Genomic DNA, 123986 nt, shown 5'->3' with positions numbered 1-123986 from the left:
CATTGTAGGTTGAGCCAAGCCTGATGCTGTCTGTTGAAAAGACAGAACCAAAGTATAAACTGCTTTGAGGATGTTACTATTGCGAATTAAACCCTAGGAGAGATGGGCAAGTGATCTTCTTCTCAGCAGTCTCGGGACTTCTGCTGGTCAGAGTGACCTTGAGATGCGTTAGAAAGTCTCTTTTCCCAGCCCGGTGTTCGAAGAAGGAGTCAGAGCTCTTCTATTCTTGTTCTCAAGGTTGTTTATTGTTTCTTATCTATAAAATTCTTTCTCCTGGCCTGCCGAGGTCCATTCAGCAGGTCAGACAGAGGCACACTGACCACCCTCAGGGTGGTATTATCTTTTTGTACTAAAAATTACGTGTACATTATTTACCATACCATCCCAATACCTATCACCTATGTTAGACAGTGAACTTCTACTCTAAACCAGTCCAAAAGTGCCACCACCACAGCAGAAGATGGAGGCCAAGAAGAAGAAGGAGAAAGGCTGGACATGCCCAGATTCCTCCATCTTGCCTCCTGAACCCCCATTCTAAAAACCCCAAAGATCTATTTTTCACCCCATGACAAACTAACTATTATTCTGCTTAAACTGTTGTGGCTTGCAGATCCTCATATAAGGTTGGTAATATTTCCACAGGTCATAATCAAAGTCACAGGTGTCTTGGGCTCTGTGTCAAGGTCTCTGAGCCCCCTGTCAGGGTCTCGAGTCCTCCAGGGCAGCCAGAGGGATTTCCTGGGTTTCAACACAGCTTTGTTTCTCCCTCTGAGCATTCCAGCTTCTCCTGTTCAGCATTCCACAACATCTGAGAGCAAGGGTTGTTTCTGCAGAGACAAGGGTTTATCAGGAGGCACAAAGAGCTTTGGCCCACGGGATGGGCAGCTACTGATTTTCTGCTGCTTTGGGAGCTGAGGAGGAACCCTCTACAGCAGCTGGCAGTGTGCATGCCCAGACTGTGCCCTGAAACTTTGACCCAAAATTATCCTTTTTGGTCCTTTGCTCTGGGAAGCCACCCCTAAGTGGTCCTACCCACTAACCTGGAAGGTGGGGGGATGAAGATCACCCTGATGTTGACACAGCAGCTTCCCAGGAGCTCAAATCAATGCCCTGGGGAGGTGTTTCTTCCAAGGTCAGTCAGCTGACTGGCTATTTCAAACCCTGCATAACTCCCTGGCCCTGAAGGCTAAATATTTGGGTTTTGAATAGAGAATGATGTAGTTGAGTTTCCGAAATGAATCCAACAGCCGGCAATATGTCCAGCATGGTCAGGCCTTGCTCATGATGTGAACTCCACTCCAAATTTAGCTCTAATTTAATCAAAGTAAAATTGTCTCTGGGCAGCACATCAGAGGGAAAATGAAGCAGTACAAGTTACTGAGAGTCTGTGCTACCCCTCATGGAACCTCCCAGGAAGTCAATCATCATTCCTGCTCTCTGTGAAGTCAACTGGTTTATAATAGGACTGGATTAGATATTTTTCCTGCTGCTGTTCATTTTTTGCAGGTACTCTCAAGCCTTGGCTTCAATTCTTCAAGTCAGAACAATTTCCAGGAAGGATTTTGCAGCACTAGATACCACTGTAGCTTTGCTGTGATGTTGAAAAGCCACACAGCTATACCCAGGCTCTTAGACAAAGAAAGCTGCTGTCACAGGCGGAATTTGGGTGCAAGTAACAAAAATAAATTATTTTATAAAAGACTCCAAATCTACATTATCTGGACAGATCATCTCTGAGATGGGAAAACCTTCTAGCAGTAAAAGGGCTCTGCTGAGCTAAGGAAGATACGCACATGCAGCTTTTGAAACTGCCAGTGTAACAGGTTAAGATGAAATGAACAGGCATATTTTAGAGTAGGGAGAAATGCTTTGTGTTGTCTTCTGGGACTGGCATGACCCTGGCTTTGCCCTGGAAATGTTTCTGTCTGAATGTTGACTAAAGCTGTGGACATTGTGAGAAGAGAAATGGCAGGAGATGGTTAAGAATTACCTTTGGAGAAAATCCCATGAGCTTCTAAAGCCTTTAGGTTGAGATTGAGGCACATTAAGGTAGAGCAGGAAGCCTGGAAGTTGCATAAGGAAAAGCTGAATTTGGATCTGAAAAGGTTCAGACGCTCGGCTTGTAGGCAGAGGGAAGGTGTCACTGGTGTGGCAACACTCTGAAGAGCTGGTGACAGGTGTGGGAGGGACACTTCTGAAATGCAGCCCAGATGTTTGTGTCAGAGTGCCAAATGCTCCAGGGCCTAGAAGTTGTGGGGGGTGTGAAGATGCTGGGGTGTACTCTGGCATCAGGTGATGGTGTGGGAAGTGTGTGTCCTTCGCCCATGCTGCCTGTGGGGGAGCAGCAGGCAGTGGCTCTGCTGAGGCTGCAGCAGTGCATCGCTGTGGAAAAGGCAGGAGCTTCACAACCCTGGCTTGCAAGAAATGGCAGAGGTAGCAGCAGGGGGTTGTGCAGTATGAATTATGGCCTGTGTCATATAATTATGAATTGGCAACTTCTCTAAAACACGCCCATGTGGCTGCAGCTCTCTTCACAGAGAGCAGCAGGCACAACTTTCCCAGGAAATATCCTGGGGAAAGCAGTGAGAAAGCTCAGAGAAAGAAAAAACAATTCTTAGCTCTATTTACTGCGGCTGTTGTTTGGCACATGTGGAATGTGTTGTGGAGATTGTTTACTGAAGAGGGGTTTCTTACTTGGACTCTGGTGATGGTTGTTTGGATTGATTGACCAATTAGGTCAAAGCTGTGGCGTGACTGTCTGAAAGGGTCACGGGTTTTTCTTGAGTTTAGTATTAGTATAGAATGTAGTGTAATATAGTATAGTATAGCTTAATAAAGCTTTTGTTCAGCCTTCTGAAAGCATGGAGTCAAGGCTCTTTATTTCTGCATCAGAGGCTCCTTGCAACAATAATGCCCATTTCAAGGATGGCTTTTGCCGGTTTTTTTTCTCCCTCGCTCATCATCCTAGAAGAGGAAGGAAGTGTTTTTCTAATGAACATGAAACAGTAATTACTTAATGGATGCAGTAAAGAGCCATGTGTGTTCTGCATTTGCCACTAGTGTGAGGCAGACTTTTTTCCACACTGGCCATGAGACAGTCATTTCACACTGGCCATCATCTTGGTTGCCAAACAACAGCAGTTCCCTGACAACTGCATGGAGACAATGTGGCTCAAGGGAGGGGAACAAAGAGGCTCTGGTTTCTATTCTGAATTATTTTGTTTGTCCAGTCCCTTCTTTGTTGTTAGTTGCTCCCCTACATTTAGCAAGGGAGCAAAACGGAGCACTCTGTGGAAGAGTGCTCCACAGAGCAACCCTGCATCCCCATCTGTCCCCTTGCAAGGACATGGTGAGCCAAACCAAGCACTTTGCTCTCAAGGTTTTCTTTGTCTTACGCTTCCCGGCAGGGACATCTTTCATTAGCAGCCAAAAACTGGTGCAAGGACAGTGCCAGCCCTGGGCTTTCTCTCTCCTCCTTGCACCTCTGGGTCTTTGACAGGAGGCTGGGCAGTGAGCACCTTGGCTGCAGTGAAATGTGGAAGTAACTTTAGGGAAAACTTTGTGATCCTTAAAGGCATGGGGTTGTTTCAGATGGAGCCCACACCCACATAATGCTCAACCTGGCATGTAGTAGAAAAGGGGTGCTCTTACCACTGGCTACGGGGAGAAAGGTGCCTGTACTGAGCAAAGTTGCTTTTCCAGTTCCTGCATGAATAATGGCTTCACTAGCAAGTGCTGGAGAGGGGGAGCAGGCCAGAATGGGTGGAAGGCACAGCTGTGTCCTGAGACCCCACCTTCCTGTGGGATTGTGTTGAGAGGAACTGCCCCACTCAGGTGAAGGACCACTGTTGGGGCCAGGCTGAGGTGGTTTGGGATGCAGCTTATGCAGCAGGAATACACACAAGGAATGGGGCAGGATGATGGCTCAGTGTACTGCAGGCCCTCATAGATGTATTTTGGACTTGATAGCTTGTGTGGCTGAGTTGTATAAATGCTTCACCTGCTGCTTCTGGACAGGCAGAGAAACTGTGTGTCCCTTCCTCTTGAACCACAAAGTTCTCATTTCACACTATAAGCACTGACCAGTGAAAAGACAAAAAATGAGCTCTTCATTTTAGAATGGCTTTGATAGTATCAGCAAGCAGCACTATTTCCTTTGAATATGCTTAGAAGACTCTGAAAACAAGAAAAAACAAGACCAAGCTGCCTTTCTTTAATATAAAAAAAGCTAGTAATTTTAATCATTCAAAATGACTCTCTACAAGACAACAAACAGTAATACAGGGTTGCAATAAAAGTTCTCCTTTGGAAAGCACAGACTATCAACATAACCACTACACTTAGAAACACATTTTAACTTTTTAAGAATATACAGTGAAAAAAATGGACAAGGAAATCCAAAAGAATCCCAAACAACAATAGTACAAAACAGGTTCACACAGATTGCTTTTTGGCAACTGGTTATAGGTTACAAAATCACAACTGCTCTTTCAGGACATTACACCAGGCCACGCCGAGGAGCCCATCCTGAGCCAGCTGGGTTGTGCTGGCTTCCACTGACCTTCCAGGAATGTTACGTACTCTGGAATGTTATGGTAGTGAACAGTGGTCTTTGCTCAAAGACAATACATTAAGGCTGCAGGGTTTCATACACAGCTGAAATGGTTCTGTCACCTAAGACAACAAACCCCATTTCAGTAAGGCACACGTTTGGCTACAAAATGGGAAAGGCAGGAGTCAGGCAGAAGTGAGAAGCGCCTGTTTCCCAGGAGCTACTGATCTCACAACCCTGCTGTTACCAGCGCTCTGGCAAAGGCTCTGAACACATCAATGTGGGACCACCTCGAATTAATGAGGACAGTAGTGTTTCTGCCAGAATTACCTGGAGTTTTCCTGAGCTACTGCTCGCTTTGAAGCACAGCTTTTATGCTGTGGACCACAGGCAAAAGGTGTTCTGTGACTTATTTTTAAGGGGTTCACAGAAGGGAACGATGACAAATAAGCTTATTTGGGTTTTGGAGCGACCAGCATACATGACATTTCTAAAGGAGCCTAACACTCTGCTAACAATTTTTAAGGGTCTACATTGAAAATTGCTAGGTGGGACTGTGCGTATTTACTGATGGAATGGTCCCATTAAAACAGGACATCATTTTTGGCAACAGTGTAGTGCAGAAAAGACCAGTACCTACACAACAGAATTCTGGAACAAAAGCCCAGTAGTTTAATGGAAATCAAATTGCAACAGATGCAATTAATTCCAATAATACGTCCTAGAAAATTAAGTGCTACTTCTTCATTAAATTGTGTATATGCTATAGAGATGTTTAAATAGCTATTTCAAATCAAGCTTTTCTTTCCATACAAACTATAATTTGTATGTTAATCCTTCTGAAAGGGATCAGTATTTTGAAACTTTGCTCATCCACAGCCTCAAAGATGGGGCCAATGGATCCTGGGATACCTTCAGGATAATTCTTGAGTCCATGAACAATAAGGCTTTCAAGCCTGACTGTTAAATTAAACTGCCAATGCAAGGACATACAAAATAAACATGTATGAAATTACATTGCTGGGAATCCATCCACGGTTTTGAAATCCCATGTTGCACAGTTATTAGAAACAGCGAAATCGGAATGCCAAAAGATATTAAATATATACAATTCTCTCTTCCTCCTTTGAAGGTCCTGTTTCTTACATGGCCTAAAAATGCTTTTCTCCCAAATGCTGTACGCCTTGCTTGACATGTTGCTTATTGCAGCTGTGCATGTACGTTGGTCAGAATGACCAAATGTTTTACACAACAAAGTAACATCGAGAGGAGTTAAACTTCACAGAATTAACCTATAGAAAGTAATTTCTAAGAAGGGAATGGAGTTCTATGAGAACCATTACACTTGCTTCATGGATTGCTACAAGTAGGTTTCACAACCAAGTCCATGCACCAGCATCAAGATGGAATGAAACAAAAAGAGTGCAGCATCCAGTTAACAAATATGCTGAGGAAACAGGCTGTATTTACAAAAGATATGCACTGTTTACCTGACACGTAATTTTTAAGGTGCTTAATTGATGTTTTAGGGAAGGTAGCAACATATACATATACGCTGTGTATACAAATCTAAATGTGTATAAGAAACATAATACAGAACCAGACAATATTCCCAGATCCCTGATTTGATTAGACTCTCTAATGCATAAGAATGTATTTAAAATATTTAATAAAAAATATCTAAAAAAAAGATACCATTTACATAAAAATAGCTCCAGTTTGTCTGTTCTTCTGCTTTGCTGCTCACGGATTGGATTCTGCTGGGTTTCATAAGGACGCCATTTGGACCAGTGAGAGTTTGAACAACTGTGCGTGGTGAGAGAGCTCTGTGACTCGGTCCACCATCTTCTGCAGGGATGCTGTGTTGGGGTAACTCAAGGCAGCCGCCTTGGTGGCCAAAACAACGCTCTTGAGCAGTTCACACAGCTGGTTGCTGGAGTTCATCACTCTGTTGCACATGTCCTGAGTCGTCATCTGCCTCGCGAGCGTGTCCCCAATGAACACGAGTTTGTGCGCGCTCAGAATGATGAATTTGCTGTGCGCCACGAAGATCCGCGGGGGCTGAGAGGAGTTGACACAACTGAAAAAGGCATCGATGGCGTTCAGGAGGGAGTTGAAGTGAGTCTCGCACTGGTCGGAGTAGAAGAGAAGCAGGCGGCTGTCATGGGAGGTCTGGAGGGCCTGCGGAGGCTTCCATTTGGAGATGTCGTTCTCCACCGGCTTTGTGATCTCTTGCTCCAGACGCTGAAACTGATTGATCTGAAAGGAAAAACAAAAGCTCCCATCAGCAAGTGTTCTGGTAAGATGCTGTTACCAATTACAATTTCACTTTGTGCCTCGGGACATCCCTTGGTATCCTACCTTATGCTAAGCAAAAAGTAACAGTGTGTTTTCTAGGATCAAGTGCTTTGATTACCATAAATCCAAACATGCAGAGTTCAGAAGGGAGAAACATCTAAAATACCTCATTTGCATTTAAAAACCCCAACAACACAAACTCCTGAATTTACAGGCTGTTGCTCATTTGGAGTATTCTGAAATCACAAGTGAGAGAGATGGATCCAAGTGGCAATGACTCCTACACAATCTTTAAAAAGCTGTCATCTCTGTGGGATTTTGAGATGAAAACCCTTTAAAACTCACCTCCTCACTGCTTGTACAATTTTCTGCCATACAATATGGCAACAACATACTGAAGAATTAATATGAGGGAAAAGTGACAGCCCTTGATCTTGTGAACCTACTTTTTTTAGCACTAAAAGTGATGTTCAGCACAATATGTAACTGATGGTATTGATGTTCACTGAGCAGCTGTGAAGGTGGCACATGTACTCAGTATGTTCCAGTGATGAAGGCCCTGGATGGCAATTCAGGAAAGCCAAGTTCTCAAGCTGGCTTTGTGACTGACCTGCTGTGAGACATCACAGAAGCTTGTTTCTCTTCTGAGGTGAACTTTCAGAGTTTTTAAACTCTTTGCTTTTTATTATCTGTATCCTTTGCACACTGCTTAGGGGAGGGCCCCTCCTGCTCTATTTGACCAGTGCTCCCTATGTGTGAGGAATGCTGCATTTCAGGGCAATTATACACCTGGGAGAACATACCTGATGGTGCTCTAGCTCCATTTTGCTCTGCTTGATGATATTTTCTTTTTCCAGAAGCTCCTTCTGTTGCCTTTCAAACTCTTCTTTCCCCTGTTTTGCATAACATAAGAGACTGTGTTAAATCAAAACTGCTTCTGAGCTAAATGGCAGCTCACAGGTCAAGAAAGAGGCTGCTTTGTGTTGGCTTTTTCACTGGTAGTGCACCACTAAGAGCACAGAAAATGAAAGGATAGAGTGGCAGAGCAGAAGGCTGTCACAATTAGAAATCCAACAGTCCTCTTTGACAGGAAGTAATCACATGCTGGTGAAATTACTCTCGAATATGCATTAGCATGGCAATCAATTGCTGCTTCCAGAAAAACCACAGACGATTCCTACATGGCCTTGTGCAGAATAAGGTGTTGGGTTTACCTACCTGCAGGTGAACATAATCGTAGTCATCCATCCAGCTCTTTTCCGAGCCTTCGCTGGCGGCACTGTAAGGGTGCTGGCCTTTACTCAGGAGCGGGGGAAGGGAGCTGCAGTGGTTCTGTGCTTTTTCTCCATGACGCTGCACCTGAGGACTGTCATACACACAGTCAGGAGCGGTCATTATATTCTCTGCTATGTTTTTGACACGGGAGCTGCCCAGTGTCTGTTTGAAGAGCAGCTCTGCGTTGACACTGATGGTGGTGGTCAGCTGCTTGGCGTCGTCCGGGACCGTCCTTGCCACCATAACGAACCGATCCAGGTCGTCGCACTTGTTCTGCACTCTGTTGACAGCCAGGACATTCAAAGACCAGCTGTAGCTGTTCAAGTCATGACTGGTTTGGGTAAGGATCTGATGAGAGTCCTCCAGCCTTTGCACCTCCCTCCTCATTTTGTTGAGGAGGCTGAACTCAGAGAGGCAGGAAGCATTGGCTGCCGATCCTTTGGCAAAGTGGAGGTACTCCAACAGCGACTGCTCTACCTTATCCACAGCAGCGTGAATTTCATTGATGTGTTTCTCCATATACCCATAGGACCGCCAGTCTGGCGTGATGAAGGCTGTGAGGTGACTGACAGCTGCCTCCACCATCTGCTGGAGGTGATAGAGCCTCTCTATAGCAGTGTCTGGATCAAGGATTAGTCTTTTGTCCTGTGCAGTTGGTGCTGAATGGGAAGAGTCTTTTGATGTCGTTGACGACGTGGACATGTTACTCCTCGTGCTTCCTGTGCTGGAGAAAGATAACCTATTCATCCCATCAGTCACATCCTGTAAGCCTTTATTGTCTTGGAGGATTGGTGGTGGCACATCATAGACACCTTCTCTTCCTTCTGTGATGGGATTTTCACTGAGTCCTGTCTGTTGTCCTGGGATTGCAATTCCTCTTGGGGTATCATAAACATCTTTTTCAGGCGCAATTTGCTGTCCAAGAAAATGGTTTTGATGGCTTGTAGGGATGTCATAAACACTCTGTGTCTGTGGCATTCCACCTGGCAATAATAGGCTTTCAGGAGAAAATCTATTGAGTTCTTTTCCAGTTGCTTTGGTGATGGGAGGAGGAATATCATATACTCCTTCTGGTCTTACACTGTGGCCCACTGAAGATGAAAAATCCTGCAAGTTTTCCCTCAGGGCTGTATCATCTTGGCATGCAGACGGAGGTGCAGCATAGACCTGAATCACAGAAAACAAAACATGAAACCTTTGACTAGAATAGCGAAATATTTACCATCTTCCATTTGGGATGGAAGATCTGCTATTGACTTTCAAAGAGTCAGATACTTAAGTGTGACTGAGAGTCAGTTTTAATATCTCACTTTTAACACTCATCTTGATGCAAATTCCCATAAGCAGCAAAATCCAAAAAGGCAGCATGCTGCCACAAAGATAATGTAGGTCTAATTATCAATTTATAGTTCATAACCTTAATTTTGATGCAGTGCTTCACTTTACCAGTTTTAACAATTTAAAAGTTTTTGAAGTACTGAATCTCCTTCTCCTTCAGGATCATACATGTATCCTTGTTAGAACACGTCTTTGGCCAGACATGAAAATACAGGATCTTGTGGAAACAGAGTAATGCTTACCCCTTTGGCAGGTGGTATGTCATACACTCCTAAGGCTTTTGCTTCTCCCATGGGAACTGGAAGTGCAGGCCCCTTTACCGATGTGGGGGGAATATCATATATCTGAAGAAAGAATAAATTGATTACAGAAACAAGTCACCTCAGGGAAAGCTCTGCTATTAGATGGATTTTCATATTTTCTTTCTTTCCTCTCAGAAAGTTTGAACGTGACCAGAGCTCTTTAGTTTTTTTTTTTTTCATTTGGGAGACCATCTTGGATTTGCTTAGAATTTTGGACAGTTAGGAGGAAATGCACTTTGCTAGGTCTCCTCTGGGCAATGGTGTGGACAGCAGGCTGGAGAGATGAAGTCAAGGCTGACTTCCCTCCTGAGAGGTAAATCAGGGTCAGTCTACTGCAGATACCTCTTGGGGTGAACATGTGACCAGAACTGATCACACCCTTACATTCAGGGTGGTTGAGTTCCAGGTCCTGCCAGCATCCGCTCTACAAGCCTGTGGTCCTGGGGACTCACTGCTAAGGGTGCCCCCCAGAAAAAAGATAAAGTTCAAGCTCAGTGACGTGGTGCAGTCAATAGGTGGTGAAAACAGCTCCCTGCATAGCAGCTGTTCATCTAGGCGGTAATTTTACCCTTACTGAGTGAATTACTGTCAACTATGCATCAACAAAGTGCAGGGAAAAAAAAGGTTCCCAGGCAGCAAGTTTATTCTGTTTAGATATACTCTTTGATCAAAACAGAGAGAACAAATGGGACTTTTGTGTTTGGTGTGCTGCCAAATCTTAGCCAACATCAAATAAAACTTTGAAAAACGTCTGTGATCTGTGAATAAGCCACAGCATCTAATTAAAACATATTTTCTCTCTGAAATGAGAGAACTTGCCTTGCCTATAAAAGTCTGGTAGAAATTCATCACCCTTTGTGCTCTGTCAGCCTTGCTGGCACTTTTATTGGTACCTACCCCTTGGAGAGGGCGAACGGGGGGGATATCGTAGGCATCCTTCTGGTGCTTAGAAGGGAATTCATAAACATAACCTTGTCCTGACCTGACTGGTGTTATTACCTGTGGGTAAAGGGAAAAGAGGAAATGTTAAATCTCTGAGGATGTTCTCTCTGTAACAATCCAATCCTGTTAACATTAATGCATCATTGGCAATGTTAGTAACACCAGTCTGCATACCCTTCTGAGAGCTGAACATTTTAAACGAGTGTTAGCTGCTACAAACACAGCATTTTTTCTTTCCAGACCAGCCCTGACATGACTATTTGCTAGTGCTCGACAATGTCATGTATTTGGCAAGCACAGATTCTGTGCAGGTCTGAGAGCTCTGTCCTTTCTTCCCACTGACCTCCTATTAGCACAGACCACAAGAGGTGGTCTGGGCTAATAGGATGGCTGCACCACCCCCTCGCTGAGATCAGGGCTGTGTACACTGATCCTACTAGCTGTGGGTGTCCCCACTCCTTGTCAGAGGCTTAAAACACTATGTTAAGTCTCTGGGAGTCTATGCCATTGCTTGTAGAGATATTTCCCAGCTACTCCAGCAGGACTCATGTTACTGTGCTCCATAGCACAACATCCTGCGGAACTGAGTGTGAGCTGAGGCTTTGGAAATTCTTTACATAGAAATGCCAAGCTTAAACCTTCCAAAGCAGGACATTCAATTTTGCTGTCTCTGCTTGGTTTATCCATGTTAGTGGCCAAGAGATGGGAAATGTCAAGCCATTCTTGAAGTATATAATGCAATAACAGCTTCTGAAAAACAAGAAAGCTTAGATTTTACATTTTCTGACATTTTGTAAACCATTAACTACCATAATAACTACAAATAAAATCTGGTGAAAAATAAATGCCTTAAGTCTTGGACAGCATCTGAACAGCAGAATTTCAGTACAGTGTGGTATGAAAGAAATGTTACCTAACCCCAAAAGAGAACTGGGTTTGTAGTGGAAATGCTGACATCTTAACCTCTGCTGGTGCTATTTAGCTCTAAGAAAAAAATATAAATACTGTAACCCAAAGGTTACAGTTACTGGCAGCTTCCCATAATGGGTCACTCCAGACAGTATCCCTCCCAGGCCACTCTCATGTAGTACTGGGATTATTCTGTTTGCCAGAGAAAATTCTAACTTGTATCAACATCATTTCTTCATGCTTATTCTGCCAGTGAGGGTCAGTGACCAGACTAGAATAGTTTGCCATATATATTTTGCATCCTTTCCCCCCCCCAGCGGTGTACTGCCAGTCAAATGCTTTCTACCCAAGTCAAGAAAAGAAGGATTTGCTTTTAAGTAATGTTTACTCAGAGGTTCCTCCCAAGGGGTCCAAAATTACAACCATGGAGTTGCTTGAATGAGTCATTCAGTGTGTTAAAGAGATCCTCTGGGAGAAGGGACAATGTACAGTAAAAACAAAGGGCTGTTTCCTGGGTAGCCCATCTCCACCAGCCCTTCTACTGCTGTGAACACAGTGGCATTAGGCTGCTTGCTAATATGCTGGGAAACTGCTTGACCCTCCCAGGGAAAAGAAACAACAGGGTGTCCATGGCAGGCAGCCAGAGGCCCCACGCAGCGCTGGAAGCAGGAGGAATGGTGCACTGCTGCAGTTTTGCTCTGCTGCTTGCTGCCTACAGGGACAATGAAGGACTCAGGATGTGTCAGGCTCCAAAAAGACAGATATTGGTTGCTCAGTGTGAAGTTTTTATACCCACTTGCTCAGTTTTGTTCTACACCAGAAACTGAATGACCAAACTGCTTCAGGATAAAAGGAGGCTCAGAGGAGACATTACCACTCTCTACAGCTCCCTGAAAGGTGGTTGTAGCCAGCTGGGGTTGATCTCTTCTCCCAGGCAATGACTGACAGAACAAGAGGACACAATCTTAAGCTGTGTCAGCAGAAGTTTAGATTAGATGTTAGAAAAAAATTCTTCACTGAAAGAGTGATTGGGCACTGGTCTGCCCAAGGAAGTGGTGGAGTCACTGTCCTTGAACATTTAAAAAAAAAGACTGGATGTGGCACTCAGTGCCATGGTTTAATTGATGAGGAGGTGTTAGGTCACAGGTTGGACTTAATGATCTCAAAGGTCTTTTCCAACCTAGTTTTTCTGTGATTCTGTGATAAAAGACACAACCACTATTCTTGCTCACAGAATTGATCTCCATGAACAAAGTCACAGGCTTCCAATATAAAAAAGGGAGTTGATCCAAGCAGCACAGGTAATAAGGCACAGAATCACAGAAGGCTGGAAAAGACCTTTAGGATCAGTGAGTCCAACCACTGCCAAGTCCACCACTAAGTCATGTCCCTAAGCACACACAAGTAAAACTACTTGTTATCTTCACAGGTAAACATGGTATTTTGCTTTTGTAACAAGAATCCCTGATCACAAAACAGATTATATCCTTGCACCATGGAGCCTGGAACATTCATGGAAGAGAAGCTGGTCATGCCCAGTACTTGCAGAGAAATTCTCCTTCACTCTGCACCCAGGAGTTTCATGCAGCTGCAGTTACTCTGGTAGCCCATCTTTAGAGGCCTTTCCCACTTCTCAAAAAAGTCCTGACATACCAGATGCCATATGAAAGATTTACAGTACTACGAGGGTGCTGGTTTTATTTACTGTGCTGATACAATCCTAAAAAGCTACACTAAAGCTAGATGGACCACAAAGGAAACCAGTTTGACTCAGCACTGCAGGACTTTTGATATCATCTAGGCACTTTTGCTCTTTCCCAGACCTTAAGCAGTGGTCAAGCAGTGTCACTCCTTTATTTGGTTGGAACAAAAATGTGCTCTGGGTGTGTCTAACTGCTGTCAAAGAAAGTGAGAGGTTAAAGTGCAAAATGCTTGATTCTGGGTATTCATGAGTAGAGCCTGCCTGCAAGTGCAACTGGGGACAGGAGACCTGAGGTGTCTGCAGGGCAGTGGTTAGCAGTGCACTCTACTTATGGTGGCATTTATTTTTCAAATAAAAATGCATGAGATGCTTTTATGTCTGCTTCTCTTTAGGCTTTCGAAAAAGTCATATGAAATGCATAAAATATGATTTTAAGATACCCAGCAACAACCAAAGTTTGCTGATAACATGAAAGACAGCTTTTTTTCTCCCAGTGACTTGGGTATATTTTCCTGTGTGGAGGATTATTATCCAGTAACAACATGTTACGAGCAATTTCACAGCAAAATCTCCTGCAGGTGACAATCTGGTCTGTACTGAGTACAAGAATATTTCCTGTTGTACCTCCACCCCTCTTTCCTTCCAGTGCTTTTCATTAAGCTGGACTGCTTATTCCTGGTCAATTCAGAACAGAAGAAGCTCATCACCAATGCTTATCTTGAGTAAACATTTTGTAACAGTAATTAAAAGAATGCCCACACTACTTGACAAAGGGAAAATGTGGGGCATTTGCTCTTACTCTCATGACCTCATACGGGTCATCAGGACATGGGGTTGTGCTGCTTCTACTGTCGGAGGAAGAGACAGAAGTAACTTCTGTAACATTCAATTTTGGATATTTAGAATTAACTTTTGAATTTGGTATTTACCCATAAACATATTAAATTAACTTGCTGCTTCTGAATGGGATGCTCAGCCCTTCCAATGCATGGCTGAACATTTTTTTTATGGTTTTATTTTTCATGGTAGTTTACTTCTGAAGATGAATTCAGAAGGAAGGAGGTGACTGCAAAGGAAAGGTTCCACATTAGCCACTCCTAGAACAGGGACAGCAGCCCCATCTGACACTCACAAATTTATTTTCTAACAAATGCCATTGCACTTCATACCTCGTCAGGATTATTTTCCCTTTTACCTCTTGTCTTTTAAGAATGCCTGTGGTCACCCAAGTATAAAAAATAATCCTGCATTTCAAACCAGCAATTTTCCTTGTTTATGTGTTAAAGGAAACAGATGGTGTTCCCACAAACTATCTAGCCCAACAACATTCTCAAAACATTGTTAACCACTTAATCCGTGCAGAGCAGCTAACAGGGACCAGCTTTGGCTCTGCTGAAACATGTAATGAGCCTTCAAACTTTCAGTACCGCAAAACAAAGACAACTGAGCAGAAAGTTTGTTCTGTTCTTTCTGAAGACCACGCTCTTCCAAAAGCAATTACTTGGGCCTATTCCATGCCAATGGCACGTCCCTAACCAAGAAAAAAGAGCTGAATGTGCATGTACTTTACAAAATATCCAGCCCTGTGGTTCATTAAATCCCGCTTCCCTAAATATAAGGGGGGGGAAAAACCAACATTCTATTTCTTCCAGGATTAAAAGGCATGTTAGGCTGCAACAGAGAACATTCCTAACTACGGCAACAAGAAGACCATTCTCATTCTCGTGCTTACAGCAGATACCCAACACTGTAGTTTACATTGTTTCACAAGGACAAAGAGCAAATAAACCTACTGAAGCAAACAAAATTACTCTGAATTTATGGCATGTACCATGAGGGCAGAATTTGGCCTGTTCTCATGAACTGCAGTTCCTGATATGCAGAATGATGGGAAACAAGTGAGTTTTACAGGTGGCAGAACTGATCAGAGGTACACTGCACCTCTGCAACACCTTGCCCCACCCAAACCACAGGCAGAGGGGAGCTAAAAAGGGCAGCTTGGTGTTTCCTGGTATGGCCTCTCAACCCGAGAGCCCAGTGATGCCTGCTGACTGCTTCTTAAATAGATTTTAAATATTACTTTTTGAAGGTGGGAAAGAAGTGGCATATATTTTAAATTGGGACAAATAAGTGTATTAAAAGATATTTCACCCCACGATGCTCTCCTCTTCACCCCACGGGAAGGGCTCAGCAGCTGATGAGCTGCTGCCATCCACTGCTTACCCTGGGAAGAGTTCTGCCCTGGAGGAGGCCAGGTGGTGGTGGTGCATAGAAGGGGGCTGGCATAAAGCCTGGGTGTGGGAAAAATGAATCAAAGTGTAAGGAAATGAAAAAAAAAGAAGTCATGCTTGTTTACTGTTGTAAATTATTTCTTTAAATTTAACATGAAGCTCTAATTGTTGAAATTCTGTTGCTGAGCCCATTAAGTGGATATGTAACAGCCACCTGGGCTCTCTTAGGCTTGGAACAAGCATAAAACAGACAAAGAGAATATAGGGAAAAATCAGAGAGAATTAAGGGGAAAAGAACTCCCTATTCTCATGAAGTCCTAGCCTTTTGCAAGGCAGTGACAGAAGCCATGGAATTATGTCAGATCAGGCAGTGAACCACTTCTTAGCCCTTCTTTCTGTTCTGCTGCATGTACTTAGGAAGCCACATGTGTCTCTTTAAATGTTTTGCAATTTTTTTCCCCTTGGGGAAGTTTCAGTGGCTAAGTTGAACTGAAGGAAGGTTGGGTTGAAAAACACACAGGTAATTTAGCTATTTGAAAGAACCTGGCTTGCTGGCTAAAACTGTCATTTTTACAGAAAGCACACAGAGTTTCCACTCATGTATTCTGCAAGCTGCATCAGGATTTCCAGTGACTGATAATAAATTTCCTGACAGTAATACCTACTATATCACTTTCTGTTGCCTGCTTTGAAAAAACCAGGCAATCATGTTTTTACTTACTTATTTGCTGTATACAATGACAGTGTATTTCCCTGCTGCCAGCAAGAAGAAGTTGGAGTTTCACATGTGCTAAGGAAACTCTTATTAATGATTGGGTTTGTAAGTTGCTACAGGTCTTAAGATTATGAACTCATAGCACTTTATTTTGATCCAAATAATGTATGAACATTGGGCCACTATAAAATGTTCTGGTGCAGTATTTTCTGCCAAGACTGAGCTGTTGCAGAGCTTTGATCAAGTCTCACGAGCTAAAAGAGGGTGGAGGAAGTCTGTAGAGGAATTTTTTCTGATGCACTGGACTTGCAGCCCAGCTATGAGTTGTTTCTAGTGCTAAGGCCCAAATGTCTCTGCCAGGCAAAAGGAAATGGACAGAAATGGCTGTATTGGTTTTCTGGGCTGAGCGAGTTATCTGCTGTAGCATGCGGCGTTGTGACACCTCTGCTTGTTTCTGAGGGGGTGTTCACCACTGAGATTTCTTAGAATACTCAGATGTGTGAAGATAAGAACACATGACAAATACTACCCCAAACAGAGCAGATTTATTTCTTGATGCTGCTTTTATCTTTAAAAATCCTGCTTATTTTCTCCTGCAGGATCTCCAATTGCTGTCCAAGACCTACACCTATGAAGATTCTGCTGTAAATGCTCTCAACACCTAAAGCAGGTCCAGATGTCACTTACTCATGGTGTGTTAAAAATGCCTAACTCTTCAGGCTCAGGCATTTAAACAGAAACTTTTAAATGTGCCTATGGAGTGCCTCACCAGTAGATGCCCAGTCTTAAAAAACACCTCTGTGGTACTGCCATAACAGCATGTAAGGAAAATGGATGTTACAATTTTGAGGCTGTATTATTTCAACAAGAATTACACGAGTTTTGGGTTGGGAGTCTTGAAGATATAGAGGACAAGCTGTGAAACAAATTTGAGATAAAAAATGTGACATCACAAACTGGCCTGGATTTAAACCCTCACTGCTGGTGAAAAGGGTATAACCAACTGCTTTGCAACTAGCCTAATCCTGAATTTTTAACTTCTGGTAGGACTTCTTCCATTAATCAGTACACAAAAGCAGGGTCATGACAATATTTTTAAGTTTTGGTTTTTTCCTAAATCTGAAGTGCAGGTTTATAGTCTTTGCAAGCAATTTTTAAAAAAAATAAATCAGTGGAGTTACACAAATGTTCTAAGCTCTGATTAGTATAAAATGACAGGGCTCTATGAAGTGTGGTGGAATAGTGCTGAACTTGCATTAGCTGTAGCTTTAGATGATAGTGTTGAATTTTTTCTCACTGATGTTCATGATTGCAAACTAAATACAGATAAAAAGGTCTGTATCTCCAGATCTTACCAAATGAGCTGTACAAAGCACAAAAATATCTCAACAGCTTTGTCACTGGCAAGATTTGACTGGGAATGTTTTTTTCTTTATTTGATGATGTTTTCGTGACATGATCCCGCTCTCTCTCACATCAGCTCTAGGGCTTGCTGCCAGTTGTGTTATGAGCAACATTTCTGCTGGCTTCAGTGAACAGGCTGGCCTTGAATTGCAAGGCTGACTGGGAAGGGGTATTTCCAAGATATTGGTAAGAGTCATTCTTGCTCACAAAATGTAATTAAAGACAGTCTAACACTTCCGAGAATGTCCTGTTTTTGAGAGGAGAGGAAGAGAACAAGAAAGATGAGCAAATCATACCATTACTATTAAATTATCAGCATTTTAAAGAGTGTGAAGAAGACAGTTGTCCAAAACTCTTGATAAGAGTTTTACCAGTGTCACGTCACCTCTATGACAATTACTCATATTTAGGCAGACAGAGACATCATCATTTTTGCATGCATTGGCCAACAGAGCTAAAAAGCTGATGTGTCACAGGACTGGTGATAGAACAGTCATGAACTCTGAAATAATGTCTATGGATGGGTCTTACAGAGAAAGAATGCCCCCCAATTATTGTGTGATAAGTTTTAGTGGAGAAATATGCGTGTCTGCTAAAGCATTCTCTGGAAAACTGTGACTAAGTCTGAGCTGCAGTTTCAATAAATGAAAAGTATGTGGCAAAACTCAGCACCTCAGCATCTGGGTCTCTCGTCCATGATAAAAAAGAGTATCTTGCTTTGGCCATCCCAGTCTGCCTAGTCTCCCCACTTCAAAAAGGTTGTCACATGAAGAACCAACTGCAAAACAGTGCTTGTTTTCTGTGCTGATAATACTACGACTGACTCTTTTCAAAGACAGAAGCCCAAGTTTAGGGCAAGTTTGGCAGAGGACAGGAAAGAAAGAAAATGCTTGAGGTGTTAAGACAGATAGGGCAGCGTGTGTTTTGCTGTAAATGACATGAAATCCTAAAGGCTCACAATCAAAAACGAGTTTGGTTCAGTTCATACAAATAATTTTAATTCTTTTGAGGTGCTTCATCTTTTTTCTGTCATTTCTTTCCTCCTATATTGAATTTCTAGATCGGGGGGAAGCTTCAGTTGGGAATTGTTGTAACAGGGTATTTCCATGACTTCTTGTTTCCCTTCCTTTAAGACATTTCTCAGAACAGATCCTTCCCTGTCATCAATTTCAGTTTTTGTGAATCGGCATTTCCCAGTGGGCAAAAAAATGGTTGAGACGAAGCATTGAAAGAGAGTTTCAGTTCCAGAGTGTTCTCAGAGGTACACTTGAGCAGAAACAATGGAAGTGCCCCTAAATCATTTAAGTTGGGAACTACGCTGCTCTGAGAGGGAGGCAAATAAAACCTTCCATGAGGAAGAAGCTTGATTTGATTTTATTTCATTTGTAGAGGCTCTCTGGCTCACAAGCTGTATTGGCTCCATTTCTGTATGGGTATCTCAGGGCAGCTGTACAAGTGCTTGTAGTAAGTGGTGTTTAGATTAGCACAGCTTGCTTTGGCAAGTTTATGGAAGGCAAAGATACCTTTTAAATAGATATAAACTCCATCCCTAATTGTTTTTTTGCCAGACCTCAGTCACAACTGTTTTAAACCAGACCTCAGTCAGGACTGACTGCTTATATAAAAGTTGTGATGGTAAGACCCAGTGGGAATATATTACTGTCTTTTAAGGATTAGGGATAGACTGGCTCATGGAAGATTCCTGTCTCCTGGGAACTTAGCTACCTTAATTTCACTTTGCACCCATTTTAACAATCTGTTTGGGGAGAAAGATTAATTTAGATTCATGTTAAAAAAAAAAGTATGCAATACTGCCACTGCTATAAAAAAAAGAAAAATTGAAATGTTTCATGCAGACATATGGAGTGATCATATTCTGATGCTAATTAGTCATCCTCCAAATCAAAACATTTAAGAAATCATAGAATGCCTGCCAAGACTTTAGATTTCACTAGAACTGTATTTTCTGATGGCCAGAAACCTTTCTTCATCTACCCATTTCCTATCTCCAGAAACCACACTTCCTCCTTATGATGAGATTCACTTTCTGAATAATCAGTTTTCCACTCATGTGGATTTTTTTTTTCTGCTGCTGTGCTTAGTTTTTAGTACTTAGAGGGCAATTTAGATTACCTGAATTTGGTGATTTGTTTCAGACATAACTAAAGGTTCAGTTAGGTTTCAAACCACCAAGAAAGAACCCACAAGCTTGCATTTTTCTTTTATTGTTACTATTACTATTGTTTTACTATTATTAGCAAAGGTCTGATCCTGCTCTTGGGGAGACAGATTTGTGTCCCTGGAAACCTCAGTTATTGGATGAGACTGCAGGACTGGCCTTTTTCTTCTGATACTCCAGGGGGAAAATGCATGCCTCTGGTCTACAAATAGAACTGATGAAAAAGAGCCCTGTGCTCAGGGAGGAACAAGGAGTAATGTTGAGCTCATATATTTGCTCAGCCTAATAAAATGCAGTCTTTTTCTTGAAATACTTCTCTACAAATCACATCAGTGACTAACTACTGCTTACTCTGCCTTGTGGATGAGGGATTAACTGCATTGACTTTTTATCAGTAAAATGGTTGTTCTCCTATTAACGCCACATGGAAAATTACAAGGGAAACTCCCGAGCCCAAGAAAACAGCTGTGTGCTGTTTTAACCACTGAGCTTGCATTTAACTTGAGATATTTTCATCCTTTAGAGCACACTTTGTGAAAGCAAGCTCTGAGTGTTGAGGTATGTGTGACCATTGCTGCTGCACTCAGCAAACTTCCTGTGTGTTCAGCACTTTAACACAGAAGCAATATTTTGTTACGAGGGATACAAATCCCCAAAGCAGAGTTTGTAATGTGAAAGCAGAAGAAAAGAGGGACTATATGATCACTGCTGGGGCCATTTATGGAAACCCCATCACAGGAAACTGTGGTATTTCAGGCCTGAGGGTAAATGGGGACATTATCTTGGAATGTAAATACATTTTACCTACAAACTGCAAAACACTAGATATGATCTCATTCTTTTTGATAACAAAATAATCTGTCACACAACTCTTTACTGTGCTTAATGTCTTTCTCTTCTTATTTCATAAATGTGAAAATAGGCAAGGAAAAGAATACAATAGTGTAAAGGCAGGCTTATTTCTGGAACTAACATTATAAGGAGCCATTTGTTTCTTCCCAGCTAGGACAGTACTTGTGTAATTGGAAGGAAAAATGTCCTAATGTGGCTAACTGGCTCCTGCTACTGAAGTCTGTGCCAGAATTGTCGGGGTGGTGCTGCTTGCGGGGTGGTGTTTCTACTTTCGCGTGCATTGAACCGGCATGACTCCTGACATAAATAAAACCCGGGGAACAACGTCCGTTCCCATAGCCGTGGTTTACCCAAACCTCCTGCTGAAGGCAGTGACCTCTTGATAAAGTAGGATGGCGGGGTGTGAAACCCTTGATTTGTCAAGGACATGTTTATACTTGGAAACAGGCTGGGGATGAGGATGAGTTCCTTCCCTATTCCGCTCTATCCACTTTTAAAAGGTGGATAAATCTGAGTGTTTTCTGAACTGCAGCGTTCCAGTCCAAACAGACCAACGAACAAAAAAGGTGATTTGTTCCAAGCTGGCATTCATCTCTATTTGCCTGAGTTAGTCCGTGCCTTGTGGGAGCTGTAGCTCAGGGCTGGTAACTCCCACAGTGCAGTCTCTTCCCTGGACAAACATCAGCCTCATTCTGTTTTGTGCAGAGTTTACTTGACCAACAGTTCTCCTGACAGCTATTGGTTCCTACAGGAAGCTGTTTTCCAACAAGGAAATAATGCCCTTAATTTTTTTGGCCAGCGCTATTTTCAGGATGGCAGGGACAGCACAACAGATCAGCTAGAGGAAACACAGAACCAGAAAATGAGTGTTTAAATTATGGCAGTGACTTTTCATGTGTAGCTTTCCCTACTTCACAGCTTAGGTGTGAACTAATGATTAATCGCTAATGATTAATCAGATGCAAAAGATCTTTGTGCTCTGTTGGCAAAGGATGTTCTCAAAGCAATCTGTACAGAATGAGTTCCCTCATAACTAACCCACATATTTTGCAGATGAGATGCAAAAGCACCACTCAAGACCATGCAGAATTCTGAGACAAGGATAAAATCCAGGTTTCCTGAATGTCAGATTTGTCTGAAGGTTCTTTGCTGGCTGCAGCAAAAGAGAGTAAGTTCTCTCTGCAGGGCACAGAAAGAGGGAATAAATTCTAAGACACAGCTTCCACTTCTTTACACTCCTCAGATGCTCTTTTTGGGGTGGAACCGCTTTGTGACTGAACTTGCAGCAGAGCTGCAAAAGCCTGGGGCTAACCAAGGCTAATTTTAAAGCTCCTTGTCTCTGTCATTGGTAGAGTGAGTTCTAGAAGGTGCTATTTTTATTTGATAGAGGGAGCCAATACAGCTCTGTTGTCAGCAAACAGTTTGGCCAGAATCAATTAATCACTGTAATTACCTGCCTCAGGACTCCTTTTTGACTCGCTCTGCCTTGCTGGCTTAGGAGATGGGTTACCTCAGCACAGCTTAATAACATGCCTGCTGTTGATTTACTGCTGCTCCAGGCTAGACAATTCCTGCCTGACAGCAGCTCCTAAGCCCTGCCTGCAAAACCTGTATGGCAGCCAAGCCACACGTTTGCACAAGAGAAGCAAGCAGACACGTGCAGAAAGGGATGGCACAGAAAGTGCTGCTGGTCTTGCTTAGAATGGTGTCCAGAGGACACAGGTTTCTCCTCCAGCTCCTGCTGTGGGAAGGGAGAAGATTTGCATACAGCAAGAACTTGCAGCAAAACCCCTCAAGGTCCTTACAGCTACCAAAACACAGAGCTTGCTGACCAGCTGGTTCTGCTGATGGAAGGAGGCAGAGTGGCTCATTCAAGCCTTTGAAGCAGGCATCACAAGTCTGAGAAAAGATATTATTCAGTTTGGAAGACAAAGCAAAGAGACCCCAAATCAAACCTTCAAGATGACAAGCTTTTCTTAATATTAAGGATTGTTTTTACTGATCCCTAGAGGAGGAGGATTTGGAGGGCAGACTGCTTCCTCATACAAAGGAGACAAGTGCCAAAATGCTTCCCTTTAATTAGGCTTTTCTTTCACAAAGGCATTAGCAGAGTTGCAGCTGTAGCTGTAAAAAAGCAGCTTAGCAAGACTGGGATGACACAGAATGGAGTAGTTTTACCTCAGACATCACCTTCACTAGTAGGTTGTCTCTTGCCTGTCATGGATTCAATCCCAATGGGTTCCTTTTAGTGTGGAACTGAGCAATCCCAAGGAGCAAGAGACATATCTACCTCTGGTCAAAGCAGGATGCTGCCATGAGGTTTGCCAGTCACTAACAACACAATGAATACTGAGACTAAGGACTCTTGGGCTAAATAAATTTAAGTCAGGACTAAAGTAAGAAGCAAATATTGGCTAGGGCTAAGCAGGTTGGCATTTACTTTGATTGAGGATCAAATGCTTTATAAATGTGTATGTTTAGTTATTTTACAGAGAGCAGCATAGCTGGCCTTTCATGGGTTGCAAGGAATTAAATGAAAACAAGTCTCAACTCTGACAAACAGATAACTTTCTAAAGGTGACTTGAATTCAGAAAAATTCATAATCAAGGTTGCTGGAAAAATTTCTCAGCAGAAACTTGGAGAAAACAGGTGCTTCACAGCTTCTGGGTTTTGTACCTCAACAGGAACTTAGACTAAAACAAAGATTTCAGTCTCTTAGTGTTTCAAGGGTTTTAATACAGCCCTAGCAGCCAACAGGTTTATGTAGAATGTCCTGTTATTTTTACTGGAGCTGGAGAGGGTAGGAGGAGGGAGAAGAAACCTCTTATCAGTTGGAAAATTCTTTCTGTGTGGACTAGAAACACACATTAATTATGCTAAGCAAACTATCCTAATAGCATTTAGGCAAGTCAGGTACTAAAATGAAGGCACATAGTGCTCATTCCAAACTAATTCCTTGGGCTTTCCTACAGACTTTTAGTGCAGATCTGCTGTATGGTGCATCTCCTGTGCCCAAGCTGGACAGCTGAGGCATCTCTGAACAGTGCTGTAAAATGTTTCCTGCAGCCATACCCTAAAATGAGATCTATTCTCTGCTGCCCCATCAACAGACTATTTATCAGTGTTCACTAACTACCTTGGAGGGTATCCATTGTGGATAGGCAAAGCATATCCTGGAAAAGATTTTAGTGAATGTAGTCTATATGGAAAGAAGGAAATGAGAGAAAATACATGGGAGTTATCAAGAAAACTCACGTAATTGCTCCAACAAAGCTCCTATCTCTGCCTGTGCAGCAAGTGCAATTTTCTTGTATTATCTTCCTGCACAGCCTATAAAGCATAACTATGGAAAAGCTGTGCGAGCAAACCTCTTTATAAATTGACTTGGAGTGGTTTCACAGATCTTTCTCTCTTGCTCAGAAGACAAAAAATCCATTTATTCTTATCAAGGAAAATGAAATTATAACAAGGAAATAAAAGCATTAGAAGATGTCTTCCAAAGGCCTGATATGAAAAAGGCTGACTTGTGGGTGATGTGGGGGAAAAACACAAAACAGACAATCTTGCCAAACTAAATCAGATGAAAGTTTAAACCAGTAAAGAACTTCCTGAGAGAGCCATCATCTGCTGACATAAATTGGATATTAATGCTGTGCTTTAAGCTCTAAAGGTAAGGAGGATGCTGATATCTGGAGCTGTTGAGCTGGGAATGGAGGGACTGAAAGAATTTCTTTTTGGCTTTCTAATGCTTCCTTCCTTGAGTATCTTCCTGAATCCTTTTCAGTCACCAGGGTACCTGGCAGGTATCCTGTGAAGGTAAAATGAGGGAGTGGCAGAGGATGGGGAGAACTTAAGAACAGCAGGAATAAGGGGGGATCCTTGCAAAATGCAATAATGCAGTAATGGCTGCATCATGGAGCTGCTGCAGCTCTCACTTTCAACCAAGAAATTTAAGTGTAGATAAACATCAAGTGCACTCTTAAAAGGTTTAGGTTTAGTATTAAAACATCCCTCATTATCATCATCCTCTTGTTTCCTCACTCTTAGAAGTATGGCCCTTGTCACATCAATCACTGATTCCTCTTTGTAGTTTAGACCCACTGGGACTGCTCCAGCAAAACAGGATATAATTTTTAATTACACAAAAATTACTTGGGCAGATGATGTAACTGTTCATTAATAAGTGGGAGAGTTCATCTTGCTGCAGCAGCTCTTTTGAACATACAATGTGAGAGTGCCACAGGCCAAATGTGCTTCAGCCTGGGAGGAACCTGAATCCCATACTTCTCTCAGCACAAGTGAGCTGCTTTGGATCTATGAAGTAAAAGCAAATGCACGCACCTTGTTAGTCACAGCTGGACCATCAATACACCTCTGCATGGAGGGTGGCACCTGGTAAATATCTTGTCCCACCAGACCGTGACCGGTGGGTATCTGGTAAATTCCCTGATTCTGGTGGGAAGGCGGCACTTGGTAGACAGGGTCCCGTGCCGAGGGGTGTGAGCTTGGCACTTGGTAGATCTTTTGGTGGTTGAAGGGCTGATTCATCCATCCTGAGCTGGGCATATCCTGGCCAGGAGGGCTGTCCTGTACCACGGCACCGATCAGGAGCTTCACGCGGTTGCCTGGGACGATGCCTTGCCGGCCGTGTAGGGAGCAGAGCCACCATCCTTCCAGCCCCTCGGTGTTCTGCTCTATCACCGTCAGGATGTCTCCCTTGCGGAAGGCCAGCTCTTCTGCACACTCAGGGACATTGTCATAGAGGGCCCTTGCCATAAGATTCTGTGGAGAAACAAAGGCAAGAATAGCAAGTCAACAAACAAGCCAGAATTCTTCTGTATCTTCAAGCACATTCTAAGTGATAGGAAATAAGAACTGAATTTGAAAAAGAAGTGTGCAGGAAATCAAAAAAACATGGAAAATCATACAGCACAGGATTCCTCTGTCCCAAGTTGGGAAAATGAGAGGCGTATGCATTAGCAATACCACTAGTGAGAAATTTTCCAGCAACAGTGGGTCAGATAGAAGCTCTTTATACGGCCTAGTCACCTGAACAGACAGAAAGTCAGGAGAGTTCTGCTCCTGGCACTGAGGTGCTCTTCCTGTGAATGAGGGGCTTGTACCTTCATCTCTTGACACTGATTTCCCTACAAATGTGCTCTGTGTACTGCTACAGCCAGCTAGCAGCCATTAAAAATAAACCTGAACAAGACTCACAAAGAGTGAGTAATCCAGAGTCATTTTTCCCAAACAGTTTTACATTTGTGGGGTCCCAAAAGACTTTCTGCGGAGGTGCAGATCCCATTTAGTGTAAAGACAGTGGCCTGGCTTTTTTTAGCTGACACCTGCAAGTGATGGATCTGTAGACCACCTGGTAAGAAAAACTACCTAAAATACAAGCTGTCAAAACATCACAGGTTTTGAGCTGCGATGCTCATCCTTGCATGTAGCTTTGTGCCTTCTCATTCTCTGCAAACTTCTTCAGGGACACAGCATAGCATAGCAGTAGCTTAATAGATAAAACTCTTCCTCCCCTGCTGCCTCAAAACCACCATCACAAAAAAAACCTCCTCCAAAACAACTTCAAAGAACATGGTTCCTCTGAGGTCCACCTTCCGTAGAAAGATGCTCAAGAGAAAACTATAATTCTAAAAAATAATGTGCTCAGTGACCCCAAGCGGGGTCATGCCCGTGCCATGAGGAAAGCAGTGCCCATCTAAAAGAATGTAAGAATCAACCATCACCACAAAGAGCCTCTGTGTGCAACTTAAGGGGAGTCTTTGGGCAGCCAAGGAGTGTCTTTGACTCGTGTCAGCATAGCTTAAGCACTCTTAGATGCACTTTGCTTGATTATGTCAAGTGGAGCAGTACCATAAACACAAGGAACATCACACAGCTCTACCCCCAAGCATTTGCCCAGAGTTCCAGGCAGGCTCTGCAGCTTACCCTGACTTCTCTCTTGCTGGGGTTCTACTCCCAGCAGTACTCCTGCTATGCAGTTTTAAGCCAGCTCTGAGTTGATGTAAGATTGTTGGCTGTCATGTGTTACTAGTAAGTACCACCTCCTCTCCCAGATGGAAACACCTCCCTTTCCTCTTTCTTTGCAGGCCTCTATGGCACATCCAGTTCTGAGTAACTGGCCAAGGTACTCAATGGAAAGTAGGCAGGCTGTCTGCACTAACATTCTTGGACCCCTCAAAAAGGCCATGAAGATTTAATTTCTTGGCTTGGGTGATATTTCCAGACATATTGGAAACAATTGCTCCATGACTGCCTGACTTTCAGTGAAGGCGGTCAGCAGAGATGGTTATAATCTGATTGTAAGCACTTGGAAAAATACACAGAGCCCTGGATCTGAAGTGTTCAAGCTGAAATATTTGGATGCAGTACACAAACTGAAATGGTGCTAATCCACCAAAAAGGATATGCAGCTGCCTTAAAGATTTATCTTTCCTATGTCAAAGGAATAGTGTCAAGTACAGTTTAGTGTTTTTGTCTGTCATATTTATCCTCCTCCTTGGACATATCAGAACTTTTCCTTTTTATCATCCCTCACTTGTTATATCTTTCCCTGTTGACACACTGATGTTTTCCCATCATTCCTGTGCTTCCTCAAGACAGAGACTTTAGTTTGACCTTGCTCAGTGTAGCAGGTTGTGTGCAGGGCTGACTGGTGGATGGAAAGGGAATAAGCTCAGGTATCACATAAAAGGTAGGTGAACTTTCATTTCCCAAGACATGCAGTGTTGAAATGGGGCGCACGAGATCAGCTTCCTCTTCCCTGAATGAGAGATCAGCTTTCAAATGTATGAGAAACACTGACTTTACCTTTCATCAGCATCATTAGTGAGGTTGGTATAAACTAAGCTTTGGCTTGGAAAAGCAGGATTGCCATTCTGAACTCCCATGTAAACAGCAGCACTGGGGCCCACCATTCCCTCTGATGTATGTCTACTCAGCTCATCAGTCAGCAGCACCAAGATATCCCAACATAGATAAAGCAGGGAGCAATTTTTGTCCATGCCTTGGCAGGACTGCAAAACTAATTTTTAAGCTCAGTGAAAACCAGTGGTGTCTTCTTGAGCACTACCTCTATGCTCTTGCTGTGTCAACCAGGCTGCTTAGTGGAGTCTGAAGCTCAGAAAACAAGAGCCCCTGCCTAATCTGAATATTCAAGTCAACCTCTTATCTTTCTCTTATCTTATTTCTTTCTAGCATGTCTTTCACAGGGGAAATCTACTAATGGGACCAGAGCCTGTGCAACTCAAAGAAGACTTTCACAGAGGAGTTGTTTAAAGGAGGAAGATTGCAGCTGGGTGGGGGAGGCACTAACCAAGCAGGCTAAATCAATGATAAATGTGTATTCTTCTATACTTTGGTGTTTAAAGGTATTTGAAAAGCTTGATTAGCTTCTGCAGCAAAGCAATTCTCAGAACAAAGCTGAAATGGTGGTAGAATTAGAGCAGATAAAAGTTCCCATGTGAATTTTTTTTCTAGCTGCTCATTATCTCTGTCCCAGTGACCTTCTCACCACCTGGCATGCAGCATGTTAACACTTTCTGGATGTGCTTCAGGAACTTCTTTGCTGCAAATAGCTTCAGATTCTCATTGTTGGTGTTAACTCAGGCACCCCTATGTGAATTATACTAATTGGTTGCCACTTGTTTCACAGCCATTTCCCCAAGGCCTTTTAAATAGCCCAGAGCCATGCCACCAGCACCAGTCACTGATGGAGCAGTGAAGCAGGAAAAATATTCCTCCAAATAAGCACTGGGACCAGAAACACTAAGCCTGTTGCTTGGTGCCAGCAGCAAAGGCGCTGCTCCCGCTAAGCAAACCTTCTGTGTTTTCCCTGACTTCAGTCTTCCTTCACAGGATTGCTTAGTATGAGCTTCAGAAACAGTGTAACTTTCACGAGTCAGCAGAATCAGCCCTGAGAAAAATGCAATTGTGACCACAGAAAGAAAGCTTTTGGAAACCACAGAGGTACCTTTAACCTGCTGTGGTGATCACAATGGTAGTCTCTACTTTTCAACACACGGGAAAGAAGTTCTGATCAAAGACATCTTTCAACACCTGTGGGCCTTATCTCCAAAGATTTGACAAATCTGACTAATTTTTTTGATCCTGTGGGCACTGTAGCCCATACATCAATACTGCTTCTCATTGGTCTCATCCGCTCAGAGAGTGGGGACAGTTACACAAAATTAATCGGACTTGCTCTGAAGAGGCATGGATCTGTCCACTCAACTGTCTGAGAACTGGCATCAAGAAAGCACTAAGATCTGATATGAGAAGACAAAAGCACAGCAGTGACCTTTTTGTATCACTAAATGCTAAAAAAACCTTGGCTGTTTCCTATACAAATCAGCAACAGAGAAAGGGAAAGGAGAAAATTGTCTTGGAACTTGTTTTCACAACTAGTAAGTTGCACAGAAGTCCCTTTATATTCCCAATAAAAAAAGAAAAAAAAAAAAAAAAAGGGAGGGCAACAGATGCAGAGCTACAAAATCAAGTTCTGTAAAGGCTGGGGAAAAATTACCTGATGCTAGATAGGGAAAAAAATTTTGTTATATAAATCAGCTGCATTTCATAAAATGAAGATACTGGCAGCTACCAGCTTCTTTTAGTAAGACTAATACTGGAAGTGTCTGTTGCTCTCCTTTGGTCCAGTTAAATTAACTACATGACAGGAGCAGTGGTGCCCTCTTCAAAATCCAGAAGTACCTGTGGTCTCTGTGCAGCAGCTCCATTCTCCTGAGCTCCCTGTGTTGTGACAGCCCTGCTTCAAGTAATGAGTGCTTCTCTACAGCTAATGGTTGATTGGAAAGACAGTTCAGCTTCTGTGTCAAGCCTTGCTAGCAATACTGGGATGTCTGGAAGCTGAAGCCAGGGTCAGGCCCCCATGGTGTTAATGCTCTGTACAAGCAAAACAAAAAAACCCCACATTTGTTCTCAAGAAGCTTAAATTCCTCTTAAGCTTGGGCTCACAAGCGCAGTAGAAAGCATCTTATGTAAAATCACTGAAAACCGGAAGTTTTACAGTCTTCTGTTTAGCAAAGTGCTATCTCAGTTGTCAGCAGGTCAAAGTGAGAGGGAGCCTGACCCTAATGACTGCTGCCTGGGGATTTTAGCTGGAGCATACTGCAGGAAAAGGCTCAGCAGACTCTGCTGACTCTGTCAGAAACTGTCTAAAAGTAAGGGAACTGAAATGGATACTCTCAAGATCAAATGCAGATTACAGTGCTCATGGTCCCAACTTTCTACATTGGTTGAGACAAAAATAAAGCTTTCAGGCTCTCTCTAGGTAAAGTGAATCTGGGATTTGAAACTTCTGTCTGAGGTTTCCTTTAATGTCATTTAAAGTCCATCAGATAAAAGCTGGAAAGGTGCAATTTGTATTCTCTGCCTTAGATTTTTCTTTCTTTTGCACCTAGGATGCATGACCCAGTAAGCAAGAGATGCTGCTCTGAAAACTGTCAGCTGTTCTACTTGCAGAACCCAAACTAAAAAAAAGTAAGACTCTGTAAAGTATTTTTCTTCTCAAGTCTTGAAGGAACTACATGCCAAATTCAGCTGTATAAATGAGGTCTGTTACGGAACTGTCAAAGGTGTCTACTCTCTCCTTAGCCTGTTGCAATTGGCGGCTGACGCATCTGCAGCTGGATGAAGACACATGAAAATACTTTGAAGATCACAACCTGTTTTGGCTGTCCTTCTCTGCAGTGAGGAGAACTGACAGAATTCTGTAATTCATAGTCTGCAGGATGAAGTGGGTGTTTGTTGATGAAGCTAAGTGGCAGAAGAGGGAAGAGGTAAGAGTTAAAGAGAGGAGTGGAAACATCTACGACTTCTGTTAGAGTAAACACATCCAGTGACGTGGGTAACCAGAGTGTGTGTGGTGCCCAGAGCCATGGAAGCAAAGGCAGGAATAACAAATGACATGCTAGCAAATTAAACACAATGGTCTCTTTAAGGGCCCAGGGAGGCAGTGCCAAGCTCCCAGCACAGGGCTGCCCAATTGACTCCTCTCAGCCAGCTCCACAATGAATGAATGCTTGAGGAAAAGGTTCAACCAACCATAAGCTCAAGGGATTCCTGTTGCATCCCTCAGAGGTGCAATATGAGGATACTGATCCTGCTCTGTGCTTGGCTGCTGAGGAGTATTGTTTGGTTCGGCTTTGTCTTGTTTTATAATATTGCTTCCTGTGTGTAGAGTTTATGTGCAAACAGGACTGGGAAAACTGCCTCTGCTCTTCACTGAAAGAGGGTGGGACCCCTTTTTTCTATTATTGGGCAAACTGTTTCTTAAAATGAGAAACAGCTTCTCTCCTATGTTTAGCTTGGGAGTAGGAAGGGAGGAACAAAGGAAGGAAAGGTGGGGGCAATGTCTGTGAACAAACCAGTAGTTTAATTTTGGTTGGATGACTTTTAGTTATCCATCTCATAATATGGTTGATACAGATTCCCATTTTTTAGATTTCTTAAAAATGAATGACTGCTATTCCAAAGTAAGCTTAAGCATTTACATACCCTTGTAGGGCTGCATTAGGGCCAAAAGTAATGATCTGCCTGTGAGATAAAAGGATCATTCTGAAAACCCTGTAAAAAGTGAGTTTTATTCTGAGATACAAGCAGGACTGGTAGAAGAGAGGAAAATTTCAGCTCTATTGTGCCTTTTGGCAGAAGGGTTTCAGTGCAAGAGTCATTGGACAGTTTAACTTTGATTCTTTTCAGCTCCCATCTCCTTTTCTATTTCTCACTGTCACTGCCCCTGAAATAAAGCATTCATTGTGCTGTGTTGGCAAGGAAAGCAACTCTTGAGGCGCAGTAGGTAACAGGTCTAGCTATAACAACCAACCTATCACAAAGGCTACCTAACAGAAGTTGACAGAGGTCACTGAATAAGACATTCAGCTTTGAAAAATGTCTTTTGCTCGTCTGCTCAAACCTGGAAGAAGGCAGTGTGAACAGCAAAGGCAGTGCCTGATACACACAAAGCTGCCCTGGTACGTTCCTGGGCAGGTCCCTGTGGGCAGTGATATGGGGAATGGACTATGAAATGGCAACACTTGGCCATAACAGCCCCCATCCATGTGCAGCCCTGAAACAACTCATTGCCAGCAACAAGCTGTGTGCAGGCTTTTGCTCTTTAGCTCAAGATGAAGCCTACAGCTCTGCAGAGAGGCAGGAAGTGCTACCACAGCGCGTATCAAAGAGCCCCTGCACTAGCAGGGTGTCGCAGCTACTGCAGCTGCAGCAGGGGAAAGGCCCCGAGCACCCAGCCTGTGCCTGGCTCTGGAACTCTCAGCTCCCTTGGCTCTCCCAGCTAAGGACAAAATAAGGAGCCCAGCTGCAAATGCTCTCCACGGTAATGCTTCAGTTCACTCTTCAGACAAAGCCCACAGTTCTACTTTTGAGGCACTCTCTTGCTTTCTAACACCAAAACCCACAAGTTTTTGGTTTAGTGAAGATGCTTCTCTGGTCAAGCACTGCTCACCCAAACAATTTCAAGTCCCGCTGGATGGAAATTAAGGCAGTTTTCCATGCACAGATTTGGAAGACTGGCCTCACAGCTCATGAGAGAGCTGTGAGCCAAGAGATTCAGGAGAGCCATAAGGAGGAGAGGTCTTTATCCACCCTAAGTATCCTTACTCTCTAGTCCTGTGCATCTCTGGAACACAGGCTGTTAGTCAGGATAAAATAGACCAAGCTGCCTGGAGGTTGAGATGTGGAAAACCTTCTTTCTGTAGGGCAGAGAGGCAAGCGCCTTATTTCAGTGGTCCACCAAGTTGTCCCAGCCCCTCTATCTGCCTGAGAGGCCTGATTTTCAGAGTTTGCCCTGGCTGGGACTTTGGTTTTTTTTGATAGTGAGACAAGTTATACAGAAAGTTAAGGAGGAAAAATGGAATTGTTCCCTTTCTTACAGGACCACACTTGGCTAAGCTAAAGCTGGCATTATGGCTGTCATGCTCTGGAATATTCCCAGCTAGTTTTTGCAGACACAATACTCCACCAAGCAGGGTGGGCAAGCAGTGAGCAGACCAAGTAGGGCTCAGGCACTTCACACTCCTGCCCAAGATGCTGATGTGGCCCATTGGTTCACCCAAGACTGGGATTCAAATTGACAGAAAACATGAAAGACTGATAGTGCTCTGGTCTGAAAACGTTTTTTGCTGCACCACAACTGCTTAATTTTAAGAAAATAGGAGATATTTGTGTATCCTTTTTTTTTTGTAGGTAGTTGGCAAAGTAGTTTGCGAGGCTGAGGCACAGCAGTGAACCTGCAGCTTGGGAGGGAATCCAAATGCATGTCTATGAAAGAAGGAATTAAGAGGCTAGAAAAAGTGGGTGTGGGGGGAAGTAAAGAAGGAAAAATGAAGGCTAGAACAAAGGTCCTAACTGGTGCTCCAGCCTGTGTGAATAAAATACTTCACAATTCTGCACTGAGTGCATCAGCTTATTGCTATGCCTGATGTTTCCCAATGGAAAAGTGAGTTGAAAAGAAAGATTTCTGGCTCTGTATCTATTGAGAGCAAAAAAATGATAATCCTACATTGGCAAGAAGGGGAAAAAAAAAAAAAACCAACCCAGGCTGTCTCTGTTTGCTCAGACGATATTCTTTCATCTGTTGACTGAATTTTGATTTATTGGCTTGCCCAGTTTGATTTCAGTTAGAGAGGGTGAGAGGCATTACAAAGGTAATCACAGAAACATAGTATCCTAGGTGTTAAATAAGGCGTTTCTGATGCCGCCAGGGCTGTACCGCATCCCAAACCGCAGGAGGATGGCCCAGAGCAGGAGGAGCTCACGGCCAGCGGGGCGCTCCCTTTCCCGGGCGGCAGCGCCGAGCGCGCAGCCCGCGGGACGCGGCGGTCCCGGCTCGGCGGGCAAGGGACGCGGCCGGGACAATGCTCCTTCGGGACAACAGCCCGGGACAACAGCCCGGCACCGAGCACGGCGCTGCTGGGCTGGCACACCAGCCACCCTGCGCTGCTGCAATCACAGGCGTCACACAGGGCGTGCGACACGAACATCTACAGTCGGGCAGAGCGCTGATCCGCTCATCACGTATTCCTCTTATTCCCCCTGAGCTCTGGGGTTTTACAGGAGTGCCGGAATAGCACTCTCTTTGCTCTTTCTGGGAATACAAACCACATCCCCTGCCTTACCTTCAAGATCTATTAATATTTTGGGAAATTCCACCACACCTAACTCACTAAGCTTTCTGTATATGTTTCACCCTCGTAACCGGTTTCCTTTCCCCCCACCCAAGGAAGGGTGTGATCTCGTTCCATGACTTTAAAAGGCCTTTTCAAATCTGTCTGAGGGCTGTGTGCCTTTTGTGACATCAACAGGGAGAGAGGAAAAAAAAAAAAAAAAGAAAAAGAAAAAGTCAAGCATGCAAACAATACCCTTAGAGTAAATATGATCTCACTGTGATTAAACCACAGTACATCAGAATCAAAAAGCAGATGTAAAACTTAACCTCTTTCCCTCAGGCAAGCAATTAAAAACTTAATGAAAGGAGATCGGATGTTAAATGCTAAAGAATTGAAGAAGCAGAGCAGAAGGGGGAGGAAAAAAAAGTATGGAAAGAAAGAATCCCAAAACGTGTGTTTTGAGTTCTCAGTTTTCCATTTTCTGGCATTTGAGAGTAGTCTTCTCCCAGACAAAGTTTCCTTAAAAAAAAAAACCAAAAAAAAAAAAACCAAACCCTCCTTCCAAAATTAACCCTTCCTTCTGTGGCTCTGGGGAAACAATTACAACCTGATTGTCAAGAAACCATAGCTATGTAGACCAGGACCTCAGTATTGCCACCAACTTACTTGCTTGATGGCTTCAGCTTTGAAAAGTATGTTTTTTAAATTTATTTTTTTAAAGTCTAGAACCTAGATGAACTAGGATATGCTCTCCTTCCCCCAAGTCTCTCAAAAAAAAAATTCATTAGAAGGGAACTCTGTCAATTTAGTGTAATCATCTAGGATACTACACAGCAGCTACAATTTGGGATGCCCTGGGAGTCCAACTAACTGAAGAACAACAAGCTCAGGAACTCCTCTTTCCAGGCTCCTTCCAGCCCTCAGCAGGCTGGTGGGACAGGTAGCACCTTGCCTGTGAATGAGAATCCCAGGGGAGCCAAGCCTGGCTGGCAGCTGTTTGCCAGGTCCAGTAAGAGTCATCTCCATCCTACAGGGCAGTGGCCAAAAGTCAACAAGCCTCCCCAAACAGCTCAATTTTGGCAAGCTGACATTTTCTGGATAAGTGTAACCCCAGAGAAGAGGGATGGTGAAGGTGCAGGAGAGTTTTAGGCAGCTCTGGGTACTCTGCTCAATCTCAGGCTGAAGCACAACTTCAGCTTCATCATGTAAGATCTTGATCATGTGAGAGATTGGTTTGGGCAGTTCCTGGGCTGCAAATAAAATAAAGCAGTATAAAGAGAGAGACAGAAAACAAAAGAAGATATCTGCTTGAAAATACACCCTTCTGTAGCAGTAAAAATTGGTTTATTGCCCTAAGCATTTTAACTGGATGTAAAATCCACAGGACAAGGGTATTCATGACACTGCCTACAGCTAGCTGTATCTTAAACAGAGTGCACACTTCTGGTTGTCTTGTATTTAACCCTTTGGATCAGAAACTTCTTTAAAAAGAGAATAATTGATTTTTTAATGGTCTGTATCTTCCTCTCTCTGTCTTCAGCTAAGCAGCTCATTCGCTGGAAGAACTGAGAATTACTCCTAGGCTTCTTCAGAATTTTCCAAGACTTGTTGTTACCAAATAATTTATGGTATTGCTATGGCTAAAATTTTCAACCTTGCTGTCGATGAGGCCTTCTTAAGAAAGGGCTTCTAATGTGCTGACTTGCATTCCTGTAGAGTAAACCCATTCTTACTACTCTTCATTTTCTGGCAGGCTGATCCACTCTGACTGTGAAGAAAGTGTTTTCAAAACCAACATAAAAATAGAAAGGCAAGAATTTGCCTCATCCCTATAGACAAAAAAAAATATACAATTTTTGTCCTGCTATGCACTTGTGTTTCTAGGAGTGTGAACTATAGCTTTAGCAGCCCTGTTTCATGTCAAACACAAACTACGTCCAAATCTGCTGTGGAAAAATGAGCTCCTTAAAATTAAGACAGTTTCCACTACTGTAATGTCTAGACCAAAAGGCAAAAGAAAACGGGCACTTGCCAAGTGCAGGCTGTGATAATCAGGCAATAATATGCAGAGGCTGCACTCTGAGCTGCTATAAAGTGACCCAGCTTCACTGATGCTGAGAGCTGCAGCCATTTACAGGCAGAAGTACCTCTACATGCAGCTTTACTTAGCAGTAGCCTGACTTAATAAACATTGCTCAATACCTGCCATAAATGTTATTTTCATAGTACAGTCCCAGAGGAGTGTCTGATCAAGGCCACTGAAGGCTTGGCATAAAGCACCTTTCAGGGCCCAGAGTACTGCTCTAACAGCAGATGTCCACTGTTTTCATGGATGCTCAGAGAGTATCTATTATGTAAAGAAGCCTCTTGAAAAGTGACTTATGCATTTGTGATTCCAAATGTCACTGAAAGTGGTTTCCTACAGAGGCGTGTGGGCTTTATTGTCCTATGAAGTTCAGCTACTTGTCTCCATCAAGTGCAGCCAGAAACGGGAACAGTGCAGGATAAGGGTCCTCCACAAGTGCTGCAGCCAAGGCTGAGACTGTGCATACTCCTCTAAAGCATTCATGCTGCTTTAAAAATGGAATTAAACTCTGGACCCTGGGAGACAGGTGGGTTCCTAATTGCTGCTGGTATGAATGGGATTTAAGTACTTAAATGCTGTAATAAGTTAGTCCAAATAAAATAAGCAAGGCAAAAGTGACTTCACGTTGGCCCTTAAGTGACCTAAGCAGATCTATTGTGTGCAGAAGGCACTCCCATGCCCTTAACACCTTTGAGAACAGCAATAGGACAAGTAGGAAGCTCTATGCTCCTGGTTTTCTGGTTTTCTACTTTTCTGTATGCACTAGATGCACCTGGCCTTGCTGCAATTACTCTGGTACTTACAGTGGAGCACAGGCAATACACTAATAGAAATTTCTCCTCAGACACCACACACAGGAGTTCAGTGACAGGTATCAGATATCAGTACAAGTACAGTCTTCTAACCCCACGTGTTGCTTGAGATGGTAAGATTCCAAAGATGAGTTTGTCTGCAGTCTTAGGAACCATGCTCCAACAATTTAGCAAGTTCCCAATAACACTTCATGAGACTTCTCTGATGTCTAGCCTATATTCTGCAAAATAGCAGAGTTCTGCAGCCTAAGATAATAGCCATTGAAATGTGCTTTCATTTTTCCTTTGCAGAAGAGGTTTCCATAAAGTCTTACTATTAGAGAGCTTTTCTGCTCTCTGATCTGATAAGTCCCCCTGGATGAGGTATTTTGATAGTATGGCACTGTTTGGAATCAGTAGAGTTGAGTCAAGATACATCTGGGCCAAGTAATAGTCTAATGTGCAACCTGGAACCTCTAGCAGGATCTTAAAAGCAAAAGTAAAACCACCCCCAGACAAGTATCTAAAGCCTCTTGCTCTATGTAGAATAAAACTGAATTGGAACGATTAAAAAATAAGAAAGGCTTTTCATTTGGTAGTTCTGCTTCCCCATCAAACACTAGGAACTACTGCACAGAGACAGATTAGGCTACCAGTTTCTGATTCAATAGATTCACAGCTACGTTACTCAGGAGCAGCTGTTAGCATAAAAAGATACAAGTTTAGAAATCAGGTAAAAAAACTGCATGCTGTTGGCTGCAACGCTTCGTGATGGCTCTTTTTGTTCCTCTGAAATAAGCACTGTAACATCCCCAAGCCTCAGCAGCTCCATCTGCAGAACAGAATTAGAAGCACTCTGCTGTCCTGCCAAGACTTTGGTAGGGCAAGTGGACACAATTGTGCACACAACTGTGTGCTGAGGTTCTCAGCTACCCTGGGGTACTCACCTGGATTAAGTATACAAATATAAATCTACAGGGGCAGTATGGGAGGGGAAGGAGGGCACACAGAGGCTACAGCCACAACCTGAAAATGACAGTGGCCCTGTCCCCATATGAAGGGGACAGTCCTTCTGGCTACATCTCACTGGTGCTGCTGCTGACTTAGGACTGACCCTGCTAGACCTCAGCCACCTCATCCTGTAGGTGCACAGGTGAGAGAAAAATCATGAAACTTCCATTCTAAACTCATGGCAGTAAGAGAGACAGCACAAACATAGACAGGTTTTCCCCTTGTCGGTTTGTTCCTCTCCTACTGCATTTTACAAGGCTTTACAGTTCCTATTTACTTCTGAGTTTGATTGCCACCCTGTGATTGCTGAGATACTGAAAAAATAAAGTGAAACAAAGAGGAGTGAGGAATAAATGAAACAGAGAGGATTTGGTTAATAAAGTACAGACAGTTCTTTTCCTTTTACATGGTCCAACACTCAAAGTCTTTCATTGCCAGGGTTACAAGCAGCTTTTCACAAGCACTTCTGGTTGGGAATATTGTATTTCTTCCCAGGGACACTATTTTGTTTGTCTTGGCATGCAGACATTGTAATCAAGTCTATATATTACAGGACTGTGCCTTAGCACAAATGGCAGGCATTTCGAACCCTATTTAGGTTTCTTCCTTGCCCAACAAATTATCTAAAAATAGATAATCAAGACCTCATACTTTACATCTACGTCATTCCTTCTGGCTTAAATGAGGTAAGGAATGCAGGGTTTTTTTCCTCTCCTCTTTCACTGTTTGGAAGTTTTAGTAAACAGACAAGTCCCCTTTTCTTCCTTCCTCCCCCCTCTTATTTTGTCTTGCATGTGAACAGCCACCAAGCTACAAAAGCCTTGTTATGATAATGTCTTCTCCCTTTTGCTTCTGTTGCACTTTTATTGCCTGAGATAAGAGTGTAGGAATTGGGGGCCAGATACACCCTCTCCCATCCACATCCCTCCCTCATCATGGAAACCCACTGGAATTTCTCTTGCTACAGAGTACATTGCAGCTGTGACTGCTCCATCCTTGGAGTCATAGCCTGTGTTTGGTTTCAGAAAAGGCTGACCCTACCTCCTGGATTACAGAATACTGGAACGGAGTCCTGTGAGAACTTGATGGGGTGCAGTTTTGTTGTACATGGGGATTTAGCTCAAAAGCAATCTGTTGTCATCAAAGAACTGAGGTGTTGCCCTCATGCAGCTGCACCCCTACAGGAACTGGCTTCTGAAAGCAGCTTTTAGACAAGCAGGACTAAGAAGTGCTCCAAACCAACACAAGTATTTCTTATGCTTAACCTTTCCCATCTTTCCATAGCTCAGTTAAAATAACTTCTGTGTTCTCAGGCATTTGAGTAGTATATGAATGGGAGAACAGAACCTGACCTGGGGTTAAATTTCTCTTTGCTTTAAATAGTCACAGAATCTCTGAATTTCTCACAGTGTGCAAAAGCTAGACAGTCGTGTAGAGACATATTTAAGGTAAAATTCTGAGCTTGCTTAAATCCACAAGGATTTTCCCTTTCAGAGCATTTAGACTTGAGTGTTAAGATGGAAGAATGCAACTGACAATAAAAGAAGCTTAGATGAAGGAAGAGAGGGAGGGAACAAGTTTTGAAAATGTCTGAATAAAAAATGTATAGATTGCATAGCAGAAAGGATTTCTAGACCAGAAATGACTTTGGGTTTAGTCACACTGAAAGCAAAGTCATGAGTGACGGAGAGACATACTCAGGGTCTCACCCATGAATCAGTTCCTGTTCTGTCCTACTGTTAAAACTCTGAATTGAACTATAATGAGCATTTCAATAATTTATTCAAATGAGGCCTTACAGACTATCACAATGAAAGTAAGGAATTACAGGCCCCAGTATAACACTGGGAGCAGTTAAACAGAGCCAAATCTGCACCTGGATGCTAAGCCTCCTCTGAAGTGATGATATGTCCCCAGGCAGGCCATTAGCATTCTCTGTTCCTTTATTTCATGTGTACAACAGGAAAAAAAAAAAGTTTTCCTATAGGAAGATAAAAGAAAGAGAGAAAATACAGAAAGAACAAAGACCAAATGTGCAGGTATTTTCTTTGTGCATTACTCTAGGGATAAGAAATAGGTCCAAGAATGTTTGTCCCAGTTAAACAGTGTAACTACTTCACATTTCCCGGGGAAAGTAAACACTGTAATCCAGCAAGAAGGCTTTTGAGGCCAAACCCCTCAGTCTCCTCTTTTTATTTATTTATTTTTAATGGCTTGTTCTTTTTCTGTCTAGTCTTCTCTGTCTAGAATTACGTAATCACACACCAAATCCAAAATCCTCATTCCCACAATAAAGGGCAAAGGAAACATTACAGAGCAGGGAAGACTTCCTCCTTTTGAGCCACCTTATCTGTCCCTTTTCTTGCAGGGCCACTGGCCTACATACAAGAAATCAGGAAGCTGTATAACCATGCAGGACCATTTGCTATTGGGATACAAGTGTTCCTTGGCCCTGGGCAGCCTGAAAGCAGTTTGTGAGCTTTGGACTAACAGTGACACTGCTATTCTATCCTCGAATGCCTGATGTTTTCTGCTCAGAGTAACACCTTCTCTAGGCAGGTATAAAGTCTACCTGGACTGATCAGAGATGGAGTAGATAGAAGAGATGAATTTTATCTCAGACTTCAAATCAGTCAAAAAAAAAAAAAAAAACCAAAACATGAGCTCCACCTCAAAACTGTGAAAGCCATGGATTACCTTTGTCAATCCACATCTAACACAATTTCTTTTTCCCTTGTCTTTCCATGAGAAACTGGCAGTTGCTTTGGAAACTTAACTCTGACCTTTCCCAAAGTTTGGCTTGAGAGACCCTGAAAACTTGGCCTGAGCTCAGAGATGCAGAGAAGAGCATAAAAATCCCTGCACGTTTTCCTGGGTATCACTCGTACTTCTCACACACACTGCCACTCCATCAGCAGTCTTTCACACCACGCTGCCTAAGTTCAGTACCGAGATGGACTTGACTGCCAAAGCAACTTAGTCTCCAAGTAAGTATATAGCGTGTGACATTTCCAAAATCACCTTTTTATTGACGCTGAAGTTATTTTTGGCAGGGCAAGGAAAGTTTTTCCTTCCCTCCCCCTTTTTTTCCAATCGCACAAGATTACGGTACGTCTGTACAGTAATCTAATGCCTCGTGGGCAATTCTGTACCTTGCCCAGACGTTTTTGAGTAATATTAGGACAAAAGGCTCCACATTTGTGTCTTTTGGGAAAAAACCCAATAAACCAACCAACCACCACCCCCTCTGGTAAAAGGTCGCTAAAAGCGATTATTGAATAAGCAGGGATAATAGGAATTAATACGGGGGATAGGCTACCCATTTTTAAAAAACGTTAGGGTTTTTTTTTTCTTTCCCCTCGCTTGCGATCCATCGAACAAATTGCACCATGATAAGGAAACATCCACAAGCGCCTGGAAGGAGGTGAATGAGCTCCCGGGGAGGATCGGGGGGGTACCTGTCCCAAACGCGCCTGGCCATCACGCACCGCCCCGTCACCTTTCCCGCGATGCCGGGCTCATCCCGTTATCCAGGGCCGGCATCAGCGGGAAAAGCGAGAGGATCTCCTTCTCCCCGCACCGCCAACACCGACAGAGCACCCGGGAGGTCCCCGCAGCCCGTCCCCTTTGCTGCCCCCTCGTTTCCCACTCCGCGCGGACACCTTCCCGGGGCTCTGCGCCTGGAGACAGAGCAGCGGAGGGCAGAAGGCAGACGTGGCCGCCCCGCGGGCACCCGGCTCGCCTTGAGGAGGTGCGGAGGGGAGCCCCGAGCTGTCGGCGCCCCGCCTGTGGTGCGGTGTGCGGTGCCGGCTCGGCGCCCGCCGCGCTCACCTTGTACTTCATGGCTGCGCCTCCTCCGCGCCCCGCCGCATCCCCGCGCGCTCTGCGCGCCCCGCCGCGCGCCGCCGCGCCAGCCTAACGCGCTCATTTGCATAGCGCCGCCCTCATTTGCATAGTGCTCCGGCACGAGCCGGCCCCGCCCCCGCCCTCCCACCGCTCCCAGACCGTGGTGGCGCCGCCGGGGGCGGCGCGGAGGGGAGGCGGCACGGCCGCGGGTTCGAGACCGGGCGCGGCGCCTTCCGCCGCTTCTCTCCGCCCATGGCCGGGGAGAGAGAGCCCCGCACAGAGCAAGGTCTGTTGGCCCTGCTCCCAGGGACCCCGCCCTGCCTTTTCAAAGCTGCTCGCCTTCACTTTTCCCCGGCGGAAAAAGACCTGGGGGCACAGGTTGTCAGCGGCTGAACAAGAGCCCGCGTGTGCCCAGGGAGGCCAATGGCATCCTGGTCTGGATCAGAACTAGTGTGGCCAGCAGGAGCAGGGCAGCTCTTCCTTGTATTGGACACTGGTGAGACCACATCTCAAGACCTGTGTCCACTTCTGGGCCTCTCACTGAAAGACCTTGACGTGCTGGAGCAGGTCCATAGAAGGGCAATGGAGCTGGTGATGGGTCTGGAGCACAAGTCCTGTGGAGGGAGACTGGAGGAACTTGGGGGTGTTTAGCCTGGAGAAAAAGAGGCTAGTGGGGGACTTGACACTCTCTACCCTGATATGACTTTGTACCCAAGTGGGGTTTGGTCTCTCCTCCCAGGCAGCCAGCAACAGGACAAGAGGTCATAGCCTCAGGATGTCCAGGGGATGTTCACATTGGACATAAGGAAGAATTTTTTCATGCAAAGTGTGGGTAACGTGTTGGAAATCACTGCGCAGCGAGGTGGTTGAGTCACCAACCCTGCAAATGTTCAAGAAACGGCTGGACATGGCACTTAGTGCCATGGCCTAGTTGACATGCTGGTGTTTAGTCAAAGCTTGGACTCAGTCATCTCAGAGACCTTTTCCAACCCAATTGATTCTGTGAACCTTTTCCATCCATCCCTCTCACAGGCATTTTTCTCCCATGCAGCTCTTGGAGGCGCTGAACACTGCTTTGTTCATGTCTTTGCAATTGTTTTGTTCTCACTCATCCTCAGAAGATGATCTTTTTTAACTACTACTGCTCAAATCAATCTGCCAAGTGTTGGCTTTGCTGGCTGCTATTTTAACGCTCATTAGACACCAGAGGCCAAGAATGCTTTAATGGCCTGGAGATGTCCATTATAAAGAGTGACCATTGTAAATAAGGATTATTTGGAAGAGAGTAATAATTAACTCTGGTATCTTGGATGCAAGAAAGTGCAGGGTAAATAGATGTGTGGTGATCCTCCATGCTTTTCAAGTTAGATCTCTTAATCAGGCATGATTAATATGGTGTACATAATAGGAATCTTTGTATATGGGACATACTCCAGCTTGTTTAGAAGAACAGGAAATAAATTCTCTCCTTTTTGCCTGAGCTGAATCATACCCAGAATTTTTAGGTCACAGATGGACTCGAGACTATTTCTGGTGGCCTAAGGAAAAATAGCAAAGAATAATCTTGTACTACCAGATTACAAACATAACTACATTCCATAGTACAATGTTATCCTTAAATTCTCATGTGACTAATCCTCTAGAGAAGGATCCTATTGCTAAAATGGCTTCTTGACTGATAAAGAATGTCATACTTTTATCTGCAATCTCCTCTGTTCTCCAATTTCAGCATAAAATATGTGGCTGTACACTACAAATTTACTAAATGAATGCAAAAATGCTTTTTTTCCCCCCCTGTGCTGTCTTCTTGACTGCACATGCTGTAATATCTCATGGGTGTGTGTCCCTGTCAGTACAAAATAAGTCTCAGAAATTAATGAGAAGAGCAAGCTCCTGCTTTCTGCAGTGCAGAAGAGCCACTGTGGCTGGGCTGTAGCTTTGCTGCTCCAACCACTTGCAAGGGTTTTTCTTTGGGCCATTTTTGTTGTTGCTGTTGATTCTTCAGATTTCCCAAGAAGAAACGTGAAACAGATGATATTTTATATGCACTGGGTTTAGGGCAGGGTTGTTTCAAATGCAGCAGCAAAATAAATGTGGGTAGTTTCAAGAGAATAAAACTCGTTTGTGTGCTGTATTCTTAGACACCTTAATTAAGAAAGGAATTCTTCCAGTGATTATGTATAACCAGCTTACTATTAAGAGAGTGCAAATCTCTTTGGAGCATTTCTTATATGAAGAGCTAAGAATCAAAGACACACTGTTTTCTTTTTGCATATTTTTGCTCTTCATACTCCAAGTAGAAAATTACTTTTTGATACAGAGGATGCAATGGCTAAGGTGTTAGCATGGTATTGGACTAGCATCCAGATCCCCTTCCTTGAATAAGCTCTGTATAATCTCTTCCCATGGCACCATTACCATGAAGATAAATGTGTTAAGGACTGTAAAACACATCAGCAAGAACCAAATATGTATTGGAGACAAAAATAAGTAACATCATATTTCTGACTTCACCTATATTTAAACTCAGAGAGCATCTGGTTTCCAGTCATCCTACCAATAGTGGTACTTTTCTTGTAATTGGTGTTTTTTCAGAATGCTTTACAATCACATTATGAAACCTAAGCACATTTGAGAAGTTGTGCCTTCTGCTATTATTTTAGCTTGCTTTGCTTTTAATGCGTGTAAAAAGTCCCTGACTGATTTTAGTATGAGGTAACAGATGTGTCAGTATGAAATTCTAGTTGGAGTGTTCCTCTGTGCGTATTGTTTTGCCTTTATCGCTCTCCACAACTCTTATTAAATACTTTTACTTAGATGCCACTGGAATGACACTTTGGGCACAAACCCACGAAGTCTGTCAGTGTTGGTAGCTGTGCTTTACAACTCTGAAGAAGCAGACACAAGAGCTGGTATTTTACGGGGAGAAAAAGAGATTGCCATCGCACAGTGCTGCGCAGTGAAGTCCCACTGCTCATTTTATTCATGCACTCTCTCTCCCCCTCTCTCACCTACTGCATTTACCCTGAGGGGGTTTTTAATTTCCCCCAGGATGAAACACTCCCACTCTGAGGGACACTCGTAGCAGGGCGGGCAGCATGGCGGAGCTCCATGGTCTAGCACGGATATTGGGAATTCAATATGCCTTGAAAGAGGGATTTGTAAACGTGATCTGCTGAGCTCCTTGTGTTGCTGTAAGAAGTTGGGATTGCGGCAGGCACGTCTGTGGTTGGTGCAAGCACCCTGCTGCTCTTGGTGACCTTGGAGGCGGCCGTGCCTTTGCTGTGTAATATTGTATTTCAGGCACAGCCTAGGGAAGTTTTGAGTCGGTTGCCTTGGATAATCAGCTCAATTATACAATGCAACTTGCTGATGAGGAAGCTGGGACCGGGCATTACTGATGTCTGTGTTTCAGAGGCAACTTGAGCTCTACTGCCAGGATTTATAACTACAAGGTCCTATTGAAGTTCTCAGGAGGGTAATTCATGTAATGTGCCTTTTTTGCTTCACAGCACGGCAATGGCTTGATTCACTGCCTCATATTTATTCCACTGCAATTCTAGCAGAGTAGCAAATGGGTTCTGTGACTTCGTCTTGTGCCTCTGTCAGTGGCTTTTATTTGTTTCCTTGCTTTTGCTGAGGGCAATTAATATTATTCTCTGCTCATTTGGGCAACCTACTGCTTGTATCCTGCTCTCATACCCCATCCTGCTGAGCTTATTTCTAATCATATCTCTGCTCTGTGTCTTCCCGTGGCCCTCCTGGTTGCCAGCTGGGGTGCTGAGGTGTTTGGGAGGTGGCAGCAGGTGAAGCCATCACTGTGGGGCAGCCACAGGGACTGCTTCTCAGCTGGGCTCTGCGGCTGGCCCGCCCCAGCCCTCTGCATGCGGCACGGAGCAGAGCTGCCGGAGGGCGGGAAGGGAATACCCTCTGAGGCACACCAGCCAGCTATCACCTTGTGACAATTGATAGGGGAACACGAGACAGATATCCTGCTCTGAAAGGTTACTCCAACAAAAATCCCCTTGTTCCTGCTTCCCCATTGACACAATCTGAGAAAAGAGAGACACAGCAGAGTGTCTCCCTCACAGTTGAGAGAGTCTTTTCAGGAAGGGTCTGTGAGCTCTGTGTTTGGGAAACATTGAGCTGTCTTTCTTTTTTTTTCCCCTCTTCACAAAGGCCTAACTATCTCTTGGATAATGTTGTGTGGCATCTGCATTTCTACTTGCTGTGATACTTGGCCGGGGGGGTTTGGATTAAAATTAATTTAGTTATAGTGCCACTGCACTTTCTGAGCATAGGAGCCACAATTGGCTTCATGTCCTGTCACCTATGTAATGCTACCCAGGCTGGTTCAGCAGATATGCAGTGGATGGAATTTCTTCAGTGCAGAATGTTTTGTACACACACTCAGAGTGGTGGAATTTGCTTGCTTGGACATATCTGTTAAAAAGATGAAACGCTGTTGTTTCCTGAGAAGAACATTAACAAAAGTTCACCACTGACATGGGCAGGATCCTGTGTCTGCATAGAAAGGCTCCCTCTCCCACCTCACTAGGAGATAATAAGAAAAATATCTCATTCTCTCCCAAAGAAGGGAATATTTTGCATTTCAGCAAACCAAAACAAAATCTGCTCGATTTTTCTGTGACCAGTGATGGAAATATTTTTAAGCAAGTGCTCTATTCCATTTAATAGTATGAGAAATCTGTCCTGACAGATGGGTAGCAGTCATTGTAGTGGCAAGATTTAAATGCAAGGGTCAAATTTTGAGAATAAAAATTGTGACATTAAATTATCTTCTTAAATTTGCCTGTGCTTTGCCATTTTAAGGTGCCTAAGATGCCTTTTAACCACAGGGTTAGTTCACTTGCCTTGCTTTAGAATTCTACATTTACTTTAATATATACTAACTAATCTTATAGGCATCCCACCTCCTTTCACAATAAGGCACAAAAGCTGTTCACATTCTTGAGAAGGGCATTTTATGCAGTGTTTCATCAGGAATTGCTCATTTAACTTTGTAAGTCAACCATCAAGGCCCTGTTTAGTGCCCCTCCTTCAGATAAGGGGAATAAATGCAGCTCCTTCTATCCTCTCTGTTTTGCTTCAAATGCCAGGCAGAAAGAAACATACTGGTGTTCCTCCCACCCAAAAGGTTTTGAAAGTGAATCCAGCCTTTGTTAGCTTGAGAAATCATGGACGGCAGTTGGAATTTAGATATTCTGGCACTGGCTGTCACTAAGCCACCAGCCTGACTCAGTGAACAAAATCTGAAAAGTTTGTTCAGTTAAAACAAAAAACCAAACACCCCCCCCCAAAAAAAAAAGAAAAAAAGGGGGAGGGGGTATAAATACCACTACAATTTTCCTTTTTTAAGGAAAAGCAGTCACCTTCTCAGGGGAGAATGGATATGGGAAAGGGAAACAGTGGAATGGCTATTAAAACAGCATGAGGAACACATCTTACTCTAGAGAAAAGAAAAAGAATGTAAAATTGAAAAGAAGTAAATTTATCTCTGTTCCAGCACTGGAAATCAGTCCCACAGAAATGATTCTCATCAATGGCAAGTTGAACATGAGTCAACAGTGCCCTGGCAGCCAGGAGGGCCAAGCATGTCCTGGGGGCATCAGGCACAACATGACCAGCAGGCAAGGGAGGGCATTGTCCTGCTCTGCTCTGAGCTGGGACAGCCTCACCTCCCGTGCTGGGGGAAGTTTTGGGAGCCACAGTACAAAGAAGACATGGAGCCATTAGACAGCATCCAAAAGGGGGCTGTGAGGATGGTGAAGGGCCTTGAGGGGAAGCCATGTGAGGAGCAGCTGAGGTCACTTGGTCTGTTCAGGCTGGAGAAGAGAAGACTGAGGACAGACCTCATTGCAGTTACAGCTTCCTTGTGATGGGAAGAGGAGGGGCAGGCACGGAGCTCTTCTCTCTGGTGACCAGGGATAGGACCTGAGGGAATGCTGTGAAACTGTGTCAGAGGAAGTTCAGGTTGGGTATTTGTCCTTTATGATGCTTGTATCCCCAGTTGTCTGTTCTGTTTATGCTGAATATGAAGCTCTGCACCTTTAAGACTGGTTCTGAGTGCAAGATGGGGGAAAAGAAGTGGGGAGTTTGTTTGCAGAAGCTGCACTTGCTCCCACACCTTCTCTCTCATGGACTGTGCTGTCGGCAGCATGGACAGTGGGAGAGAGTTTTCCTTTGCTTTTTAGTTAGTTTTTTAGCTAGCTGAGGCAGAGAAGTTCCCTGGACAGTGGCTTTTCTTTTTCTTGGAACTGATCAGCCCTGCTCTGGACTGAAAATCCAGAAAAACACCGGGAGCTCACACCTGTGGCCCACCTGGGCCTGGGACAGGGCATTTTCCAGCTCAGGAGGGACTGGTAAGAGACTGAGCAAGCTGAGCTAAGCCCTATGAAAAGGACTTTCTGAATTTGCCATCTCTTCAGAACAGCATGAGGTTTTGTTGTTTAATATTATTTAATATTGTTTAATATTTGGGGTATTTTATGCTTGTGAATACTTTGTTTATTGAGTAAACAGGTTTTTTCCACTTTTCTCCAAGGACATCTTTTCCTGAACCAGCTGGGGGAGGGGCCACTTGAATCTGCTTTCTAGAGAGACCCCTTTGGAAGTTTCCTCCCAAATTTGCCATGACCAAGGCCAATATTAGAAAAAGGTTTTTTACCCAGAGGGTGTTGGGCACTAGAGCAGGCTCCCCAGGGAAGTGGTCCAAGCCTGACAGAGTTCAAGAAGCATTTGGACAGTGCTCTTGGGCCCGTGGTGTGACCCTTGGGGTGTGCTATGCAGGGCCAGGAGTTGGACTTGATGATCCAAATCAGCATATTCTGTGATTCTGTGAAAAGATTTTCCAGGTCTGTGTGCAGCTCCCCTTGGAGATGGCTGGTGTAGAGCACTTCAGTCAGGGGGACTGCATGTTCTCAGCCGTGCTGGGAGGAATTTGTGGGGGACAGCACAAAGGGTCGTGCACCCTTTGCAGAGCTGAGGCAAAGCAGGAGCTCTGGGAACCTTGGCACGTGCCCTGGGGAGAGGAGAGATGTCAGAAGCCCATGGCTTCCAGGTGGGTACAGGGCAGATTGGGTCTCCAGTGCCTGTTTTCCTAGGAACTGATGTTATTGGGAGGGGAGGAAGAATGTGAGGTATGCAGGGAAGACTGGAGAGGGAAAAGAATGTCAGCATGGAGCACGCACTAGCCTATTCCTTCCAGAGATACTGTCAAAGGGTTATTCATTTCCCAAACAAACAAACCAGTCTAGCAGTCATGATTGCAGGCTACACTCCCTTAGTTTCCCCTCCAGCACAGAGTATTTTTAATGCATGGGTTGAAAAATGCCAGCTTGCTTCCAGACATGTGGCGTGCATGCCATTCAACCTACTGGTGCCAAAAGAGTTTTTCTTGTTTTTCCTAAGAAAAACTGAGAAATAGCACAGCTATGGAGACTGCAAAGGACTTCTGCTCTCTCTGGTTCACAATTGTGTGGATGAAATATGATGAATATGGGGAGGTTGCTCAAGAGGAAATGTATGTTTAGATATCACAGCTTGTTTAAGATGAAAGGAATCCAGAATTGGGACCGGAATTGCCTCAGACAAGAAACTTGGGCACAAAGCTTAGGCACGTTAACCTTTTCATGCAGTTTGTAAGAAGTCATGGTGCTGGCATCCAAAAGCTCAGATCTTTACCTGAACTTTCCACTTGAACTTTCCCCACACTGGGTGAAACTCCAGAGCTGGGGTTTTATTCACATGGAACATATTACATTATTCCCCTAGATACTAAAACTGCTAAAATGTGAATTAATTGAGTTAAGAATTTATTTTCTTTTGAATACATTCACCCAGCATGCTAGGTTTGTGGGAACAAAATCCTGACTCAAATAGCACATAACCCACCTGCAGAGGAGTTTCTAAGTGGAAGCAGGAGTGTGAGTGTGGACAATTAAGTAGAAAACAGTCAGGAATAAAAAGGTTCACTTTCCTGTGACACTCTGGGAAGGTAAGGTTTTGTAGACTAGGATCAGCACGTTTTTTCCTCAGGAGATACAACCTCTCTCACCTCCTCACCTACACACAGAGTAATATGCAACAACACTCATCCCCAGAAGCTTTCTCTTGAACACAGTAGTGCACAGCTCTGCTCTTTCCAGTCTGTAGTGCCCTGCTCCTGTCTACTTTTCCTGCCTACCTCTCCTTCCCCTCCTCCTGCCTTCCCAGCCCTGCAGTTGGCAGGGTGGAGAGGCCCGATTCCAGGCACATATGCTAGCACTTTGCTCTGAACTTGACTGGAAGGAGCTTGTACAGACACATGAAGGCACAAAAATGGGGTATAAAGAGGGAGGTGTGTTGAACTCCTCATACATATATTAAATAGATTTAAAATACTGCATAAAAATCCTTGAAAACCCATGGATCCTCTGTACAGAGCATTTGTGTGTCTTAACCCCACTTTGGGAGTCAGGACCAAAGCCAGCCTTGTCAAAATACTCTCTCCTTCCTCCGATTTGCAAAATGCACACTACTTGAACTTGGCAAAACATCAATAATGACCCAAAAATATAATCTCTCCTGACCATAACTTGTCCATCAGTTTTACACATCATTCAAGGAATTGTCCTGTGACTGGATTAGCTATTTTGCTTTTGCAAAGCTTGTTAGATTTGTTCTCTCTGTTTTTAAAACCTTTTGTTGTAAATCTCCCACACTTCTTTCAGAAAAAAATATTTGCTGTTGCTGTATTTTATATATTCATGTTTTCTCTCTCCCCATCTCTCATCAGCAACTCTTTCAAACCAAAAGCATTTCTCTCTGGTAAGGCCATCAGCTCAGTGGTTGTTCACTAGCCAGCAGCCAGTTTTTTCCAGTAGGAGGAGAAGCAAAAATAAAACTTTAATAAAATGCAAGTTTGGGATTAAAAAAGAATACAGTGGAGAAAGTACTGTTTTGCCTTTACTGCCAAGCTTCCCATGAGGTCTCAGCCTAGATGTGTTTTGAGGCTTGAGGAATTCCTTCGTTTGGAGGTGTTTGGAGGGAGGATGTAAGATAGGAAAGCAATCATCTTTTCTCTCTTTTGCTTTAAACAGATCTGTGGAGATCAGTTGATATCCATAACAACAGAGAACAGCATATGAAATGTCTCACAGGGTCTGACTTATTTTTCTCTTCTTTGGTGTTGGTGTTTAAGCGCTCATCTCATACTCAGCTTAAATTTGCATCTCTACAAAACTGCCAAAAAAGGTTTTCTTTGCTGCCATCTAAATCTGTTTATGGTCCACTCTCCCAAAATCATTCTTTAAAGGAAAATGACTGACTTTCAAACCCCTCCTCCCCTTCTGTTATTTTTAACAAGCATTTCAGCCTGGTGTCATTTAGAGAAAAGATCATTGCATTGCTGTGTGTTGCAGGACTCTCAGGAAACAATGCTAGAAGAGAAGGAACGTGGGAACTCTGTTCCCTCTCTTTTCCGTTTGCAAACTCTGAATGCTTCCAGCAACAGGGTAGCCAAAGATGGGGTGAAAAGGACAGAGTATGCTCCCATTGGCAAAACTTCTCTCATCTTGACTGGGACAAGGATTTGGCCATGCCATGAAGCATCCTAAGCCTTGGACTGAGGACTTGGCTGGCTCCTCGCAGCAGGCTGGCTCTGCTGAGGGAGACAGCACTTGCAGATAACTCAGCCCTCACAAGTATCCACCTCAGTTATTCTTCTTCTGCTTCCTTGGGTCTGGATACTTGCACAGGTGATGGAAGCCGCAGTCTCGGGCTCATATGAAAGGAAGACTCTGCACAACTCTAGCTGGCCTCACCTTCAACACCTCTGTTCTTGTCTTTGTCTGCCCTTTCCCTTACATCCCAGCTGACTCATGGTGTTTGCTTCTGAAGTCTGATGAGGGCTTGAGTCACAAGGATTTGACACTTCACATCCTCAGATTTCAGCCCTGTCTGGGAGCTGTAAAGGTCTGTCTCCACGTGTCCCTACAGCTTTTGAGGAGGGGCTTAGCTCTTTTGTTGTGTCATCACGCTCTGGTGTACATTTGTCTGGGAGCCATGAGTCAGTACTGCAGAGACTCTCTTTATCAGCACGTTCTGAGACAGAGGGTGTTGGTCTGGCTCGGTAAGGGTGCTCTGTGAAAGGATCTTGGTCATGCTTTCCCAGTCGCTGTAGCACCATAGTGGGCACAGCTCCTGTGGGATGGCTCACTGTAGCTATTCCAGAAGTTGTTGCCTCCAGTGAAAGACCGTGGTATGGCTGAGTGTTTCCCCAAAAAGAAGACCAAGGAGGACATATGTATGCCACCCCCTCTCCTCCTCTCCCCAGAACACAAGCAGTGGCCTGATGTGACTGTCTGGGGTAAATGTTGGCACAGAAATGAAAGTCAAAGGTGTGCTGGGAGAGCAGGTTTTGGGGATGTGTGTGTAGATACCAAAAGGTTTAGACTGGAGCTGGTGGCATAGGCTCCTTAGACTCTTCTTGTAATTTCTTTTTCCTTATTTCTCAGAGATGGATATTCTGGTGCAGAGATCAAAGTGGGATAGCATAAGAAATGTAAGGTCCCAAATACTGACTCCTGACCTAAGCACATGGGTGAGGGAGAGTCTGTTGGACCAAGCTGCTTTTATAGGAGCTGTAACCACTCTAGAGAGTAATGGAGGGAGACAATTCCTTGAATTTGTGGGAAAAGGGAAGGAAGGAGGGCAAAAAAAAGCAAAATGAATAGAGATATAGACTATTATTAATCAAAATAACAGGAGTGAAATAGGGGCATCAGGGATACAAAACCCCCCACACCTTATGTGGATCAGTACATATTTTCTGTCTTTTGAGAAATCTGTTCCACTTCTTACTTTGATATTTTAAATATTCTACACTTGATAAATAACAAAAGATACAGTCCTTAAAGGCTGAACCACATTCTGGTAGCAGCCAAGACAACTTTATGAAGACAGACAAACTTGTGTTAAATTAAAAAAAAATATATCATGCTAGAAAGTTATGTAAGATTCTATTTTAAAATCATCTGGTCCTAATTTACTAAATTTACTGCCTCAGAGCTAATGCCAAACTGCTACATTTGATTTATAGAAATACTTTAGCACATTTTTCCATCAGGCCATTGTAGAATATATTTACTGCCTTTTTATTATAGTTAAAAATGCAGACTTTTGAAAGGAAAGGAACATTTTTGAAGAGCCTATTGATAGTTTCTCTCAGGATGCCAGGAGACATGCAGATAGTAAACAATGCTGTGTGCTTAGGAACATTCCACTCATTTTCAACTCCTTCACCATCTTTTTTTTCTTTGTAATTGAACAAAGTGATCCATCTGGTAAATGGATGTTTGAAAATGTCCAGTTTGTGCCAAACCACTTTTCTTAAGCACAGACTACATTTTTTTCAGGCAAATATTTAAACAGCAGCCACACTGTGATGCATTGCTAGCCATTAAAAAAACACACACAAAACCCAGACAGCGGGCAGGGGGGAGTCAGGGTGGAAGAAAGCTTAACAAATACTCCATTAAAAATCTATCTAAAAATATCATGCTAAACAACCCTCCTTCTTCCCCTTTCTCTTCCTGACAAGGGTTTCCAAATGGGAAATGACTGCTAGGGAGTAGAATCTACACTCTGATCAGCAGAGCAAATGAACACATGCTTAATTTTACACGCATGCTCAAGTCCTTTATTAATTTCTGTGTCTGTGCCTCACAGAACTGGGTCCTTGATTAGTCTCTGTCTACTTGTACAACAAAATTCTGTTCCAGAAGAGTTAGTTTTTCAATGTTTTTGAGAAATCACTGTGCTTTTTGCTCTCCTGCATCCATCTCCCATTGAACTTATCCACAAAGTTTGATCCATGTGCAGTGAGTTCTCAAATACATTGATATCGGATAGAGTTCTGGTTCAGGTCCTTCCCTGAATTTTATTCATCTCTGAGTACCAATCATCTGAATTCAGAAGTGCCAAAATGCCACAAGCAGAGGGAAATTTTCTAGTATTTCCAGCGTGAGCAGAAGCAGTTGGGACAGGATATGTCCTCCTTTTCTGTGGTAAACTCAGGCTTATTCAGATCTAATCTAGCAGTCATACCCACAGCTCTTTTCAAAAATCCCCATGCAGTTACCCAGAACTGGCAGTGTCTGCTTTCATTTTGGTATCTCTGTTTCCTCATCCACCTCTGCAAGTGCTCTCTCTTTAGTCAGATTCAAATTCAGAGTCTCCTGAAGTCACACAATCAACAAAACATCTTCAAGGACTTATACTTTTAGCCCTGTTTTGAGTCCATAAACTCCCTCCCATTTTAAAGCTCCAGTCTCTGAGCAATTTTGCAACTGAAGGGATTGATGTTTTTTGCCTTGATGCAGCAAGGCATTGGACTCCTAATGCTTGCTCCAAAAAAAGCATCAAGGCTTTTAAAGTGTCTAGTTTCAGTGGCAGCACTTCCAGATGGGCTGGGTTTGCACAGTTGGAGAGGCTGTTACTCCTGTAAAAGAACGAGAGGGTGTAATCCTGGTCCTGCCAAAGCTGACCCAAGTGTGGCTGTGATGCCACTGTGTCTCAAGGCAGAGAAGACTGAATCAACTATCGCATTTTTACAGCGCCAAGACAAACCTGATGTCTATTTTGTATCCAATCAATGCTTTGCCACTCTGTAACATCCCAAGGTTTTGGTGCTTTGCACTTTTGTGAAGTAGGTTACTGAGCTGTCCTGGGGTTTGTGGTTGTTGCTGTGGTGGTTGCCATGGTTGTTGTTGCAGGGCAGCCAGAAAAGGGGCACTGTGTTTGTTGCCCAACATGAAAGGCTCCTGGTTGAGAAAACATCCCTGCAGCTACTCAGTGCAAACCCACCAACTCTTCCCAAATGCTGCTGTGGTGCAGATGCAGGAGAGCCTCTCATGGAGAAATGGGCTGACATGAGAGGGAGGGGGGGGTAAAAAGGTCACAGCTAGGAACAGAAATGATTCAGCACTAGTTTTTGCGGACTGGCATTTGTGTCTGCAGGTCAAAGTCGGTGTAAATTTGTAAATGTTCTTCTGTGTTCTGCTCTGGAAAGGAGGTAACAGCGCAAGACAAGCAAAGCACTAGAGTCGAAATTTAATTTGACACAGCATGAAAATGAGACAATTGTGTGCTGGCTGGTTGAGGTCCAGAGATGTCACCTCACATTACTATCATTTGTTGAGTGGTTGCCAACATTTGTCCATTTTCACAGCCCTGTTCAATATAGAAGATTTCTGGGGCTCCTCAGCAGTCTGAGGAAGAGTGGAGCTTTGTTTTTTGGGAGCTAATCCCCTTAAATCACTTCCTCTTCCCACTGGATTGAGGTTTTCTAATGCCTTTTTGTGTGTTTTGTTTTGTTCTAATGACCAGAGCTCTTGGGGCTGTTTCCAGGTCTCCCTGAAAGGTCAGGTCTGCTTTTTTCTTTGCTCGCCATTCATGTGGTGAGTAGCAAGTGCTCCTCCTCTCCCTTTCCCTCAGGCTTTGAGTCTGCTCTCTTTGCTGACTTCAGTTCTCCTCTTTGAGTGTGACAGTAGATGTTTCATTATTTTACTATCTAGAAAAATTAGAGTTCCATAAAAAATTGTGATTTTGTGTCACTTTTTTTTTCTATTTATCACCACCCAAAAATCTGTGTGAGTAAAAAGTATGTCTGCATCTTTCAGCCTTTTCTTTGCATGGTGATACAATGAAAGACACCTCTTGGAGGGAGAAATTTTTCCACCTGCAGCTCTGGACAGCTTTCAGCTCAGCTTTAGCCTTTGTTGTTTTCTCTCACAGGGTTGGTTCTGCATTTCAGGACATGAAAACAAACATGCATGTGACATGTTTATATAACTGCGGTTCTAGATTTCAGGTGTGTTGTCTGTAAGCAGGTGCCCCAGATAATCTAAACTATATCAGGCATGCCAGTTTTAAAGACATATGTGATATAAGTGCTTGATTAAACTAGCCATACATCCTAAAGATGGTGTCTGATTGCTTCAAGATCTTGGTGGTGTTGAGAACCCACAAGCTACACTGAAGCTGCTCAGTTTTATGAGTCGTTACTTTTTTTTGACACCAGTCCAGTTGATAAAGCTTGTGTTGAAGTAGCTGGTAGTTGCATTCATATGTGCAGGGTAATAATTCTGATTTATTACATATAGATGGGGCTTCTGTATTTTCACTGGACGCCCCCCACTACATCATTGCCTGTGTTGTAGTGCTACAAATAGCACCAGGCTGGATTTCACTTGCTCTAGGGCCTGTGTTGTCCTTGTCCTCAAAAATCATAGTGGTTTGGATGTTTGGCTCACTTAGGCATGTGAATATTGAGGGCTAGATTTTCAGGAGGAAATATGTGTCTGCCAGGAATGGGACTGGGTTACCTGGGCATGGAGTCAGTGGACACATCTGTCTTGGGTTACCCCAGCTGAAATACAGCTGCAGCTCCAGGAACACAGCAACAGCCAATATGCCCAATTGCATTCTACTCACCCTTGCATGGATAGTTGAGAATGGGGGGCCCGAGCCTTTTGAATCCAACTCCTGAATATTTATTGGGATCATGGCCAAGATACCTAAACAAAGCAAAGCTGAGCTGGAGTGAGACCTGCTTCTCCCTCTCTTCAAATCATTTCTTCTGGTAGGAGCCAGACATGCAGAGGAGAAAACACATAAAATAATAATCATCACATCTTCAAAATATGTTTGAGTTGCTTCCAGGTAAAAATTTGGTCCAGGAGTTCAGGGAGCAGGAAAGATTTGGAAGTTAGAGTAGCAGTGGTAGAAAAATCGGGGCCAGTTTACGGTCCCTAAGGTTCAGCCAAGTGAAAATTCATCCATTGTGAAGTTGTCACAGCCTGCTGGCTCAGGCGACCACGACCTCTGCCACTTTGATCCTTTGAATACAATGTGGCCTCTTCCCTGGTCCAGCAAGGAACAGAAAATGATTCATTGCAGTCAAGCATCTCAGTGCTCAAAGTAGTCAGTAAGTTTTTCCCAGGACTTTTGAAAAGCCTGTTCATTTGATGGAATGCACACAGAAGGCAAAAATACTGTAGAGGAAAACAGCTTTCTCTGGGTTTCTGTTTCTACTAATTTGTGCAATATGTAAAAGACCCTCAAATCCATCACTGATTAACTAACTCATGCATCAATATCCTGCTCTGTGCATCAGTAGGCTGCCTTGCTAGTTGCCATGACAAAATGTATCTTTCTGGGTTTTTAGACTGAAATCACACCTCACACCGGGAGTTTCAAGGTCACACACTCACATTCAGGATGTGGTTACAGCTTTCGATATAGAGCGGCAAGGGCAAAATGGACTCAGAAAGTTTGCTGTGTAGTGCCAGCTGTGATCCTTGCTCTGCCATTATTCTTCACAAAGAGATGAAACCCACTGTTTTAGTCCTCTGAAATGCAACTGGGGTGCTGGGAAGGCTAGACTCAGTTTAGCTTGCTCTCTGGGTACAGCAGGACAATAACTAGGACAGGAGGGCAAATGGAAATATGCAGCACGATGATTCTTGCCCAGATACTCAGTACAACTGGCCCTTACTTTTTGCTTTGGCTGCTGCTTAAATTGAAGGTATCACCACAAAAAATCTCGACTTTTTCATTCTCCTAGGTGGGTTCTTAATTAGAATTTGCCTCCTGGTTTGACTCCATACCTAAAGCTACCCTATACAAGGAGTCCCTAATACCACCTTTGGGTTTCCAAGCATCTGCCAAGTCCTTGCCAGTGTTTAAGAGTCAGCCCTTTGGGTTTGGGGTCTGCAAAGGGCCTCACTGTGAGGTCCTTGTGGGAGCTGCTTTCTGTAACTGGTTCTTATTCAGTTATGAGAGGCTTAGCGTGGATGAAACATAGGTGGGGACATCTACTCCTTAAACCAAATGATAGGGAAAAGAGAACAAAGTGGCTGTCCTGAAGCATCTTCTAAATGGGCTGGTTTCTAGGAACACAGGGCGAGTTCAGCAGGGACTAGCTGTGCTGCTGAAGAAGCTTTGTTAGTTTACTCAACCCAATCCTGCTGAATGTCATAACACAGGAAAGAGGACTGTCTTTCCTTTTTTCTGGCAGTCAGTCATCGTTCACCATCAGAGGGATATCTTCAGGGAGGGATACAGTCTGTGCTGGGAGCTCAGCAGTCTGTGTGTCTTTATACAGGAAGGCCAAAGGTTTTCTGTCCTCCTTTGTGACAGATTTGCTATTAAATGGAGAAGAAAGAGGGTTTGCCATGCTAATGACATTCCCCCACTCCCTGGCAAATGCAGGGAGCAGAGGCCGTTTGTGCTGTGTGCTGAGGACAGCCCTGGTGTGACCAGGAGATGTGCACAGCTGTTCAACATCCACCCTCATCCTGCAGGCATTTGCCACACTTGCCTCTGGCTAGAGGGCCAGGGCCTGCTAATTCTCCCTGGTAAATTTATATCAGCATCACATTTAACAGAACTGGAGCTGTGGATCATGCTCAACATGGAGTTATTTACTGCTGGCACTGGAGCCAAGTCTTCCTCTTCCTTCTTCTTTAGAGGACACAGGAAAAAGAAAAAGCTGTATAATCTAAAATCCCTCAGAATCATGGTTTGAAACTGCTACCAAAGACAAGTTTGAAGGAAATATTTGCCCACCAGTTAGTAAACTGATCTTTAAGGACAGGCTTTTGAGATTATTACATAATTTGTGGTCTCCGACCTCATAACAAAAAAAAGCAACACTTCCCTAAAACCACCACCTAGCTACAAATCATGAGTTAATTTCAAAGAAGAGCTATTAAAAGAACAAGACCATTACTATGTATTGCATTCTAATAATTTTCCAGAGTATCTCATTTTTGCTGGAGTAGCTTCTCTTTTTCTCAAAAGAAAATATGTAGAGCATAATCATCATCCGTAGGGTGGGTTCCTTTTCCCATAAATATGTTTTGAATGTGAAAAACAGGCTTCACTACCCTTTACTTTTGGTCTTGATTTCATCTGGGATTTTAATGAGTTGCACGATGATGTCAAAATGGCTCCTGGCCTAAGCAGCTCATCCTTCTGCTGGTATGTCAGAAGACCACTCAGGGTAACTTAAGAGATGGTAATTGCTGCTGGATCTGATGTTACTGGAAACTTTAAGCCCATACTAAAAAAACAAAAACCAAAAAAACACTTTGAGTTCTGTGGTAGTGTGGGGATGCAAAAGTAAAGGGCCAGCTCAGGGCATGTTTGCATTAACCCAAATAAACTAGTTACATTCTCCAGCTCTCTTTTTTAGTTGGGTTTTTTTGTTTGTTTGTTTTGGTTTGGTTTTTTTGTTTGGTTTTTTGTTTGTTTGTTTGGGTTATTTTTGTTAAACATAGCCTTAGGTCTACTGAATCATTCATAACATTCAAAGTTTCTAAAATCTTGCATTAGTTGGTTTTTCACAGTCCATCTTCCCAATCTAGCCATGTCAAGATGCAATATTTATCTCTAATTTAATATTACAGCCCTCTTCTGCAGCAGTGAAGCTTCTTCCTGAAGCAGTGAAGGAGCTTCAAGGGGGCTCACACTCATGGGTGGATCTTGTGGTTACTGAGCTAGGCCCTCAGTTTAACAGCATTGCTTTTGATGTGCTAACATGTGAGCATGTCTCTTTTCTCTAATATAATTTTCCAAGTTCAGAGAATATCAAAGACAGGTGAAAATGGCCCCAACCTTTCTACCAAACAGCAGTGTTGTTCTGTATTTGCACTCCAGGATGTGGTTCTAATAATCTGAACCCTGCCTGATTCTGTGTACATTTAGCTATCTTTCATTCTGCTAATAGTGTAATTTATTTCACATGGAATAAAGTTTGCCAGGGGAACTGGATGCTCTTCCCTTTAAATAGCACTCTCAGGATCTGCTCCCAGGCCACTCTTTTCTCTGAATGTTTTCTGAACACTATCATTTCAAATTGTTCCCACCAGCCTGGCATGCAAATATCTCAATGGTGAGGACTGCAGCAGCTCTTACAGAAGTTGTACGGGAGTCCATAGGCCAGATTATTAAAACTATCTCTAGGGGAGGATTTTTCTTCATTTGTGAAGTGTCATGACTGATTTTAATATGCTACTTATCAACCAAGTTGTTTTCAGTCTGGATAACCAAATATTGGATTCTGTACTTTCTGAAAAGAATAATGGTTTTCAGCAATCTACTTCCAAATTAATAATGGATATTAAAATATCTGCCTGTGTGAAAATTACATCTATGTATAAAGATACTCACTTTACAGTCTAACCATTTTACAACTCATATGGTAAATTTTCTTGTTTTTTAGGTACCATAAGTGAACCTTAACACAGCCAGTGAGTACTGAATGCATACCTCATTCAAAGCACTGGTACTGGGTAACTTTCTGTCTTTCATAAGTGCAAGTGAAAAGTAAATATTCTGTCTGAGAAAGTGCAACCAACTGTGACCCAAGCACCTCTGCTGATTAATGTAGTGTGGAATTTTGCAACAAGCACCTCAAAGAGAAAGGAATGCAAAATAAATGTGAAGCATTTTTTTCCTATTTTATGCCATATGACATCAATCATTGAAAGGATGAGTTGAAGTTCTGGAGATTCCAACTTAAAAGGTATCCTCCTGAGTAAGGAAAATGAATGGCTAAACTTTTCTTTTTAAAAAATTTTAAACAGTGGCCACTGGAACTCAATTTATCTGAAACATAAAGAAGTCCCCTCTTGGTGTCAAGTGCAGATAGAAGAAGAAGAAGAAGTAGAAAAATTTCAGGATTGTCCCTTGGCTTAGTGTAAGTCATCCCAGATGCACTGATTGAGTCAGCTCACATTTTCACTATCAGGGACCTGGCATTTCAAAATGGCTGTGTGAAATGGCCTCTACTTTCATGGTTTTCCTGACTGACTATCCATTCATTTGCACTGGATTAAGGTCCAGTATCTCTCTCCTAGATTGCAAGAGGTACCAACCCTCTATAGTGCATGCTGCTTCCCACCTTTCAATTGCTTCTTCTTAGGGAACCAAGAAAAAACTTCCCTTTTACCTTTATATAGATCTTTGACTTCTGTAGTTGTTCCTAGTCCTCTGCAAAAGGACAAAAATCAGATCAATAAGAAACATAGATGGTTCTGGTTGGAAACGGTCTCTCTTTCTTAAGGGAATGGGCTTCTGGGTGGCTAATGAGGAAAAATAGTCCCCCTTGCCTCATTACTCCCTTTCTGAAAGCTGCATCTAAAAATCTTTCCATTATTCTAGTTCAGCTTAAAAAGACCCCACAAAAACAACCAACCAGTAAATGGACCTGGAGTAATTTAACCTGGTCCCCTTCTGGGTGACAGAACAAGGAAGAGCTGGAAATGTGAATATCATCACCATTTCCCTCTGTAGTTTTAAAATTGAGGATGTGTTTGCTGAAAGTCTTTGTTCCCTACCTCCCTGGGCTTCTTCAAAATAGGATTTAGAATTGTAATTCTCCTAGCAAAAAATTAGTATTAAGGAACTTGGGAATTTCCACTTGCCTCTGCAGATGTTTTCAGAATAGGAAGCCTCCATTTCTCCTGGAATATGAACCACCCACATCCAACTGCTACATGGTTTTGGGACTATACATGTATGTGTGGTTCTTCTATACAGATTTATACATGGCTGCTAGTTTAAGACTGTTCATTCTTCTTTACCTTAAGATATTTTTTCTGTGAGCTAAATTAACTTTATAGAAATTATTTTCTAGTTTACTATTGAAGGAAACCTTTAAGACAATGAAGAAAAATGTCCTTTCTTTCCTTCTGTTCCATGCTGTACCTGTGAATATTGTATTGCCCACTAATGTTGTCCTCTTATATAGAAAATGCAGGTGGATGAAAGCCTAGCTAAGGACTGTAGTGTATGAGATTTTTGGTGTATGAAATCAAATGAATATTGTATCCTGAGAATAGTGGCATGATGGCAAATAAATTATGTGTATTCAATATAATCTGTTTATTGCAGGTAATGATGGTGAGGCAGATTGAAAAAAAAACTGCATGGCTTTCTATATGGAATTGTTAATGTTTTGGTGGCAGAGATTTTAAAACAAAGACAAATGACCTTTATTTCAATGTAATTATTTGGTTTCTGGGAAGAGACACAATGTGTTTTTATTTGGGGTATTTCTGACTGATTTATTTCCTTTTTCTCTCATGTACAAAAGGAGGGTGAAACTTTGGGGTTTCTAGTCTGAGGAAGTATTACCCTGTTTCCAGTTGTGAATAGAGTACAGATGCTGCATAAAAGTGTTTTATTCCCTTTGCCTTCTAAGTTTCTAAAAATATTTTCCTGCATTTTTAAATTACAGAGAATAAAACCTCTGTAATAAATGGGGAGGTTAATTTTTATTTTCATTTTGTTTAACATGTAAATGAATTTAAGCTCTTGATCTACTTCTCCCTCTTCCAAGGAGCACTTGGACTGCTAGCACCTCTCCTTCCTTTAGGCCAATATTTTTATGAGTGTCTACTGCTGTAAACACCTTCCACTAGAAGACTAAAAACTCTGTGTTTATTGCTCATCATGGTTTTGCTAACAGCTGAAGTAGTTTATTTATTCACATAAACAAAAGAAGACCAAGGCTCTGCCTGACTACCCAGCAGAACAGTTCTTGCTCTCTCAGGTAGTGCTGTAAAGGACTTATGCCTGTTGTTAATAAAACCTTCTCTAAAATCCAGGCTGCCATAAAGGAGGTAGCTAGAAGCTTTTGCTGGACACCAGAGTATCTGGAACTCATCCACTGAAATGCACTGAAGTATTTTAAAATACATATGAATCTCCCAAATCTTTGGAAAACTGAGCAGGTTGCTTTGAGCATGTCCAGAAATTAAATATCTCCCAGACCTGAAAACCACATCTGTTGCCAAGTTTAATCCCGAATACCAAAAATGCAGAAAGAATCTGTCTCATAAAGTGTTCAGAGACACTTATAGGTGCAGATAGATCATCTCCTTTTGCAGAATCCCTGACAAATCCCCAGAATTTTCAATATGCAAAATCAACTTGCAGCTGCATGTCTGCTACAAAGGGGATTTCTGTGATGCAAAGAGATGGTTTTCCTGGTGATGTTACTAAATCTACATCCAGGGCTTCACAGGCAGTTTGGAATTCCATCTCACTGGGATAGGCTGTGGGTGAGCTATCAGCCTTGGCTCTCTGGAAGTGGAGAGTTGGGAGTTTCTTAAGTTCAGATAAATGGTCATCTGCACACACAGTGAGTTTCTAATAAATACATACACGTGCATCCCTTAAGCTTTCATTTCCTTAGGAAACCAGGCACACTCACACTCTACGCCCCCAGGTGCACACACACATAGCTGGGCATTTTGTTGTAGGTCAGTTTAAGGATCAGTTTGACAAGTTTAACAAACTGTGCTGGTCCCTCGAGTGCTGTTTTGTCCTGTGGCACATTTACAGGGACTGCACCAGTAAGTGGCTTTCAGAAATGAGCACGAGGCAATGTGTGGTTGCTGTAATGCTTTCAACATACAAATCTCGACGTCTCTCTGTGCTACCCAGGCTTGTGGGTTTGGGAGTGCTTTTGCATAGCTTCTATTCATGCAGCTGAAAATCTCTCCTCTTTTTGCTTAAGTCCTGACCATTAAAATCAGATCCCAAAGAAAAAGGTCACCATTTAACAGCCATCCATTGTATGAATGTATCCTTGTTTTTTTCCTGTTCCCTCCCCAGATAACCACAATGATTCTTTAGGTATTTTTTGCCTGTCAGTTAACACATGTTCACTACACAGTTTGTGTCTGCATTTGGGTATTTTGAAAGTTGACTTATTGATTGTTTTTCTTTAATTTATTCAATGTAAAGAAATGCAAGTCAGACTTTTCCACTGGTTTCTCAAGAACAAGCTTGTTCTTGTGTTGCTGCTGGTGTCCATGGCTGCCTATCCTCCATGGAGGTAAGACCAAGTTTGACTGTTCACAGTTAGAAGTGTTCAACTAGTGTTTAATTCCTCAGATCCTTCCAGCTGGTGAGATGTGCAATTCCTCAAGCATTTAGTAGGATGACATTATGAAATCATGTATTATTTTTTTACCAGCCAGAAGATGAAATGACAGCTCTCCCTGTGCTCTGGAATGTCATTGTGGTGGCCTCTTTTACAAGTTTTGTCTGCTTAAGAAAAACAAATACCCTACTCATTTGCCTGAGGTCACAAAATAACAACTAATCATTTAGTGTTGTTAAAGGGAACCATAATTATTATCAATTACCAAGTATGCAAACGTATTTTGTTTACTCAATGGATTTAGACCTATTTTCATTCCAGTCTAATTAGAAAGCTACATGGTAATCTCCAGCCTCAGGCTTTTCCTACCCATCCTTGAGTGACTGCTTAACTTATCCTTTCAAAATAAACAAAGAGCTGCCACATCCACAGCAAAGCTCCAAATGAGGTTCCATACACAGTGACACCGCAATAAGATATGACTCTTTTTACCAATTCCCTTTTGTTTTGCTTTGAAAAATTGCCTACTAATTAGTAGCTTCAGTGGAGGAGATTTAACTTTGAAATTGAATTTCAGTATTTTTACATCAAGTTAGTATTTCCTTTCAGATGTGTTGGGAGAGGAAGAAAATAAATTTGAAGCAAAGATTAGTTAGTTGACTGTATGACAAAAAAGATAAATTCTGTGTGCATAAAGTAGTGAAGTAGGAATCTGAGTGAGTTTATGGGTTCTCCTTTCTCGTATGCCTTCCAGAGCATGTTAAATAAATATGTGTTGAGGTTAGCCCATAGATATTAGACCCTGCCTGTGGGCAGAAAAGGATATGAGATGAGCTCAGCAGGTCTCTTTCAGGCCTAATTTTCTAAGATAAATTTCAAATTAGACAGAAGGCTGAGCTGAGTGAGTCAGTGAACTTAACCCCCTACTGCTGGAAATCAGGGTGCCCTCCGTGCACCCTGAGAGGGAGGAGCAGACCCCTCACTTCAGAACCCTGCTGCTGTGCAAGGAGGGGGACGTGGGGACAAGACAGGAGTCACTGCAGTCCCTCCCCAGGGTGGAGGCTGTGGCAGCACCATTCACAGGGGGGAACTCCCTGGCCTCTGAGACTGGCAGGGTGCTGGGGGAAGGGTTCAAAGGGAGTCTGCCCACTTTTCCCCAGGGAAAACAAAGAACTGAAAGAAGAAGGGTCCTACAGTTTAGGTCTCCTTCTCCCTGGTGGGTTCTTGTGAGTGTCCCCGATGTAATTGAATGTTGAAAGGCAGCTTGATGCCCGGCTTCCAGGTGAGCATCTTGCTGGACTACTGATGTACCCTCTTACTTCCAGTGTCATCTCTGTGCCAGTTTAAGTGAGGGAGCAGAGTGGAGTAAGTCCCTCTGGTGAGACAGTGGGAGGATCACTCCCAGATAAACTTGTAACATAGCTGCTCCTGGGAGTCTGAGAAACCTTTGTCAAGCACCAGTTTGTTTCATATCAGGCAAAGAAAGCTTTGAGCTCTTGCTTCTGCTGTCCCAGAAATTGAATTATCCATTGGCTCCCTTCATAAAAGAGTGGCATAGTTCTCTTTTAACCTCCTCTTGGGCATGTCTTTTGGGGGGTTGTAGTTAACCAGTATTTAACATTTATTAGGCACAAAGCAGTTTGGAGCTAATGGAAGAGAAAACAAGGTTCAGTGTCTGCAGGCAGAGTTTCTCAGGGTTGGAACCACAGGCTTTGTGCAGAACATGGCAATTAGGCACCCAAACCACCCACATAAGTCTCATCCCATAAAACTGTGGTCTGTTTATGTTTATAATTATGATTGTGTTTATATTTTAGATGAAAACACAAACAAACCTCTTTAACAAAATAAAATATTTCATTGCACAAACAACATTTCTGTCAGGAAGAAGAGGCCCCATTCAGTAGAGATGGTCACACCCCAGGTATGCAGCCAGGAGGTGTTCAATTCCCCAGCAATGATGCTTCTGTGAGATTTTGAGTAGCTTAGAACAGAAGTTTCAAGATTTCAAGCGAAGGGCAAGTGGGTGTGTGTATCCCCATGTTCACTGCTCTGTGTGTGACAGCACATGTTCAGTTACTCCCATGTTTTCTGGGAGAAGCTGGAGTGTCTTGTGTTTTTTACAGGGTTATGTAGCCAGACTCTGGCAAACAGTCAAACTCTGTCCCTCTCTATCATGGTAATATTTCCACTCAGGGATATACAGTGGCTTTAGGACCTCAGGAAGAGATGTTTGTGCAAATTACCAAGCAATTCAATGGTATGTGCATTCCAAGGGCTCATAACTCAGGCAGAAAGGAAAAAAAAATCAACAAATTCCTCACAGAAACTTGTTTAGGGTAGCAATTTCCTTGCCATATTTTAGCTCTCTGTCTCCAGCTATTCAGGCTGTCTAAAATAAATCACTGGGTTCTTTTCTTCTTCTTCTTTTCCTGAACAATGGGGTAAGTGTGATCATTTTGTTTGTGCTAACTCTTCACATTAATTCTCTTTTCCCTAAATCCAAAGAAAACCTGTGACTGTTTCTGTTGACAGCTCTACTCTAAGACCCAAACATACAAAAACTTTCAGCAGTCTTAAAGTAGTGTTTTAACCAGGAGAAGTCAAAATAGCTCAGCTGGTTTACCCACCACTGGAATGTGATGCAAGCTATGTAGACAAACGCTGCCTCACTTGTTAAAAAACATCAATAATGAGTTAGATCCATTCCCTCTTTGGAAGCTATGAATTTCATCCAGTGCTGGAAGGATGTTAAGACCAGACTCCAATTAGGTGGCCTCATCCCAGACAGTGGTGAGTCCATAGAAAATCATAACCAGTTGTGGGTTGGGTTTTTATTTTTTTATTTTTTTGTTGCCAAAGCTGCATCTATTTCCCTTTGAAGTACTGTTGGTGAGTAGCATGTTTCATTACACGTGGTGTTAACAGCAGTTCGAAATTTTGACTTGTTTTTCACAATAAAATAAGAAATTGTGTCCATGAGACCTTCAAGCCAGCTTTTTAGCTACAAGCTGCAATTTTTTTATTTTTTAAATCTCTAATGAATTAAAGGCACTTCTTGAGACAAGAGACCAAAGGGATGTTTCTAAGCTAAAAGGCAGACAGAATAAGCTTGGCTTGTCACCAAGTTGCACTGAATTTGACAAATGAAATTTCATTAGAAGTGCAGGGATGGTTGTGAAACTGCCAGTAAATAACTGTCTCCCCAACGTCTCACACTTTTTTTCCAGAGTCTATTTTCTCCTTGCACTCCATTCTGCCAGGGACAATATTTTAAAAGGAAAAACCACAGTTAAGCATCACAGTTAGTAGATAATAAAGGTCAAATGTATTTCTTCCAAGAGCTACTGGAATTTATGCTATTGTGTTATCTTTTCTTCCTCCCTTGTGCTTTCGCTCACAATTTTTACCACTAAAGGGTCCAAGCCAAAACCATGAATCTAGACAAATTCGGGAGTGATTCCAGAGCTAAATTGTGTTCCTGACCATTTTCTTGCCAATGATCTGGAGCAAAACCCAAGCCCCAGGTCTGTCAACCCATGCTCTGCAATGCTCAAAGTGTTTCAGACCTGGATCTGAACTTCATGGCTTATGACCCTCTCTAGTCATCATTCCCCAGTAACCCAAAATAGGAATTAAATGCTCTTCATCATTCATCCCACCAAACCACATCTGTGCACAAAGCTACTTGTGCCCTCTCAGGGAACTACAAAACCGTGAAGTATCTCTCTTGGCTGTTACCAAGCAAAGAAAAAAGGTTCTTTGTCTTGGTTCTTGCTGCTTCTGTAAGGAAGGTTTTCTTCTCTTTCTTGCTCGGGGATTTAAGACACCTCACTTTCCCAACAGGAGGTCCTATCATGACATGAGGTTGTGTTTTCTGTAAGGATTACCTCTTGAATTTACTCTTCTGTACCACCTCTCAATGCTCCTCAGCCAGAGCCTTGCCTGGGGTGGCCCTGGCAATGCAGCTTCTCTTACCCACCTGAGGCCAGAGAGAGATGCAAGGCCCAGTGATAGACAAAGTGCAGGAATGCAACTTTCCTGCACGTATGCTGTAGCTTGTGATTGACTGAGACTGGCTTGAGGGAGCACCTGAGCTGTTTCTACAGGAGGCTCTGCACTCAGGGACACAATCTGTGTCTCTTCTTACAAATGGCACTCCAAAGGATGCCTGCTTCTGAAAACACATCTGCCTGTGTCTGTTCTCTTTGTTGTTACAAGCAATTTTGATCATGCTACAGATGTCCTGTAATTGAACTATTTCCTTCCTTGAATGCAAGGAAAGATTGAGCTTTTCCTGGTAGCAGGTGAAAACCAGGTGTTTGAACATCTGTTCCTGAAGTGCACAGCAGTGTCCTCACAGGACAAGAGATGGAAAATGAGGTGTCCTCTGACACAATTTTTAGTTTTCTTTTTAAAAACTCAACATTATGTGTTTTGGGCAAAATTCATACCTGTCAGAAGGGCAGAGCTGGCATTTCAGTTCCTTAATTTGGTTGCTAGTTTAATTTGCTGGGAGCCATGTCCTGTGCATCACATGCTCCAGCTGATAAAATCAGCAGAACTTTACTCTCTTCTCTCATCAGACCATGTCACTGATGTAAATGGAAATCATTACCCTGGCAGTTTATGGGAAGAGGATTTAGAGTATTGAGATAATAGAATGCTAGTCTTTACTTTTCCAAGTTTCCTAAAGCTGTAAATGCTTGCAGAACTAATATGAAGAGTATTTCCAGTGTAGATGAAGTTGGAGGTCTCAATTTCTGGGTAAAATTGTTTTCTAGAACCTAATTAGAACTTTTAAAAATCACTGATAACCCAAATATCTTGCCACTGCTTTTACTAGAGTAAGCCTACGTGACTTTCCACAAATCCTTTTTAATTAGCCCCTTTCCCAGGGTGTGCCATGCCAGCAGATGATTACTGCATTAATCTTAATGTGTTTGCAGCAGATTCTTTATTCTTTCTCTACAGATGGAGTATTATCTTGAGGCCCCATGAAGTTTTAGCTCTCAATCATCCTCTGTAAGATCTATTCTCACCCTTAAAGAGTCTAGCCCCATTTTGGGGAGGAATGGGGGGGATGATCTAAAATAAAATGTTGCAGATGATATTGCACAAAACACCACACGCAATTGCACACAACATACACAGTGCTTCCAGCAGTCCTGCTGCTTAAGAACAAAAACTCTCTCATGAAATCTGAATTTGCAAGTTGACTGTAGTGCCATTGAACAAGCTAACAAATGCCATACCGCTGTATAAGGTCATACAGGAGGCAGTGCTAACGCACCCATTAGTGACACCAAGCTGTGTAGATTTTCACAGCAGATGGACTTTTAAGTCTTGAGAAATAAGGTTTTATTTCTGCTGCTTATTATTGAGAAATAATGCAGAATTTGTCATATGAGGAAAAAAATCCCCATGGTTGCACTTGATATTCACCACTGTACTGGGTAGGAAATAGTCATGTGAAAGAAAACTCTGGGACACTTAGCCAACTAGATTTGCTAGAAATCATGTCCTGCATAATTTGTACCTGCTGCAAATTTGATCCAAGTTTGGGCCATCAGTCAGATGTTAGTCCGAAATGTGACATAACATTAGGGAGGGTCAGCAGAATATTGAGCTTTGTATTTAAAATATTTCAATATATTCCATGTGTTTTCTACGTCAGCTGCTGTATGTGGCACTGTGGAAAGCATTTTGCAACTGGTCTCGGTAACGCCCTGAAAACATTTTCTCTGAAATTTTCTGTTTGGAGGTGGGAAGGTAAAAAAATATGTAAGTACAGTTTTGCCATCTCTGGGCTTCATGAAAGTGTGTCTTCATGGATGGTCATGTGAAGTGAGGATGGCAAGGTTCAGGGTGGACCATTTCTTTTTTGTGGTCCTGTGGTCACAGGGAGCCTGGAAGGACAGTCTATCAATCTCTTCGTTTGAGTTTATCCATCCCAGTGATAAGCTGGGTGCCAGCAGGTACTTGATGGCCTTTTGGTCAGTATGGGTCAGAAGCCAGTGGAAGGGCTATAAATTTTCAGACCTGAGGTATGAACTGACATGTAACCAGTGGAAGTTAGGGACAAGCATCTCCTTTGGGGACACTGCTAGGCTATTTGCACCTCAGCAGGACAGCTGGTTTTACACCAAAAGCAGCACATGGATCAGAAGGACAGTTGGTATGGTGGTTCCTGTGTGCTCCAGCTGCCAGGCTCGGCAGGGAAGCTCCATCGGATGGTGAGGGCACACAGTGAAAGGGATCTGCCAGTAACATCTTGCAAATGCTCCAGAGATTAGCTAAATGCTGAGAATCAGGTCCTACAAGACCCTACCAGTTTTGTCATTTGCTGACATCCCCATAAAAGGAGGGTACCTTGCAGAATGGGAACCTGGGGCACCTGTCCTTGGAGTATCAAAGGGGAAAAGTCACAGAAGGGGGAAATCTGAGACAAAAAATCTGATACAGGCTCCAGAGAAGATTTTCAGCAGTGGTATTTTGCACTGTTTCCCACTATGTCCTGGGAGCCAGTAAAGATTTCTGAAGCTATTTGCTTGGTAGAGCACCCACTCCTTGTTTTAATTAGCTTGGTCTCATTTTTAATAGGCACCAGCTGAAAATGTTGAGTGGGATCTCGTATGCATTAAATGTTAATGTGGAAAGATGGGCCTGATGGAGAACAAGCTTGCATCCCAGTTATTGCAGGTGTAGCTCCACAAATCTGATCTGGTACAGCATAGGGGGAGTGGCAAGGCCCAGCCAAACTAAACTGGCTGGCTTGGAGCTCTCTTTTGTGTTTCACTTGAATGACTTAAGATTTATAAGAGCCATTTAGGTTCCTTTTTTGCCCATTTCTGTTCAAGGCTGCTGAGATCTGTTGAAAGCAAGTAATGATTACCTGTGGTGGATAGCTTTTCTATTATGAGATAGTTAAAGCATGTCAGCAAGTTTTGACTGATAACAAACAAACCAAGCTCTACTCAGCTTCTCTCACACAGAGCCTTTAAGACTTATTGACATGCCTGGAGCTGAAAAAAGCCAAAAGCAGCCCTGGTAATGGCTTGTAAACACGGAGTGTAGCCACACCTTGTAGTGTCTGCAGCCTAAGGGAACAGATCTGCCAAACTAGATCTGCTCTTAAATCCCAGGAAACAAATCATTGCTAATAAAGCACAATGGCTGTTCTCCATCTGCAATCAATTTCTGTTTAACTAATGATGTTAAGTGGAAAATAGCCGCAGTCATCTCTTATTAGGTTCTTGAATAAACAATGGCTGCGGCTCAAATGCTTCATTAGCAGGGAGGGAAGCAGCCAGTAGTTCCTTTTCCAGGTGTCTGTAGCTGTTAGGGTTTGCAGAGCTGTGGGCAAGCAGGCAACAGGCATGGCCCGTGTTGCTGCTATCATCCTTTGTGCCATGCAGGGAAGTGTCTTTGTTTGCTGCTTAACCTGGGCAAGTGTGATTTTAACAGCAAGGTGAGCTCTGCAATCCAGTGAAGTTATTAAGTCCTTCTACTACTTGTAAATAGCTTTGGGCTGAGCTGTGAAAGAAGTTACCTGGGTCTAGGAGAAGCTCTGGTATCTGGGAGGAAATTACAGAGCTGAGTCTATCTCTAAGTTCTCATGCAGAGAGCCTGAGCCAAGCCACCTTTTTGTTTCCCCTGTCCACTTGAGCAGGCTTGGGGTGCCACTGCTGGTGGTATGGCAGTCCCCTAGAGCAGTCCAGCTGCACTGAGTCAAGGTGTTTTTCCTGGCTCAATAGCAGAGCAAGGTTCAAGGTGTAATATTGGGTTCAAGGCCAAGGGCAAAAGTTGTCTAAAGCTGAAGTTGATGATATGACTTCAATTTGTCTTGCCAAAAGCCATGCACAGATAGCACCTCTCAACTTTCACTCCTAAAGTTATTTTTTTTTTTTGTGCCATCTATAAATTACAGAATCCAAGTTCTCTTAGAGTGGAAATTCTGCGCTATGTATGCACACAAAGCTTGGCTGTTCTCTTACATCAAAATGCCATGCCAAATAAATAATCATGAGCATACAGAAATGTCATGAATGAGAGAAGGGAGAAAAAGACTAACATTAAATAAGACTTCTTTAAAGTTTTCTGGGAAATGATCAGGCATTGTGAGCAAAGGCAGAATAACTCGTAGGCAGATGAGTGAATCTGTTCTTTAATGACATTATGATGCTGCTAATAAGAAATGTATGTATTCATGGAAATGCAGTAGATGATCGATCCCCTTGCTTTAGTATTAAAGTAAATAAATCTTTAAAGTGTTTTCAGAGAGCCCCTTCATGTCTACCCTGCTCTTTGTTAGTATAAAGAAAAAAAAAACGCACACAAAAAAACAAAACAGAAGAATTCCTAGAGAAAAATATTTATGTTCATTTAGGGCAACCCAAAGCCTTTAATTTGTTTTTGTTGTGAAAGGCAAATGTTTGCCCTGGGTCTGAGCCCAGCCTGCAGGTGTGGTGGCTGGTCCTGCGTCCCTGCATGTGCCAGCTCATGTGTGGGCGGCTCTCAGGGTGGCCCTCTGGGTGTCTCGCCTTGCCACACTCCACTGAGCTGTTTGCATTGCTGGGTGTGTTGTAGATTCGTCTTTCTTGTAAAATCTGGGTATTTCTGGCTTTGGTGACATTACAGAAACTGTGAAAGGTAGGGGCTTTGTTTTGTTTTGGTTTTCTCTTTGTGCTCTTCAGGACGAATGGCTTTAGCCAGATGAAAAGGGAGTTTTTTCTGACTTCTCCCTGATGTCTGACCACTTCTGGCCATCAAAGCATTGTTTCCAAGCATTTAATGTTTGCACTGACCTATTCCAGCCCTTTTATATCTATCTGTATTTAGTTAGCTGCTCTGGATCCCCCCCCTCCCCAGGGGAATAGCAATGGTGACTGTGATAAGGGTTTATATAAAATGGCCATTGAAAGAAAGGCTTTATATTGGTACCCAGCGTGTTTACTTCTGCTGTTTCTTAGGTGAATCCTGGTGATCCAGATACACGCTGTGGTAACCCCACACAACAGTGAAACATAACAAGTAGAGCCTGTCTTTAACTGGCCAAGGTAATATTAAAAAGTGTACAATGGAAGAGCCCAGCCCTTGAATACCAGGTTGATAAGTTGGTCATCTAGACCCTGTGCTCTCCCTTCTGCACTCATCCTTGTTAACTCAGGGATACTTTCTCCAGTTGGTCCAGGATGCTTTAATCCATAATCTAAATTTCAGCTAAGTCTTTGTATCTCTGCTTCTTGTTACTCTCCAGTTGGCTGGAGCATGAGATAAGCCTTACATGCACTTTGGCACACTTGGAAAGGAAGGAGGACTAAGCTGGCTTTAAACTTGTACCTGGCTGCAGTCTAGGACTTACTGCTTTGGACACAGGCGTAGCACAGAGCAGGTTTAGGCTTTTTTCCACGCTTTGCTTTGTCTGCCAGCATGTCCTAAGGACTGCTCTCTTTTGTATGAGGATTATCAGGGGATGGAATTTCTGCTTATGAGTTGTCTCTGAGGTCTCACTGCTGCATTAAAGATCAGTAAATGCAGGAGCTGCTCCCAAGGCCAGGCTTCCTTTAGATAAAGTGTGGCCAATGTATATTGATGAACTAACTACTTGCACAGCAGATGGGAAACAAATGGAAAGCATAAAAAACTCTCTATCTATATTACATGTTTGTATATTTTCTGCCTCCACTGCTAATTTAATCTGAAGCTCCTTTTTTCCCCCTTAAATATATATACACACACATATATACATGCATACATACATACATTTTTTTTTTCTATAAAATCAAAACAATTGGTACTTTTCTTCAAAATCCATTCTAAGGTACTCAGTTTTTCTTGCTGCCTCACTCAGCACTGTACCCAAATTTCTCCATGGTGATTTTTAATGACCTAAAGCTCTATGCACAACATCTCTGTAATTGCCTGTATTTTAGGTAGTTGCTACTTCAGGCCTTTATCTTTCTGTGTTTCAATGGAGATGAAAATAAACCATCTCTGTCAACTAGAGGTAGATGGAAAAAATGAATGAAAGTATTATTCATGGAGTGAAATGTAATCTCCAAAATCCAGTCTGGGAGAACTGCTGCTCAGCTGAGGCCAGTGTTAAAACCTTTAAGGCAACCTGCTTTCCTTGTAAACTGAGGAATTGGGTATAAATACGTTTTACTGCACCTTGAAGTACAAAACACAACAGAGGGTTGAAAGGCACTGTGCTCTCTTGTTAACCCTCACCCTCTTTACAAGGAGCTCTTCTAGCCCTCCCACTCTTTCTCTGTGGGTCTTAGTACAAGTATTAATCCCAGTTTCCCTTCCCCGTTGGCAAGGGGCCTCTCCCCATGCTAGCCTCTGGTCAGACAATACTACTGAAGCCTGATTCAGAACTTGCTGCTGACGCCAGACCTGTGTTTAGCTATTGTTTGGAAACCCTAACAGTCAGCCAGGGTGCGTATGTTCATCTGGAAGCCGAGGGTGAAGTGCAGAAAGTCAGGGGCTGGGGATGAGCTGCTGCACAAGTGTCATTGAGCAGCTTACTGTAGAGCAAGGCACCAGGGAATGCGCAGAGAAAATCCATGATGGCATGTTGGGAGAGAATGTCCTCAGGAAGGGCCTGTTGTTGCTGCCTGAACAAACCAAGTGGATGGGTCTTGTGGTCTGAACTGCAGAAGCAGATAAAGCATTGAGGGCTGAGTAAAAAATATGTACTTTTTGCTAAAACATTTAGTTGAATGCTGGGATTCTTGCAAAATCTGGGAGCTGGTGGGGCACCTAGTCTTGTTCTCTGGAGAATGTATCATGAGCTGGCAGTGCTGGACAACGGAAGGCTCATAAGGATAAAAAATGAATGCTGTGTGCTTTCAGGTGCTGCATGTCAAGAGGGAAGTACCTGATTCAAATATAACTTGCCTGGGGGTCCTCTGAGCCTGTGGACTTGTTTCAGCTTGTAACTCACTGCTGGGTCTTGCTTCTGCCATTTACTTCCAAATGAGCAGCTAAGAGGACAATTAATTTACTCATGCAGCTGCCCTGAATCCAGGTGTGGGCTGGGCTGTGCACAGAGAGGGAAATGTTGCCCTTGCCCCGTCATTGTGCAGGCATTAAGATATGTGGGCAGAGCTTAGTTGGCTGGTTTTTGGAAGGTGCTAGTGTTGGGTACAAGCTATACTTCTCTGGGCAGGAAGGCTGAAATGTGTCCTGCCTTGCTGAGATGCTGAGAGTGAGGTGTCTCCAGGGCCTGTTAAGTCTGACACCAGTTCCTATTGACTGTGGAGAGAACAACCAAGGCTAGTTGCCTTTGTTTGGTGAGGTGGATGCTAATGCCCCAGATCTTTGGGTGCAGGCCTGGCTGGAGAGATAAAACACTGTGGTGCTTCCTTCTGTAAATCCCTAGTATGGACCTGGGGGATGTGGTGGGAGGGGATATACGAATGGGAGGACATGAGGACAAATGTGATTGTACCCATCTCACAGCCCAGCTCAGAGAGTGGCAGGATCACTCCATCCTCCATCAATGGCAATGGGACAATCACCTCTGCTGGGCAGCACTGCAAGGCAGAGACTTCCCGTCCATCATGGGGGCTTTGCCTTTTGGCCAAAGTACGGGGAGGTGGTTTTGGCCAGTGTCTGAGGGTGAAGAAAAAGCTGTATCTGAATCCTGCTGTCTGATTCCAGCCACGTTCCAGATCCAAGCAAGACAAAGTTCTTTATTTGACCTCAATTTACACCTTCCTAGAGGGAAATAAGGAGGCTCTGCAACTGAGACTCCAAACTTTAAGAAAGCAAAGTGTGCCCCAAGCACTTCTCTGCCTGTCTTAGTAGCAGGAGAGAAGGGAAAGTTTCTGCTTAGTGGTAGAAAGTGAGCGCAGCTAAAGCCTTGTTAAACACAGGGAGACTCTTGCTACCTTTTAGCTCCTGCTTTCTCCCTGTGATTTGGCACCAATTCATTCTGCCCACACAATTTCTTCAGTGTGACTTGGCTTTGCAAAAAGCTCCCTAATCCACCACAGAAAGGTTTTAATGCAATTGCATCCAGCACAGTCCTATTTCACTTAATTTAAATGAGAGAGTTAAATCTCAGTCTAGACAGAGTGCTCTCTAGCTCCTGTGGATCTTGTACCCAGCAAGCTGTATCATCTATGAGTATGTTTCTCATTTTCCAGACGAGCCCAGGGGATCTGCACACCCCCTCCATAAAATTCCTGTCTGTGCTAAATTGCCTTGTCGTCCTGATTTATACCTCAATAAAACATATCACGAGAAGGAGAAAATGTTTAATTGTATAACTGACATCCTTATGCAGGACACATTTTTGGTGGTTATTTATGCACTTGTCTTCTTTAAAAGGGGTATAAAGAACCATGACTTTCATTTACAGTGGGAACAGCAAAAGGTGAGGAGGATAAATGTAAGGGGCAAGGAGTAAACCCTAAACAAGTATGACTTCTGGAAAAAGACATATGTTAAAAGATTTACTGAAAAATATGAAGAGATGTGTTTGGGATCTTAGGGGATTTCAAGAAAAACTTGGAGATTCTTTCTCTCTTTTATCAAACCCAACCCTTTGGGCTGTTTGATGTTGAAAGTTGGAAAGCATTTCATATATTAAAATAGTAACAAGGGGAAAAAAGTATTTTATGTTGCTTATGAAATCATCAATTCCAAGCCCCTATTTGATTTCTTTCACCCAGACCCCTTTCAAAATTGCTCTGTGGTTTTCTTTTAAAATAGTTTTCTCAAGAATTAATACAGTGCTAGAGACTGGGACAGGTATGCAAGCCTTGGCTTCAGATTTGGGCTGTGAAGTTTCTATTGGCAATCATGTCCTACGGACAAGGCTCTCTGGCAGTGCCTTAAATGAGTGTGCAAGCAGCACAGGCAAAATAGATGACTCCAGGATAATTAGAAATGGGTTCATTACTGGGAGACCAGCATGATTTATTTAATTACATCATAAATATACTTCCTTATCTTTTCTATCGCCCATGTAAGGATGTAGGTTCTATGAGTGTTCTTTGGGTGTGAAAGCTAAGGAGCAAAGTTAAGATTGTAGTTCAGCTCCAATTTGGTCTCATTACTGATAAAATGTTTATTATGGCATGGAGTTTGTGCTTTGTTCTGCATGACGTGATTCTTGCCCCAAGGGTCATCTAGACTTCAAATGCTGGGGAGTAGGTGTGTGGTAATGCATAGACATGCCTGTTTGTTTGTGTCTTAGGCTGACAGAAAGAAAAAATACTTCATTAAATGTGCATTCCTAATCTCCTTTTCTTTCACTGTTTGTACCCTGTGGTATTGCCCTCTGCAGGGAAATTTGGCTGCTGTGGACCAGCAAATGGGGAACATGAATTTGAGAACTTGTGAAGGTTTTGGAGTGGTGGGGTACAAGACCTCCTGCAGTGTCTTAGACTGTGTATAGAGATACTCAATTTTTCCTGTTGACAGCTTGAACTTTCCCTTAAATAGGAGAAATGACCAGGGTGATCTTCAAAAGTTCATCTAGAGTGGGAGGACAGACTAAGTTGCTCGTGTCTTTGTGCTGATGTACTGTGCCCCAATAAGCTGTACCAATCCCTGCGACACCATTTACTAGAGACAAGCTATCCCCTTCTTTGCCAGAGAAAATCTTCTTGGCAATATGTTCAGTGAAACTGCACTTACTACCAGGACTTGCAGCATTCTCCCTACCCAGGATACCAGCTCTTGCCAGCTTTGACTCCACAACTAATTGCAAGTAAATTTAACAGGGAGCACTCTGCCTGGCTTCTGAACAACGTGGGTGTTCAGTCAGCCTCTGAGAAAATACCCTCTTTCTTGCTGAACTGAAAAGAAAGGCACTTAAGCTTCTATTAAAACAGCTTTTGACTTTGTAGAAAGTGAAACTTACCATTATCCAGTGTTTTTGGCTTCCACCTACAGTATGTTAATTGAAGGAACACAGGAGCTTTGTGCATCGATGATGGTTATCTCCATAGGAAATCCAGTATTGTGGTTACACTGGCTGGTTTTTTGCCTTTCCCAGTTGTAGGACTTCTTTTCACTTGCAGGATTTCCTTGTTCCAAATATTTCTTCACAGACCCAAGTGCTTTTTTTTCCACCCTCTGAAAGAAAAGGTCAATGAAACAGAGATGAGCAAAGGAGGAAAATGTCTTTTCATTTACTTACTGTCCTGCCAATTCAAACACTTTTGTTCCACACAGGGTTTCCCTGCATGCCTCTCCTAATGGTGCACAAGACTTTCCTCAGGAAAAAGCTCTGATTCTCTCCAAAACGTCATTGAATAACTTTGCCACTGTCAGCAATATATGTTTTTAATCAATGGCATGGCTTTTTTTTATCCCTGTTAAGGTCTAAGGAATTTTGGCAGGTATAAACTGATGCACGCTGCATAGCCTTACTTTACTGCTCCCTGTACATTTATGGAGGAGGCTGATACCCAGAGCTGTTCAATAGCTCTGGAATACTTATTTCAGCAGTTCCTTCACCTGCATATCTGCAGCCTCCCCTCTGTGCTGGGGAACCAAAAGGACAAACAGACCTCATCCAGGGTAAAATCAACTGCTTTGTGGGCTTCACTAATAAGCTTTGAGAGAAATGCAGCTGGTAAACCAAAGCACAACCGAATCACACTTTTGGTTTGAAATTGTAATACTTTATGAGTTTGAATAACTCAGACTTCTAAAAAATATTTTTCTTGCTCTTCTTATTGGGACAGTGTCTAGAGACAGACTCACCATATGGATTATGCAAACCAAAAATAAAGGGTCAATCTCTCCACTGAAGATCATTAATCTAGCTTTAAAATGACCAATCGTGCTGTCATGACTTTCAAAGGTCATTTTGATTTGATTGTTTTTTAAACCTGCTTGTTGCCTTGGGTAACAAGCATAAACATAACAGTGGGGAGGCCCCACCCTTGTTCTGATAAGGGATACTGAAACTGTGATCCTGCATGGAATTTGCCTCCAGAGCATTAAGTGGTGACTGTCCACCGACAACCAATTACTCACTGTGAATTTTCTGACACTTCAGGTTTCAAAGATGAGCTGCATGGAAAAATCCCACCAAATGACCTGTGGGAGGTGTCAGGAAATAGCTGAGCAAGCTTGTGAGAAAATTGTGAGTTAAAGGAATATGCAGAGAGTTTATGCTGCCCATGAAGGGTGTGAAGTTTTAGGCGAGCTCTGGGGCTGCAGTAAACCATAACTTAATCCTTTGAGCATGTGAGGCGCAGGATGAGGCTGAGTAGAGTTACTTGGCTTGGGGATCTTTTCTGTTTGCCAGGAGAATCAGTCTGGAGGAAACCTTGGAAACAGAGCACACTTGCTTTTTTTTTAAGAGCTTGGTAACTTGCACTATTTGTACTTCCAAATCCAGGAAAGTGGTTGTAACCAATGCCTCTGATTCTTTTGGCTTCCTGGGGCTGGGGGGTCTCTGAGTTATGCCAGTGGCTCCTGCACTTCAGATGCTTTCACTATGCTCTTGGTAGCATGTGGAGAATTCAGGAGGCATGACTTCCTTCCTGCCCCAAGGTCTTCTAGATACCATTAATGCTTTGTCCAAAGTTACAGAAGACATGACTGCACAAAATGACTGCTGCCCTGAAGTATGCTTCCATCATGGCACTAACAGCTGCCACCACTCCCAACTAAAATAGATTTATAAAAAAAGCCCTGAGTAAGCTGTAGGGTCCTTCAGCTGACAGCAAGACTGTAGGTAAAGGTTGCACAGCAGCCTCCTTTTTCTGTTCCCACAAATGAGGAAAACTGATGTCCTGGCAAGGGCTTTTCCTGTCTGTCTGGGTTTTAAGCACAGAAGCAGAACTTCCCAGGAAAGAAAAAGAAATTACATTTTTGTGTGCAAGTAGCTGCTGGCTGCTGGTTGTGTTTTTTCTTGTTTACTCCCTCTGTCCTCCCAACTTCTAAAATGTTTTCAACATGTTGGACCCAACTGCTTACCCCTCATCCAGCCTGCAGAAAATTTAAAGAACAGGATCAAAGACTTCCCTGTACATCACATACCTCAAGTCCAGAGGAATGACGGAGCCAGAGGTGATGCCCCAAACCCAGTGTATTTAGTGCAATATATAGTCACAATTGTGATCAGACATTGGCCAAAGAGTTTGGCTACGTGGGAGATGGCTCTGGGGGGACTCCTCAGGAAAGCAGCATGTTCTGCCTTGCTGCAGGACTGCTGCTTTTGGCCTTACTTAGTTCATTTCTCTCTGGACCCTGTTTTGAAAAAGCTTTAGTGATCACTTTTGCTCACCTCTTCCTCCTCTCCAGCCCCTGTGGTACGTGACTCATAGGCTGCTTTTGGCCCCTCCTCTTGAGGCAGAGGGCAGGAGCCTTATTTCCCTCTCTTGTACTCCTTCCAGGTCACCTTTTCCTCTGCAAGGTGTGACCTTGAGGGAGGGCAGTCTGTGCCTGCCCTGTGTCCCTTCAGGGCAGCGATGGCCAACTGACTTGGGCAGGATTTCTTGCTTCTGCTGAATACACGTCTCTCCTGTGCCCTGGGAAGTGTGCTGGCACTGCAGGAGTTTGTCTAGGCAGTGGGAATCCTGCAGGCAGAGCTATAGGGTGAGGTTATGCCATTGCAGTAATGCCAGTGTCAGATCCTTTGCCTGTGGATCAAGAGTGCAGCTCAGTCTCCTTGAGATATTTATGAAGTGATAACTCCCAGCTATGGCAGGGCAGGCAATATGTTTGATCCTAGCATCCCTTGCTTTCCTGAGATGTGATACTGTCCTGCTAATGCATGCTGAGCCTGGGAAGGAGCACAGAACTGGAGGGAGCCACTGGCTGGGGAATCCACACAACACAGTAGAGCAGAATGGCCTTTTGTTTAGGGCATTGAGTCTGAAGTCTGCTGACATGTTATTTCATCTGTTGGCGTGGGATTTTGCCACTACCCAAGAGAAAGGCATGACACCAGTTTATGAAGTGCCTAGAGCATTCATTTCTCTTGCTTACTTCAGAGACTCTTGAAGGGAATTGCATTTCTTGCCACCGTGTTAGGCAGCAGTGACCTCATGCTGCAGGATATTTGAGCTTGACTTTATAGCTTAGGTGACAAAATAGCACTCCAGAGGTAAAAAAGGATTTCTCAAATGAGTGTTCTGGGATCAGTACTCTTACATTTCAATTAATACTTTCAGTTCTGTAGTGCAGTCTGAGGCACACAAAAAACTTTTTTTTTTTTCCCCCAGATGGTACCAGAGCAAATTATTGATCCATGTGGTTTATGAGGGTAAACCATAGTACTAAAGATGATGGAAAGACAGATAGTTAAAATACTTTTAAAAATAAAAGCACTAAATAAGTCCTTGTCAAATGCAAACATAAAATCTTAAGCCCCCTCTTCTAAAGATGGACAACCCTGTACTGAGAGGGCTGTCTGCTGCTCTGTGTACTCCATGATTTTATTTTGTACCTTCTCATAGCAATGAGGAAAGAAAATAAGGCACAACCCAAATGCCTTCCAGATCTGGCATAAGGGATTTCATCTGCTCCTCTTGCTCCATGATGAACAAATGCTCTGTGCCTTTGCTTCACAAACAGATAATTTATTCCTTGACACTGAATTCACCTTTTATTAGGTTTATTATTTTCACCAGTGTATTTCAAATTGTTGCCCTTTCAGGTATGAATGAAGTGCTGCAGGAAGTTACTGGATTCTAATGAGGAGGAGAGTCTGAGGAACAGGCTGCAGGGGCAGTCCTGGTGAGCTGAGCAGGTAACAGTGAAGGAGTGAGCCCTGGTGTGAGGACTTGAAGTGACTTGTAAGGGTGCTTGGGCAGCAGAGTCCACGTTTTAGGCATCATGGGAAGGTCTTTGCCAATTCTCTATGGCAGGATTCCAGCTGTAGTCTCATGCAGCTGGAAATAGCTATCTAACACACTCTTTACAGGGGAGCCAGTGAGAAGAATTCTAGGTGAAGAAATGCAGAGGAAAGTGTTGGTAGGTAGGAGTAGAGAGAACCAGAAGAAGCTGGCTTAAAAAAGGGATAGATCATAGAATCAAAAAATTGGGTATGAGGTGACCTTACTTCACTTCAAAATTGGGTTTGGGTATGAAGTGACCTTAAAGATCATCTAGTTCCAACCCACTGCCAAGGGCAGGGACACCTCCCACTAGACAGCTGAGACATAAGCCTTGCTTAATTAGCATTTGGTTTTGGTGTTCAGAACGTGCATGGGAACTGAGAACATACCCTGCATAAAGGGAATGTATCCTAATTCTCAAATCACCTGCAGTGAATATTTCCAGATGCTTCTGGCTTGGAAGATCCTGCCTGGAGCTGTTTACAGGTCTGCCAGGCTTAGACTGGTTGGGCTGATGGCTTTGGGGTCAAACCACAGGCACAGATCCTGTAACCAGTCCCAGTTCCTGAAAGGAGCCACTCCTGATGTGGCTGCATGGACCAGGTCCGATGGCTGCACTGAGCTGCAACTTTAATCTCCACACTTAGACCATAAATACTCTCCAGATTGCTCTCCTGTTGAGTAATCTGGAGAGTAACTGGTTGAGGAGCATTACCCCAGAGGTCACTCTCCTTTAGGTCTGCATTTCCTTTTTAAGCAATAGGCTACAAACCTGCTGAAAGCTGTCTCACCCACCTTTTGGGAGGACCAAAGGGAGTAATAACGGGTTATTGCACTAGCTCTAGCAGAGAGGCGTAAATGTTGCTCAAAGAGCCCTTTTCACAAGTGAAAATCTGTTGTGTCAGTATATTTATTGTGAAACATGAAGAAAGTGATACTAGGAGCATTTTATTAATGTGAGCTTGTGCTTTCAAATAATCCTAATGGTACTTTCAAAAGTGGATACGTGCCAAAGTCAAGGTCATCTCTATGACCTTTAGTTTAAGTTAATAGAATCATAACACTTTTCTCCCTGTCATGCAGCACACTCAGTCTGTTTCCTTTTCACAGTGTGTGGCTCCATGCATGATCTTGTAGATATTGTATGTCCCCTTCAGCCCTGAGAAAATGTAGTTATTTTTATGTTTGGCTCTTGGGTAGTGATGCTGTTGTAGATGTCCATACAGTGTTTTTCTGCCTAGTGATGAGAGGCAATGTTTTGGGGGGAGCAGGGAAGCACAGAAAGTTAATTCATCATCATCCAGGGCAGGATGTGCTGCACCTGCCATCAGGCATCTCATCTGAACCACTTCCCAAAGGGTGAGGAAAGGCATGTCTAAAACCTCTCTTCAGCTGAACTCTGTTACTTCCAATTTTTTTGGGGGGAGGTAGTGGTGTAGAAACATGCAATCTAAAATATTTTTTTTCATTTCCACTTAAAACATGCTTTTAATATCAAAATTTAGATACTTATGTTCTTAAACAGTTTTGTTTTGAGAAAGAGTAAACACAAATGTTTGAATTTTTTGTAATACTTGCTGACAACTATTTACTGATTTTGACCCAACTTTGCTCACAGGCTGGTGTAAATGAAAAACAGATTTGTTTAAGGTCAGAATGAACTGTGAGATTAAGAGGAAGACATTCCAAACCCTTTTTACTCATACATGACATTTTTCTTATGTTACTTGATTAATTTTAGTATAACCCTCTGGTTTTGGTTGTTGTTGCATGTACCTACCGTCCTAGCACGGCAGGCCAAAAATGTTTCAGTGTAACTAATTGGAAGTAGATTAATATGAATTAACTATTTTTAAAGCCTGGGGTTATATAAGGTAATATGCATTTTGCAGGAACTGTGCAAATGTCATAGATACAATCTGAAGCCATGGAGACATTTTTGGTATTAGAGGCCATGATTTTTCTTTCAATACAATGTTCACTGCTTCAGCAGCTTATAATGGCTTTTTACAGAAAATAAAGCAGGGTTCTTCTGGACAGGATACCAGAGCACAGCCCCTGACTAGCACTGGAAGTACTGGCACTGAAGGAGGTAGGGGACTTATGGGCAAATAGCATGTGATAAAGGGCATGTGCATGAGGACTAAAGCTAAGAATTGCAGACACAGAGGCTGTTTGTATGGCCTGGGTTCAGAGTATTCTTTTAATTTGTAAACATTTTTGATGCTAGTCGTGCTGGACTGAGATGTGGCAGGGAGGATTGATGTATATGTGCATATATGAATATGCTTCTTTGAAACATGTATACTGATGTGAAACCTATGCTTGGTTTTTATTCACCCAGCCTTTATTCTGTCTGTGAGAGGACAGATGAGGGAGTGGGGGCCTAAAGCTTCTCAGCCTTCCTGAGAGGTGTAGGCAAGCAGGGTGATGCAGGACCCTGCCCTACCCACTAAGTGTGGCATGCAGGATGCTTCTTGGGTCAGTAGGGAAGCTTCACTTGGACAAGGGAGAGGAGAGGTTTTGGTGGCTGCCTCTGCTAGTTTGCCATATTAGTTCACAAAAAAATAGTGGGCTGCAGCACATATCCCGCTGACGCAAGGTGTTGGTTTTGGCATGACAAGTTGCAGCAGGATGGTAACTGCCTTGCCTGAGGTTAGCAAGAGGAAGAAAACAAAACCAAAGATTAGTTTTTCCAGCCTTTTGCTCCTGGAGGTGGATGAAATTTGTTTGTGTTTCCATGTCAGAGGAGCGTGGATGTTGCAGCTTTTCTCAGTGGGGCACAGCAAAGGCTGCTGACACTCTGTTGACAGCATGCTCTGTAGCTGCTGGGTTGAGCTCTGTCAGCTCCCTGAGCAAACTGTGCCAGGCCTGTTTTTCAGTAGTGCTAATTCAATGCTCAGGAAAAAAACAAGCTGGGCTAAGTCTTGGAAGTGTCTGGCAGCTTTTGTCCCATCTGTTGCAGAGTAGTAGGAAAACGCTGGGAAATTCCGCATCGGCAGTTACAACAGATGGATTCAAGATCTGTAATACACTTCTGTACTTTCCAGTTTTGAGAACTTTTAGGTATAAGCTGTTGCTTTGGGCCTCTCTCACCATATTTTCAAGTAGGGAACAATGATAAAGAGATTGATACGTGTCCTGGTTTTGGCTGGGTTAAAGTCAATTTTCTTCTTTGTAGCTGGCACAGTGCTGCAGTTTTGGATTTAGTATGAGAATTAATGTTGATAGCACACTGATGTTTTAGTTGTCACTCTGTAGTGCTTACCCTAAGTCAAGGATTTTTTAGTTTCCCATGCTCTGCCAGCAAGGAAGTACACAAGAAGGCAGGAAGAAGCATGACCAGGATAGCTGGCCCAAACTGGCCAAAGGGATATTCCATACAATAGAGCATCCTGCTCAATGTGTCAGCTGGGGGAGTTGTCCAGGAGGGGCGGATGGCTGCTCGGGGACAGGCTGGGTATCAGTCGCTGGGTGGTGAGCAACTGTGCTGTGTATCACTTGTCCTTCTCACATTTTATTTCTCTTCTCTTCTGATTGTCTCTCTTTCCATTACTATTACTATTTTATAATTATCATCTCATTTCAATTAATCAACAGTTCTTATCTCAACCCTGCGGGCTTTACCTTTTTCCAGTTCTCCTCCCCATCCACTGCAGGGTGGCAGGGTGTGAGAGTGGGTGGCTGCATGGTACTTAGTTCCTGGTTGGGATTAAACTACCAAACAGCAGGGATCACGTCCTGCACCAGGGAGCACTCAGTGTGCACCAGGCCCTGCCACTTCCCCACCACACTTTGGGAGGTACAGCCTGGCAGTGCAAAAGCCAGGGGCTTCAAACCCATGGCCTGGCTGAATGAGGTGCCTGGGGAAGATGATTACACCTATTGTACACATATTTGCTCCTGGGAAAATCTACAGACTCACCTAATCCCGCTGACAGTGTTGTGAGCATGGTGGTTGCCACCCACCGAGCCCTGAGGTGTTTGTGGGGGTAGGAGGAGGCAAGGCTCACGAAACAGGGGGTACTAAAGAGCCTAATGAGCAGCCCGCAGAGCAGACATGAGTAAATGTAAAAGTAAAGTACTGTAGTTGAAAACTAACAAAAAATAAAGTTTGGCTGTCCTGTTGGAAGTGCGTGTATCAGCAGGAGCCCTTGTGTTCTAATTTAGGTGAAGAATTAGTCACAGGCAGCAGAGCAGCCTTGGGGGTGCAAAAATCTGCCTCCTGGAGTCCCACTCTTCCCATCAGCATGCCAGGAGCCCCCCCGGTGCCTGATGGGATGCAGATAGTCATCAACCCATAGCCTTCTGCAGTCTCTGGTGCACAAGCCCAGTTTATCAGGAGCCAGCATGGTCCCAGGCAATAAATGAGCAATCAAGGCTGATGTGCCAGTGGAGAGGAGCTGCAGGCACTTTTCAGGTTCTGCCTAGGCAGCTGTTGGGAGGGTGGTGTTCCACCATGTTCAAGCCCGTGTATTTGGAAGGGGATGGGACCCCTCTGAGTGGCACCCGTGGCATGCAGCCAGGATCCTTGAGGAAGTCATAGTCACAGACTGCTCCTGCCTGTGTGAACAGCACAGCTCTGACCATACATGAGCTTACACTGGCTGTATGCTGTGCCAGAGGCAGGAGGAAAAAAAGTAAATAAATCCCCAAGCATACCCTTTCATTGAAACCAAATGTGTTTATGGGAAAGGCAGGAGTTACCTAAGAAAGATATGTATTTAAATGTGCATAGTTAAGTATCAGTTGTCAGCTACTCATTTGAAAACCTATAAATAGTACCTCGTTCATTTTTATGTTATGACGTGCATTTGACATTTGGAGGTTAAGTTGGGAAAGCTTTCCTCTAAATGCCAATCCAGTTCTGCATCAGGAATATCAGTTTATTCCCTTTCATGCTTATTTTCCCCTGGCTTACGTGCAGCGCTGTCAAATAAACAGAATTTGAAAATTTGCCAAAGGGTAATTGTTTTCAGAGTTGGAATAAATACAGAAACACCACTGGTGACATTTTTGTAATTCATTTTTGCTCTGTGTTTTTGTGGGCTTTTTTTCTTCCCCCAGTCGCAGCAACTTACATCCCTAGATAAACATCTCCTCAGCATCCCATTCAGGCAGTCATCCAAGCCCAAATGTGTATGTTGGTTTTGCTGACAAAAAGAAGGGCAAGCCACTTGGCACCAAATGCTTCTCCAAGTTCAGCAATCCTCTGACATAGATGTATATATGTATATATATACAATGGGGTTTTGGCTGTTTTTGTTGTTTTCCTTTTTTTTTTTTTTGCCCCTAAAATTCTGAGCTATTTTCCTTAAACTCCAACAATAATGAAAACCACTTGTTTGCAGCAAGGTCTGAATTGTTGCATTGGATGCTTGCTTGGAACTCACTGTCTTGGGGGTCAGATGAGCTCAGGGCACAGATGGGGAGGTGGGTGCAGGCTGGCAGCAGGGTGGACACCCACTGGCAGGCAAACAGGGCTGTGATGAAATGTGCTGTGTGAGGTGGCTCAGCCACCCATGCAAATAACCCCAGTTATTCAGTTTTCTCATGTACAAAAGCGACTCTTGAGACTTTCATGCTCCAGCAGCTCTGCCACAGGGGTTAGCACCCCTAGGAGATGGTATGAGGAACTGAAGCCTGACCTTGACTTGGGTCTGCTCCAGGGGAATTCAGCTCGTGGGAGCCCAGGCCATGGTGCAGCGTGGGGCTGGGACTGTTTTGCCCACAGTGCTGCAAATCTGTCGTCATTCAGAGGGTCTGATAACCAAACCAGAGTGTCTCCCTTGCAAGGATACTAACTCTAGAATGTAGTGTTAGTGGCTCAGTCCAGCGGTGTGTTGTGTAGCTCTGACCATGATTTGGATGTTCTCTGCTCCTCCTGTGGGAAAGACCATCCCATTTCCCTGGGGTGTTCAGGACCACATTATTCTGTGTGGGAAGAAGAGCTGTTGTACCTGTTGCTCTTGTCTCTGAGCTGTTTGGATGGCAAGATGCCCATGGAACAGTTATCCCATGCTTTGTGGCTACAGATAGATCAGATAATTGATCCCTTTGGTTCACTGCAGTGTTGCTGTGCAGAACTAACCTGGGCACAACTGTGAACATGGTGTCATGTCTTCACTGCAAATAGCTCAGTGGAGGAAAAAGTCACCTACTGGAGCATCAGGGAGAATTGTAGTTTCCTGAGGCAGGTCTCTGGAGAGAAACCACTGAGCAATTTGCAGTGAAGAGCTGACAGTTCGAGGTTCTGCCCAGGTCAGTTCTGCACAACAGCAATGAACTGATGTTCAGTTGCAGCTGAGAATGATTTCCAAGGGAAAAGAGCAAATGAAAATGAAAGCGGTCATTCTGTTTGCTTAGCTTAGCAGACCTGGCTGTATCCATAAAAATATGTGTTTGCCCTTACATGTAACAAATGAGAAACTGGTCTAAAATACCACTCCTCTATTTTTTTATGACTTGGTCCCCTGATTCTGTGGGAGCCATCTGCCTTGCGAGGCGTGAATCCCACTGCTTATGCCAACTCTGTCAAATCTGACAGCAGACTCAAATGCTGGGAAAGAGGACATGGGTTTGCCCTTCAAGAGGTGACACATTTTTTTAAATGTGCTAAGTGATTAACACCGGACAGGACGGGGATTTGTAACTTTCTGGTGGTTCTAGCAGTGCTCAGATTCACACAGGGGCAATCAGAAAGCAGTTTCAATCTCTTTGCTTTGGTCTGCCAGCTGTCACAGACCCAAAGTTGCATATAAACTTCTTGTTGTTGTTGAATGAGTGACAGATGAGATTGTGCGTTCAAAGGAGTATTGCAAGAGGTCAGTTTTTTCTGGTGGCACTGGAACGTGCTTTTCTAAGCGTGGAAGCTGTGGAGGTCAGAGGAGTCTTCCTGCTTTTGCAATAGCAATAAGTTTCAGTTTACAAAACAGTTTCCCTGGGACGAGAACACAAGGCATTTGACAGCCTGGGTAGAGATAAGCTGTTTGGGAATGCTTTTTTCCCAGATCCTTTTTTATCAAAACTAGATACTACTCTGTCTAAAACTAACCCTTTCTATGAGAATTAATAGTTCTGAGAGATTTTGTAAAAATTTCAATTTTTTTTATTTGAATGGCCTGTTTTGATATTTTTACATAGTAAATTCTAGCTCAAAACTAAAGCTCTGCCTCAAAATTACCTTAATTTTAACACTTAGTCATAAGGACCCCAAAACAAGGAAAAAATCAGTATATTTTGAAGTGCTCAAAGCTGGGAAAAAACCCCAACAAAAACAATGAGAGAAAGAAGGGCTAGGTGTATTTTAGCTTTTTTTGTTTTGTACATTTATATTTTTCTCTAGAATAATTCTGTCAAAGCCTCAAATGTTTTGTCCAATGCAGAAGATTTATTTCTAGTCCAGTTTATTATGGATTCAGCAGTAAAGCAGTGTCCCCCATGACAGAGAGTTTTGCAAATTCTCTTTGAGAAGGGAAGGAAATCTGGCCCAGTCAGTCTTAGTGGAACTACTCAAACCAGAGGCCTTTCCCACATGCTTAGGGGCACTTATTTTCTCTCTGATGCTTTCCAGACAGCACTCATAAAATAAAAAGGATGATGTCTCTGAAGGGAGGGGTGTGAGGAGGTTTGGGCTGTGCAGTGAAGTGCCACTGAGTGCATGAGCATGTACCCAGAGGCTGGACAGCAGGAGAACTGAGTTTTGCTGAGCTCCATCCTGACCCTACCTCCACTGCTCTCCTCTAGTGACTCCAGCTTTTTCTGACATCCTCACCCTGCAGGAAGGGAGGAGAGACCTCCGTGGAGGAGGTGGGGGCCCAGCCATGATAGCTGTGCTCAGATGCTCTTTTGCCAGGCTGAGGAACTGGAGGTGTTTCCCCCACAGACCACTAAAGATGTGTGTTGGTAAGGGGGAGTGTTCTTGACATCTCTTGTGATGAACATAAGGCTTTTCAAGAAGGCTGCAGTGCCTACAAGGTTTTCCAACAACACTGGGACCAAGTAGATCCCTGTAGGACCAACCAAGTAGGACTGAAATCATTCTCCCTTCTTGCCCATGGCTTGTCCCACAACCACTAGCAATGCTGTGTGATCTGTAGGACTGCTGACACTGCCAGTAAATGGGCTTGTAAATAATCTGGACAAGATCCTGTGAGTGATGATTTGTTTGCTGATGGGGCAGGAACTGTTAGAGGCTGACCTACTCTTCTGTTCTCCCACCTCCTATAGGACTTCATTTCAAGAACTCTCTTCTCTGTCTCTTTGCTTTGGTGCTTTATTCCACTGGGTTTTCCTCCTTAAGAGTTTTATTGTTACCTTTTTTATCTCCCCTGCTCCCTGCTGCTTTTGAGAGCCAATGAGAAGAGCCACAGCCCAGGACTTGCCATGAACAGAGTCTGAGCAAATCCATCCCTTGCTGCCATCAAGGGCAGACTTAATACTCATTTGTTCCATAGTGAAATCCTAACATTTCCAATCTGAAATGGCAGAGAATTATCTCAAAGGCACAAGCATGGCAGTAGAGCTGCTGGGGAATTCCTAGAGGACTTGCCCTGAGAAAACAGCATGGGCTGGGTTGAAAGAGGCTTCATGTAACAATTCTTGCTCCATCTTCCACTGACGCCTCAGATGGACGGTCCTCGCCCTTTCCTGAACTAAAAAAGGCTGACCAAAAATGTCCCTTCCAGCAGGTCAGCTGCCTGCTGCTCCTTGATAAACATGCTTTCTGTCAAACACCTTAGGTCAGTGCAGGCTTTCTCTGCCCTTGAGCCACTCTGCTCTTGTGATAGCTGCTGCTGCCCTTCCTGCTGGGAGTCAGTGGGCTTGGCACAGGGAGAACACCATGGCAGGCTGTGGGAGAGGAAGCAATTTGCTGACGAAAAGGTGGAGTCCAAGACTTTGTGCAAGGCGCCCTCCCAAAATCCTCCTAATCATCTTCTGTCACGTTCCTCTTTAATTCCAGGAACTCCTTAACTCTTACCTAGTTTTCCAAGTATGGGCATCAGCAAGGAAATGGTGCTTAAATGAAGTGATGATGAGGCCTCTGGAAACCTCCAATGATCTTTGGTGGCTTGACTCCAAAGCCAGCCAAGGCACAGTGGATCACCTCGGGAGGGTTGGCCATCCCCAGAGTAGCCCTGTAAGCCAAACCCAATGACCAAATCAGTGTGGAATGGCTCCATGCTGCAAAGGCTGTTTCATGTTGCTCTAAGCTCAAAAGCTGGAAAATTTGGAGCCAGCACTAAATATTTGTTCCACTTTCAAAGCTGAGCATCAGGGAACCATTCCTTAAATAGTGGATGCCTGTTCTCTGAGTCCAGATGTGCTTATAGCGTGGGTCTTGCCAGTGTTTTCCTTTCCTCCTGCTTCCCACATGAATGCCTGTGCAGATTCCAGCCATCCATCTTTGCCCTTTAAAGTTGGTGTGAGGGGTAGCAGCTGTTCCTTCTTCAACAGAGGTGGCAATAATATTGGACAAATTGTTTTCAACCTTAATCAGTAAAGCTTGCCACACAAGTGATCCTGTTTCTTGCCAGAAGTGATAAATAGGACTCAGTTTTGGGAGCACATGAAATGTTAGACAAAATACATTCGTCAAAGACACTTCAGAGTATCAGTTACTTTCCTGTGGTATGTAAGTAATAATTCAGTCCTGTGGTATGTAAGTAATAATTCAGTCCCTTCCACCTGGGTTTGGAAGGTCACCTGAGCTCCTGTTGCAGGCATTTAAGAGTGAGTTAGAGTGTGAGGTAGCAGTGAATTGATAAATTGCCCTGTGTTTCCATTTATGTAACAAGAAACAGCAGCAGACTCCAGCCTGAAATTTGAGATACTGGTCTTTACTAATCCATTTTACTGGGTCCAGGCTGGGATGTTTCTGTTCTGTTTCTCACTATCATTTTACACAGACAGCTAATCTCAAATTGTCACAGCTTTATCCCTTCTTTAAATAGCACAACTTGTGCAGACCTGTGGTAATGACAACACACAGAGATGCACCAAGCTGGAATGGTCATCTCCTGAAGGCCAGTTGTCCCTTCCTTCCTCCTCTGGTGTCTGCCTTTGCTCTAATTGTGTGCCATGGAGAGGTTATCCTAAATTAATCAGAGGAATCAAGGGGGAATATGCTTAGAGAGGGGTGCTTTTCCTTTCCATATTGTATCTGCCCTGTTTCCTTGCTCTGAGTCAAACCTGTTGCTCCTTTCAAGGAGAGGTGGAGCTGAAGGAAGGCAGGAGGGTTATCCTCTCATTTCTGGTCATGTGCACTGCAGTGCTGGTGCAGGGATCTGTCAGATTTGGCTGTGTTTGACTTTGGTGCAGCCCAAAGCTTAACAAATGATGTGGCTTGGAGTGATGGAGTTGCATCCCTTCAGAAAGAGGTTGGTGTGAAAACGGATAGATTCCACCTGCAACTCTTCCAACAGGTTTCTTCTCCTGACCAAAAGAAGAGCAAAGGGGAAAGTTTTGAGAGTTTTAACTTTTTTTTTTTTTTTGAGAGGTTAACCTTTGAAAAGGTTTGGTGCTTTTTTTTTTCCCCTAAGCAATCATGTTTGTGCTTGTATGCAGAAATTTTCTTTCTAATCCAGCAGAGGAGACATGATGTAGGAGAAGTCAGAATGACCAAGAAAAGTCACCATTTTTTCTGCTGCAGCCTGAGAAAAAGTATGTTTTCATTTACTGCACTGATTTGTACTTCCCTCATGTCTCAGCACCATAAACTGGAAGAGAATGAAGTCAGTTGTCAGGCCATTGAAGCCAAAAATAAGGAAAATTATGGGAGTTATGACTCAAAGAGTTGAAAAGTGGATAGCAATCTGATAAATTCTAGGGCAAATCACAGGAAAGCCAATACAGAACTGAAGTTAGGAAGGGATTAGGAAAAGGTGATATACTTCATGGTAATCAATGTAAAACTGTCTCATGACTAATTGCAATGTAATTTTGGTAAGATGGTGTCTGTTTGATTGGTAGAGGTAAAGTTTTTGATACCAACTTACACATACACCTATTGAAACTTCTGTAAGACATGATTTTGTTCCACATGAAGCTCTGAGTAAAATAAAAACCAAAACACCCATGCTCTAACAATATAAGACAATAACAATAACTAAAGGCACCCAATTAAGAATTGATGTTCCTGAGGGATATACCAAAGGGCTCATTCTTTGAGGCTCAGAGTACTCAGTTGCTTGGGTTCTTACCTAAGAACCCATGACTTGTTTCATTAGGCAAAGACAATGATGATGATGCAACCAGAAATTAAGTAATAAATGACAATGTCAAGGAGGTGCCTATTCTTTAGCATCCTCTGGTAAACTGATCTCATCCCCAAAAATATGTATCTGAATCCTCAGCCAAATTCAAGGTGCTAACAGACCAAAGATGTGCTTTTATAGCTGTGCTATTTGTCTGGGAGACTGTGTTTTGGAAACCAGTGACTCAGGCTTGTTTGTAATGGATAGTCAGCTAAACATGCACTCCCTGTGTGATACAGTGTACCCAAAAGCAAATGTTACTGTCCCTGATGGGAGCAGATTGCTGAGTAAAGGTCAAGGAGGTGATATTTCCATGTGTACAGCATTAATGAGACCATTTCTGAAATGTTTACGGGTTTAAAAGGATTTTGACAGATGGGCTGAGAACAGGGACTGACTGAGCTGCATGAGCATAGGCTGAACTGTGCTATCTAAAGAGAGGCAAGAGAATCTAAATCAATTTATTTTGTCAAAGATGACATTTTATATTCTTCCACTAACAACTGAAAGCAGGGAAAGTATTAATAATGGCAGATTATCTCTGGACACAGCAAGGTGGTTAGGTGCTGGAGGTGGACAAATACAGGTTAGAAAATGGGCAACTAAAAATGCCTTTTTCTTTCAGTGCCAGCAACTGACTGCTTAACTCAGGATGTAGGGTTTGCCTGTTACATGAAATAAGCACTGAATCCTTTTCAAAAAAATAATACAAAGAAGAGCTTATGGTAAAGGCACCAGAGTTTGTGGTAAAGACACAGGTGTCATTATAGTTCAAGCAGGCCAGGCTAAGTGAATTCATGAGTTTCAGAGGCTCTAGACAGGACTGATTTCTCCCACATCCAGTACTCTGTTTAGCTCAGTTTGCCATTCCTGGTGTGTGTTAAAGCAGGCAGGGTACACCCCCATCTCCTTAGCTTAAGGCTTTTCCTTGGTCCCTAGGGCAAGGGCGTCTTGTGCTCGGGGGCGGTGATGTGTGAGAAGACCCAGCAAGGAGTCACTGGGGTGGTTCCGTGGTAACACTGTGGGGCCTTGGGGAGGAAGGTCCGTCCTTATAGGTGCTTTGTGCTGTTTCTGTGATTAATTTCCCTGGAGAGGAAAGCCAGACTTTGGCTCAGTATCACAAGCCTGTTCAAAACACAAACAAGGATGATATACAAATCTAATAATCATTTTCACCTCATGGCTACCAATTCTTTGGTTCTGCAGCGAGGATGTTACTGTTGGGTTTGCTTCACTTCTGAACATTGCAAGCAATAAGCAAAGGTGAAGGTTTTCATTGTAGTTTTTGAGCTGTGGGCAGTCTTTCAAGAAGAATGTGAAAGGACAAAGTTCCTAATAAAAATGATGGCTTTTTTGTGGGCTGGTGAGGCACTGAATTTTTGTGCCACAACTGTTTTTCAAATTTGTTATATCATCAGTATATAAATAATGTAGATCTGCGTATTAGGCAAACCGTACGTAAACACATTAAAGGCTGAGCAGTAACAGGTGTAATGCACATCTATACCTAGGAAAGTCTGTATCAGGATGAGCTTCTTGGTCAACTGTGGGATCTAAATCCTAGTTTTGGGACAGCAAGAACCTGTGAGGGATTAAAAGCACTGGCTTGTACACATGTGAATCAAGACTGACCATTGCCAGCGTTCCTCCATGTGTGCAATAGGGATGGGAGCGTTGGACATTTGGCTGCTCTTGGACATAAGAGGGGACATTCTATGTTAGGTAGCAAAGGCATTCCTTGCTGACTTAGGAGACTGAAAGGAGCTGGGCAGCAGGCACACCTCTGACTTAGACAAAGTGACTGCACTCTGGAGAGTGGGAGGTGGTGGGAGTTAAGTAGGAGCGAGAGGCAGGGGCTCACTAACCTCTCTGCGAGGGAGACAGGAGTTGAAATAGAGACACAGAGTTATTACTCAGTGTAGAGATAACAGTCTCACTCTTGAGCAATCTGCCTCCACCACCTCGGAGGTCAGCATGGGCAATGTATGAAATTTGTCTGGTGTGTGTGAGCTGCACCGATGTGTATGCACATCCTCTGTGTGAGTGTTTGATACCTGAACAATCCTGCTTATCATGCCATGGGCCAGGAATAAGTGCCTGCAGAACAAATACACTGAAAAAGCCTCTTGATTCTGTCTGTAAGGCCACCCTCTTCCTTCTGGTACAAACACTGCAGAGCAAGCCTTTTTGCACAGGCAGTGAGTAACACATCTCATGTTTTTTGATTTACTTCGACTTCTTGGAAGGCTGAAAGAATCTTGACTTTACACCCATTTGTAGCCCAGAATAATTTCCCAACTGGAGTAAATGTTACCATCAGAAGAAGGACTTGTGACATTAATATGATTGTGTCCATACTGGGGCCTTCCCTTTGAGCAGGTTTTAGATGGGATGATTTTTAACATGTATTTATTTTCACAGCTATGCTAGAGCCAAAGTATGGAGTTGGCTTAAGGACTGGGGTCCTACTTTTCATAGAGATGGTTTTACCCATGTGCTTGTTCAGCTTCATGGGACAGATTTAAAAAAGCCTGTTTTGATAAACTGTTTCCTTGCTTGGCTTGGCATTCCCAAACACTGTGTCAGCTTTCCACAGAGCTGTCTCAGTGAGGTCAGTTGGGGAATTCAGCTTGCAGCGCTAAGCCTGCAAGTGGCATGACTCAAGGACAAGATAATTGGCTTTATTACTTTCTTTTTTTCCTTGAGTAATTACGCAAGAATTGCAAAGCGACTTTCCAGAAGTGGGAAAAGAGGGTCTGAAATGGATGTGAATTCTCTGTTAGGTGTTTGGGAGTTGAGATGAGATGTTAATTGCGGTAATTGCGATAGTGATGGTAATTGTAACACTTTCCTTTGGGTGGGAGCTGTTTCTAGATGTGCAGCTCATTCAGCGTGGGTTTTTCTGTGGCAGCTCACGCAGCACAAGCCACAGTTTCTCGTGTGCCTGCTGCCAGCTACTTAGAGAGCAAGTGTCAGGGGCTCTGCAGGAGGAGAGGGGTAAAACCTGCAGGGAGAAAGCTTGAGATGAGGCCTGAATACTCAGGGACTGATCTGTATCCAAGGGTTTCCAAAATACATAGACAAGTGTGTTGGGTCTGCCTGCAAGACCTTCGGGGCTCATGGTGTCCCCCTTGATCATCTCTGTCCCGTCTTTAGCCCTTTGTGTCCTGAGCTCCACTGTGTAGATAGGCAGGTGGTGAGTACCTGGAGGTGTCTTAGTAAACCTAGGAGGAATGCAAAATAAAATGGAAATGAAATAAAATGGAAACATGGACAGTGTGAGCTGAAAACTAAACAACACAGAAAAGTGTGGGGAAGGCTAATGGGGGAAGTTCACACTTGTAGGCTGGCATATTTGCTAAGAGGAAACAAATAAGGTTTGGGCACATGACATTTCTTCAGACCTCTGTGCTTGGAAGCTTTTCTGTTGTTTTCTTAATTTCATTTTGCCTAATGCAAGCTATTGCTTCTCCGAGACCTGATTGTCATTTATATCCTTGTAGTACTGTAGCTCTGCCCATCATCAGGGTGCAGACAGAAGTAATTTTACAGGCATTTATTAATGGATGCTGGAGAGATTCTGGTTTGGACATTGTTTTATTTGTGGAGGTGAAAATGCTGAAGACAGAAGAAAATAAGTGAAATGAAGAGGAAATGAATGCTTATTCTAATTTCCAACCTAAACATATTACTGACCAGGATAAACATGTTTTCAGTGTGTGGGAATGACACTGTCTTTCAGCTGTTGTCACTCACTCTTTTCTGCTCTGTTTCCCCACTGGGATTGTTTGGGGCAGCAGTCAGACCCTCCTTCACCTTCCCTCACCCAGGCTCAGCTCCTCGGCTGGCTGGGCTTCCACCAGAGGACATCCCAGCCAGAATGAACTGGTGGTTGCCTGGAGCAGTAGTCCCACCCTTCATCCTGTGCCACCTCCCAGGCACTTGCCTGTCTGGAAGCAGAGCTGGCCACTGCCCTTCTCTCCTCGCCCTCCAACAGCCCTCTCCTCCCACGCTGTTATTTTTAACCCGGACTGGAGTCTTGATTCGCTTCACCCCGTGGCCTCCTGCTTCTGCCAACAGAAACAGACTGAAACTACAGAATTAACCCCAGATTTTCATGCTTCCCAAAGCCCTTCTCAGCCTGGGCAGCTCAACTCCATCTGCTGGAAACATTCCCCCTGATAACATGGAAGGTGGCACCAGCCTTTTCCTCAGCTAGGGCTAAGAGAACAGGCTCATATTGCCTTTGTCCTGGCCTTGGGAAGAAGCTTGGCACAATGTATCTAGGCTTCAGGGAAAAGTTATCAGATCCCCCAGCACATTCATAACTTGTAAGACACTCTAGTAGTCAGGTATTTTTCTCCTTGGCTTTCCTCATGTTTTCTGTGGTAAAATTTCACCCAGTCTCTTGTTACCATCCTCAAGACTGTACCATCCATGATAGTGAAGGAGGAAAATATATTCTCAATAAATAACTGTTACATTGTAAAGCTGTGGGACTAGAACTCTAAACTGGAAGATGCTCCAGAAATACATTTCTGCATGTACTTTCTGCGGTTTTTGTTTCAGAGTCTGACTGTGCTTACCTCAATAGACTTCAAGCATCATCCATCACCTTATCCCCCTGCTGAAGTCAGCAGGGGCAGGAACCACCTGATCTAACTGCACAGGTGTGCACTATACACAGCTATGGCTGGAGTAGTCAGGCTCCCTTTGTAGTCAGGGCAGAGTAAATGTGTTTTGGCATTAATCAGTCTGACCTATTTTAGTTTTCTGCCTAAGTGCGTCTTTTCACGGAGCGTAATTGAGTTGCCAGTTATGAGTTCAAATTTGGACATCCACATCAGCTGATGTGTACCCTCAAACTTTCCAGTTACTTCACCTGGCTCCAGACCAGGTCTTGGCAGATCAGCATTTAGTCATGACCGCTCACGTAGTTATAATGAAAATAATGTTGGAGTTCTTGCCTCAGAAGTTCCTTAACTAAGTGGATACCGTGCTCTTGGAGAGAAGGCCCACAGGTCATTGTAGCTTATCTTCCCTATGTGTCAAGAGATATTCAGTGATGATTGATACTGTTTCTTTCACGACAAATAACAGTTTACAGTGCAAGAATGTCAGAATAGTTCCGGTAGGAAAAGGACCTTTTGAGCTCATCTAGCCCAGCCTCCTGTTCAAAGTAGGTCACAGATCACCCAGGGCTTTGTCCAGCTGATCTTGAAAACCTCCAAGGATGGAGATGTTGTGGTGTCTCTGGGCAACCTGCTGATGCTTTGGCTGTCCTCGGGGAAAACTACTTTCCTCACATCAAGTCAGAAATTCTCCTGTTTTGAGATACAGCTTTTGTCTCATTCTCCCATCGTGTGCCTCTGAAGTGCCTGTCTTGGTCTTCATGGTAACCTTCTCGTAGGCACTGTAGGGCCACTGGTAGATCACCCCCAAAGCCATTGCTTCTCCAGGCACAATGATTCCTGGTCCCTCAGCCTCTGCTCAAAGCTGGGTGCTCCAGCCATGGCCATTGTGGTGAATGCCTACAGTGAATTCACCCAAGGCTATCAGAGCCTTTCCTGTATTGGCACGGGGGGATGGGGTGGATGAAACTGGACACTGCGTCTAGATATGCTCCAGTGAGCACAGAGCAAAGGGAAAAATCCACCTCACCACATCTGCTGGCCATGCTCCTGCCAGTGCAGCCCAGGGCTCTGTCCCTGCTGCCAGCGTGTGCTGCTAGCACGCACATAACTAATTCCCTGCCAGCACTCCCACATCCCTTCCTGCAGCCAGTCGCTCCCCAGTCTGTACTATTCCATTAGTAGGGTTTTGGCAAACTTTTCTACGACTGAGAGCTGTGATAAGAAGCAGCAGTCACCCATTCATTATCATTAAGCTATGCATTCAGTATAGCTTCAAAAATATCAAAAGCCTGTTGGTATTTATTTGGAATCCTTTTCTAAAGCAAAATGCTCGCTGGGATTCATTATTTAGCAGAATCCTGACATGAAATAGAAGTATGAAACTGATGTGTGAACTTTCACCAGCTCACATAAAAAGAACATTTAATTCTGTTTCTAGGAGTTGCTGGTGCTGTTTGGAATGAAAGCCATGAAGTGCTGAGGGGCTCAGGCTGGTGCTCAGCACAGCGTTGGTGTGCACAATGTTGAATTCACCCTTGCGACTCCCTTGTGAAGCAGGAATGAGTTTCACTCTCTGTTTAAAAGAGAGAAGCCATGGTGCTGAAAGCCTGACACCTCTGACCTAATTTTAATTGCCAGAATGTAAGATATGCAGTCCCAGGCTAGGAATCCACAGTCCTTCTAGAAAGGGAGAAATGGGTCCCTCCAGGGTTTCCTGGATTCCACCTCTTCCCTACTTGTTTTCAGGGTGAGAAGTAGCCTGTCTGTTTGCACTGGCACTGGCACAACCTGAACAGCCCGTCTAAATTATTAATCTTTAAGTAAGGCTTGGGGCTAAAATCCTTGTTAAAGCTAAGCCTTGGCATTACAACTTAAATGGTTCTTCCCCAGACAAGTCACAGAGAACTGAGAGTACTTCTGGGTTTTCCTCCAAATCAAACAAAGCCTCCAGACCCTTCCTTCTGTTGCCTGAGGGGTGCCATGGAGATTGGCAGGGGGGTGGGGGATGGAGGGTGGGAGGGGAAACTCTGGGACATGGCAAGCACACTATTCTCTTCTTCCTCCCTCACTCTCACCTTTGACAGGACTTTTCCCCTGCGTTGGTGTTGGTGTAGACTTGTTGCTGCTGGGAGGTGAACAGGGGGCTGTACTTGGTGTTTCCATTCCCATCTCCTTTCATCTGTGGATGATCCTGGCAAAGGGGACAGAAACTGCCCTCTGCTCCTCATGAAAAGGGACCTAACTTACTTTGTGGAAAAATATTGCCTTTTGCCTGCCAGAGTGCTTGGAGGTATTCCAAGTTATTGCAGTAGAAATGGCACTGAAATATCTGTAATTTTCCCCTCTGTGTGAGAATCTTGTCTACTAATTTCAGTGTCACAGCTGAACCACTTGTTATCTTCAACACCTCTGAAGAGGCCTCGATAGAACCCTACTGCTAGTGACTTTTGTTGGGGGAGGGAAGGTGTTGGCTTTGTACAGTTTGAGAGATAAACTGAACTCTTGTGTTGGAGGAAAAAAAAATCACTCGTGTATGCAGCACAAAGCGAAATGGCATTCCCCTGGGACACAAACCACCAGCTTTATTTCCAGTCTCTGGGAACTCAGGCTGGCTTGCACCTCTCACAGGTTTGAGTAGAAGAGCACTTCAAATGAAGGAACTTTATTACTGACAAGAAAGTTTGATTGGTTTTTCCTACGTGCTAGAGAGCTCTCTTGCACAGCCAGCTCACACTAATGAGAGGTGCTGAGGGTCCCCATCCCAGGGACTGCTCCAGTCTGTCTTCAAATGTACCCAGGTGCTTTTGTTATGAGTCGTGCAGTTACCTAAATGACAGCTAGTCTCAATTAAGATTTAGTTTGGAGGCTGAAAACTATCCAATGATTTAGTCTCAGGGATTAAGGAAAACAAAACCTTACCGACGGCTGGATAAAACTCACATTCCTTTCAATTGTGATCATCCTACATCAAGGAAATGTTTGAAATGTTGGCAGTCTCCTATGATATGCCTGTGAAAGTGATTATATTGCTTTAAGTAATTTAAGAAAGAAGAACCAAGACCTATAGCACAAATGTGTTAAATAAATCTTCATTTTTACTAAAATAGTTTGATTGATGTCAGGTCCCAGTGGGTGACCTTAAAAAGAGACCACATCAAATGGAGGGGCAGAGCTGCAGCTCTCCACCCCCACGCTGGCTCTTCTCCTCCTTGCTTCTCCTCACCAGAGTGCCTCTAGACAGCTTTGTCATCTGTAGCCATAACTAAATTGAAGAATATCTGTCTCACAAAAGGCAAAAGAAGGAGCTCTTTTCTCATCTCCGTTGAAGTGGGTCATGTCCCTATCTGGGCTGAAAAGTGAGCTGTGTACCTGCATGGGGGATTAAATGGTTGTAAAAACCTCCTCCTCTTCCCTCACCTCAGATCCAGACATTCTGTGTTAAGAGGGATGTTTTTTTTTGGAGCCTGAGCAGGGCAAGACAGGAGTTTTAGCTCTATACCACTTTTAATTTGCTGTTTAATTAATGCACAAACAGCATAATTTGCTACTTCTGTCTATCAGTGTCCAGCTGTTAATTGTAGAGGAAGGAGAAAGCCCCTCTGAAAATCAAAATTTATGAAGCTCTTTGGTTACATCTTAGAAAAAGAACATTTTCTGTACTACTTTGAAGTGGAGCAGAAACAATCAGGGCTACTGTGGCACAAGGGTGTCTTATTTTTAGAAAGCCATACAAGAGTAATGCAAGGCAAAATAAGGTCCTGCTGAGGTGTCCTGCCTGAGGCATTTAGAGATGCTCTATTGGCAGACAGGAGATCATCCATTCAGAGAGAAATAAGCTGTTATTTGGAGGGAGGTGACTTTTGGTAAAAGCAGATTTGTTTCCTTGTGGCTTGGGGCAAAGAAGGGGGATAGGGATGTGGGTGATTCAGAGTCATCCACCCCCTACAAGCAAGTCCCTGCAGCAGGCCATCGTGATTGCCTGCCTCGGCACATCATGTGGAGCTTGTGAACAAAGGACACCCTGGTGCCCAGCGAGCCAAGGCAGCATCCCTCAGCCTTTGAACCCTGGTGACAAGAGGTCATTTCTTGCACTTCAGATGATGTGTAAAGTACAAGCCATTTTCCCTTCTTTCCAAGAACACATGAACAATAAACCTCTTTTCAGATGTTTCAGTCCCTGATATTCCTCTAGCAGAGCCTTTTGGGCCCTCTCTAGGATCAGACAACCTGTGGGAGGAAGCCAACAGATTGACAAGCTACCTTGGAGAAAAAATGTCACAGAACTTAGACCAGCTCTGGTTTAAGCATCCCTAAAGGCCACAGAATCCTTTAGAGCTTTTCCTGTTCATGCTGAATGCATGGACATTTCAGTCATTTCCACAACAACAGGTCAGGTCCAGAAACAAAGATTACAGTTTTTCTAAAAGATAAGAAGATCACAGAATCATGGAATGGTTTGGGTTGGAAGGAACCTTAAACACCACCTAGTTCCAGCTCTTTCATCTGGGCAGGGAACACATGATGCAGCAACAGGCAGAGTTGGAATATGCTTTCTGGGCAGGGAGCCCAGTGCTGTTCAGGCACAGGACAGGAAGACCTTGATCAGTAATTAGGCAGAGGGAAGAGCACAAATATATAGATGGGTTTGATCCCTGTTTGTTCCTTACCCAAGGGAAGATCTCTGGGCAGTGTATTGAGAGTGTCTCCAAAAAGAATACAGGGCGCACCAATTATGGGGCATATTGCCCTTCCAGTTTTTTGTCTTGCCATGTAAACACAACCACTGAGTTTTAAATCAGAGGGATTGTGAAGATTAATTGAAGACCATTAACTGTTGTTCTGTAAAATGCTGATCTGCCTAAAACTTCTGTGAATCTGTTTAGATCTCTTTTTTACTGCTGCCTGAGAAGAACTATTGATGTGATCTTGGACAGAATGTCTGATGGTCTGGGCACAGCCCCTCACATGCTCCAAACCAAGTAATGGCGTATACTTCACTATTTGTTGTATCATTCCCGGGCAGAAAAGAGTCTCTGCTTTTCAGGCTGTTTCCCAGATGCTGTTAAGAGTGTTTTAAGTGTTTTATATTCATGACATACTCTTTGGTTAGTGTGTGATTCATTCGAAATGTTTTCCCACTGAGTGGCAAGAACAATAACTTCCCATTTTTTTCTGAGATGCACAACTTTAAGATTTCTTTAAAATGCCAGTATTTCTTTAAAATATACTACTCCTGATAAAGTGCCTTCCACCAAGCTTGTATGGATTATTAGAGAATGTTTCGCTTTGAAAGAGCGAATTTAAGTGAGGGTAAGCTAATGAAAAGTATTTTGTTTGCAAAAAACCAAGCCATAACCTACAACTGAAGTTGTTCAGAGTAAAATCATCTTAACTATCATTATCAATTAGCCCACTTTGATTACTGAGGGCAAACTCCAGGAACAGAGAACAGTCCTAAGTTTGCATGTAGGACATCAGGCGAGATACATAGCAGGGGATTGCTACATTTTTGTGTTACAGCTCCATCAAGTTTGTGCTCTCTGTGGCAAACCATGCAGATTAAAATGTGTGGTGTAGTGGTAAGGAGAAAAATTCACTTCTGGGAGAAGAGTAGGTGGGATGACTGGCAGAAGGAATTCATGTGGACTGTTCAGAGGATGATGGAGAATGCTGTACCTTCCCCAAACTGCTTCTCCCTTCCTCATCCCCCTTCCGACTTGAAAAACCAGATTCCTCCTTCCCTGTTGCCACTTCTCTCACATCCTCTGTCACAGACCTGAATTATGAATGCTCCTTCTCTGAGGTGTTTTGACTCGCCCATCTTCAAAGCTTGGTCCCCACATGTTCATTTATTTCTGCTACCCAGTTGCAGGCTGTATCTATCAGCCACAGTGGGTTCCCTGGCTCTTCCAGTGGAAGAGTCACAGCCCATCCCAAGAGACAATGTGGCTTGTCTACTGAAACACAAGTTGCTGTTACCAGCTCTCTTTTATTTTCCTGTGAAGCAGGCAAAAAAATTTCATGTTCCATGCACTTAAGCTCAGCACAGCACTCCAGTGCTCATCCGTGGTTAAGCTTTGCCTACTGCTCTTACCACACTTTTACCAGCAAAGATTAGCTTTTTTTAGCTGATCCTGTGAAGCAGCACTGCTTCAGAGGAAGGCTCAGCCCTGAGATGGATTTCCTGGCTTAGGGAGGTCTGTGGCCGCAGCTCTCTTCACAGAGAGCAGCAGGCACAACTTCCTAGAAGATTTTTCCTGGGAAGGCAGTGAGAACTTTTCAGAAAAGAAGAGAAAACAATTCTTCACTACTCCTGTTGTTTTATAACTATAATGGAATGCATTATAGAAATTGTTTACCCAAAGTTATTTGTCAATTAGATTCTACTGAAGATTGTTTTAATTCCTTAACCAATTGAGTCCAAGCTAAGTCCTGACTGTCTCAGACAGTCACGGGTTTTTCTTTAGTATCTTTCATATAGCACCGTATAGTATCTCTTTAGTATAGTTATAATATAGTATTAGTGTAATATAGTATAGTTTTAATAAAGCAATTGTTCAGCATTCTGAATCATAGAGTCAGAGCACATTACTCCTGCATCAGGGGCTCCCCACATCCATAGAGGTCCCTCTGTTGGATATGCAGCTAGTGGATACCAGCTTACAAGGACATTGATGAAGGTTGCTTTTAGTGAGGTCAGGCTGCTGCACAGGTGTCTCCAGCCTTGCCTTATCTTTTTGGCAGAATTGTTCAGCTCAGTACAAATTCCCCGGTGTTGTAAATTACTTAGCAAAATTTACAAGCATTTTTCCAAGTGTATTTTTTAGCCCAGGAAATAATTCCTTCAAATGGTCTGAAAGAGGGCAAAACAACGCATTTGCTGCTTTCAGTACAAAATGTGGCTCAAGTCATACCCTCAACTAACCTTTTGTAATATCCTGTCATGCCCTGAATGGTGATATGGAAAGAGGCTGGGCTGCCTGTGGCAGGTCCACATAATATTTCCCGAGTGCTCATATTCATTCTCTGTACAATCACAGAGCAGTTGTGAACAGCTGCAGAAAGTGAAAGAGGGGCAGGTACTGCTGACACAGCTTTGTAGTCGTTATTCAAATAATGTTCACAGATGTTTTCTTACCAAAATGTATTTTACTTTAGAAATCAAATGCCACTAGCAATAGAAAACAGCTCACCCACCGGCACAGATTAAAAAGTACAGCAGTTACATTATGTTCCTCCATCACTACAAATTACCTAATTAAAGAAAAAAAGAATTTGTGATATAAATTCAGCCACATAAAAATCTGTAGGCTAGAAAGCCTTGGAATGAACAGGATCGACTGAGGCAGACCTAGGGTGAAATCTGCACTTGCAAAGTGTGATACCTTTTGTCTTGAAAACCCTATTTAAAATATATTTTAACTTTGTCACATATTAAACTTCTGCTTAGAGAGCTATCAGTATATCCTGATCCTTCCAGGACTAGCTGAAGTGTACTTTATGGTAAACTGAATGCCAAAAAGAAAACTGAAAGTTTCCTATCTGATAAATATAATCAGTGATATAATTAAGAGAGAATGATCTGTTTGGTAACGTATAGCTTGGGATAAAGATGGTCTTTGTCCAGTAGAGTTTACAATGTATTTCCTCTTGGCAAACACCAGGTAACAGGTTTTGACCCCTTTTTAAACAGGAGTGGCAAATAAATTCACTGCTACAAGCCAACTTCCTGATTTGCCTTTGGAAATGAGGCAGGGCTTCCCTGATTACTCATGAAATGCATCTTCATTTAACAGGATCCAAACAGTCAAAGGAGTTAAATTGATATGGTCAGTTGTCACACAGAAAAAAAAAATTTCAACAAAAAGAGCCCTCGAGGGTAAAACAGCAATTAATTTGGCCTTTAACAAGCACGGACTTTAAATCTATGTTGTTAAAAGTACACAAGAAGGTGGCTGCACATCTAAATGGAGACGGACCAGGTTGTTTATAGGCTTGCAGGCTCAGGCTCAGCTACTGGACAGCAGCTCCTCTCTGGAACACCAGCAATCAAAACAGAGAGGTTTTTGCTGAGCAGCACTTACCTTGCAAGGGGCTCTGTTCCTGATTCCCTCCTTCCACCCTTCTCATCAGGTTTCTCGAGTCCTCAGTCGGTCAGTGTAGTCCAAGGAAACCCCATCTGCCCATTGGCTCCATACGGAAGCCTTGGCTGCAGGAGTACTTTTTACTTCGTCTCCCCTCTTTTTTTTTTTTTTTTTTTTTTTAATTTGGTGAAAGAGAGAAACCACAGATGTTTTTCTTCCGGTTTTTCTTATTTCCTCTCTACTTGGCAAGCCTTGTTTTTGCAAACTTCTTATATTTGTCAGACATTTGGGAGGAGTGCTCCTCAAATCAGAGTCCACAGGCAGAGTCCAGTGGTCATCTGTGACTCTCTTGTAGTCACCAATTTTGTGGAGCTATGATGGGCAATGATTTCATTTTATCACCATGATTTCCTTGGCAGTCCCAGTTCCTGAGGATTTTTCTAGTCTTGCTACAGTGCTATAAAAGAGCCTTGCAGCTCTGGAAAGTCAGATCAAGGCAGGGGAAAATCTAATTAACTCAGGAGACAGGCACTAATGTCCAGCAGATGGTCATGCTGGTCTCCTTCCTAAGAGTGTATTTCCTTTCTGCTTCATGATCCAAGCTGGCTGCAGTTCCTAGCTCCGTGGCTGCCAGTTCATTTTGGGGTGGCAATATCGGGGCTTCAGATTCAGGTCCACAAAAACGAGCTGCCTGCCTTGCCCTGGCCCAGAGGTTATCACCTCTGCAGGTGCAGCAGCCTGGCTAAGGTACCAGCTCCAGCTTTTGTGAGTATGACCATGTGTCCCAAAATGACTGGTGACAGCTTCAACCTGGCCACAGAGCCTGCTGGCTGAGCTCTCTGGCTTGCGACCCAGTCTGTGCTGGACTGCTGCAGCTGAAGCAGGGGCAGACACCAAGCTTCAGCAACAGGGACTCCTCCTCCTTTTTGCACCTTTTCTTTGTTTAGATGGTGACCCAGAGCCTGCAGACACCTCTGCCACTGTGGGCCACGTTTGGAAATCTGCTTCCTGCAGAAATGATCCTTCCTTAGCAAAGGCAGGAGTTGAAACCATGTATTTGGGCTGCAAGTGTCTGTTACCTCTGAATGAACAGTGAAGGCAGAAGGCAAAAAAGGTCCTCAGGCATTTGAAAACCTTAGGAAATCCAATTTGTTAGGCTACATCAGGCCTGAACAGGCTGGATTTGTTATTCTGATGAGGTAAAAGTATTCTTTTCTTAACCTGCTTAGACCTCAGGGCAAACTGTGACATATTGATAAAAGATGCCTCTTACTGGTGAAAATAATTTTTATTTTTGCAGTTGTTTATAACCCTTTTGATATTAAATTCTTCTGCACTGAGCAGATTGCTGATGTCCATGTCACTGTAGAGATGGAGCATTAGCCTGATCCTCAGAAGTCTCATCATAGGCTTGTAAACTCTGAGCTGTAATTTCAAGTAGGAAATTGCAGCTGGGATAAGGATAGATGCTCCTGGAAAAGTCAAATGACAGAAATCTTGCAGTAAATGTAAGGACCTTCCTTCCTCCAGAAATGAAAGGTTAACTTTAGATGAAGAGGAATAACCAGATGCTTTTGCTGCAATTTGTTGAGCACAAAAATATAATGACTTAGGTTTTCCCATCTCTTTCAAGTCAAAGCCTTCACTCCCAGCTTCTCGTTTTCCAAAGCTGGACAAACTGATGCTGTGTGTCCAGATTGGTGCCAGCTGTGTGTCTTGTTATTTTAAATGGACATGGAAGTCAGTTTGTTCTTCCATGTATGAAACTCATTATTCTCTAAAATTTTTGGTTGCATAATAAATTCCAAGCTTACTTGACCTAAAAAAGAAATTTGGCAATCCTTCCTGATGGCCACAGAGTTGGTGAAAAACACCAGCAAGGTGTTGCTCAAACACAAAAAGAAAACAGACTCTTCCTTTCAGGCAGCTTCAGTTCACTTCAGAGTGCAGCTACTGCTGCATTTTTGGCTTACAGAACCTCTTCCTCACAGAAGGACTCCTGGTATAAACACCAGTGGCTTTACTACGGAATGATTTGCTGTCTGTTAATTCTTTTATTCTCTTATTGCCTACAGCGCTACTTGGCCAAAATTTCCGGAGGTGCTCCTCATTTAAAAGAAATCCTTTTCCTATTCGACACCGGTCCAACAGACCCATTTATTTTCCCAAACAGTATCCGTAATAATTTTCCTCAAAGTCCAGTGGCCAAATTTTTCTTTTTTCCTAGATAAATCTGTGGCCAAATCATCTTTCCACAGCCCCATGAATCTGTATGTTTATAGCCCCCTTTGAGGTAATTAGCGTCTTGTAATGTTTAGACTCATCAGGTTCTGTCTGAGCTTCAGCTCCCAGAGCTGTGTCTGTCTCTGCACCCCAGTTCCTCAGGAAAAGGTAGTTTTACACCAATTGCTTTTACATGGCACAGTTGTTGCATGAGACATGACACAAAACAGACATTGCACAAAATGACACAGCAGGCTCAGGGACTTCTGTAATTGCCCCTTTCCCATTTCCACTGCCTCTGGAACGTGGCTGTCATGGCAGGCAGTCCTGTCCAGCCCTGTGCCCCTCTGAGACAGGGTCTGCAGTCCCTCAGCTGCTCCTGGAGCACTGCTTAGATAATTAAGCTTAATAGAGCAAACTCCTGGTTGTGGCTCATTTGCTTTTTTTTCCCAGTTTTCCTGTGCCTCAATGTAAATTGACCTCTGATGAAGCTTGCAAGCAGAATAAATACTCAGGAGGAGGTGGATTTGCTGCCCCAGTGTAAGATAAGTGTTCACAAAACTGGTATAGAAGGTTAAGGCAGTGGACTGAAGGCTAAAAGGCTTGAGGCTTTTTTCCCGGCTCTGCTATGGAGTCTGGTCTCTGATAAGAAATTCTGGCATGTTTTTAATACCCTTTTTCTCTTCTTCTCCTTGGCAGTATCAGCTGCAGAGTCTCTTTGTGTCAGGATTGATCGTTGGCTTGTGGTTTTTTTTCAACATCATTACAAACTACTTCCTCTCCCCCTGGCCACTACATTAGATGGATACATTGGAAGTGATCCTCAGTACAAACCTTGAAAAATGACAGCAATAAAGATAAAGGAACTAGTGAGACTTGGTCCTAGAAATAGGAATTATACTTTGTGGGTGTCTGCATCAGTGTGTATCAGTGAGGTCCTGGGAACAGCTTCTTTTGGTTTTCCTGGAAAACTTGTATTTCAGATAGATCTGTGTTTGGGGGATTTGGTTCTGACTCTGCTAAATACTCCAAAAAATCTTTTCTTATTTCACTGGAACAACAATCTATGTTGAACTATCCCAAATATAGAGATATTGAAACTAGGTACAAACTGTCTCCATCTCAATTTGCCACACTGGGTTAATGCCTTTGCTGAGGGAATGAAGCTGTCTTGAAGCATTGGCATGTACCAAAAAGTAAAACAATCCACTGAGTTTCAACGAGGCTTGTGTCAAAATGATGTGAAATGATAAATCTCATTGGGTTTATGAGTGAGGCTATAATTGCTCCAAAATGATGTGAAATGATAAATCTCATTGGGTTTATGAGTGAGGCTATAATTGCTCCAAAATGATGTGAAATGATAAATCTCATTGGGTTTATGAGTGAGGCCATAATTGCTCCAAACGGTGCTCAGGGCATTAGAGGTTTTCTGGACAATTCATGGGCCAGTAGAAGCCTTTTACAGTAAATCTGGTCCCACATCTGCTTTGGCATCACAGTCTGAAAATGGGTACCACTTAGAGACTTTTGTGTCTTGCCAGGAAGGCTGAAGCACACAGCACTTGTTATGTTTTTCACCCAGTGGAAACGGAGTATTCCCGACTTCTGTTGGTTTGGAACAGAAGTCCAATGGAAGTCCTTTACTTCTGCTGAGTAAAGGAGTGGCTCTGAGGTGAAAAGACACCTGTGGCTTCCAGGTGTGATATCCAAGAGGTGGATTCTGAGCAGCGCTGCATGACACACAGCTGGTTTATAAATGGGTAAGCTGAAGCCTTTCTGATGCACCTCAGCGCCAGGGTGCAGGAGAAGTTTGCAGGAAGCAGTCCCAACAGTGCACAACAGCCTGGGTGGCCCCCGTGTCTCTCAAATGAGACAGTTTGGGATCACTGGGAAGGGAAGGTACAGCACAAACCCAGCCATTGCAATAGGCCTGATAGATTCAATTCAGCTGTCCTCAGGGTCCTGATGCACCTCCCACCTTTGGGATGTTTGCAGTCAAAAGAAATAATAGAAATAAGTACTGTGAAATGATCAGCCTAATAACGTATAGTCAGCTGCACTTCAAATTCCATTTTCCTGCTGCTTTCTAGCTGAAAGCTTTTGAGGCATGACTTTCTCTAAGGGCAGGTAGAATATTGTGCTAAAATTTCTCTGGGATACTTTGTTTATCTGTGCTAAGGTTAGACTGCTCAACAGGCACTTTAGTAAATAACATAAAACCCAAGGACTATCTTTAGCTATTGCAAAATGTTCTCCCTGAAATAGCAAAGTACGTAACTGGCATTGCTTGAGCAAGAGTTTGTGCATTGTTCCAGTAATTTTTAGTGTAGTAGGAAGAGGACAGAGCAATAGAGACTATCTGGGAATAAAGCGCTTGTCCTTTCTGTAGGTGCCAGAAAAACCAGCCAAGGGTGGCCCTGAGGCAGTGTAAAACCTGACTCCATGGGTGACTGAGCAGTGCAGAGGCTGAGGTGTGTGCAGTGTTTTGACAAGACAGGGGAGAGCAGGGTGGTTGGGAGGCCTTTTGGAGAGAAGTGGCAGGTATTGGTGTAGAGGGAAGGCAAAATGAGAAAAGTGTAGATGTGGCACTCATTTAAGGTCTGTGGGTTGTTGACAAGTGGGAGGTGTTCAGAGGCAAAGTTTTGTTTTGGGTGAAATTCCATTCATCCATTCAAATCTGTGTTTCTGGGCCGAGGCTGGTCTAGGGAGCAAGAGGAGCTCTAGAGAAGGAGCTGCTGGGTCAGCCTGGATGTGACTCGTGCAGTCACCATGCTTGGTTTGTGTACAGAGGGGAAGGAAAGATGCAAGGGTGCCAGTTGTGTCCTAATTGATCACAAGACCACCCAGGGTCACTAACATGACCTGCCCTGAAGGAAAAGGAATTAAATTGCCAGGCAGGGAGCAGAAATATCAGTGCTATTTTGTAAAGTACCAACAAGATGTTATCTAGAAATTTAGCCACCTACTGCCAAGCAAAATCTATTCATACTGGGGCAGATGCCAAGAGAGGTCATTAGGTTCATTAAGCAGATGATTAGGGATTGTTTTTTTGTTAGGAAAAGGTATTAAAATGCCTATTGGTTTGTTTAGCTTTGCAAAACAAAAGCTTCAAGAAGATACAATTGCTGTTTATAGGAACTTCAGCAAATACACCTCAGAAAAAAAAGAAAGCTGTTTAGGCTGAAGAAGAACTCTGACATGAGAATAAATGAACCTCAAATGCTCATGTCAGCCCTGAAAGGAGATCTCTACCCATGAGAGCAGGGAGTGTTGGTGGGATAAAAAACAAACCTCCACTGAAGGTGCAGATGGAAAGGAGTTGTATGACGTGGGGTTGGAGTATCCTTTCCAACCTTCTGTCCTCATTTTAAGCAAAGTTTACAATATCTGGCGGTGAGAGCAAAATCTTTTTAGTTGGTGGGCAGTTTTACACAGGAAGCATTTAAGATCTTCCCTCATGCTTCTAGTGCCTTCTGCTTGCACAGGTCTGTGCAAAGAGCTGCAGCACCATTGCTCTGAGTTACCTTTGCTTTGGGTTTATTTGGACAAGGGTAAAAGTCTTCATTGGGACTGAGCTGTTGGTTCATATGGAGACCAGCTGTGAAGAAATGGAGAACTTCTGTGAAGAGCTGAGCCATGAGCAGAGCACTTGCAGCAGTTTGTGGGTTGCGTGTCTCGTTAGCCTTTGCTGTTTATTGCCCCGTTGTTTAAAATTAATGGGAATGGTATGTATCTTGTAAATGAACACACAGGATCATTTCCAAAGTCTCTGTCCTTTCAAATCTCTCCTAAGAAGAAACTAATGAGATCTGCAGAAACTTTTCATTGTAAATAAACTCCTTGTCAAATATTTGAATGTTTTTATTTTATAAGTTAGTTGTAAATATTTTTGTCATAGTTCAATTGTTACCAGAAATAACTCAGTCCTGGAATTCACTCCTTGATAATATGTCACATCTTCCTGGAAGAACTACATTCCAGAGGTCGCATTCTGCAAATAGCTTTCCTAACTTAAATTACTAGCCAAATAGTCTGAAGGGTCCTATATGATTGCTATTGTGAAACCCAGCTTTTCTGGTAGCCATCTGCATTTAATCACTCTCAGGGATAAAAGTTATGTGCAGTGCTTTTGGACCCATGTTTTTCTTCTTAGAGCACATACCTGCAAGTATCATCATTTTTCACATTTTATGTTCGTGTGAGGGATGTTCATACCTCCCATTCCCAAAAAACACAGTGGGGTACTGCACATAATGGCTATTCAGTGTAAAGTTATACTTTGGCAATAGCTTCAGTGTTATCACTGTGCTTTTTTAAAGAAATGAGGAAAATGCATTTGGGCTTTGTTTAGAACAGAGCACTGCAGTTTTCATGTATGTTTTTTCTGTAATTTAAGAACTTCCAGGCTTGGTAAAAGTTAGAAATCAACTGAGAGTCTGGAAATGGCACAGATAACAAAAGGAACAGTTATTCCTGAACTCATAGTAAAGGTATTACTGTCCTTAGGGCAGGACTCAGTTGGCAGGGAGAGGGATGAGGGCTAAAAAGAGATAGATGGGGAGCGCTTTTGGAGTGATGTTCTTCAACCTATGAATTTCAGAGAAACATTTCACATTATCTCTTGAGCATGAAGACTGTTCAACTTGCAAAAAGAAAACTTTACAGGACTAAGGCCTATTACCTGCCTTCTCAATCATGCCACCTATTTCCTACAGCTCTGTGAAGTGAGGAAGCTGGAAGGCAGAAGGGCAGGGCCTTGGCATATCGGCAAATGTAGTCCCTGAAAATGGAGCACCACAGAAGGGCATCAAGCAGAATGGGGCATAGCTAATAGGAAAATACAGGAAATTCTTCCTGCAGTCTCCAGGGAAAAGGACGTGTCAACATCAGAAGAAATCAATTATCTCTATTTTCTTTCAGTTAAAAAATAAATTCTGCAATCATATATCTTCCCATTTCTTCAAAGTGTAGTTTATCATGTACGTACAAGCAGGGAAAAAGTTATTTCTCAACTTCCCATATAACTTTTTTATTTTACTGTTAACAGAAAAACAGTGGTATGATCCTGACTATTTAATGAGAAAATAGGAAGGTGGAGGGTCCCTCTAAAAGAGACACTTTTTTTAAACATTTTGTGTGGAAAACATTGAGTTGGCATGCATCTTAAAATCTACAGTGCTTTGATTAATTTTTTCTGAATTTGGGAGCATATAAGGTATTTTTTTTATTGAATGATTACATTTTACTCTCTATTAGGCAGGCATGATGGATAATTTGATTTAACTAGCACCCTGATTTTTCCATAGGAAGGCCTTTGCAGTGGAAAAGGTTTTGTTTCAGCTCAAAAAGCAGGTGATGGGCAGCCCAGCAGGACCACATAGCTTATACAGCCTCAGCCCTAGCAACAGGCCTTATGGGGAACATGTTTTCCCTACAAACTTTTATAACCTAGGGACTGTTTGCAACAGCAAGCAACTAATTACGGGGACCCAACAGCTCTCTTGTGACCGTCATGTTCCTGAGGCTCTACCTGACTGCAGAATGACTTTATGTAGCAATTTATTCCTTGACAGCTACAGGGATTGCTCACATTGAACAGCATCCTCAAAGGCAGCACTGTGCTGGCTCTGAGCCTGTAAGGCCCCTAATTTCTCCTGTTACATCCCAAGGTGGCTCTTTTTGGAAAGCCCAGGCCTGTCCCACCAAGCTTGGTGGGATCAGGTACAGGGCAGCTGCTGGCCAAGCAGCTTTGTGGGGATGCTCAGGAAGCAGTCCTTGAACCAGCTGGCTTGGCTTGGCTTGGCTTGGCTTGGCTTGGCTTGGCTTGGCTTGGCTTGGCTTGGCTTGGCTTGGCTTGGCTTTCCTAGCAGAGGAGGGTGGGGGACCAGTGCTGGACTGTGTTCCTCAGGGAAAGCAAGATGGACCAAGACATGGAGAAGTTTCTTGGTTGTAAACTGACGTTTCTGTTGAAGGCTGTTATTGCAGGGACACATCAGACTTGAAGCACACCCTTGGGGGCAACCAGGAGTTGATGTGGGCTGATGTCCTCAGGATCCCATGTAAAGGGGATGTCTCTGCCTGATGAGGCACTGTTGGCTGAGACCATGCCACAGCCTGGAGTGAGGAAGGGTTTTCTGCCTGGCAGGCCAGAAAACATCTGACAAGCTGGAATCATGCCTTCCCCTCTTGAGGTCCCTGTGCAGAGGTGCAGTGGTGGAAGGCACTGCCAGACCTGCTGGGACCCTGGAGCACCCAGTATCATGTTTGTTGTTGCAAGGCTCTGTAGAGCAGCCACTCATCAGTATGCACTTGATCATCACCAGGGAGTGACATTTGGACGTGATGAGTGGGCCAGTCAGCCAAAACCTGCAGCACAGGGTTTATGCTAATTCCACACTCCTATGGGGGCTTTGTGCTGCTGGCAAAGCTCTGCACTGGTATTAATTCTGCCAATGCCAGGGTAACCATCAACACTTTTTTTACCACCATGAGACAGCAGAATTAATTTTTATCAGACTAAATTTTGCACAACATGGCCAGACAGTTTCCCATAAGGAACTAGCAGTATCTAGAGAATGCAGAAGCCCTGCCTGAGAAATGATGCCCTGCCTGAGAAAAAGAAGCAGTTCTATAGGTTGTCTGCCCTTGTGGGAAAGATGGGGAGGAGTAGAAAGAGAAAGAGAAGAAAGTTTGCTTGCTGGGAAGTGAGGACACACTGTGATACATACAGAGCAGTCCTAGGAGAGAGTTAATCCTGGAACTCAGCCCTGGCTGTCCTTTGATTGCAGAGGAGCTAGTAAACCCTGCATGGAACTGCATCTACAAAGGATGAGGGAGGACAGAAGGTGCTTTTATTTAAGAAACCTTTCCAGAAAAACCTGCCCATGAGGTTATTCTTTTGCTGTTCAATAGCATGCATTGCAAGAGAAAGAGTACAATGTTCTCCAGATTGGGGAGGAGGACTTTGTGTTTTGGACTGATTCAGAGAGGCCCCTCACAAAGACTTCAGAACAAAACTAAAAATAGCTTACTCCACTAATACCAAGGAAACACTTCTTTTTTTGGCCAAGAAATTGCAATCCTATTTTCTATGCCCACTGGTTCTAGAGGGCAGTTACACATCCCTTTGTGTTGAGCCTCTTTCTGAGTAAAACCCATTAGGAAGGTCAGGGTTCCTGTGTGCTTTGTTTGAAGAGTTATCAAATATCAGCAGCATCAGATAATGTGGATTATCATCTTATAGCTCTGTACAATTTTATGTGTTTTAATTACTGGTACAGAAAGAGTTCTGTGGGACAGCTGGGGCATAGAAACAGACACTAATTAAATGAGCAAAGTGTGCTGAGATCTGTTTTCCTCAACTGTATCAATAACAAGATTCTCTTACAGGTCAGCACAAACTTCCTCCTCCCCCTCTCATCTGAGCTGTGGGTATTAAACAGTGTGGTGTTTTCATAATCATCAGATTTATGTAACAGCAGATATACTCAAAACACAGAAAGAAATTGGGCCAGGAAATCCACAGTGGCTGTTCCAGTAGCTTTCCAGAATCCCTGACAAACCATCAAATCCCCAGCTGCAGCTTGACACAAAGAAAGCCTCTTTTTTCCTGTGAATCAGTGCCATTATGGAAAAACCAAAATCCAACATTATTAAATCATAGGTAGAAAGGACAATCTATTCAGGGTAGTGTAGAAACATATCCAGGCTCAGCCTGGTCCCACTTCATCTCCCCTCCAGTATGTAGGGACTAGAAGGAGAATTGCTGCAAGCTGAACATACCTTAGAGACTTGAAGACCATTCACTACCTGCCTAAAATAAGCTGGAAGCCTAACAGTTGACCCTAGAAGCATGGAGAAAAGGCCCTAAATCATGATCAAGGATATACTTGGGTTATAAAAGATGCCCACATGTAGAATATGGTGAAGGGTTTGAAATTTCTTTCAACAACACTGTTCTTTTGCAAAATGATGGTATTTTAGCTCCTGGACATGTGAACAGAGTTGTTTTTAGTGGCCATTTTTAGTTGACTTATTAGCTGTACACTGATGATGGAAAACCAAGAGCTAAATACATTTCCTGAACCTTCATCATCCTGTGCCTTGTTCACTCCCTTCCTTAACAAAGCCAGGTCCCTGGGGTCTCTTGAATGCTGTGGTAATGGGTCTTAAAAATTCTGGACTTGACACAGAACACTGCAATATTCCCAGGAAAAGAGGCACGTGGTTTCCAGTGTGCATGCGTCTGTCTGTGTTTGTGTCCATGCTTGCTATACTGCTCCCCAAAGCAGGGGGATAAGGATGGAATTATCCCATATCTGCCCAGCTGCTGGCTTCTCCGACCTTTCTCTCAAGCATCTGGTGCTGGCTAGCATCAGGGACAGGATACTGACCCTTGTTTCTAAGAAAGTCTGGCAATTCCCATATTTCCAGGCACCAGACACAAACAGACTGTTTCCTAGTAGAGAATGGATCATATTTCTTGGCAACACTGACAGTCAAATGCCACTTTTGCATTCTCTCTTACTCCTAATACACAGCCTCAGTCTGAAGGTCAAAGGGTAGATCCTGGATGTTCCCATGCAAGGAAAATCAATTTAGATTCACAAAAGACAGAACAGTCAGTTCAGGAGGTCACCGGATGGTCTCAGTTGCTCATCAGGTTTAGAAATTTGAACGGGGAGGAAGGAGGGGGATGAATAAGGATGAATTGATGGAGCAGGATTGTTTAAGGACTGGCAGAAACACAGCTTGAGAAACAAGCAGAAGGGCCATCTTCAATAGAGACTAACTCATCCCACTGTGCCCGGACCTGATCTGATCTGCAAAATTACAGAAATATTTATAATTTGACCTCAGTTCATCCCATTATGAAGCAAGATGTCCACCAAGTTTTATGAACATTTCAGATCCAGTCTGAGACCTTGAACTTTAGGGGAGAAATTTGATACCAGATGAGTTGCCTTGACTGAAGCAAGGGATTTGGACAAACCAATTCCTAGCACAAGGCTGAGTGGAGATGATTTTGAGCTTAAAGCACTGGAGCAAAACTGTAATTCTGCTCTCCTAGTGTAGAAGGAAAATCTCCTTGGCTTGTAACAGACAATTTGACTGCAATTAGAGCTGGGAAACACTCTCTGAGGATTTCTGGGACATTTATTTTGCCTTATAAAGATGCTGAAAGCAAGAGTCAAATGGTTTTTGGAGGCGCCAGGGCAAAAGACTTTGCATGAGAAGCAATGGGAAAAGCATCTCCAAAGGCAGCAGCACATTTCTCCCCTGTCACACAGTTTGTGGAGGAAATCTTGGTCCTTTCCACTGCTGCTCTCCTCTTTCCTCTGCTTTCAGGCTGCTGAGTGCATTGGTTAGAGTGTCACCAGGACAAACTTATAACTTGCTTCAGGGGTGCTGACAGCCCACTGTTGCACTGTGTTCCAGCTAAGTGTCACAAGGGGAGACAGTCTGTTGCTCCTCTGATGTCATCATTTGGTAAAAAAGCACCAAATGAGTGAATTCCTTCTTCCCCCCTCATGACATTTTTTAGCCCTGCTCAGTGGTAACACCATGCACAGCTTCAGATTTAAGCAGCAAGATCCCTATAGATAGAGACAATTCTGCAGTTTTAGCGTACACAGCAGAGCGTGACAGCTCCCCAAGGGCCAGATCCTTCCTGCAGAGTCTGGTGGCTCATCAAATCAAGCAGGGTTACATCAGAAGAAGAATATGAATCAGGATCTTCATTTGTCATTTAGCTCATATTTGGTGTGGCTATAAATAGGTCATTTGGCTGCAATTCTTATTTCCAGATTTTATTTTTATTTTTTTAACCTCAGCTTTGCTTTTTTAGACCGCAAGCGTGTGATGAGACTAAAAATGTCAGACTTGGAATTGGAAAGAGCAGATAACTGAGGCATGGCTCATTCTTGTCCCAGGCTGCTCACTGCCTGCCCATTGTGGGCAGGAAAGGGCCAAATGATCAGTCTTGGCACAGTCACCGAGGGTTGTTTTGAGTTCCTAGGAATTTAACCCTATGACTTTGGCCTTTGACAAGAACACTTAATTATTTCCAGCTCTCCAACCAGGTCATAAACTGGCCTTTTCTAAAAGTTGCCTGCTCTCCATAAAAGAGAGCTCTCAGCTCCAGTCATAGCAGAGTTTACATTCTTTGAATGGAAGGGCTTCTTGAATCAGCAGGATACTGTGCTTGGGTTAAAGAGTTCAGCATTTGGTTTTGTTTTTAACAGGAGAAGAATCCGTGCTCCAAAATGCCATCCTGCGTCCAGACTTTGTATCTCCAAAACTTTCCCTTTTGCTTATTGTTTCCCCAGGTACTGGAATTTGAGATTGTTCCATCATAAAACCAGAATTTGTGTACAAAAACAGAACGAAAACTGTTCTCACCCTTTTCTTATTTTCAGGACATATATATATGTATATATATGGATAATAATTTTTTTTCCCACACAAATAGCCAGCAGTGACTGCCTTGTGGCCTTTAAGTTTCAGGTACAGCTTGTGAGTTCCCTCAGCTGACAGATCAAACCACATGTGGCACGCTTCTGTGCAAGGTAAGAGAAACTTTTTCACCTCTTTCCATAACACCCTCCGTGCATTCATTTTGTCAGTGGGACATTCCTCCTTCAGCCCAAAAATAATAAGTGCAGAATGTTCATTTTTCTGGGCTTTTCAAAAAATCGGGAGGCACGACCCCAGCTGCAGCCTTAATGAAGAATTATTTCATCCCACGCTTTCTCTGATTTGTGTAAACACACAGACCTCAGCCCCTGGATGCAGCAGGGAGCAGAGGCTCTGCCTGGCAGCCTGGTGAGGCTCCTGCTTTCAGCAGCCCTCAGCTGAGCCCAGGGGCTTCGTGCTGACCTCTGTGTGGACATCACGCCCCGTAAGGAGCTGCTGAAACCATGGAAGCCTCACTGAAATGACAGCAAGTTTTAGCAGAGAATGTAATCCTGCCTTCCCACTTAACAGCTTTACCAGTAAGTTGCTGCTTTTTCCTTACATGGGGATGTGGTTGGTGGGGACATTCTTTTCTAATGAAAAGGCAGTTCTTGGTACCAAAAACCACTTGCCCAACATTTCTAGTGTGTAAGGCAGAAAAACAGAGCTGAAAAACAAACTTTTACTGAAATACGTATTTTTAGACTGATTTCCCAGCTTTTGCAGCCCAAGCTTCTGCCTGCCAGACCTGAGGCAGAGCCCAGGGCACTGGAGCTGTCCCAAAACATGCAGCTCTGGTCCAAATCTATGTCTGCATCAGCCCAGATGTGGAGCCTGGCATCAGACCAGAGTAAGGGACCATTTGGAATGCCTGGCCCTCAGGAAAATCTGGCCAAGCCTGAGCTGCAACCAGGAAAGCCTGATGCCCCCATGCCTTCATCTCTGGATTTGGGATCATTGAGGTGCCACAATCAGCTGCAGGACCATTAGGCTGGCAAAGCCTGTGAGATGTCAGTGAGGAGAGAAATGAACAACACCTTTTCCTTGACTCACTGCAAGGAGGGGGAAATGGAAATGCATGCATTGAAGATTGCCTGACAGCAGGGATTGTATTTCTTGCTCTGCAGAGGATGAATTAATTGAGACAGTGACATTATTGGACTTGTCTTGGAGAACAGAAAGCAGCTGTAAGCACCTTTCCTGCTCAGAGGTTGTGCCCCATGCCTGGGAGAAGGCTGGAGTCCTGCATGTGACCTGGGAAATTCCAGTCCTTCCCCTGCCTCTAAGGAACTGCCTGCTTCCACCTTGGTCAAATGTGGAAATGAAGCCATAGCTGGGCAAAGGGGAATAAAAAGGCAGAAAGAAAGCTGTAGAGGCCACAAGCCCTCAGGAAAAGGGCTGCATTTCAAGATAAACCCATTTAGCTCTAAACACAAACAGCGTGTTTGTAAAACAGCACAGAATCTCAGCTGCTGGAAACAAAACAGCAATAAATGGCAACACTGAGGTCTGTCTTGAAGGGTTTGTCTTTTTTTTTTTTTTAATATACTTTTGTCCCTACACAGTCTCCTGCCTGTTCACAATGTCCTAAAATTATCTTCTGCTGCCTAACCCTTGCTAACACCATTTTGCCACAGATGAATTACATATTCTTTCCTATAAGTGTTTTCTTCAATTCCAGCCTGCAAATGATTGACTGGTTAAACTGCAATTCCCCACTGCCCAAACCAGATTCTCACCCAGAGGCTGCTTTGTACTGTTCCAGCAATGTCAAACTGCTGAACTGCCAATGTGGTATAAAAGAGTCCTGGACTTTGAAAGGAATGCTCTTTCATGTCTCTAGAATATTTTCTATATTCTATAGAAGTACCAAATGTTTTTGTAAAATAATAATAATTAAAAAAGCAAATTCACCCATTTAATATTCCTACTCACCAGTATACCATATAGTATTTTACATGTCATCTTTCAAGGCCCTTCTCTTTGAGAAGCTGAGAAGATTTATGGCATAAATATTTTCCCCGTGAGGTTTGGAAACCAATGTGTTTGGACACTATATTTTTTTAACAGTTATGGTATATTAGATCATGGTCTTTTGTGGTTAGGTATGACATCAGGCCACCACAAAGCCATACCAGGAGAATCACATGGAGAAAAACATGTCAACTTAGTGGCTTTCAACTTTCAAGGGAATTCCAAAAGGCCAGGCCCGTGGATGTGGAATGATCGGTTGTTATTCTGACAGAGCTAACCTGGGGTGACTTGCAAGCATGCATACTTACAAGAAGTTTTGAGGGCTAAATCAGGAGAAAAGAATTGCTATGTGCATATTCCAATTTCAGAAAAACATCAGCAAGGCTGCCAGGACAGGCACTGCCCCCCTTACTCTCCTGTAAGTACCTGATGATTCACCTACGATCTGCAGCTCTCGGTACCAGCTGTCCTAAATGGGAAATGCATTCCAAATTACTAACAGACCCACCTTGGAATCTTGGTGTATCTGGCCTACTGCTTTCATAATGTTTCTATTCATCCCTTCCATTTATCTCTTGTTTTTTGTTTTTTTTTTGTTTTGTTTTGTTTTGGTTTTTTTTTGTTTTTTCTTTTTTTCCCCATAATGCAGCTCCTGCATTCCTTGGACCTTTCAGCCAACACCATGAGGAAGCACACAAGGAAAATAACTTTTCTTGGAAGGCAGATCTGTGAGAGCAAGGACCAAAATGCTGATGGGCAGCTGGAGCACAGTGATGCCTCAGGCTGGCTGCAGGTGATTTAGGTGGGGAGGGGAGACCCAGACCTGGGTGAATATAATCCACCTTGTGGGCTGGGTGGTGGAGCTGCCCTGACTTGTCATGGGTGCAGAAGGATTAGCTCCTGCCCTGTGCTGCCTCCATCCTCCTCTGGCTTGTGCCATTACTCTTCTCTCCCCCAGAGCAGTTGGGAAGTCTGGTTTAGCCCTACCTCTGCAGCCACAGTCAGTGATGGCCAGGGAGGAAGGGCCCCTCCAGGATAGGAAACATAGATTGGGGAAAAGCAGGTCTCAATTCTTGTACAGACAAGCACCCATCTACAGGGATTTGTATTGTCTGCTGAGGAGGCCATTTCCTCCAAGGAGCTCAGATCCTGGGATTGGAGAGGGGGATTTTTTTGGTTGTTTTGTTGGTTTTTTTTCTATTTTTTTCTATTTATTTTTTCCCAGCACAAACACCTGCAGCTTTCTTGGGAATTTGCTGATTCTGTTTCTGACCTGTAAAAGTACTTGTCTGCCTAGAAGGTTTTCTCCTTTTCCTAAATATTATAATTGGGCTAATGAAAAATATTGCTTCTACCTGTAAGCTTTTTGCTTGGTTAGGATGCTCTCCATCCTGTCCCCAGCAGATAGCAAAGTGTGATTCCTGCTGCTGGCCTTGAAGGACGGAGACAACATGTGACAGATTCTGTATCCCTGTTAGGACTGGGAGAGCTATAGCTACAAGCAGTCTCATACTGAGGTGTGTGCATGCCTGCATATGTGAGAGGAGGCATCTCAGATTGCAAAAGTAATCCTCCTATTGCCATTTCTTAACTTTCAAGTCCTCAGTTTTGTAAGCCAAATGATGTTCTATTAGCACAGACTTGCATTTAGGAATGCACTAAAATGCCTCCAAATGTGCAGATTTATTGACACAATGAGTGCATTTTTTCCTCCCTGAAATGGAAAGTGTAAGAGGAACTGCAGATACAAATGCATTTCATAGACCTGTGTTACTCTGTTCTTTGACTATTTTATTCTTTTCCATCCTTGTAATTTTTGTATAGCTATTATGCCCTTCTATTCTTAATGGGGCTTTCCTTTGCAACATGCACCTGAGAGGTATAAGTGGTTTTTTCAGAAACGATTCCATGTGATCCATCAGGCCATTCAGACTTTGCCAGTCTGCCTTGTACTTCGAATGCTGACAGCAATGTGATTACAAACTATGTACAGCTTGAGAAATGTTTAGGGAAATCATTCTGCGCGAGGAACACTCTTGGATTTATTGTTCTTTTCAGCCTCTTACAGACAATCTACAAATCCAGTGAGAGAGTGTGTTTGTGGACTCCATTACATGAAACTGTAGCAACTATTCAGTTGAATCTAAACAAAATAGGAGGAAGAAGTCAAAATCCAATTTGTCATTGTTCTTACAAAAGGATATGTACAAAAGCAGTGATAGCAAGTCACCACAGTGTTTCTTATCAGCCCTTGCAGAGGGAGATGAAGAGAAGATATTTCTGATAACATTAAGTTATTCCTTTTTTAGATCAACATGTTCATAACATAATAGAATATGATATCAGTTCTGACTGCACATGGGACAAACTCCTAAGAGCTAATGCTTTGCTCTCCCCTTTGGATTTCGTAACAGCTTGACACTAACTTAGATATTGCCCTTTTAAATTGGCATTAGTGTGCTCAGGGATTATTTTGTTGCTGTTGCTGCTAGCTGGTTAGGCTTTGGCCAGGGATTTGGAGGATTTCTGTGATATCAAAAGCTCTGACACAGGTCTAAGCATCTGCACTGCTCCCCATCCCCACAGCCTGGGGGAGAGCAGCTGAACCTGCCCTGCCCTCCTGCTGCTCTCCTGGGTGAGTAGTCATGGAAGGCAGCTGAGGCTGTAGGAGGTGTGAGGCTTGGGAACAGAGAGGGTTCCCATTTTCTTTGCAGCATGACAAGGAAATACAGCAGGCCGAGCTCCTGGGTATGTGCTGCGTGCTGCACTGTCGTGGTTTGAGGGGAAATGGCCTCCTGTAGCTTAAATCTAGATTTTCAAAGCACTTTTCTGAGTGACTCAGGGTGGGAAGGGGCAGGAGGTGGATTTCAGGAACACCTCAAAGCTCTGTTGTGTGTTTATCTCCTCCAAAGCAGCCCCCAGCTTGTGGAGAGGAGAGGGAAGCCCTGTGAGAAACACATATCTTTAGACCCTCCAACAAGAGCCAGATATTCCACGTTTGCTTAGTGTGTCACTGGGCCGGGCATGCCTGTACTTCTAAGCCCTGGAGGACAGGGAAATGCCACTTCCCTGCCCTGGATTGTTGCAGAACACAGCTTTTAATAGTTGTCAGATATTTATCAGACAGCAATAAGGAACTTTCTGACTTCCAGGGGAACATTTAGTGCACCTTTTCTTAAACAGCCAGATAATGATGATGACCATAATTTTCAAAGGAAACTTTTTGCTGGGCACTGAAAAAGGAGGTGGTTTCCAGCGGTTGGCAGCACTGCACAGCTGCCCACAAAGTTGCAGGGCACTTGTGCAGGGGGCAGCAATACCAAGCAGCCCAGCAGGGAGACAGCTTTGTGTCCTGTCTGCAGGTGTTGTTGAGAGCCCCATTGTCCTGGGACGGCCTAAAGGAAGAACCACAACAGAACCTTTGGAAATTAGTGGAGTGGTAAGGTTCCTTGGCAGTCCAGCAGAAGAGTCTCTCCTTTCTGTGTTCTGTGACAAAGAGAATAAATACTCTGGGCTGAATATGATCCAAAGTAAGCTCTTAAAAGTTCTACAGTTCCTGGTTTCGGGCCCTTAGCAAGGGCTTGCTTCAAGCTGTAAAAAAGGAGTTTAAACATTCCCTTATTAACCTATTTTCTTTGAGCCTTCTCATGTCTCCAGCTGCTGTATTCATGTGTTTCCCCAGCTGGAAGGGAGCCAGGCACAGGGCAAGGGAATCTGTAAGTTTAGGGATCCATTCTTACAACATTTGGAGTGCAGAGTGAAAGCATTAGGGAAAAGCAGCAGTGGCCCTTCCCTGCACTGTTTTGCCCCCTTTTTTCATGGTCTTACCCCAAAAGCTGATGATTACGGGCATGTGGATTGCCATGCTGGTGTTTTTCCATTCCTGGTGGAGGGCTGAAGTCGACTGGCCTAGTTCACCACAGCGAGCAATAAAAGCACAGGATGAATGTGAAGTCCTTGAACTCTGCATTGTCTAAGGTG

The 123986-nt window shown here is 43.5% G+C and overlaps 1 protein-coding gene across 2 annotated transcripts; it reads right to left on the bottom strand.

Moving 5' to 3' along the window:
- Window positions 1-4208: 4208 nt before the first annotated feature.
- Window positions 4209-105502, bottom strand: NEDD9 (neural precursor cell expressed, developmentally down-regulated 9). Of its 2 annotated transcripts, XM_059852454.1 has the most exons (8): window positions 105351-105502; window positions 77441-77655; window positions 25042-25482; window positions 10663-10764; window positions 9706-9807; window positions 8069-9292; window positions 7654-7743; window positions 4209-6811 (listed from the first exon to the last, which is right to left on the bottom strand). In XM_059852454.1, exons 2-8 carry the CDS (start codon window positions 77441-77443, stop codon window positions 6320-6322), a joined length of 2454 nt encoding a protein of 817 aa, XP_059708437.1. In that variant the 5' UTR covers window positions 77444-77655; window positions 105351-105502; the 3' UTR covers window positions 4209-6319. The 2 variants fall into 2 exon arrangements, with proteins under 2 accessions (XP_059708437.1, XP_059708429.1); XM_059852446.1 differs by lacking the exons at window positions 77441-77655; window positions 105351-105502 and adding an exon at window positions 41583-41666.
- Between the last annotated feature and the right edge of the window lie 18484 nt (window positions 105503-123986).

Source organism: Haemorhous mexicanus, chromosome 1, assembly GCF_027477595.1.
Source record: "Haemorhous mexicanus isolate bHaeMex1 chromosome 1, bHaeMex1.pri, whole genome shotgun sequence".
NCBI classification, from domain to species: Eukaryota; Metazoa; Chordata; class Aves; order Passeriformes; family Fringillidae; genus Haemorhous; species Haemorhous mexicanus.
This window is presented reverse-complemented; position numbering and strand designations above follow the sequence as displayed.

Excerpts from the sequence above, each read along its gene's own strand:
- NEDD9 (XM_059852446.1), bottom strand. Across the intron at positions 7,744-8,068 it reads ACGATTATGTTCACCTGCAG|GGGAAAGAAGAGTTTGAAAG; the intron begins GTAGGTAAACCC and ends TATGCAAAACAG. Across the intron at positions 6,812-7,653 it reads TGGAGCTAGAGCACCATCAG|ATCAATCAGTTTCAGCGTCT; the intron begins GTATGTTCTCCC and ends TTTTCCTTTCAG.